At 36.2% G+C, this 128,863-nt stretch overlaps 7 protein-coding genes and 1 long non-coding RNA gene across 11 annotated transcripts in view; 6 read left to right on the top strand and 2 right to left on the bottom strand.

The window, feature by feature from the left end:
• Positions 1–8,331: 8,331 nt before the first annotated feature.
• On the top strand, positions 8,332–11,854 carry LOC128203688 (uncharacterized). The gene is made up of 3 exons (XR_008256009.1): positions 8,332–8,404; positions 10,628–10,688; positions 11,836–11,854. It is a non-coding gene; the product is annotated as an uncharacterized LOC128203688 (long non-coding RNA).
• Positions 11,855–13,551: 1,697 nt separating this feature from the next.
• Positions 13,552–17,856, top strand: LOC128246184 (uncharacterized). The gene is made up of 5 exons (XM_052964374.1): positions 13,552–13,668; positions 15,379–15,436; positions 15,773–15,828; positions 16,825–16,932; positions 17,471–17,856. The coding sequence occupies exons 3-5, from the start codon at positions 15,780–15,782 to the stop codon at positions 17,854–17,856; spliced, it is 543 nt and encodes a 180-aa protein (XP_052820334.1). The 5' UTR covers positions 13,552–13,668; positions 15,379–15,436; positions 15,773–15,779.
• A 10,594-nt stretch (positions 17,857–28,450) lies between these two features.
• LOC128202957 (uncharacterized) lies at positions 28,451–49,847 on the bottom strand. The gene is made up of 5 exons (XM_052904164.1): positions 49,786–49,847; positions 45,778–46,363; positions 41,149–41,307; positions 35,004–35,061; positions 28,451–31,824 (listed from the first exon to the last, which is right to left on the bottom strand). Exons 2-5 carry the CDS (start codon positions 46,333–46,335, stop codon positions 29,513–29,515), a joined length of 3,087 nt encoding a protein of 1,028 aa, XP_052760124.1. The 5' UTR covers positions 46,336–46,363; positions 49,786–49,847; the 3' UTR covers positions 28,451–29,512.
• Positions 49,848–54,145: 4,298 nt separating this feature from the next.
• LOC128203776 (uncharacterized protein K02A2.6-like) lies at positions 54,146–59,194 on the top strand. Of its 2 annotated transcripts, none has more exons than XM_052905316.1 (2): positions 54,146–54,216; positions 54,427–59,194. In XM_052905316.1, exon 2 carries the CDS (start codon positions 54,550–54,552, stop codon positions 58,582–58,584), a length of 4,035 nt encoding a protein of 1,344 aa, XP_052761276.1. In that variant the 5' UTR covers positions 54,146–54,216; positions 54,427–54,549; the 3' UTR covers positions 58,585–59,194. The 2 variants fall into 2 exon arrangements, with proteins under 2 accessions (XP_052761276.1, XP_052761277.1); XM_052905317.1 differs by having other exon boundaries at positions 54,151–54,216; positions 54,661–59,194.
• Positions 59,195–60,631: 1,437 nt separating this feature from the next.
• Positions 60,632–74,506, top strand: LOC128202689 (N-lysine methyltransferase KMT5A-like). Of its 2 annotated transcripts, XM_052903743.1 has the most exons (6): positions 60,632–60,763; positions 63,309–63,485; positions 68,848–69,001; positions 69,422–69,538; positions 70,549–70,612; positions 74,284–74,506. In XM_052903743.1, exons 2-6 carry the CDS (start codon positions 63,383–63,385, stop codon positions 74,359–74,361), a joined length of 516 nt encoding a protein of 171 aa, XP_052759703.1. In that variant the 5' UTR covers positions 60,632–60,763; positions 63,309–63,382; the 3' UTR covers positions 74,362–74,506. The 2 variants fall into 2 exon arrangements, with proteins under 2 accessions (XP_052759703.1, XP_052759702.1); XM_052903742.1 differs by lacking the exons at positions 60,632–60,763; positions 63,309–63,485 and adding an exon at positions 64,021–64,238.
• On the top strand, positions 74,363–76,565 carry LOC128246183 (dentin sialophosphoprotein-like). Its single transcript, XM_052964373.1, has 2 exons — positions 74,363–74,375; positions 74,494–76,565. Exons 1-2 carry the CDS (start codon positions 74,363–74,365, stop codon positions 76,563–76,565), a joined length of 2,085 nt encoding a protein of 694 aa, XP_052820333.1.
• A 1,186-nt stretch (positions 76,566–77,751) lies between these two features.
• Positions 77,752–97,973, top strand: LOC128202688 (uncharacterized). 2 transcript variants are annotated; one of them, XM_052903740.1, is made up of 12 exons: positions 77,752–79,119; positions 79,851–79,925; positions 80,235–80,290; positions 84,847–85,012; positions 85,440–86,670; positions 88,304–88,571; positions 89,382–89,577; positions 89,980–90,072; positions 90,603–90,686; positions 92,009–92,110; positions 93,183–93,284; positions 93,939–97,973. In XM_052903740.1, the coding sequence occupies exons 1-12, from the start codon at positions 77,943–77,945 to the stop codon at positions 94,220–94,222; spliced, it is 3,834 nt and encodes a 1,277-aa protein (XP_052759700.1). In that variant the 5' UTR covers positions 77,752–77,942; the 3' UTR covers positions 94,223–97,973. The 2 variants fall into 2 exon arrangements, with proteins under 2 accessions (XP_052759700.1, XP_052759701.1); XM_052903741.1 differs by lacking the exon at positions 90,603–90,686.
• A 26,558-nt stretch (positions 97,974–124,531) lies between these two features.
• LOC128203711 (potassium voltage-gated channel subfamily B member 1-like) overlaps positions 124,532–128,863 on the bottom strand; it is a 5,175-nt gene continuing 843 nt past the window's right edge. Inside the window, exons 2-4 of the mRNA XM_052905231.1 lie at positions 128,566–128,740; positions 127,537–127,630; positions 124,532–127,158 (exon numbers count right to left, since the gene is read on the bottom strand). Coding sequence (XP_052761191.1) covers positions 126,614–127,158; positions 127,537–127,630; positions 128,566–128,740 — 814 coding nt within the window. The 3' untranslated portion in view covers positions 124,532–126,613. The remainder of the gene's footprint in view (positions 127,159–127,536; positions 127,631–128,565; positions 128,741–128,863) is intronic.

Below are 128,863 nucleotides of genomic sequence, written 5' to 3'. Positions count from 1 at the left end.
AATAAGTCCTAACAAAAAACAACAACAACAATTTCATTTTAAAATTTTCGAACTAGCTTGTTAATATAATGCCAAGGATACGTTCTATCTAAACATATATATGAAACATTTATTCTCATAGATTCTTTTACTATTCAGACCTTTTCTTTATATAAATGTTGGCTGAGCCTAAAATGTTTTTATTTTTTTTATTTTTTGTATTCATAGAGTATAATTTTCTCTAGTAGAATTTCTATTTATGTATTCATTCTATTTGAATTGTTTGATTTTAAAATGTATGTGATAGAATATTAAGATATTATTTTAATATTGACCTTCTTACCGTAGATTTTTACTTATTGTGTAGAATTTAACATATATACATATAGTCCATAGCACCCACGCTACAATCAACGAAGCAGAAACATGTTTTAAAAACTGTAGAATTAATGTAAAACGTTGTGTGCTTGCCGAATAGGTATAACCCGATGGCGAGGGTAAATAAGCTCCCCGGGATTATCAGTTTAATATGTTTATCGACTTTAGTGTTAAAAAATTACCAGAAACTATCTTTATCAGATTTCTTTTATATTTCTTAATCTGGCAATTATTACCTAATGGATCAATAGTTGGAACAATATCATTACCATTTTATGCAAGAAGTAATAAACTGTGAGTTTTATCACACCCATAATAAATGCATTATGATGAAACATTCACAAAGGAAACACTAGAAGACTAATGAATAATATATATTGGTTATTTGGTATCATCTGTATTGCCCTATTAAGTAAAACTTGGAGCTGCTTATATTATTGCCTGCCATTGACCTATGTACAATGTTGCAGGAGCTGATGTTGAGAATCCATCAGCTTGAGACTCATGTGAAGGTGCTTCAGAGAGCCAGCAAAGAAGAGAACCCTGTAGTTCCACCTATGCCCCGCATGGCTATGAAGAGGAAAAAGAAGTTTCGTCCCAGTGACTTCCACAAGTACGTATATCATCTTTAATCATAATGATGTTATATACATAAACACTTCCAGTTTGTTTATAGAAAAGTTCGGGTTATTTAGCCTTATAACCATGTCATGTATGATTTTTAGCTCGACTATTCGAAGAATAAGAGAGCTATACTACTCGCCCAAGCGTCGGTGTCGGCGTCACCCCTTGGTTAAGGTTTTGCGTTCAAGCACACATAGGTTAATATCTCAGCAACTACTTGAGGTATTGCATTGAGACTTTATACAATGGTACTCAACCATCCAACCTACTTAATTAACCAAGTTAGATAACTTTAGTTTGCATTTAATACCAATAATAGGCCTTTATTATTTGACTTAGAAATTCTGGTTAAGGTTTTGCGTGCAAGCACACATAGGTTAATGTCTCAGCAACTACTTGAGGTGTTGCATTGAGACTTGATACAATGGTACTCAACCATCCAACCTACTTAATTAATGAAGTTAGATAACTCTAGTTTGCATTTAATGCAAATAATTGCCCTTTATTATTCGACTTAGAAATTCTGGTTAAGGTTTTGCGTGCAAGCACACATTGGTTAATATCTCAGCAACTACTTGAGGTATTGCATTGAGACTAGATACAATGGTACTCAACCATCCAACCTACTTAATTAACCAAGTAAGATAAGTTTTCTTTGTATTTTATGCAAATAATTGCTCTTAAAAGTTTATTATTCGACTTAGAAATTCTGGTTAAAGATTTGCATGTAACCACATTTAAGTTAATATCTCAGCAACTACTGGATGCATTGCATTGAGACTTTATAAAATGGTACTTAACCATCCAATCTACTTAAATAACATTTAGTAAGATAACTCTAGTTTGCATTAAATTCAAAAAATGGCCTCTTTTTTATTCGACATAGAAATTCTTGGTAAGGTTTTTTGAATTTAACCACTTTTAAGTCAAAAGTTACCTCAGCGAATACATCATGTATTGCATTGAAACTTTACACACAGGCTCCCCACTATTTGACCTTCTTATTTAATCATGTTAGATAACTCTATCTTTCATATTATATAATTTTTGCCCCTTTATTATGTGTCTTAGAAATTCTGGTTAAGGTCTGGCATGTTAGCACACATAGGATATTATCTCAGCAAATACTTGATGCATTGCATTGAGACTTTATACAATGGTATTCAACTGAATAACCAAGTTAGATAACTGTATTTTGCAAATAATGGGCCTTTATTATTACACTTAAAAATTGTGGTTAAAATTTTGCATGTAACCACATTTATGTTAATATCTCAGCACATCATGTATTGCATTGAAATCTAATCTAACAGTGATCCATGCATGTTTCGCCAAAACTTCAATCCTTACACTAAAAAGCGGCGGAATAGTCGAGCGCGCTGTGTGACAGCTCTTGTTATTTGTAAGAAAAGTTATGTTATTTATTGTTACGATTTCTTTCACAGGTACACCATGTAGCCCTGACGATCATGTACCTCGGCCACGACTACACAGGATATGCTGGCACAGAGGAAGTGGAAAACACTAAGTGAACTGTTCCAGGCCCTTATAAAGTGCAAGCTTATTGAGTCCAAGTATGCACATCTTTCAGTTACCCAGGCCATCCTTAAAAAATTGAATGTTTGCTGTAACGTGACCGACTCACGAAATTCCCGTGACTCAACTTTTTTTTTAGGCCCTCCAGGACGAATTTTTTTTTTTCGCATCTCCGAGCGTACGGAAAATAATCTTTCCGCTCATTATATTTTCTTTCCGCTCATTATTTTCCTTCGGCTCATTTATATTACGTCATGCGGTTGACTTTTGTTTTTACCGACAAAATGGCCGACGAAGGCGAGCGTGTAACCTTTGCGGTTACAGTTATCGAGAAAAAGGGGCCTGAAACCATATTCCATGCTCGAAACTCCATTAGAAAATTCAGCACAAACGAGTCCTGGTTTGATGTCTTTTCCGCTTTAACTGAAAATGTCGCAATTGACCCTGAAATAGATGAACATTTTGAGAAAATTGCGTCGGTGCAGGTGTCCTCGAATCTGGAAAATCCTACACAAATACTTATCCAGATACTTACGATAAAATAAGTGACTTTCACAAGACTCTGAAGTATGTCACGATCACAATTAAAACTACACCACAACAGGAAGAACAGTGTTCAGCTTCTGCACCAGCACTTCAAGCCAATGCATTTGATATCTTGATGAGGACTGATCCTATCTTAAAAAAATCCAATGTCTCGCCTGGTTTGTCTAGCCTGACTAATCATGAGCAATCAAAGTGATGTAAGCTTTACTTTAACATGGTATATCATAGGTCAGCCTAAAATCCAGGTTTACAACACATTCATGGGTCATAATTTGTACATGATTTCTACAGCATTTTGGTCCCTCTTGCTGTTCTCAGTTACTGATAGGAGTATGGGAACTTTATAGAACTGGTAAACAACTCAGGATGACTGAGATTGCCCAGGAACATTGTGAGTAGGTTTCTAAAAATGTTACTCAAACAAAGCCAATAAACAAAAATGATGCAATGCATTAGACTTTATTAACAGGAAACTTATTTTGGATGTTCATTATAAATACCAAATTTATTATTATAATGTTCTGTAACTATTTATATTGTAATCCTAAGAGTTTGTTGTACAACTATGTAGACACACTGATGAAGTATCTAAGTCTGTGTCCATGGGATCTGTCCAAATGAGGATGATGGAATGAGACATGTCTGATGATAGTCATCACACTGTACTACATGATAATGGATTAATGGATGAGGTCTGTCCAAAATGAAGTGTCAAGCAATCTGAAATGATAAGAAACTTATTTACTGAGTAATTTAAGGCACACAATGGGAAAAAAAAATCCCTACCTACCTACTCACTGTAAAAATGATGGGTAGCGTTACAGCAAACATACAATTTTTTAAGGATGGCCCCAGACAAAAGTTTGACTTTCTGAAGTTTGATAATGTATCAATATTTTAGTGCTTGTTTTTGAGAGTACTCAATAACAATTGCCTTCAGCTTATATTCAAATGAAATTACCTAATAGTCTAACTAAGAATGTCAAAACAAAATATTAACAGATTAAGGATATAAACTTGCTGTTCAATCCAAGGGAGAAAACCACATATAAATAATCAAAGTGCTGAAAGCACTGATGGACTAGGGCTTCATTTAGGGGAATGTTGATAACCATGTTCTAAGCATTAAACAAATCGGCTCACATCACAAGGGGTCACTGTTTAATGGGCTAGCTTAAACTTTAGACTAAAACTGCTTGCAAGCTGCAAAGGAGCTTTAAACCACAGGGCCATACTTTGGATAATATTTGTAAAAGACATCAATAAATGCAACAGTGGACATTCTTGTATTGTCCTCTGTCTCTGTCCTGATAGCTCCCTATCTCAACAGTTGCAAATGGTTGTAGGTTCATGATTCTCCTGTTCATTGGTCATACAGAAAGATGTTGAATGTAGAATCAAGAAGCTTTTATTTCAGGCACTCCGAATTGAATAGAACTGTAACATTTGGAGTGCCTAGAATTTGTAAGATTCCTAGGCAACATGTATCAGGTGTTGCAGTACATTTACTTTACTACAAATACTTTTACCCATCCTTGTAAATCTAAAAAAGCTTTCATTTCGCAAAAGTAGTTCATATATTAAACTATAATAAGGTTGCTAAATCAGAGTTTGAATAATTCTGATATCTAGATGTGCCTTTAATTGCAGCAATTTAATGTCCAACTCATGATGTTAATTGAGCTGGTTAAGCAATACTGCATTTCCTTGGTGTGGGGATTGCATTATATACTTGAATAAACAAACAGTTATTGCGTTGGAAAGTACAATGTATTGACAATGTTACATGCAATTTTCTTGACCTGACTCCATCCAAGCCTTAAATCTTAGATCAGCTTGGACTTGGGGCTATGTGTTTTATCAATGAGAACTATAAATTATGTTCAATTTAGTGCCACTTATGATATATCATTTCGAATACAAAAACACTAGCATTTTCTTTAAAACCACTAGCATTAATATCCTATGTTATGATAAAACCATTGCCAAGGTGGTAATTTGAAAACACTAGAAATTTGATCTGGTCAGGGTTTGACATAGTCTTTCTAGGCAGCTGGAATTGTTTTGCAGTTACTTTGAAAATCTTCAAAAGCTAAACTGATCAAGACTGGAGCAAATTCCTCATAATACCAAAAGGGATTTTAAAGACTTACGAGATCATTCTCATATCACCAATACCATTAGTTTTTATCTACAAACTTAAGTCAACATAAAAATGTTTTACATTAATATTGCAATGAATAAAACATATTGCAATAACATAGCAATCAAGCCTAAACATGATATTTCAACATTTTCCAGATAAACAATAAATAAGTTTACTTAATAATTTTCTCGATACTTACACAAGCTGGAGAATGGTCTCTTTTTGAATACTTTACATATTTCATGGCTTTCATCATTCAAACTAACATTTCGCTTGTTATTTCAATATTCAATGATTTGGTAAACATTCATAAATGATGGTTAAAATTAAGATTCATACTAATTATGCCTACCAAAAACACCTGACTGACCAATTAGAATCCAATTTTGGCAGGGCTTATTGGTGGTTCAGTGAAATCAACCATGACCTCCCACAATCTGCACTGATCAACAGTAGTAAATGCATTGTTTCCATTGTTCTTATTTTCATAAAGTTAGAAAACAACTGCAGTGAATAAAATTTATTCCTTATCACTGAGAGAAAGTTTAGAATGAACGAAGCCGACGGTTACATTTAGTGGGATATCAAATCCTACAAATGTATTCATTATTTTATGTAACCGTATTTAGTATAAATGTTAAAGTTTTGAAAGTCTAAACAGTTTCAATTTTTGTATATTTTGTGCTTCATTTAATTTCATTGAAATTTGTTTTTCTTAGTGTTCAATCCCAAGCATACTTGTTCACATTTAAGTGCAAGAAAAGTCTCTAAATTATGATCTGAATAAATTCTTATATTAATGTTAGGTCACATAAAAGATAAACAATGTATTGTGCTTTTTAAAAATAACAGTTTTTCATCTGTTTAAAATTATTTCAAATGCTGTGCATTGCAATTTGATTATGAGTTTAAACTATGACAGGAATAATTCAAGGGAATGTTTTTTTTTGTGATTTCAAGCATTTAAATTGTCTGAATCCCATGAATATTTATAACTTACGTAAGGTACCGGGTATTCTCAAATTGGTCACACTTGTTGAACTTTGTACTGTCTTCTTTTTGTCTGTCTCAAATTTAATACAGCATTGGCTTCACTTGTTGTTTATTAATTAAAGGAACAGTACACCAGAATGGCACCAAAAAAGTTGGATTTTTTTCTTTAACGAATCTAAGGACAATTTTTTAATAAACTATTTTACTCTTTGATATCGTTATTGTAAATAAAATACCAAAATGTAAAAAAAATGCAGTGCAGTGTCGAATCCACTATGCTATGAAGACTGGGTGGAATTTCCAGATATATACCTAACTCGCTTAAATCACGTAATAACATCAACGGCAGATTACGCATAAGGAATGAATTATACTCGGTAGACATACAATGTACTTAGTAATCTTTTTTTAATGGAAAAACACGAAATAACTGCTATTAATAAATCATTTGTAAACTATGTGCATCATCAGTTAGTAAGTTTCAATGCATTAATTCTGTACACATCGATACCAAGTTAATGGCAGGTTTCTATAAAAAAGAAAGTTCTTTCTTTTTCATTATTAACTGAGTACAGCCCATTTAAAATGTACCTTATAATGTCTGTGACTTATCAAATATTTAATAGTTATGGTCTGCAACCAAGATTTGTTTGAATCATCAAGGTTTCAAACTGCATTGTGTATGCCATTGGAAAGCTAATCTTGAAAGCTCCCTTAGTATAATTTTAAAAAATAACATAGACCCTGCAAGGTACTCATATTTGGATGATTCATAAAGATTTGCACAGTTATTTATGTATAATTGCATTTATTGATACAGGTTACCTTTTTTAAATCTATGATTTAGATTGCAAAGTATAACTTAATAAATATATATTCTTAACTTCTAATAAGTAATTAGTTAATTTGTCAACTGCGCACCAAAACACTGAATCTGTATGTATACGCAAGCTTATGCATTGATCAGTCAAATAATTGTAACCATGCACCCCCCCCCCACGGTCCAGGGAATAGCGGGGACTTTTACTTTCGGTCCAACCAACCCAAGCTAAAATCCCCGCCCTGCAGGGATGATCTGATGGCAAAGTCCCCACCAAATCCCCCCAGCACCCAAGGGACATTAGGTTAAGCCACATCCGCACTGTATTTTCCACGAAGACCCGATATTGCGGGGCCACCTGAAAGGTAAAAACCCGGCCCATTTCCCCGGTATACCCCCGGATGTGGGGGCCCTGGTTACAATTGACTGGTGCATGCTGATCCATAGTAATCCAATCTCATGCCAAGACGATTTCTGGTCTGACATATCCAGGTAAGTTATTCTTAAGCATAAAAAAGCCTGGACAGCATTTGAGAAAGACTGTTGTGAGGTTAAATCTTCATTACTTCACTATGCCACAACATTGGGTGATTACTGATTTTCATTCTTGGCGAGGAAACAAAGTGAGCTCAAAGCGTCTTCAGAAAAAGAATTTTATGCACCAGTCAAAAAGGTAACCACGGCCGCCCCCCCCCCCCTCCAGGTCTGGGGAATACTTTGACTTTCAGTCCAAACAATCCGCTATAAAATCCCTGCCCTACCCTGCGGGAACGAACTGGTGGTAAAATCCCTGCCAAATAACCTCGCACCCCAAGGATCTTAGGTAAGGGTAATTCCCCGCTATATTTTGCGTGAAGACAAAACCACCGCAATCATCAGGCACTGCGAGGACACCGCTGAAAGGTGAAAACACTGCCCTTTTCCCTAGTATACCCCGAGGGGGTGGTAACAATTGACTGGTGCATAATAAGAGTTAGGAGAACTATTTTTATTGGATGTTTTCATTGTAATCAGTTATGGTACTACTTTGATTATTCAAATTTGCTAACGGCAATCCAATCAAAATACAGCGTATGAATACATTACGTCAGTGAACCCCCAGATTCGGCCTGAAAATGCAGACATCGCGATTACGGCTATGAACTAGGCCACAAGTGCCCTAGTCCAAAAACAACTGATACAAAATTTGTTTTTCTTCAGAAAGAATTTGACCAAATGCAACAATATATTAAGTTATTGACAGAGGTTAACAGAGTTTCAAAAGTGGCAATCAAAATACATTTCTTGTACATTCCAGGTTGTCTTTCTTGATGTACGCGGCAACTTGCTGTCTGGGGTTGGGGTGAAGGTGAGAGAAGGGATGACAGCGCATGAAAGACCTGGTAAGGAACTATATATACTGTACAGTACAGTCTGTTTTCCATATATCAATACATGAAATTTTATGTAATAAAATCAAGAGTTTTTATCCAATGGTAATCAAACTTCATACAATGGTAGATCATAATGAGAGAAAGTGCAGTGTACAATAACCATAATCTATTTTGGCTTATTATTGAGTTATTGCCCCTTATTCCTTTTTTTGTCCGGAGTATAACTTGAAAAGTACTAGATGGAATTCATTGGAACTTCATACAATGGTAAAGCACAGTGAGAGGAAGTGCAGTGTACAATAACCATAACTCTACTCTTGCTTATTACTGAGTTATTGCCCCTTGTTACTTTTTTGTCCGGAGTATAACTTGAAAAGTACTGGATGGAATTCATTGAAACTTCATACAATGGTAAAGCACAGTGAGAGGAAGTGCAGTGCACAAGAACCATAACTCTATTTTAGCTTATTACAGGGTTACTGCCCTTTGTTACTTTTTTCTTGTCCGCAGCATAACTTTTGGATGGGATTTAATATAACCTCATACAGTGATAGATCATAATGAGAGGGAGTGCAGTGTACAGGAACCGCAATTCTATTTCAGCTTATTACATAGTTAGTGCCCTTTGTTACTTTTTCTTGTCCGGAGCATAACTTGAAAACTATTATATGGAATTTAATAAAACTTCATACAGTGATAGATCATAATGAGAGGGAGTGCAGTGTACAAGAACCGCAATTCTATTTCAGCTAATTACAGAGTTACTGCCCTTTGTTTCTTTTTTCTTGTCCTGAGCATAACTTGAAAACTTTTGGATGGAATTTAATAAAACTTTATACAGTGATAGATCATAATGAGAGGAAGTGTAATGTACAGGAACCGCAATTCTTTTTCAGCCAATTACAGAGTTATTGCCCTTTGTTACCTTTTTCTTGTCCGGAGCATAACTTGAAAACTATTGGATGGAATTTAATAAAACTTCATACAGTGATAGATCATAATGAGAGGGAGTGCAGTGTACAGGAATTGCAATTCTATTTCAGCTAATTACAGAGTTACTGCCTTAGGAGAAAGAATTCCACGACCATTAATTCATTAATTTTTGTCAAATCTTTATGAAACTTGCTCAGAATATTTGTCTACTTGTTGTCTTAAACATTTGTGAATATGGGTCACCTCAGATCAAAAACTAGGTCACCAGGTCAAATCTTAGGAAATATTTTCCTGATGTCATAAAAAAAAAATTTTAAATCATGAAACTTTTCATGAAACTTTTACATTTTTTTCTCCAGGATATCTTAGTCACATTTAAGTATAATAGATTTTCAAGAAACTTTTACATTTTTTTCTCCAGGATATCATAGTCACATTTAAGTATAATAGAATTTAAGCATAAATTACAGTTTTTTCCTGCAGGATATTGATTTTTTTTTCAGTTTTCATGACATTTGGTTACTTAACATACATACTCAGTATAAATATGGGTCTTTTTGGTTAAAAATACTAGGTCACTAGCTCAAATCCTCGGTTTGCAAAATTGCATCGTCAAATAAAAATCCGGCTTTAATGCGAGAATACGCCACATTTGATAATAGATTTTGCAATCGATTATCGATAATACTTGATCATCATTTTATCCCTAGCAATAACACTTATGGCTTTAAGTTACAAGTTGGATGAAATCCATGCTCCGTTGGTGGAAACTGTATTGTATTTCTTTATAAACTGTCTGCCAAAACCGTAGAAGTGTGGACTTGTTGCAGACTCTTGAATGTAAGACTCTTGACCTTCAATCTCTGGCTCATCACTGAAAATACTACCTGTATTTTGGTAGGTAAATACGAGGTCATATCATCTGTTTTACTCTGGCGCACTTTAAAAGCAGGGTTGTTCTTACGTTGGTTTCATTCTGCCTGTGCGCTAAGCCCCACTTCCTTACAAGACTGATACCCTTACTTGGGTCAAAGACGATGGGAGCGTAAATAAACATACAATCTGACAATAGAAGTTCTGCTATGTATACCAAGTTTCACGAAAGTATTGTCACATAGCATTGGTGTCTTTGATGATGTGAAAAACTCTAACATTTTCCCTAAATCTGAAATTGTAATATATATTTAGATAACACATTCAAAACTGGCAAGGTCTGAGCAGTTGACATTTTTGTAGTACATTGATGAACGGGGAAAGTGGATTCCTACGGTAAACCGTCAACCAATGGTATCATTTCAGGTTCAGCTGCAGGAGAAGAACGTACAAGTATTTCTTCCCTAAAGGAGACCTTAATATACTGGTAAGTAATAAACCTGGGGCGGTATTCATAACACATCTCAAGTCATTTCTTAATTTGAGTCAATTTTCTAAAACATTCATAGTCAAATTAAAAGAATTCAGTGTTCTTTTACATAAAAGTATGTAACTTGAATTAAAGCAATGAAAATGAAATATGTCAGATTGTATTAAGTTAATATATCATGATAAGTTTGTTACTTCATTGAAGAAAATGAGGAGTAAGGAATTGACTTCAGATGCTTTATTATGATCAGCCCAGGACATTATATATAGTATTTATGCATATACCGTATAGTTTGTTGTGTCCTGACTGTATTTTTGTCATATTTTAAAATGACTTTGCACATGTGTTCGGAAGTTAAGATGATGTGTTGATTGAAAGACCCGCATCCCTACCTCAAAGATAAAGCATGTCCGGTTAGCCATTGGTTAGTACACTCCCTTCTGACCGAGGCAATCTGGGTTGGTTTAACAGCATGTGAGTTTGATTTGTGGTTACCATGGTTACCAACCAAGTGGGTTTTCTCCAGACACTGTTTTACCCTTCAACTAGACCACATACTCGCACAACCTTGTGCCTACAAAAGTGATTAATTTTATGTTGTAATAACTTGTAAGCTCTTGTTTAATGCAAAAATGCTTAAAAGATTTTTTGGGTAGCAAACTCCAAAGGAAACTAAGAAGATGCACTTCCACTCCCAAATAAGATATAGCATACTTAATTCAATTGTTTTAATTTACCAAAAAGGAAGAATATACATGTATACAACACCATGTTTCTTATGAAGGTTAGCTATTTTTATCTGAAAGAAAGGTGCAGAAAATACTGTATTTCTACCTTATGAAATGAAAGTTGATCACTGTAAATCTATAGGACTCACCAGTCATTTAATATTTGTGCGTTTTCATCTTTTAAATACACAATTACAATCTTGTTACCAGTAATATATTTTTCACAAATGCATTATATAGTAAGCAGTTAAAGGTTTATTACTCAAAATTTGTTTGTTCTATATGTTTATGTATTGATTTTAAATATGAGTGTGACTTTAAAAACTGTTCGATTTTCATGAAATATTGATTTGGAGAAAAACATCATCTGAAGACTTAAAATTTCCTGATTTTATGATTTTTTTAATTCAACACAGCTCATGGAAGAAGCTGGCAAAAAAATGATTGGCGAATATGACTTCTGCAACTTCTGCAAATTCAGTGTTAAAGATGGCATTACAGACTACTGGGGGTATGTTCGAAAAATCATGGAGGTTGAAGTCAAGACCTTAGATGAGACCGATGACGGATTCACAATGTGCGAACTCACGATCGTCTGGAGGGCGTTCCTGTGGCATCAGATTCGCAGCATCTTCTCTGTGCTGGTCCTTGTTGGCAAAGGGAAAGAATCGGTTGGAGCATGTATTTGGTTTTTGTCTAGTTATCTCCCTTGCATTGTGTTTAGTTAATAGAAAACATCTTATAATTTGCTATTTGATGCAAGCACACAAAGTAAGGTCAATACAAGTTATTATGTCACCCCCTTTCATGGGGAAACATATTGTTTTTGCCCCGTCTGTCAATCAGTCCGTCAGTCAGTCAGTCTGAACGTCACACTTCGTTTCTGCTCAATAACGATAGAACGCTTAGACCCAGGAATTTGGTATGCTAGTAGTTGGTCATGACTTGTATTGATTTTTGGTTCACTAGGTCAAATGTCAAGGTCACCATGACCTTGATGTGAAGAATTACATAATACTAAAGATCCTTTGGGTCCAGGAACTTCATACTTGGAATGCTAGTTGTTCATGACTAGAAGATGACCCCTATTGATTTTGAGATCAAAAGGACAAAGGTCAAGGTTATCTTCAGGTAAAAAACAATATGTTGGCAATGACCTTAAGTTGAAAATGGTTTCTGCTCAATAACTTTAGAACAATTTTCCCCAGAAACTTAATACTTGATATACTAGTTAGTCATGTGACTCCTATTGATTTTGAGATTAGTAGGTCAAAGGTCAAGGTTGCCGTTACCTTGAGGTGAAGAAACATTTACCGCTTAGTAACAAAAGAACACTTGCACCCAAGAACTTAATACTTGGTATGCAAGTTGGTCATGTAGATGATCCCTAATGATTTGTAATCAGTAGGTCAAAGGTCAAGGTAACGATAACCTTGAGCTGAAAAATGGTTTCCGATCAATAATTGAATAATGCTTGCGCCCAGAAACTTAATACAATGCAAACTTCGTTTACATTTTCCAAGATTAATCAACAACACTTTTTTCTCTTCACTATTCAATACAGGTGAATAAACCAAGCTTCACTGTTAGTTCGTCTCCAGTCCAGAATTACTAATTTCACGTCCATCATTTATTTTTTCTCAGCTACGACCACACAATAGGGGAGACAAAGACTTTTCAAAAGAGCAATCTCTAGTTTTAATAATTGCAATTCAATACTAGTAATTCTCCTCTAATGTTCATAGTTTATACTTTTTTAAAGGAATGGAACAAGGTAGAAATAATTTAAATTACAAATCAATGGATGCAACAAGTTTGCCATATAGCATTTACCTTCGCAAAGTTAAGGTGTATTAAACAGGTTTTGCTTTAAATAATGGAATTCTCACAAAAAGTTTTATACTTGTTGCAATTGGGACACTTATTTTGACTTCAAAATAATTTCGAAAGAGTGATTTCGGATTTTTGATGTAAATTTTGATCAAACAAAGAAAAAACTAAAATCGAAACCAAAAAATAAATTGGAAATATTGGTAATTATTTTTATAAATGATGTTCAGATTAATGGTGATTAAATGTTATCAGATTTATACAATTTAGCAATCCATGTACTAATTTTTCAGGTGGTTGATGAACTTCTGAACATTGAGAAAAATCCGCGAAGCCGCAATATAACATGTCATCTGACGCGCCTTTGTGCTTGTATGACGCTGACTTTGGAGGAGAATTTGAGTGGATTTACGAAGCTGGTAAGTTAATATAACACAGATCTTATTTCACCTTATTAGTCACTTATACCGTTTATAGAATGTTTTGCAGGATACAGGATTCTCATTTTGACATTTTTTGCATGCCCACATTTAAATGAAAAAGGTTAAGGTATAGTCATGGTCTGGGTGTCGTTATTGGCATTCCCAGAGATATCTGTTGACTTGGCAATAACCAAAAATACTGTTCAAGATATCATTCAAAGGAAACTTGGTACACATGTTGCCATAGTCAAAACCCATGTGAGTTACACTTTAACCAGGCCTATAACTCAGGCTTGAGGAGTACAATCGTTTTTTGACATACTTTTATTACAGTTTTGTTCTTGTACAATAACCTCGTAATTCTTAACTGTGATTATGTTATGTGTATGTTTGGTTATTTAGTGTTTTTGCTTTTGGCGATATTTATTACCGATAACAACTAAACACTTTCGGATGTATATATGAACTCAAAGGAGAAAATTGGCGGTAATTAACCAAATGCAAATAACGAGGGGAAGAAACAGCGGGCTGTTTGAATCAATGATTGATTATAACAAAATATAATTAATTGTCACCGATTTCAGACCAAACCAATCAATGTTTGAGTATAATCGATCATCAGAACATCACTATTTATGAGTCAAACATTCTTATTACTATAAGAAAATTAAAAGACTGTGAGTCCCAAAGCAGAGGTGAAAGTCCAATAAAGGATTTTAGTCAAAATGCATAAAATCTTATATCTGTATATAAAAGTCGAGAATGGAGAAAAGTGATTTTTAGCTCTACTGGTCTAAGGCCAGAAGAGCTTTTGCGATGGTAATGTGTACGTAGTATGTGAGTCCGTCCGTACGTGCGTCTGTAAACAATTTCTTGTTAACGCGATACGGTCTTCAGTTTTGATTGTATCTGGATGAAACTTGTACAGTATTTAGATATCAATAAGAGCTCGGTTCCTTTCGAAAACCAGCCATATCCGCCATGCATGCCTTGATTATGGGACTTGAAACTTTCAAAGAAATGCTCCTTTTAGTTAAGGCCTAAAAAAATATTGTTTGGTTAGGGTTACATCCTTTTCAAAAATAGGTAGGGTAGGTAGGCTTTTTAAAAAAAAAAAAAATATTTTTATTTTTTATTAGGCTTTGTATAAGAATATCATTTTCATCATTGGAGAATGGTGTTAAAGTTATCTTCTGTATAAGCATTTAAGGTTAAACTACATATTGAAATGCAATTTAAAAAAAAACGATTTTTTTTTTTTTTTTTTTTTTTTTTAGTTTTTCCTTCTTTTTTTCAAACTGACTATAAAAACGGTAGGGTCGGCGCCTATTCCGTAGGTAGGGTCGGGTAACCCGAACCAAATGTATTTTTTTTTAGGCCTAACCTATTTTTAGCCAGGTCTGCATGAGTGATAGTACAATAGCCCTGTTGTTGGTTCTTGAACAACGTGACTAACGATATTGTTGTTAACTTGTAGACATAAAAAGTTGATGATATCCTCATATGTATTTGAATAAGACAGGTACTGTTAAAACAGCATTTGTTACAAATACTGCAGATCACAAGTGAATTCATTAATCTTCTAGAGAAGTTAAGACTTAAAAGTTAACACTTCTGTAATTAATACTTGCTTACTTTAACAAATTTCTAAACAATCGGCCCAGTATTTTCAAAACAGTTTTAAGACTTTCCCCATTCATGTTTCAGAATGCCATGAAGACAACCTCACCTCCCTCCAGTAGCTTTGGGCTGAGCATTCCATCAAGTAAGCAAGGAGCTTGACTTGCCTTATTAGAATTTGTTTTTCACTGGCGTTTGTGCTGGTTCTAAAGCATGTAAAGTGGTGTTTAAATGATTGACAGCGGTCAATTGATTTATTTTCAACTTTATTTATTTTAGTCTTTATTTTTTACAACAGTGAAGAAAGTAATATTAAATTAAGCTTAGTCACACAGTCACACTCATGTCATGTTGCGCGAGAGTGTGGTCTTATGCTGTGGGGGAAATAGGAGAACTCAGAGAAAATTTACTTATCCATCTTGCTGACAACCCCTGGCTGATCAAACTTTTATTGATAACATCTCTTCTTATTTTTTCACAGAGCAACAATGGTGAAGAGCATGCTGAATGACCTCGAGAAAGCTAAAGTGGAAACAGGTACAGAGGTGTTCTGGTTATATTTATTTTCACACAACTTTTGGGATAGCTGAAAGCTGATGTGAGTTACCGATGTAAATCATCTCGAGTCAGTTGCCTGAGCAGAAACCAGTACTGTGTCCTTTCTAAGATGCCATTAGAATGTTCCCATGGTTTGTAAACCTGAGACCTGTTGGGTAACGGGCAGACACCTAAACCACTAGCCCCTAGGTTTGGAGAGATGTTTTATGCAATCTTTAGCTTGGTTGTTGTTCAATAGAAATTGTAATGCCATTCACTAATGTTGTCCTTACTGTAGGTCTACAATACCCTATATACCAGAAACCATTCAGAATATTTACATTAAACTTGGTTAGTATTTGACAAAGCCTGTTCTAGGGATGCACAACATTATTGATACCTTGTTCTGCAATTTATGGATTATCGAAACAGAAAGTGAAATAATAATGATATGAACAGAGAAACCTAATTAATTACCATACATTACCTATTTTTATTTCAACGATATATTGAGATATGCTTATGAAATATTGTTCTAGATCTCGATGCTTTGCCAATAATACTCGTCCACAGCAAGTGCCAATACACATATATATAGCCCTGGATTAAATCAAGAAAAACGGACAAGTCTTGGCATATTTATGTATTCCTCCTGTTTATGAACCCTATTATAAATATTCAGATATTTGACACTTATCTATGTAGTTAAAGTTGTAGTTTTACTTCTGACAAAAAACAAAATTCAAATAATGAGTTTTAAATTATGAAAGCCTTTTTGATGAGTAAGTTTTCAAACATTCTCAGGTTTATTATAAACAAAAAGTCTCATCAAGATGGCATGATTCACTTTACATGTATTGTAAGTTACAGTTGATGTATCGGACTCTCAAATATTTGTGAGACAATATTCGGGTGATAAATGAACAAGTAAATGTGCTTCTTATTCTTTTATCTACTGTAAATTGGATTTGAACTCATCTTTCTGTCATTTTTCAGACTGTGACATTGCGCGCTGGTGTGATCTGAGTCCCCCTTTACTGATGCAGTCTGAATGGCTCGTAGAAGACAGGAATCCTAAGGTGCTGATGGAGAGACAGGGAGGCTGTAAGTAGTCCGTACAACAGGGTTGATCAAGATTAGGAGTAATCTGAATATATGATCAATTATGACCAAATACAATTAATTGTCACCAATTTCAGGCTCAACCAATCAATTTTTTATTATAATTTTTTTATTATAATTGATCATCGGAACATCGCTGAAAATAATCAGTAGTTTGAGACTACAATAAGTATATAGAGGTCACTTTGGCAGTCTGTCAACCTTCTCTGTCTGTAGGTTAATATCATTTTAAGACTTAAACTTCTTCCTAATCTACAGTTTTTCATGGAACGACTTCACAATTGGTAGAAACCACACCCATGATGAAAAGTAGTTCCTGACAAAGTTTTTTTGACTTTGATTAAGTCAGCTTTATAGTGTAATTGCCCTTGGAATCATCATATATCACCTATTACTTATTGTAAAACTTGAAGAATATTCATTTGCCCAGACTTGCATATGTATTCAGATGACCTACCATTGCAGGAGTCCAAATGACTTATAGGCGCACAATATAGGTTGATGCCAATTTTTATTACAGTGACCCTTGACGAGATGATAGCATCACACGAGTCGAGAAAACAGCGATGGAGAGAAAATGCTGAAATTGAAGCGCAGGACGAAAGCAGTGAAGAGGAGATGACGTCACAGAAACGTCAACGGCTTGAAATTGATAAGCCTAGCCACATAGATGATAAGCCATTTGGAACATTAGATAAACCCAAGTCCGGAGAGAATAAGGATCCTCACATAATTTATGAAGAAAACAATAAAGAAGATGATGACACTGTAAGGGACATTGATGGAAAAACTACTAGTATGAAGGCTGATCAAGATATTTGCGGTTCTAAAACCTCTCTTAAAGATAATGGGGAGGAAAACTTTCCTTTAAGAATTGTCATGAGAAATTCTCAGTCCAATGATTAATTTGAAAAATAAGACGTTAATCAGGATTTTGTTGTAGAATACATTGAAATTTATGTGCAAGGATTAATGCTATTGAGAATTTTAAAACATGGTTATAATGGAATCGTGTTGAAATACAAACTGATTGAGAAAATTTATTTCATTTTTAGATTTACTGTACATCAGGTTACGATACTGACCAATTTGATAGAGAATATCTCACGACAAACACAGAGGTTAATAATGACACATATTACTCGATGATTTATACTGCAATAAGACATGGACTCAAGCTGCTCAAGGTAAAGGAAAGGCAGAGTGTTAGAGAAGAACCTGGATGAAAACTTTTACCAGTTGTATGGTAGAAGGGTGATAATTGGTGATCATTACTTCAATGTCAAGGCAAGTTGTTGGAATTAGAGAGGAGAGCATAGTGGAGAAGGTCAAGGTTAATGGTGTTTATGACACTGAGGTCAATGTATAGAGAAAGGGACATTGAAAAGGTCATGGCCTTAGATGAAAAACAAGGTCAATGTTGTTCATCACTCTAAGGTCAAGGTCTGTTATTCAAGTCAGAGTGGAGAGAAGGCTTCAGAGGCTTCAGAGAAAAAAAACAAGATCAAGGGTTTTCATTACGCTTAAGGTCAAGGCCAGAATTTCATGTTAGAGAGGAGAGAATAGTTGAAAAGGTCAAGGCTGTGGAAAAAAGAAACCAAACAAACAAGGTTTTTATCAGTGGAGTTGTATATAATGGGTGCTATATGTTTGAGGTTCATTACCCTATGTGTGTACGGTCAAGGCCAGTAGTTTGCTTTTAACCATGTGAGTCACTGCAGTTGGACCAAAATCAAATGAATTGAACTGATATTCATCATTAATCTGTCACATAGAATTGAGTAAAGCATGTTTACCTTGTTTTCTTGTACTCTAGATATATGGAGTTATTGAGCGTATGTCAGGCTTTTTTGTGTTTGTGGTAATTTTGACCACTATTTTGGTTAAGTGCTTTCTGTGTTTATTGGTTGCTGTTGATTGCCTTATTCTAGAGAAGCACTTTTTCAGATTTTTTAGTTCTGGTCAATTTTACAAGGCCAATATTTAATTTATTCGAACAGCACTGATAAATTGTTTTATATTTGTGGTCTGCTGTTGCATGAAAACTAAACCCTCCCAAAATGCAACATCATTGAGGGTTGCTTGCAGAAAAAGAAATAAATCCGTTTGGTCTGCTGGAACTTACAACAGCCGTGCTGGAGGTCTTCAATATGTTTTTTTTTATCATGATCATGAACTTTGTATTTTATTTTTTTTTGAAATATGTAAAATGTGTGTTTTACACATTGTCTTCTGTTTTATTGGTTTGTTAACTAAATTTATATTTTATGGTATGTTGCCATGGTAATGGGACCATTGTTTACATTTTATACTTCCATTGTTGTTGAAAAAGCATTAGAATATATGAATATTTATATTTATACTCCTGCAAACAAAGTTTGAAGTCTGCATAGGGTTGGTCTGTTGGGCGGATAGTCAGTTGGCTAAATGCTGTATAGCGATATTCTCCAACAGTTTAAGAGATAATACTCTGATACTATGTACACATTCCCACCTTGATGGGTAATATTGCCTGAAGTATTTTTATTGACCTGTGGCCACCACGACTTACACGTACAGTAACATGCCCTAGAGTAGGATTTTTACACATTAGGCTACTTGAATATTGAGGTTTGTGGAGCGAACAACTCCCACAGTTTCAGAGGTATTTCTCTGGCCCAATTTTCTGGAAACTTCATAAGTCCCTTTAAACAGGATTAAGTTAAGCTGACTATTTGTTGTTTTTCAATAATTTGCGAAATATTTTCTTGTTTTTTATACTTTAGACAGGAATTATCTTTATGATAGCATGGACCCGTAGTAGGTACGTGATGATAATATTAATGTTCAAAACATAAACTCATGTGCCACCCCTATCAAAGATTCAGACCTATACCATGTTTGAGAGTTACATTAACTCCCATATTGGAATAGAAACCGTAGGCGGGGCTAAACAGTTCAGTATCTAATATATGGATAAATAACAATGATATTCACTTATGTAGTATCTTAGTTATTGAATGTTGCCTTGACAACATGGTACCCACTTACCTCGTATTTTGAGTACTTTTGATATTATTTCAATAGTAATACACAGTTGTGGATGCCAGAACTATAACTTAATAGTTTTACATAACATAGGAACCTTTTACACATGTATACAGGCTGAACATTACTTTCTCATTAAACAAAAGTGCGAAGTTCATTTATCTCTGTTTAATTACAGAGTGATGTTGTTATTTAGGTATCGTTATTTAGTGTGTTGTGAGAGTCATGTATGATGTCTGATCTGAGACCTTACTCCGATCCTTTCTATGAAATGGTGTTCTATCTTGGTATATAGAGAATTTTACTATGAAGATATTTTTGAAATAGTCATTTTTCCAAGAGCTATTCTGTATATCTTGTTGAGAGAATTTATCTCTCAAGATATTACTTTCAAAATAGTAAGAGCTACCTGCACTTCAGTTTAAGCTTTATTAAGGAGTCTAATACCGTTGATGCACGTTCTTTTGTCATAAAGTAATTGATAAAGTATGTCAATGGAAGAAAACAAGTAAAATAAATTACATTCTTAAGCTTTCACTGTGTAGAAAAATGGACGAATGCAAATCAAAAAGTTCTGTTTGAATTACTTACCAACGGTTTAGTTTTTAATTTTTAAATGTTTTTTTTTTAGTTCGTAATATGACAGATGACATAGATTGTATTAATATACATGGAATAAATTGTTTCAGTTTCTGTTTTTCACCACATACTTGACAATTTTAGATTTTACCCACTTTTTATCACTGTTTTTCGCTCGTGTATTTATCTATCTTAGTATATTATATACAGTAAAAACGGTGAAGCTGTACATTATATTACATTTTAATTTTTGAGTGTATTATCGTCTTGCTTGGTCAAAGGGTACATCTGAATGTAGATATTTTGTGTTGTGGACGTGTTGCTTATGTTGAATGTTGCCATGGAGGTCTTCGTCATTCCAAATATAGGTTTTCAGATCACGTAGTATTAACATGTTATGTATACATTAATTAAGGTACTCAGCATGACACGGTCTCGCAGTATTCAAGTTCAGGTAAGCCATCCATCAGATAAAAAGAAATGATATAAATTAGGCTCGGTATGTAGGAATTACTCTTTTTTTTTCTCTTTTTAATTTTTGAGAACCAGGTTTTTGTACCTAACTGACCTATATCAGGTTATTTCCCTATTGTAGAAAATTTTAGAAAAACATTATCCAAATTTTAAGATGTTGACTCAGAAAATGCACATTATAAGGAATTTACCATAAAAAATACTTTATCGTCAAAAGGAAGACTTGTTTATAAATTAACATCGAGATAACTTCTTTTTAAATTTATATTGATGAACCATTATATTATTTTTGATGGATTGCATTTTTGAATATCACCATAATAATGCTAAATGATAAAGTATAATAGAAGGAGATATCATAAGAAAACATTAAAATGAGACAACAAAGCAATTATATTAATTAGTTTCTGAAATATTATAATGTTTACACAAATGTTTATATAAAAAGTTTTCGATGAAAACATAAAATTTCTTTAAGCCGGTCAACCTTTGTCCATGACATAAGATTGAACTTTTTGGAAAAGTGTAATTTGCTGAATTTTATCACAGAATTGTTGTTTGAGATTTTTCAGAAATTACCATATTCAATTATTGGTATTTATAGTCTAGTCATATAGTTTACTGTCTGTATTGTTTGATTGTTGGATATGGTGTTATGTACATATTTACATGTTTCAATATTTTAAAAAGATTGTAAAACAGAAAAGCAAAGTTATTTAGTAGAAATGTTACAGTTTCAATAAGATGTTTAAAGTCTGGTGAATTGTGTTTTTTCAGAGTTTTTAAAAAATATCCTAGCTCTGTTAACTGTATTGATAGATATTTTTAGCATTTAAAAACATTCTGGTCCGTTTCCTTGGAAATGTCTTGTGTTTGTCAGTAACTGATTTGATATTGAATAAAACATCAAAATATTTGTAGAGTTGTGGTTAAAACTACATGCGTTTATGGATAAGTGTAGTTCACATGTTATTTATCCAACGATACATATCATACAATGATAGAACATACTGAAAGGAAGTGCAGTGTGCAAGAACCATAGCTCTATTTTAGAGCTCCATTGTATTACAGAGTTATTACCCTTAGTTCCTTTTTTGCGTTTTAACTGTTGCAATTGAGTAATTTTACTAAGATTTATGAACGAACACCAAAAGGCAATTGGCAGGTGCTCGTTTGAACAGATATCTGTCAATTCAAGCCCAAAATAGCTCAATTTCCAATAGCGTTACTAAAACTTTTCGGCTAGTTAGTTTAAATTTCACCATTTGCAGTCCGGTCATGCCAAAATATAAATAATTAACATTGACTTACAATCGAAACATTAAAGGGACTAGGCACCGAATGGTCCCAAAATCGGCAAATACAGTATTTCCTCAAAACATGTCTAGAATTATCGGTATATGTACATGTTTTGCCAGATGGGTTTATGACCTGCTTGGAAATAAATGTTCTGTTCTGTTCTATGTATCTGTTTGTTGCTGCCTCTACTACGTTTACCCGTTTAGAATTGCGCATGATGGTTTCCCAGTTTATAGTGCGTTAATTTAGCATGTGAAAGTCACGTGATTAGTACAGATACATAAACCGACGCTAATAGATTTACTCCGTAATGTTATTAATCTGTACGTACAAATACTTGGTTAACTGTTATGATCTTATGTCATCTTAATAATTTAATATGGACAAAGATTATGGATTAGCTGAATTTTAATATGAATAGATCACCACACCAATCTGGGCTTAATGTCTTTGTACCTACATGCAAATTAGCGGAAAACCCTTTCTCACTGAATTCCAGATAACACCTATTTAAAAATTACTGGGATTTGCGTGGTAGACAAACTCAGTAAATTTCGATTTGGAAAAATACGCAATAATGTATAATGTTAAATAATGCGTCTTTATCGATGTGATACACCAGTTAGTAATATTGCGTTGTACACAACGTTATAAATTTTAGTTTTTGACAATTTTCTTTTTTTCTTGCAATGGTATCATCTGGTGTCTAGTCCCTTTAACACACAACGTTTCTGTGTCGATGTGTTACACAAAAGCCACAAGTATGTAGGTCATGGACAAAGGTCAAGGCCGCGGATAACATACCTATTGCACAATCTATGCAAACCTGTACACATCTCTACCTCGAATCCGTGACACGTTCAAAGCAAATCGTACATGAATCTCTCGTGTGCATAAATCAATGGTTTCCCCACCTCGCACGTCCAGCAGATTTATGAAAAATGCAAAATTTGTTGCAAAGTGCTTAAAAAAACCTGACGCAAGTTAATTTCTTGGGTTGCGATCTCACTGGGTTTTTCAAAATGTTGCATGTCGGAGTTCTACTGTTTAATATTCCCTATATGCACCCCTCTCTCTCTCTCAAACCTACACCTCGGTACGTGCATTTTATCTAACCAGATTAGTTGATAATGAATTAGTTTGTAGTACCGCCTATGTGTTGTTAAAAACAGTGGTTATTTTTAAACACTTCTTCCCTAGTAGAGCGGGCCTACAAATCGTATTTGGTCAAGCTACGCCCCTGGCCACATCTGATCTTAAACCTGCTTACGTATCAATGGTCCACATTGCATTATGCAGCTTTAAAAATTATTTCAATAAAAGATGTCTCAATGTATTTATCAAAAATACAATTGTAGGGTGTTTCGAATACATTACATATAAACGTCAACTACGCCCCGTCAGGACAGCTCTAACTCTTAATTCAAGTATCACAACAAAACTAAGACGTGTTAAAATGCCATTGTATTCAAACAATGCCTTTTAGCCCATTGACACGTCAACTTATAGGATTGAGCGATATTTTCTTCTTCTTCTTCTTCTTCTTCTTCTTCTTCTTCTTCTTCTTCTTCTTCTTCTTCTTCTTCCAATAAAGTGCATCACCAAGTATTAGACAACAGCTACCTCCAGCATGCCAATCATAGGCCTGCAAAGTGTTTGATAAATCTCACACACAACTGATTTTCTGTCGGATATTTCAACTGGTAAATCTCGTGCACCTACTTATGCTACAAGGACGTTATTAATACTACAGAAATGTTTGTTTCCTGTGCTTTCCTGACATTTTTCTCATGCAAATGTATGGTATCGGCCTGAAAAACAAGCAATACACATTCTGTTGTCTAAGTCGGATAGATCACGAGTAGCCGTTTGGTATGGAAGTATCAACTCGCTACCCTCGCTGATAAATTCCATATCAAACGGCTACACGTGAGCTATCCTATACATAGGTATCATTGCACTGTACGACCAGCCATGTACGTTAATTGGTCAGCCCTGCATGTATATTGTTCAGGTGGGAAACGTGACATGAATCTTTCAAAGTGGCGGCCATCGAACAAAAAACACGAGAAATTTAAAAAAATAAATATGATTAAAACTTAATGATTAAAATTATAATAATGATGATTAGAAATAGATGCTGAATATGGTTTTGGTGGTGATGATGCAGTTGTTTTTATTTTAAAAGATATTCCCAGGATCACAGCTATCGTGTTCCATTTCGCTTACTTCTGTGAAAAAAAGTATTTTAAGGAAATATATATATTTGTATTTCTAGTTTTAACGGATGTTGATGGTTAATCATCTAAACAATCCGAATATCGGCATTTTCTGTTGGTTTAAGAAATTTTACAGTGAGAGTGTAAAAGGTGCCAGCATTTTCCCCAAGATTTCTTTAACCAAACCCGGGTAGCAGAAAACGTTTATCTCATTTTCGTGTGTACTAATATAAAATTATATAATATTGCACATTTGTGCAGACATTTTATGATAACGGTAGGTTGCTTCGTCTGTATTGGGATTAATGATAATATCTAGAATGGAAATAGTAAATGTCTTGACAAGTGGATAGTCTGATGAAATATGTAAGTACACGCATAGCTTACATGTTTCAGCGTCTATGATACCGGAAGTGTCCCTCCATGCAACCGGAAGTGACTGAAGTGATGCTGCGTCAGTGAGCAGCTATGGTATAAATTAAACAACACATAGTTGGATTCAATAGCTGGAATATCATTCATGCAACAAAGATGTAAGATACAATTATATTCGAAGTTGATTAATATTATAATTACGATTGAATACGTGATAAAGATGACGATAACGGTGGTACCTTTGCTGCTTCTTATATTGTTGTTATTACATAGGATAATGATGGTGGTATATTAGGTTATCCAAATGTTAGCAGGGACATAATATTAAACATTAATAAAAGCCTTTTTTATTTGGCAGAAAACATCCCCACAGACCCGTCTTCCCAACAGAGCGATTATGGAGTTTGCCAGCAAGGGAGTGATATCTCTTTTATATCACGATGGACGTATCGTGGCGACGCCTCACCGATGACGACACCTCACCGATGACGACACCTCACCGATAACGCAATGGGAGATACCTCACCGATGACGCAATGGGCGACTTCTCACCGATGACGACACTTCACCGATGACGCTATGGGCGACACCTCACCGATGACGCTATGGGTGATACCTCACCGATGACGCAATGGGTGATACTTAACCGATGACGCAATGGGTTATACCTAACCAATGAAGCTTCGGAAGGCACCTAACCGATGACACAATGGGTGATACCTCATCGATGACGCAATGGACGACACCTCACCGATTACGCAATGGGCGACTTCTCACCGAGGAAGACACTTCACCGATGACGCTATGGGTGATACATCGCCGTTGACGCTATGGGTGACACCTCACCGTTGACGCTATGGGCGACACCTCACCGTTGACGCTATGGGTGACACCTCACCGTTAACGCTATGGGTGACACCTCACCGTTGACGCTATGGGCGACACCTCACCGAAGCCGCAATGGGCGACTTCTCACCGAGTGAGACACCTCACCGATGACGCTATGGGTGATACATCACCGTTGACGCTATGGGTGACACCTCACCGTTGACGCTATGGGCGACACCTCACCGAAGACGCAATGCGCGACACTTCATCGATGACGATACCTCACCGATGAGGCTATGGGAGACACCTCGCCGATGACGCTATGGGCCACACATCAACGATGACGCTATGGGTGACACCTCAGCGATGACGCTATGTGTGATACCTCACCGATGACACTGGGTGATACCTCACCGATGACGGCGACACCTCAGCAAAACGCTATGGGGGATACATCACCGATGACTCTATGGGCGACACCTCACCGATGACGTAATCGGCGACACCCCATTGATGACGCTTTGGGCGACACCTCACCGATGACGCTAAGGGCGACACCTCACCGATGATGCTTTTGGCGACACCTCACCGATGACGCTATGGGCGACGCCTCACTGATGACGACACCTCGACAATGACGCTATGGGCGACACCTCACTGATGACGACACCTCGACGATGACGCTATGGGCGACGCCTCACTGATGACGACACCTCCACGATGACGCTATGGGCGACACCTCACCGATGACGTAATCGGCGACACCCCATTGATGACGCTTTGGGCGACACCTCACCGATGACGATACCTCGACGATGACACTATGGGCGACGCCTCACTGATGACGACACCTCGACGATGACGCTATGGGCGACACCTCACCGATGACGTAATCGGCGACACCCCATTGATGACGCTTTGGGCGACGCCTCAGTGATGACGATACCTCGACGATGACGCTATAGGTCACGCCTCACTGATGACGACACCTCGACGATGACGCTATGGGCGACGCCTCACTGATGACGACACCTCGACGATGACGCTAAGGGCGACGCCTCACTGATGACGACACCTCGACGATGACGCTATGGGCGACACCTTACTGATGACGACACCTCGACGATGACGCTATGGACGATGACGCCTCACCGATGACGACACCTCGACGATGACGCTATGGGCGACGCCCCACCGATGACGATACCTCACCGATGACGCAATCTTGTTACCAGTAATTAATATTATCCATATATGCATTATCTAAGAAGTCGTTAAAGGTGTATCACTCAAGAATTATGCTTTTTATACACGTGTACGTATTGATATTAAATACGAGTGTCACTTTAAATTTGTTTTCAATAATAAAAATCGGTGAATTGCTATAAGTATACATTTATAGTGAACATGTTGATGTTTCTTATTTATAAAACGGTCAAATTTAAAGAATAAAATGATATGACTAAATTGTTATATATTAAATGATAATAATTGACATGGGACAGTGTATAAGGTTCTTGAAGAACGTTGGCTGTGTCTGCAATTTGTGTGGTTTGACGCCAGGTCAATCGTAACAACTCGGCCATCTCCGGCAAGCTACGAGATAGACCTCGTAAATAGTAGTAAGGTGATAGATGTGCCCGCCTTCTAAAATGGTCTGGTAGTAGATGTGTCCGACAGTCACCAAAATATATATTCATATAAATGCTATCAGATGCATTTCGGAGCCTGCTAAAATCTACAACCGTAAAGTGTGTATTTGTAGACAAAAACACTTCTACTGACTTTTGCTTAAATTAGAAATACTTTGCCTTGCATGATTATTTTGATATAACGTACTTCATGAGTGTGTTGTATAATTTTTACGTATCTTACTTCAAGATCAAGTCAACATTTATTATCCAGCCTTAAATTTGACTTCTTAGTCATATACTATTAGCTTATCATCTTCATCATCTTCATCATCATCATCATCATCATCATCATCATTATCCCACCACCACCATCACCATCACCACCAACAACAACAACAATACCACCATCATCATCATCGTCGTCGTTGTAGTCGCCGTCGTCACCACCACCAGTATCCTCATCATCAACACAACCACCACCAGCACCACCATCGCGTCGTCATCATCATCATCACTATCACATCATCATCATTATCATCAGCGTCACAACCACCACCACCACCATAATCGCCATCATCACTGACGTTTACATCGTTGTCGTCGTCATTATCATCATCATCATCACCGACATCGTCGCCGTGGTTGTAGTCTTCATTGTCACCACCACCACCACCATTACCATCATCATCATCATCATCATCATCATCATTCTAACACATTTTCATCCTCAGGCCTAAAAAAAATACATTTGGTTCGGGTTACCCGACCCTACCTACGGAAAAGGCGCCGACCCTACCGTTTTTATAGTCAGTTTGAAAAAAAAAATGAAAAACTAAATAAAAAAATTTTTTTTGTTTTAATTGCTTTTCAATATGTAGTTTAAAACCTTAAATGCTTATACAGAAGATAACTTTAACACCATTCTCCAATGATGAAAATAACATTCTTATATAAAGCCTAATTAAAAAAAAAAAAGCCTACCTACCCTACCTATTTTTGAAAAGGATGAAACCCTAACCAAACAATTTTTTTTTAGGCCTCATCATATTAAACACAAATCAAACAATAATTTCAACGTTTAATCATATCTTCTTCAATAATACTCCAATTGTGTGACATGTTAAATAATAGGCCATTGTATATTCTATCATTTAGGTTACTAAATGTGTTCATTGTTTGGGTATTTCTTTTGAAGCATTTGTCGATAGTGCACCACTCAATTGTAACCACGCCCCTCCCCCAGGTCCGGGGAATAGCGGGGACTTGGACTTTCGTTCCTGCCAAGCCCGGGTAAAATCCCCGTCTTGCGGGGACGAATTGCTGGTAAGATCCCCGTTTAATGCCCTCGCACCCCAGAGACCCTAGGTAAAGCCAATTCCTCGCTATATTTGGCGCGAAGACAAAACCACCGCACTCACACGGCACTGCAGGGCCACCTGGAAGGTAAAAACACGGCCAATTTCCCCGCCTTTCCCCGGTATACCCCCGGACCTGAGGGCCGTGGTTACAATTGACTGGTGCATAAATGATACAATAGTTTTGTAGATAGCATTATAATAATGTAAAATTTATGTAATAGATCATAGAAATTAAAAAAGTCAACGTGTTATTGATACATTTCTATAATACAGAATATAAAAAACAGCTGAGCAAGAATGCCATTGTGAATAAAGACATAAGTTAAATATTCCATATCAATTAATAATCTCTTAGCGAAGTAAGTACTTAACATTTATCAAATGATATCACATCAAACTAGGAAATTAGTTGATTTAATGAAGGATTCTTTTAAAAAAATGTCCATCAAGTTGAACCGATTATTGCACGTGTTGATTACGGACTGTTGCGTTATAATTAAAAAAGAAAGTTTTCATCCGCGTTCGATATATTTAACAACACCAGCCACAACGACATTGCTGTGTACAGTTAAATCTATTTTAGGATGCATGTAAATACACAACATAAATCAAATTAACTTTGAATACACATAGAAAGTGGTGATAATAATTAGTTCCCGGAAAAGTAACATATATATCTATAAATAGAATGACACTTCCCCATTGATTGTTTCACTGTTTTTCATCAAATATGAATTCCCATAATCAACGCGAACTTTTAACTTATTGTTCACATTTTGGTGAATTTGAAATGAAACAATTCACTCGTGAGAACCTTGAATGACGGCGAACTGTCCATATGTTCTCGGATGTCTTTCATCTCACTGGCAGGTTTCACCGTGCAGCGGTACATGTTGCATGTAATGGTGTGTGGTATGTTCTTCATCGTCTCTATCAGACTCCGCACCGCCCCCGCTGTCATTGTCACACGCACAAGTGTAATATCGGTGATGGAGGCTGGAGGGAGGAGGTGGAGCTCACCTAGATCTGTATACCGTATGTCAAGGCTTTGTAACTGAGGGAGACTTGGTAGTGTATCCACAAGTAACTGGACATTCTTAACGCTATATAACTCAACAAGTTGTAGTTTACTCCACCTTTGATCGTGTTTAAATAATCTGAATATGTACATTTCAACATTCGATGATACACTACGTAAGCGACATGTTGTAATATGTGTTGGATCAACCTGCACACGTGTTGTATTGTCTCCGTGTATACTCAGATATTCCAGCCTGTGACACTGGGACAGGTCATACTGCCCATCACGCTTATACAGTATCACTGCTTTGAGGGAGTCGGAGGAGGATGTGATCACCTCCTGCAGCTCTTCCCCATTAATTTGATCAATGCATCCACGGATGAATAGTGACTGAATACGTTCCTTGTTTATCATCATCAGCTTTTTTAACACTACGTCATCCTCGTAACTACAATTCCACAAGTGTGCGAGAAAGAGCGGTATGTTACCATAGTCAATCCCAATCCTGAAGTGTGCGAGATAGAACGGTTTGTCACCATAGTTGTTCGCCCTGGCTTCACGGTGTCCGAAGAGAATCAGGCGCTGAAGTAGTGGAGCCTCACTACTGCCGATTGATGGTTGGTATGGTGGTATAGAACTATTGATCCATGAAGACATTTGTACACCGAGCTCGGGCTTCATTCCACATATGAAAATAAATGTCTGAGAAACATCTCCCAAGATATTTTCCTTATTATCTTGTTCGTACTTGTTTGATAGCTGACTGTAGTCGTTTTCATTCAAACATAAATGAAGAGCCGCTAAAAACTCTTGAAGTGTTTTATGAAAGAATGAAAAGTGAGATGATCTCTTGATCAATGAGTTGGATTTCTTCTCCGTGAGTAAGCCTGACTTCAATGCAAATTCAACCTGCTTCCTGCTTAACAAAGCGTCGACTGTTGTGTTGCTGAAAACAACAGATGAATCTCTGCACTCTGAAAACAAAGTTGTGTATGCTAACTTTGCCAGCGCAAGGTAAACCGTGGGATTTTGCACGAAGCATTTGTGTTCCTTTAATACAGATGGCAGTTCTATTTTCGGAATTTTATGCTTCCGTTGCATATTACTACATCTACATGATAGCATGTTTATCACGCCAGCATAAATGTCACACTTTGAATCGGTTAACGATTTGCCCTCGAACCACAGGCACACGAGCTGGGTGATACTGATAGGTGCTGACAATAATCCTTCAAGATCCTTCGCTGACACCATTTTCATGAAAGCCTCTGGTGTTCGTTCATCCTTATTTCCCTCATTAAGAATGTTGATGATATTTTCCACGAGCTGCCTTGTGTCTGCAGCTCCTTCTATTTCAAGATATTTGTCGATCTTTGAATCCTGCACTCTGAACTGTGACATTCGCCAGGGACGCGTTGTCGTGAGGAGTGTGGCCTTGTTGGCCGAATTACGGAAAGGGATGACTTTTTCCTCAGTTTTGCAGGTACAGTTTACGTTTTCCGGATGGGTCCATTCGTCGAGGCCGTCAGCTATGATTAAACATGTTTCACTTTCCAGCACCGTCTGTAATAGCAGGTAACCATCATCGGCATCCTTCTCGTGGTAGATTTTACGTATAAGTTGATCCTTGATCATTTCTGCTAGATCACACGTTTTACCTGAATCTCGTAGGGTGATATGAAACAAAAATGCAAACTCTTTGAAGAATTCTGGGTCGGCAAAGCTTGTTTTAATACCGACGTTTTCCTCCGCTGGTAAATACTGGTGGGTCCAATCCAGGGCACACATTACGGAGAATGTAGATTTGCCATTGCCCGGTTCTCCAACAAGGAAAACATTTCTGAGCAACTGAATTTCTTTTATGAAAACATCTGAAAATTTTGCAATTTTTTGACTGCTTTCTTTGTTGTCAATTTTGCCGATTTTTCGATGATCTTTCTCCACAATTTTCGGTGCCACGTAGAATTTCCTGAGTTTGGCGTTCTTTTCTCCGAGAATGGGAGATATCGGCATGTCGGCCAAAGTGGTTCGGTAATGGTTTGCCAAACGTAGTCGTAATCCTGAAGTAAATGTAAAGATGTATCACTAAAAACATAGAAATAAGAACATATACGTTTGCATTATCACAAAACACTTGGTGAGAAAACAGGAATCAGTTTTGTGACAAGACGCTCGGTACAAAAGATAAAAATAAGCAATATCACAAGACCCTTGATGCAGACGGTTAGTAATATCAACAGACGCTTGTAAAGAAGATTAGAAGCAGAATTATCAAAAAGACGTCTGTTGCAAAAAATAAGTAGCAGCCTTTAACAAGAGGCCCGGGACCAAAGATAAGAAGCAGCATTATCACAAGATGCTTGTTACAGAAGATAAGTAGCAGCCTTTACCAAGACATTTGGTCCAGAAGATAAGTAACAGCATTATTACAAGACGCTTGGTACATAAAGATAAGAGGCAGAATTATTACAAGACGCTTGTTACAGAAGATAAGAAGCAGCATTATCACAAGACGCTTGGTACAGACAATAAAAAGCAGCATTGTCACAAGACGCTCAGTTCAGCAGATAAGAAGTAGCATTATCACAAGACGCTTAGTACAGAAGATAAGTAGCAGCAATATCACAAGACGCTTGTTGCAGAATATACGTAGCAGTATTATCATAAGACGATTAGAAGCAACATTATAAGTATATATCACAAGTTTCCGGTACGGATTAAAGTCCGACCCGGGTGCACATGCGTAAACTGGTAACGAGGCTTGCCGAGTCACCGGCCACGCAACGTGCCCGAGGGTCGGATTTTCCTATTCGGACCGGAAAAACATGATTGATATTTTTTCTTGCACATCTAAAATTATCAAATTGTGGTAAAATTGATATAGAAAACGCACTTATGTACATTTTACGAACCAGCGAGTGCGACATCGTTTACTGACGTCATAAACCGCAATTATTTTAGTTTAGTTTAAACATATTTATTTTACAACGATTGTGAAACAAGTTATTACAACATTATATTAATCACTCTCGTTGGCACGATATTACGCGAGAGTGTGGTCTTGTGTTGTGGGGAAAACCGGAGAACCCGGAGGAAACCCACTTGTCCGGCTTGGTGAGCACAAACCAAACTCACATGCGCCCAAGCCGGGAATCGAACCCGGGTCGATTAGGTGAGAAGCGAGCGCGCTTACCACTGCGCTAACCGGACAACCAATTATTTTAAATAACTATTGATGTCAAATAGTTACTCTGAAAATCGCGTTTTTTATGATTATTTATTTCCAATTTTAATCAAAAGTCTTGCATACTTATATATTTGATTGCGCTTTACTGAAATGGTTAAATATACTTTTCATAAACCAAACAATAAAAGAAATAAAAAGTGACACGTGGATGCGCGTGACTCATCTAACATAGGGGTTTTCCAGCACTGGTGACATAACCGGAAACACACGTCCGGTATACAAAAATATCATATGACGCTTGGCACAGGTGATAAGAAGCAGAAATATCACAAGACGCTTGGTAAGAAGAAAGGCAGCAATAGTGTAATGGTTGTAGAAGTTAAAAGTTGTATGAGTTCTTATAAGTATCTATCATGTGTTTCCGGTACGGATAGAGAAATCCGACCCGAGGGCACGCGCGTAAGCCGGTAACGAGGCTTTCCGAGTTACCGGTCACGCAGCGTGCACGAGGGTCGGATTTTTCGATCCGGACGGGAAAAACATGATTGATGTTTTTTCTTGCATACCTAAAATTATGAATTAGTGGGAAAATTGACGTAGAAAACGTACTTTAGTACATTTCAGCAAAAAGCGCGTGCGACGTTGTGTACTGACTTCATCAAGCGCTGTCATTTTAAATCACTATCGACGTCAAATAGTTTCTTTAAACATCGCGCTTTTACGATTATTTCTTTTCAATTTAAATTAAAGGTATTGTATACTTATATTTATGATTCCGCTTTATTGAAATTGCATACTATACTTTTCATAAACCATACAATAAAAGAAATAAAAAATGGCGCGTTGTTGCGCGTGACTCATCTTACATGGGGGGTGTAAGATGAGTTTTTCCAGCACCGGTCACATGACCGGAAACACTCGTCCGGATAGAACCCCCCCCCCCCGACTCGATGGCACCTGCGTTGCCAGGTAAAGAAGCTTGCCGAATTACCGGCTGCGCAGCGTGCCCGAGAGTCGGATTTTTCGATCTGGAACCGAGGAACCGACACATATGATAGACATTTTTCTAGCATACCTTGAATTACAATATTTTGTGAAAAAATACATGGAAAAGCGCATGTTTGTACATTTTACCAAAAAGGGCGTGCGATGATGTTTACTCACGGCATGACGCGCAATTATTTTTTATTCACGGCATACGTCAAGAAGTTTCTGAGTATCACGTCTTTTAAGGGTTACTTTTTGTTTTGAAGGTATATTTTAGTAATGTTAATATTTATCGCACTCATCTATTGAAATCTCATAATTATAGTTACATAAAGTGTATAATAAAAGAAATAGAAAGTATAACGTCACAGCGCGTGACTCATCTGGCATCACGGTAGGGGTGCCAGATGGAATTTTCCTGCATACCGGACGTGTGTTTCCGGTCATGTGACCAGTGGTGGAAAAAAACCGTCTTACACACCCCATGTAAGAGGAGTCACGCGCAACAACGCGCCACTTCTTATTTCTTTTCTTGTATGGAATATGAAAAGTAAATTATTCCATTTCAATAAAGCGCAATTAAATATATAAGTATTCGCGCTTTTTGGTGAACTGCACAAAACAAAAGTGCGTTTTCTACGTCAATTTTTCCACAAATTGATAATTTAAGACATGCAAAAAAATAAGCATGTGTTTCCGGTCCGGATCGAAAATTCCGACCCTCGGGCACGCTGCGTGTCCGATAACTCGGAAAGCCTCGTTACCGGCTTACGCGCGTGCCCTAGGGTCGGATTTTTCTATCCGTACCGGAAACACATGATACTTATATTCCAGCACGGCTGACGTCACCGGAAATGCCTATCCGGTGTGCTAGAAATGCAGAGTTTCAACACAATCTTATCTTTCTTAACGAAAGTTAGTGGGCAGAAACCATTTTTCTTTCTTAGAAACAGTGACCTACACCCTACTTCTCATAAGCAACCACAAGCTAGCTCTTTACGTAAGCCACCATACACACAGTTATCCATATCCATATACGTCAATTTGATCAAAAGCATCTCTTACCTTCCTTCAATATCTCCCCTTCGTTCTCAGCACTGATCTTGAAATCGTCTGTTTCCAGCTGTCAACAAAAAAGATCAATACATTAAGCATCCCATAATTCAAAGGCTATTTTACAAAAAAATATAAATAATAAACTTATATTATAAAGACAATTTGAACGGAAAACAGTTTTACTACATTAGAAAGTGTAAGTACGTTGTCATAGAGGTGACATGTGTTAATAAAACTATTTTTTATCTCGTGATCACGACTAAATTACTCGTTCCCACGACTTGCATGTTTTTGCCACGACTTACAAGTACGGTACAAGGTCAAATAGGTACCCCCACCTACACTAAAATCAGGTGATCAATTAGGTACAAGGTCAAAAAGGTACCCCCACCTACACTAAAATCAGGTGATCAATTAGGTACATGGTCAAATAGGTACCCCCACCTACACTAAAATCAGGTGATCAATTAGGTACAAGGTCAAATAGGTACCCCCACCTACACTAAAATCAGGTGATCAATTAGGTACATGGTCAAATAGGTACCCCCACCTACACTAAAATCAGGTGATCAATTAGGTACAAGGTCAAATAGGTACCCCCACCTACACTAAAGTCAGGTGATCTAATTAGGTAAATGGTCAAATAGGTACATCCACCTACACTAAAGTCCGGTAATCTAATTAGGTGCAAGTTCAAATAGGGACCCTACCTACACTTAAGTCCGCTGATCTAATTAGGTGCAAGTACAAATAGGGACTACCTACACTAAAGTCCGTTGATCTAATTAGGTGCAAGTTCAAATAGGGACCCCAACTACACTAAAGTCTGTTGATCTAATTAGGTGCAAGTACAAATAGGGGCCCTACCTACACTAAAGTCCGTTGATCTAATAAGGTGCAAGTTCAAATAGGGAAACCACCTACACTAAAGTCCGTTGATCTAATAAGGTGCAAGTTCAAATAGGGACCCCACCTACACTTAAGTCAGGTAATCTTATAAGGTGCAAGTACAAATAGGGGCCCTACCTACACTAAAGTCCGTTGATCTAATAAGGTGCAAGTACAAATAGAGACCACACCTACACTAAAGTCCGGTGATCTAATTAGGTGCAAGTACAAATAGGGACCCCACCTACACTAAAGTCTGTTGATCTAATTAGGTACAAGTACAAATAGAGACCCCACCTACACTAAAGTCAGTTGATCTAATTAGGTGCAAGTACAAATAGGTACCTCCACCTACACTAAAGTCCGTTGATCAAATTAGGTGCAAGGTCAAATAGGGACCCACCACCTACACTAAAGTCCGGTGATCTAATTAGGTGCAAGGTCAAATAGGGACCAACCACATACACTAAAGTCCGCTGATCTAATTAGGTGCAAGTTCAAATAGGGACCCCACCTACACTAAAGTCCGGTGATCTAATTAGGTGCAAGGTCAAATAGGGACCCACCACCTACACTAAAGTCCGTTCATCTAATTAGGTGCAAGTACAAATAGGGACACCACCTACACTAAAGTCCGTTGATCTAATTAGGTGCAAGTACAAATAGGGGCCCGCACCTACACTAAAGTCCGGTGATCTAATTAGGTGCAAGTTCAAATAGGGACCCCACCTATACTAAAGTCCGTTGATCTAATAAGGTGCAAGTTCAAATAGGGACACCACCTACACTAAAGTCCGGTGATCTAATTAGGTGCAAGTACAAATAGGGGCCCTACCTACACTAAAGTCCGGTGATCTAATTAGGTGCAAGTTCAAATAGGGACCCCACCTACACTAAAGTCCGGTGATCTAATTAGGTGCAAGTACAAATAGGGACCCCACCTACAATAAAGTCCGGTGATCTAATTAGGTGCAAGTTCAAATAGGGACCCCACCTACTCTAAAGTCCGGTGATCTAATAAGGTGCAAGTACAAATAGGGGCCCCACCTACACTTAAGTCCGGTGATCTAATTAGGTGCAAGTACAAATAGAGACCCCACCTACACTAAAGTCCGGTGATTAAATTAGGTGCAAGTAAAAATAGGGACCCTACATACACTTAAGTCCGTTGATCTAGTTAGGTGCAAGTACAAATAGGGACCCCCACCTACACTAAAATCAGGTGATCAATTAGGTACATGGTCAAATAGGTACATCCACCTACACTAAAGTCAGGTGATCTAATTAGGTACATGGTCAAATAGGCACCCCCACCTACACTAAAGTCAGGTGATCAATTAGGTACATGGTCAAATAGGTACCCCCACCTACACTAAAGTCAGGTGATCTAATTAGGTAAATGGTCAAATAGGTACATCCACCTACACTAAAGTCAGGTGATCTAATTAGGTACATGGTCAAATAGGCACCCCCACCTACACTAAAGTCAGGTGATCTAATTAGGTACAAGGTCAAATAGGTACCCCCACCTACACTAAAGTCAGGTGATCTAATTAGGTACAAGGTCAAATAGGTACCCCTACCTACACTAAAGTCAGGTGATCAAATTAGGTACATGGTCAAATAGGTACCCCCACCTACAATAAAGTCAGGTGATTTAATTAGGTGCACGGTCAAATAGGGACCTCACCTATACTAAATCCCGGTGATCTAATTAGGTGCAAGCTCAAATAGGTACACCCGATTACACTAAAGTCAGGTGATCTAATTAGGTGCACGGTCAAAAAGGGGCCCACCTACACTAGAGTCCGGTAGTCTAATTAGGTGCAGTTGTCAAATTAGGACCACCACAGACACTAAAGTCCATTGATTTAATTAGGTGCATGGTCAAATAGGGACCCTACAAATACTAAGTCCAGGAATCAATTAGATGCAATGTTAAATAGGGACCCCACCTACACTAAAGTCCGGTGATCTAATTAGATGCAAGGTCAAATAGGGGCCCCCACCTACACTTTAGTCAGGTGATCTAATTAGGTACATGGTCAAATAGGGACCCCACCTACACTAAAGTCCAGTGATCTAATTAAGTGCAAGGTCAAATAGGGACTTCACCTACACTAAAGTCTGGTGATCTTATTAGGTGCAAGGTCAAATAGGGACCCCACCAATACTAAAGTCCAGTAATCAATTTAGATGCAATGTCAAATAGGGACCCCACCTACACTAAAGTCCGGTGATCTAATTAGATGCAAGGTCAAATAGGGCCCCTCCTACACTTAAGTCTGGTGATCTAATCAGGTACAGGTCAAATAGGGACCACCCCTTCACTAAAGTCCGGTGATCTAATTAAGTGCAAGGTCAAATAGGGACCTCACCTACACTAAAGTCTGGTGATCTTATTAAGAGCAGGGTCAAATAGGGACCCCACCAACACCAAAGTCTGGTGATCTAATTAGGTGCAAGGTAAAATAAGGGCCCCCACCTACACTAAAATCGGGTGATCTAATTTGGTTCAAGGTCAAATAGGCACCCCCCACAAAAACTTTAGTCCGGTGATCCTATTAGGTGCAAGGTCAAATATGGCCCCCACCAACACAAAGGTCCGGTTATCTGATTAGACGTAAGGTCAAATAGGGACCCCCCCATAATAATACACTAACTTCCAGTGTTCTTATTAGGTGCAATGTAAAATAGGGACCCCACCTACACTAAAGTCCAGGATTCTTATCAGGTGCCCCACCTACACTAAAGTCCGGTGATGTAATTAGATGCAAGGTCAAATAGGGGCCCCACCTACACTAAAGTCTGGTGATCTAATTAAGTGCATGGTCAAATAGGGACCCGACCTACACTAAAGTCCGATGATCTAATTAGGTACAAGGTTAAAAAGGGGCCCCAAAGAACACTATAGTCCGGTTATCTAATTAGGTGCAATGTCAAATACGGACACCAACCTACACTTTGGTGCAATGGCATTTAGGGGTTTTCACATTTACTTAACTCCGGTAATCTAATTAGGTGCAAGGCCATATAGGGGTTCCCACCAACACTAAAGTCCGGAAATCTGTTAAGGTGCAAGGCCATATAGGGGTTCCCTCCAACACTAAAGTCTGGTGATCTAATTAGGTGCAAGGTCAAATAGGGGCCCCACCTACACTAAAGTCCGGTGATCTAAATAGGTAAAAGGTCAAAAAGGGTCCACATCTACAGTAAAGTCCGGTGATCTTATTATGTGCAAGGTCAAATAGTGCCCCACCTACAGAAAGTCAGGTGATCTAATTAAGTGCAAGGTCAAATAGGGACGCCCACTTACATTAAAGTCTGTTGATCTAATTAAGTGCAAGGTCAAATAGGGACGCCCACTTACATTAAAGTCTGCTGATCTAATTAAGTCCAAGGTCAAATAGGGACACCCACTTACATTAAAGTCTGTTGATCTAATTAAGTCCAAGGTCAAATAGGGACGCCCACTTACATTAAAGTCTGTTGATCTAATTAAGTCCAAGGTCAAATAGAGACACCCACTTACATTAAAGTCTGTTGATCTAATTAAGTGCAAGGTCAAATATGGACGCCCACTTACATTAAAGTCTGTTGATCTAATTGCAAGGTCAAATAAGGACCCTCATCTGCACAAAAGTCCGTAAATCTTATTAGGTGCAAGGTCAAATAGGGACCCCTACCTACACTAAAGTCTAGTGATCTAATTAGGTGGATCAAATAGGGACCCCACCTACACTAAAGTATGTTGATCTAATTAAGTGGAAGGTCAAATAGGGCCCCGACCTACACTAAAGTCTGTTGAACTAATTAAGTGGAAGGTCAAATAGGGCCCCGACCTACACTAAAGTCTGTTGAACTAACTAAGTGGAAGGTCAAATAGGGACCCCACCTTCACTTAAGTATATTGATCTAATTAAGTGGAAGGTCAAATAGGGCCCCGACCTACACTAAAGTCTGTTGAACTTATTAAGTGGAAGGTCAAATAGGGACCCCACCTTCACTTAAGTATATTGATCTAATTAAGTGGAAGGTCAAATAGGGCCCCGACCTACACTAAAGTCTGTTGAACTTATTAAGTGGAAGGTCAAATAGGGACCCCACCCTCACTAAAGTCCGGTGGTTTAATTAAGTACACGGTAAAATAAAGACCCCACCTACACTAAAGTCCGGTGATCTGATAAAGTGGAAGGTCAAGAAGGGACCCCCCTCGCCTACAGTAAAGTCTGTTGATATAATTAAGTGCAAGGTTGAATAGGGGCCCCCACCTACACTTAAGTCTAGTGATCTGATTAGGTGCAAGGTCAAACCATACTATTCCAAATTGTGTTCAATAAACTCATACCTGAACCGCATAAAAGGTATTCCACACGATATAATTCGCAGACAAATATCTTTGCAGGAGTTTATCGAATCTGATACAAAAAAGTACACGTGCAATCATACCTTCAATCAGTTGATTCTCAGGTCAGTATACTAGTTTCCTTATGTCCTCTAGGATATAAGTTCATACCCGTTGAAGCACTTTTTCGCTTTTTTGAGCTTAGGGTATGCTAGTTCAATTGTGTCCCCTAACATGATAAGTCATACTCGGGTGTGCACATGCGCAGAAGTTGGCAGTCAAGTTCAAAAGTCGTCTGCGAGGTTTCACCGTACATAATATTTTTTTTTTTTTTTTCTTCTCAATATATTCATACCTGAACTACACAAAAAATAGTGCACACGTTATAATTCAAAAGTGCCCTTCCATCAAGTTGATATGTATTTCTACACGCGTCAACAAATTTGATACAAAAAGTAATCTTTTACTCATACCATTTCTCGTTCCTGTTCTGTGGCGTGTTGTGCCTTACATTGGTATGCTAGTTCAGCTGTGTTCCCTATCATGTAAAGTCATACCTCTTTAATCTGTTCCACAGAATGTGGTGCCCTAATTCGGTATGCTAGTTCAGTTGTGTTCTCTATCATGTAAAGTCATACCTGTTTAATCTGTTCCACGGAATGTGGTGCTATGTGCCGGTATTCTAGTTCAGTTGTGTCATCTATCATGTAACGTCATACCTGTTTAATCTGTTCCACGGCATGTCGTACCTAGGGTCGGTATGCTAGTTCAATTGTGGCCTCTATCATGGAAAGCCATACCTGTTTAATCTGTTTCGCGGCTTGTTGTGCCTTTGGCCAGTATGCTAGTTCAATTTTGCCATCTCTCTTGTAAAGTCATACCTGTATAATCTGTTTAGTCCGCTAAAATGTAAATTTGTACCTTCTTAAGCTGTTCCGCAGCGTGTAGAGCCTCAGGTCGGTTTGCTAGTTCAGTCTTATCCTCCAGCAGGGTGCGTAGCTTGACCAGAAAGTCCACTAGTTCTGTTTTCTTGACCCTCTGGTCATGGGAATGGCGTATGCGTCGACCAATGTCCCGAACCTTAAATGTAATGTTTGAAATAAGTATTGTCTAACATAGCTTGTAGTTGTGGTGAAGATGGCACAAATTGAAATGCATACTATCATGCAATATGTAGTAACTATATATTCACTTTAAGACTTCTTGGTTGTTTGGATTAGAGTAAAGAATGTACAAAATAATCAGAGCAACTTCAAGTGAATACTGAAACATTCTACACTTATTATGAACATTCTTAAAAGCTGAATTCTCACAGATTGACTGTTTAGGCCACGTTTTTATGTTTTGTCTGGGAATTAGCCAATGTTTGCGTTAATGTCTGGAAACCAGTGATATAAGACTGCTGACAAATGATCTGATCTGGGGGTTTTTCATATTATTTTGTTCGAAAATTGATGTTTAATGGCTAAAAATGTTAGTAACGCTTTTAGAAACAAGAGGCCCAAAAGGGCCTATGCTCTACTGGCATGGCTTTTGTGATCATATCAATCTACAGCATGTATGTATGGGTAAAAGGCAACAGACATATAGTTTATGTTTTGTGTTTGGGTTACCTGAAAACGTAGCACGTTCAACATCTGAGCCCAGAAAGTATTGTAAGCAGATTAGTTGCATGAACTATTTTAACAGTGCTCCAGCCAGGATTTGAAAAGGGCAGGGTGCTAGGTTAAAAAGGTCACTTTCAATGAGCCTTGATCGGGCACTTGCAAGGGCCAATGTTGAATTCTTATTGTGTATTTGTTGTAATTACTTTCAATCCTAATAGTTAGTTATGAATACCTTAGCTGTTTTCTTTAATTTAGTGTCAAAACTATTTATATTTATTATTTTCATACTTATTTCTGAAAATTGACTCTGTCAAACAAAAGGGCACAGCAGGGTGTAGTAAAGGGCAGCAGGGTGCTGGAAAAGGGCAGCCGGGTGCCCCACCCTGCTATTTAGGCCTAGCTGGAGCACTGTTTTAATATGTGCCAAGTAAAAGTCATCTGACAAAAAAAAATGCTTTAAAAACTGTACTTACAGTAAAAATTTCTGTAGTTTTAAAAGTTAAACAAGATCTGTCACAGTATGTGACGAATGCCCCCGAATGTGACATTGACCTACGAACAAGGTCAGTACATGAAAAGTTGATCTTGCCTTTACGTGTCAAATATATATGGCAAGTTATTTTAAATTGCCTCTGAACATAAAAAAAATACCACCCATACTTGACAACCTACACTGTTATGTCCTTATATTCAGAATTCCCTTGTGAATAAACACTTAGTGTATCTTTCACCTTAGAGGTAGGAACACGGGTCTTCGTATGTGGAACACATGTAGCAAGTTATTTTAAAATCTGTCCATACTAGAGAAAGTTACAGCCCGGACACGACAACCTATACCCTAGATGTCCTTGTATGCAGCACTCCATTGTGAATAAACACTAAGTGTGACCTTGACCTTTGAGGTAGGGACACGGGTCTTGCACGTGACACGTCGTCTTGGTATGTGGAATACATGTGGCAAGTTATTTTAAAATCTGTCCATACAAGGGAAAGTTACAGCCCGGACACGACAACTTATACTCTATGTCCTTATATATATGCAGCACTCCATTGTGAATAAACACTATGTGTGACCTTGACCTTTGAGGCAGGGACACGGGTCTTGCAGACGACACGTCGTCTTGGTATGTGGAACACATGTGGCAAGTAATTTTAAAATCTGTCCATACAAGAGAAAGTTACAGCCCGGACACGACAACCTATACTCTATGTCCTTATATGCAGCACTCCATTGTGAATAAACACCAAGTGTGACCTTGACTTTTAAAGTAGGGACACGGGTCTTGCACGCGACACGTCGTCTTGGTATGTGGAACACATGTGGCAAGTTATTTTAAAATCTGCCCATACAAGGGAAAGTTACAGCCCGGACATGACAACTTATACTCTATGTCCTTATATGCAGCACTCCATTGTAAATAAACACTAAGTGTGACCTTGACCTTTGAGGTAGGGACACGGGTCTTGCACATGACACGTCGTCTTCGTATGTGGAACACATGTAGCAAGTTATTTTAAAATCTGTCCATACTAGAGAAAGTTACAGCCCGGACACGACAACCTATACCCTATGTCCTTGTATGCAGCACTCCATTGTGAATAAACACTAAGTGTGACCTTGACCTTTGAGGTAGGGACACGGGTCTTGCACGTGACACGTCGTCTTGGTATGTGGAATACATGTGGCAAGTTATTTTAAAATCTGTCCATACAAGGGAAAGTTACAGCCCGGACACGACAACTTATACTCTATGTCCTTATATATATGCAGCACTCCATTGTTAATAAACACTATGTGTGACCTTGACCTTTGAGGCAGGGACACGGGTCTTGCACACGACACGTCGTCTTGGTATGTGGAACACATGTGGCAAGTAATTTTAAAATCTGTCCATACAAGAGAAAGTTACAGCCCGGACACGACAACCTATACTCTATGTCCTTATATGCAGCACTCCATTGTGAATAAACACCAAGTGTGACCTTGACTTTTATAGTAGGGACACGGGTCTTGCAGACGACACGTCGTCTTGGTATGTGGAACACATGTGGCAAGTTATTTTAAAATCTGCCCATACAAGGGAAAGTTACAGCCCGGACATGACAACCTATACTCTATGTCCTTATATGCAGCACTCCATTGTAAATAAACACTAAGTGTGACCTTGACCTTTGAGGTAGGGACACGGTTCTTGCACGCGACATGTCGTCTTGGTATGTGGAACACATGTGGCAAGTTATTTTAAAATCTGTCCATACAAGAGAAAGTTACAGCCCGGACACGACAACCTATACTCTATGTCCTTATATGCAGCACTCCATTGTGAATAAACACTATGTGTGACCTTGACCTTTGAGGTAGGGACACGGGTTTTGCACGCGACACGTCGTCTTGGTATGTGGAACACATTTGGCAAGTTATTTTAAAATCTGTCCATACAAGGGAAAGTTACAGCCCGGACACGCCAACCTATACTCTATGTCCTTATATGCAGCACTCCATTGTGAATAAACACTAAGTGTGACCTTGACCTTTGAGGTAGGGACACGGGTCTTGCACGCGACACGTCGTCTTGGTATGTGGAACACATGTGGCAAGTTATTTTAAAATCTGTCCATACAAGGGAAAGTTACAGCCCGGACACGACAACCTATACTCTTATGTCCTTATATGCAGCACTCCATTGTGAATAAACACTAAGTGTGACCTTGACCTTTGAGGTAGGGACACGGGTCTTGCACGCGACATGTCGTCTTGGTATGTGGTACACATGTGGCAAGTTATTTTAAAATCTGTCCATACAAGAGAAAGTTACAGCCCGGACACGACAACCTATACTCTATGTCCTTATATGCAGCACTCCATTGTGAATAAACACCAAGTGTGACCTTGACCTTTGAGGTAGGGACACGAGTCTTGCACGCCACACGTCGTCTTGGTATGTGGAACACATGTGGCAAGTTATTTTAAAATCTGTCCATACAAGGGAAAGTTACAGAGCCGGACGGACGGACGGACTGTGCGATTTTAATATGCCCACATTCGGGGGCATAAAAAAGTTGGTCAAAAGGTCAAAGTCAAGGGCAGCCTAGGAAAACATTGATCAATTTGAACAAACATTCACAATCAATTGTGCTGAGATGGATGCACGAACACACAAAAAGATTTTCAAACCTTTCCAGATTTATGTTTACCAAACCTGTGAACCCTGGGTGTGGCCAGTAATGACACCAGGTGCATCACTTAAACATTCACAACCAATTTTGTTAAGATGAATGCGCAAACTACAGAACTTAAAGCTAAAAAATGGCCTTTGGGCTTTCAACAAGAACAAGGCAGAGTAATTCACAAAATCAACTGCAGAAGCAAAAAGCAAATTGTCTCTCAAAATCCTAGACTTGCAAATTGTCTCCCTTAACTCTAGACTTAAATTTACATGTACATGTAAACTTGGCTAAAAATAGAATTCGCTCATGCAGACCTGGCTAAAAATAGAAAGCATTTCTTGAAACCTTTCATGGCCCATAATCTAGGCATTTATGGGCGGATCTGGCTGGTTTTCGAAAGGAACCGAGCTCTAATGGATATCTAGATACTGTACAAGTTTCATCGAGATACAATCAAAACTGAAGACTGTATCGTGTTCACAACCAATTGTTTACAGACGCACGAAAGCACGACCGCACGGATGCACATACTACGTACACATTACCATCGCATAAGCTATTCTGGCCTTTGGCCAGTAGAGCTAAAAACGAGTTTTTTTTGCTGTTTTTTAGTGAATTATCTTATATGACCGAACTAAATGTAGTGATGCCCAAATAAGCTGATTCTGGGACAAAAATAAATAAATAAAAGTCAAAACTGTCAATCTGTGAGAGTGCAGCTTTAAAAAGTCATCGAAATCGCATAATATGATTATAGTATGATTCATATGTTTACCTCTGTTAACAAATTTGGCTGTGTTGCAACGATAAACGACAGCTTGTTCTGGAAATCCTCGCAATTCATCATGACGCTGATCACGCCGTTGAAGTCACTGTCTTTGATGGAGGACACGGTTTTGTAGCCATCAGGAGGAAGGAAACACTTGGCTATCTCCCAGGGAATGGTGCTCCATTTGTCTGCGTTTGTGTTCTTCCAGGATGGTCCCGAAAACCTGTGATGTTGAACTATTTCATCACGGACGCCTTCACAAATCCCATTTGGACAAGGAACATACTGTTTTGAAGGGCCGTTATGAAATTTGCAGTTTTTTTTACTTGTGCATATCTTAGGAGTGGAGCACTTCAACACGTTCTCGGTGAAACATTGTACACATGTTGCCCCGCCTGGAAGACCCTTGGATGTTCTAACGTTGTTATAGATGTCCTGGTGAACGCATGTCAGCACCTCCTCCACAAAAATTTGTAAACCCTCCTTGGTGATGTTGAGGGCGAGGGCGGCCTTGATCCAGTTTTGGACCTCCTCTTCCCTCAACGAATCCCGATAAGAGGCCATTGTTTTGCCATTAGACTGTATTCAATAACTGGTAAAAGAAACAAGTCACTGAGTATAACTTACATTATAAAAGTCCCCTTCAGATTCTTATACAATTTACTAGCATAAATTAGAGCTGCACTCTAACAAATTTACTGTTTTGGCAACTTATTTATTTTCTTGGAATGAGCGAATTTTTGCGTAAATATCCATAAACTAGTGATATAAGACTGCTGACAAAAGATCAGATCGCAGATGTTCATATTTCCGACAAAAATTGATGTTTTATGGCTAAAGAGTTACTAACGGTTTAAGAAAAACACATTTTTTTTAACTAAACTATGAAAATCTGCGATCTGATTTTTGTAAGCAGTCGTATATCACTAGTTTCCATTCATTTTGATATAAATTGGGACGTTCCAAGACAATTTTTTTTTTTTTAAGTTGTCAAAACGTTCAATCTGTGAGAGTGCATCTTTAAGAAAATGTTGAAATAGCCACCACATTTTTCACGACATTTTTGCTGTTATTATAGGACCCTTATAAATTGTAGTAAATTGATTCTTTATGTTGGCATGGCAACCAATAAAATAAAATGATGTGCATGATATTCGGACGGACATCCCCTATGGTGGAATCCGTAGGGGGTTAAAATTATTACATATTATACAGCATAAAATTATTTAAGTAATAACCATTGTAATGGTTCACGGTTATTTTTTTTTACCAAAATAAACAATTTAATGCGATGCAGTCGCATAACTCTTTATTTTGGTAAATACATACTGACATAACCCTTAAAGCTGCACTCTCACAGATTTACCAATTTTACAACATTTTCTTTTGTCTTGGAAACAGCATTTTTTGCAAACCAATGACATAAGATTGCTGACAAAAAATCGGATCGTAGATTTTTATATTTCCGCTCGAACACCAATGTTTTATGGTTAAAACCGTTACTTATGGTTTAAGAAAAATGCATAAAAAAATCATTTTTTTTAACTTAAATATAAAAATCTATGATCCAATTTTTTGTCAGCAGTCTTATATAACTGTTTTTTATGCATTTTCGCAAATATTGGCTTATTCAAAGACAACGAATAAAAAAGTTGACAAAACGTTCAATCTGTGAGAGTGCAGCTTTAAATCAGCTTAGTATTTGACATAATATTTTGTCTACTGGTTCAGCCCCTATAACAGCTGACTGCTAATTTACTTAAGTGGATGTACTGCAGATTTTAAAAATACTGTCATCCCATTGGGCAAAAATATAATTTTGACCTCTAATCGCAGGTTCGATTAGTATATACAAATTTATTTTAGCTCGATTGTGACGAAAGTTAAGCATATAGAATCACTGCCGGGTCCGTTTCCTGGGCAGAAACCAGTACTGTGTCCATTCTGAGAGGCCATGAGAAAGTACTCCTGGTGGGGATTGAACCCCTTGGGTGAGAGGCAGGCATCTTAACCACTAGACCACTCTCACCCTGATGGGGATCAAACCCAAAACCTCTTGGATGAGAGGCGGACACCTATACCACTAGACAACTCTCACCCCTATCGTGATAAATCCAATCTATGGAACCCATAGCATCATCACTCAGGTGAACGAGAATGATTAAATTGATGCTGATCCGTGGTCTAGTGGTACCGCACTTGACTATCAATCTATGGGTAGGAGGTTCGACTCCCATGCAGGCCTACAGCCTATAATATATACATGTTGTAGTATCAGCAGATAAGGTAAATGAAATTATAAAACTATGCTTCATTCACTTATTTTTCAGTATATGTGTAGATGCATTGTTATCTTATAATACAGTATTATTCATTATATTTATAGTTATCCTTCTTACCTGATTTATATGTTTGTTGTATAACATTTACGTAAAGTTTTATTCTATAAGACTGTATGTTTCTTTGTATATGTTCTGATTATCATGTGTCATGTGTCTTCATATCAGAGGAAAAAGAATCTCTCCTTACTTTTCTACATGACATGTTAGAATAATTAATGCGATTGTGTTAAAAATAAGGTACAGTACAGCCTTTTAGCTCACTGTTAATATCTAAATAATGCAGGGCTTTCTCTGGCCATTTTGGGAAAAAGACCCTGGACATTTTGGGAAATTTTGCGTCATGAAAATGCCGAAATTGGGAAATTGTACAGTTAAAAGAAAAAGCTGTGTAGTCTCCTGAGAATGAGGAAATGATTTAATATTAGTTTATTTTCCCTTTAAAGGACCCAAAATGGCTGAAATATCAATCCTTTGGTTGTAAATATCTATTGCAATAAATCATGACAGATAATATTTCATGCTGATCTCTGAATGTGATGAAAATCAATGATTTCCGAGATCTATATCAAAAAAACTTTACATGACATGACTTATTAGGAAGTTGCAAATGAACCAATACAGATAAAAAAGACTTTCTAAAAAAAAAAAATTCTTTTATTGGTATTTTTTTCTGAAGATTGGAAAAAATACCTTACATTTTGCTTTGGGAATGGGTCTGATAGTCGGACCCTTGGGTACTATAGAAAAAGCCATGTAATCATACACCAAATTGATGATTATGTGTTACTATGATTCACAGCCTATATAAATAAGTATGCGCTTGGATACCAGGATGATTTTTCACAAAGCTTATGCACCAGTCAATTGTAACCACGCCCCCCCCCAGGTCCGGGGAATAGCGAGGACTTTGACTTTCGGTCCAGCCACCCCCGGTTAAATCCCCGCTCTGCGAGGACGAACAGATGGCAAATTCTCTGCCAAATGCCCCCGCACCCCAGGGACCCTAGTTAAGGCCCATTCCCCGCTATATTTAAAGCGAAGACAAAACCACCACATTCACCCGGCACTGCAGGGCCACCTGAAAGGTAAAAACACGGCCCATTTCCCCGGTATACCCCCGGACCTGGGGGGCCGTGGTTACAATTGACTGGTGCATTAATAATTAAAAGGCTGGTTTCTTACTATAAAAACAATAAAACATAAATTGAACCAAAATGCAATACTTTTGTCATAGAGAATGACAATGCATATATGTATAACTACATGTATGATAAACAAGTCTAATTTCATCTATTCATCATATTTGTGCAACCGTTATGGATGAATGAGTACAGTAGATGCGATATAATCAGAACGTATTTTGTTAATTCTAAGCCTTTTCCTCTTTAATTACTTATCTATTATTTTCCCCTCTCTAACCAGTATGTATATACATATGTAATTGTTTATTTGGAGGTCTTAATGGGATAATGACTTTCAAGGTTTGAGCAGTATACATACACGTAAAACGAAAGCAGTAAGAACATGAAAATATACGTGAAATGAAACATGATTTTCAAATATTAAACTCAATTAATATGGTTTTGCATTTCCTTAATGTCTCTGATTACACACATAATGTGATGCTGATCTGAAAAGTTGTTGAATTGTGTTAAAAAAAATCAAAACTCACATTTACGGCCGCCATTAAAGCAAATACGTGACGAACATTTAACATAGCGCATGCGCGAAAACATTTGGGCGTCAACCGTAACAACTCGGCTTTCTCCGGCAAGGTTCAAGATAGTGGACCGGCAAGCTTCGGGATAGACCTCGTTAATTGTAGTAAGGATAAGTATTGTATTAAAATCAAAGCGCTTAAAGCGTTGAATGGCCGTCGGCCTGCAATGTTATGTGAGTATAGTCATGTAATTGTAAAAAAATAATTATTAAATTAAATTATAACATAAAAATCTAAAGATAGTATATAAGTAAGTATATGAGTAGCTCAACTTTAAGAGTTTTATGTTGATTCTCAATTAGATCATGTAGTATAAGTCACTTGAAATGTGGAATACGCCAAATAGTTACGTATAGGGTATGGAGTAATTCTAAATATCACATTAAACCTTATCTGGAGCTTTGGTTTTTATAAACAATGCACTGCCACGGATAAATCATTAATGAATTTTAGTAATATCTACACTTCAATTCAAACTTGACTAAGGCTTATTTAATTTACTTCCAGGGTATGCCAGCTTAACCAAATGCATCCCAAATAAATGCATTGAACATATTAATTAGGTTTATGTGTTAGGCCTACTTCTACAACGACAAATACCTCTGGATCGAATCACCCGAATATTATTTAATCCCTGTATGTTTGATGTACATGTATCTTAATAATGCCCTCAACCAATGCCACAAAATGAACAGAGTACTCATCTATATCAGTGGTTTTAAATATGCATATGCATTATGTTACATGCTCAAGACTTTGGTCTGAAATTACTGAGACAAAGTGAGAAATATTCACACACTTTCCGTTTCATTCGGCATTACATGACAATGACACAAATTGTAGTAGATCGATAGCTTTACGCGATTTGATTTGAATGGTAAAAGTGTATACTTATCTGCATTTAGTACTGGTTAAATGTTGTTAGTATGTACTTACCCAAGAGAATGGTCTTATGTCGACACACGTTTTACAAACACAAGGACAAACTAACAATTTCAATGAAAATAAAAAGTAAGAGCGATTTAAGCTATTAAAAACATAGGAAATATTCTTATGGATGAACTTCAATCACCAAAATAAATTGATTGTTGGATAAAATAAAGCATTAAAATTTAATTTAAAACATTATGGTTTGATATCTTACGCATAATTAGCTTTTAATTGTATCATAATACGATCCATATATTCCCGAGTTCTCAGACTTTATTTCCGGGAACCTCTCTGAATGCGATGAACCAGATTCTATTCTTAACTACAAAGTACATGTAGATATTATTAGATATTATCGGTCCTCGGCCTTACATGTATTTATTTGATTCAGTACGCGTTCATTTTGAAACTGTTTGCAGATTCTGCTTTTTATATTGCGTTCTTTAACTCTCTGATATTGAAATAATTCCTTTCTGTACAATTTTAATCCATGCCAAGAAATCCTATCAAATTTTCGATTAAGAAGGAAACCCCTGTATGCCAGCATATACCTGGATTTTAGCAGCATATGCATTATGTTCCATTCAGTGGTTTTGTGCTAAGGGTTAAAGGGCTGACTTGGTTCTCCATGTAATTTTTATCAGTTATCTGCTGTAACAGCTAATTGATTTTATTTAATGGCCATTACGACCAGCATGAAATTCAGGAGTTTGGTCATTTTTCGGAAAAATCTTTCTATAGTGCATGTTTCTTAGGTTTAACGCTTCATCTCATTTTGTTTATTACGACACTTGTCAAAAATAAAACAAAAATTTCAAAAATAGTTTATTATTAAGTATTGACATGATTTTCTTAACTATAAAAAGTATAATTATTAATTAACTAAGCTAAGCATTACATCTTTGATATTGTTCATGAACAATCTCCTTAATAACAATATTTAACTATCTAAACCACACTCTTGAATTATGTTTAAAGATTGAAAACATCAAGTACAAATATACTAACTATATTTCTTAGTTCCCCAACAGCTAAATATTTTCCACACGCCAGCCAAATCCTAATAGCCCCTTATAGAACAATACCGTAATCAAGTCGTTTAATTTAATAACTTGATTAAGGGATTGTTCCATAAGAGGCTATTAGGATTTGGCCAGCGTGAGGATGTATTTTGACCCAAATAGAATCACGAACCCCAGTCAAACTTATCGATTACTGGCTCAAAATGTTATGACTCATGTATATTTAATAAAATGATACCGGGGAGTCGTTTATCTGTGGATGTCGAAAATCTGCTTAAACGGGCTCTACTCCGTATGATAAAATAGCGAAAAAAGAGAAAATTGTCGAAAACTGACATAAACTTGGCATCGATGTGTACTATGCATTGAAACTTACTAACTGAAGTACCACATAATTCACAATTTATTTAAGTTCAGCAGTTATTTCGTATTTTTCCATTAAAAAGATTACTGGGTATGTCTACCAGGTAGAATTCATTCCTTATGCGTGATTGGCTAGTCGGTGTTATTACGTGATATTACCGAGGTACATGTATAGCTTAATTATGAAATTAATAGAGGAAGCCATCGTAGCTCAGTGGATACGACGCTGGACTGCAATTTTGGCGACACAGGTTTGAACTCGGTCTCCGACACATTTTTTTTTTTACATTTTGGTACTTTTTTACAATTATGATATCAAAGCGTAACACATTCCATTAGAAAATTGTCCTGAGATTCGTTACAGAAAAAAACATTTTTTGGTGCGAATCTGGTATACAGTCCCTTTAAGGGTTCATTGTACTTTGCGCTCATTATAAATAGATGAATGAAGGGTCTTCGCATTGATACAAAAAGCTTAGTTCCATCATTCACAGCAACATAGAGTTGATTAACGCGAGATAAGCAGCATCAGTAGAAGTTATATGATAGTTAGTAGAAGGGATATTATTAGCTGTTGTTATTGTAGAAGTGGCAACAACAACAACAACAATTCAGCAGGAGCGGCAGTAGTTTTAGGGGTATCATCATCATCATCATCATCATCATCATCATCATCGGTGGTGGTTGTGGTGGTGGTGGCGGTGGTGTTGACAGTGGCAATAGCAGAAGCAGTAGTGTTATTATCAACAGCAATAGCTGCAGCATTACCACCTGTATTACAAAGATTTAAGAGCACACGTATTAAATGACCAACGTAGTCGGTTTTGTTCGGTGGGGTTAAATACCTATTTACAGTAACGATCGTTGGGAGTCATGTTATTATTTGGGGTGTGTGGGGGGGGGGGTCAATATTTTACAGAAAAGGAGTCACTCAAGGACAGCGACCATTGCCGTGATTTTATGGGGATCAAAATATGTTCTTTCACCGGTCACGGTATGAAGACAATGCCAGATGAACACAAAACTAAGCAATATTCTAGATTGAAACATTGCAAAAACAAATCGCAATCAGTTATACGTAAATGCATTTTAAACGCCTCAGAATGAGTTCATTATGATATGAACAAATTTGAAGTAAATTTAACATTCGGAGATTCAGTTGATGTATTTTTTCAAGTTTTGCATGGGGTATACGTATACTTACGAACACAATATTTTTTACTGTGAAAAAACAACAAAGCTTTAAAAATGAATAATAAGAGTGTGTGTTTTGTTCAAATGCAAACCCAATAAATCTGACATTTTAAAATCAATATCCATACGCTTAGTAAAGCATATAATTCGACCTATGAGACGGCCAGATTCATATATAATGTAATATAGGTTACATTTTCATTCCAAACAGTTGGTTTTTCATTTACAATTTTCATTAACATCTGTCATATGTCTAAAAAAATAATGTAACTCATTAAAAACAACATGATTATTTTTGTTTAAGAAAAAGTAAATAATATGTTTTACTAAATTAAGTACTCTGTAATTACGTCTAACACTTGATATTTATTCCCGTCTTTATGGGCAAAATTAAGTACATTCTTCCAAATCTTGACCCAAACTACAGCAACTCCCTAGATATGATAACATGATTAAACACATGGTCAGATTCTCGGTCAATTAGGGGTTAACGTGTAGCTGAAATTGACTCTCGTGTAGAAATGAAAAGTGGAAAAATTTGCTGGTATTTCTTGGCATGTTGTGCTCGAGTGATCTAAAAAAGTCAAATTACCCTTGTCATGCCTACAGCCTTTTTAGCTCTCAGAGTCAGTGTTGTAATATCTAAATAATCATACATCAAATTGATGATTATATGTGTAACTATGATTCACAGCCTATAAATAGGTATACGCTGGGATACCAAGATGGTTTTTCACAAAGCTTAATAATAGAAAGGCTGGTTTCCTACTACATGACCTCTAAACGCCAGCTCCACCACTTTACGGTGATGCAAAGAAAAAGAGCTGTCGACACTTCCGTAGTGGAGCTGTGCCCTATATTTACATAAACAAACGTGAGTATTGTTGCATTCTTAATCTTAATGTATCTAAGGGACACAATTCTTTATATACTACAGCATATTTCTCTATTGTAGTTATTCATACTGAATACTATGTTTCATATATAGCTATGCCTGTAGTATTGTATTTCACTTGATGCTTGGGTATGAATGAATAAACATGTAACTCCATTTGAGATCTTATGAATCTAACCCATTCCGCAGGTTGTTGTAAGAACTAAACCAACAACGCAACATGGTGTCAGAAGTTGGTGAACTGATTCTTATGGATTAAATTGAAATTAAATGGAATAATTAAATTGTAATTGTGAAGCTCATTCTAACAAAATGGCAAGCTTTAACAATATGCAAGGACAAACACCCAAAATGGACTGGGACAGCAGAGATTTGTCACAGTCATTCAAGTCGTTCAAGTCACATTCCGACTTTATGTTTAAGGGTCCTCTAAAGGAACAATCACAAGAAGTGAAGTGTCATTACCTAATGCTGTGGGTTGGAGAAAAAGGTCGTTCCATTTTTAGCACTTGGAGACCAACAGACGATCAACAAAAAGATCTTACATACTTCTACAACCAGTTCGAGAACTATTGTAAACCAAAATCAAACCGTATATATTCAAGATACATTTTCAAAATGAAAATACAAAAAGATGGCGAATCGTTTGAACAGTTTGTTACGGACTTGAGATTACTCATCAAAGAATGTGACTATCCAGAGGACATTCTTGATGACATGATCCGGGATCACATTGTATTTGGCGTTCGATCTGTGAAACTCCGCGAAAAGTTCATAAGCGAAGGGAACGGTTTAACGTTACAGAAATCTTTGGACATTGCTAGAACGTATGAACTTACAAAATCACACATTCAACAAATGGACAACAATAAAAGTGTAAATGCCGTTACACCAAGGACATATCACCACCCAGAGGCAAAGAGGAATCCAAAACAAAGGTCGAGAGGCAAACTGAAGTATGCTAACGCTGGCACGAAGAAGGCTATGTGTTCAAACTGTGGATCAAAACACGAGACCAAGGACATATGCCCAGCAAGAGGGAAAGACTGTAACTACTGTGGGAAAAGAAATCACTTTGTTAGTGTATGCTACAAAAAGCAAAAGGAACAGAACAAATCACGAGTGCATGAGGTAAATGATTTTTCTTCCTCAGATCTAAGTGACAACTGTGATGGTTATTTTGTTAATACTGTTACTCATGACAAACACAAAAATCAAGCTTTTCTCAATATTTCAGTTGGTAACAACAGCACACAATTCAAATTCAAGATTGATTCTGGTGCACAAGTTAATATCATACCATACCACATGTACAAATCACTTGGTAGCAAAATTCAGTTGAAACACACAAACAGCAAATTGACAGCTTACAATGGCACACCACTCAAAGTACACGGTGTAGTTAGTCTTCAATGCTTGTACAATGGTAAAATTTCAAGAAACGATTTTTACATTGTAGATACACCCTCATGTCCAATTTTAGGTCTTGACACTTGCCTTGCAATGAATCTACTCAAATTTGTATCAGCAGTAGAACCTGACGTTTCTTACACAAAAGACCAAGTTATTTCAAAATACCATGATGTGTTTACTGGTCTGGGAACACTTCCAGGTGAATGTGACATACATATAAAATCGGATGCAATACCTGTAGTACACCCTCCAAGACGTGTACCTATTGCAATTAAGGACAGACTAAAAACAGAATTAGACAGAATGGTTAAAGACAAAGTCATTGTCAAAGTGACAGAACCGTCTGTATGGGTCAACAGTATGGTAACTGTTGAAAAACCCAATGGCTCTTTAAGGGTATGCCTAGACCCTAAAGACCTGAATGAGGCAATAGTGAGACCACACTATCCATCTAGATCAATAGATGATATTTTGCCTGACTTGACAGGTGCAACCGTATTTTCCAAATTTGACGCGAGAACCGGTTATTGGTCTGTTAAACTGAACAAGAAATCATCATTTCTGACAGTTTTCAATACTCCATTTGGCAGATATAGGTATCTGAGACTTCCCTATGGTGTAAATTGTGCTCAAGACGTCTTCGTCCAGAAAATGGAGTCTTGTCTTGAAGGTTTGAATGGCGTCAAGGTCATTGTTGACGATATTGTTTGTTATGGCAAAGACAAACAAGAACATGACAGAAACTTGGACAAACTTATGGAAAGATGTCAACAAAAAGGTCTCAAACTCAATGCTGACAAAACCGAGATTGGTAAGTCAGAAATACCTTTCTTTGGACATTTACTGACGTCAGACGGACTGAAAATTGATCCTTCAAAGGTAAGAGCTGTCCAGGAAATGCCGTCTCCTAAGTCAAAGTCTGAGCTAGAGACTATATTAGGAATGGTGAATTATCTGCAACGATTTGCACCAAATCTTGCAGAAATGACTAGTCTGTTACGACAGTTGTTGAAGAAAGACAGTATTTTCCGGTGGGACCCGGAACATGAAACTGCCTTGAACAAAATAAAAAGGGTAATAACTCAAAACCCAGGTCAGGTACTCTCGTACTTTGATCCAAACATTGAAGTTGTGCTGCAAGTAGACGCATCACAAAATGGACTTGGTTGTGTTTTGCTTCAAAACGACAAACCAGTTTTCTTTGCTTCGAAAGCATTGACGTCTGCAGAAAGAAACTATGCCCAGATTACAAAAGAGCTCTATGCTGTATTGTATGGCATGACCAAGTTTCATCAAATGACATATGGACGACATGTTGTAGTCCAAAGTGATCACAAGCCACTTGTGAGTATAACACGCAAAAGTTTGCATGTTGCTCCGCCAAGATTGCAAAAGATGATTTTGCAATTACAGAAATACGATTATGAAATTGTTCATGTACCTGGAAAGGACATTCCAGTAGCTGACACACTAAGTCGCAACTATTTGCAAGATGAACAGATTGATGTATGTAAAGACATAGATGTTCATGTACATTCTGTCATGGAAAACATTGCTATGAGTGATCAGAAAATGACCCTGATCAAAAGCAAAATTGAGACTGATCAAGAGATGCAGACTCTGAAACACACAATATTAACAGGTTGGCCTGATAAGAGACAGAACTGTCCAAATAGTATTTTACAATATTGGAATTTCAGAGACGAACTAACAGTCATTGACGATTTTTTGTTGAAAGGAAACAATGTCATAATTCCCAAAGATTTGAGACATATGATGCTGGACAAAGTTCATGATTCACACTTAGGCATAGAGAAATGTACTCAGCGTGCAAGAAGTGTAATGTTTTGGCCCAATATGACCAAAGACATAAAGAACAAAGTACTCAATTGTCCCATATGTCTTGAACACAGAAACTCCAATGTCAAGGAACCAATGATTCCTAATCAGATTCCCAGCAGGCCATGGGAAGTTGTGGCTACTGATATTTTTCACTGGAATGACAGTAACTACATTGTTGTAGTTGATCTGTATAGCAGATATTTTGAATGCGGGTTACTCAGAAATATGAGAACTGACACGGTTATTCACAAATTGAAGGGCTATTTTGCTACACATGGAATACCCTCAAAAGTCATTAGTGACAATGCAGGACAATATTGTAGTCAGGAATTTGACAAATTTGTTAGAGAATGGGATTTTGAACATGTTACGTCATCGCCGTTACACTCACAAGGCAACGGTGTTGCTGAAAGATGTATTCAAACAATCAAAAAGATTTTCACAAAATCTCTACAAGATAACAAAGACCCGTATCTTGCAGTTCTCGAATACAGAAATGCACCGCTTTCATGTGGCAAATCACCAGTCCAATTACTAATGAGTAGGGAGACTAGGTCTATTTTGCCAGTAACACGCAAACACCTTGAGCCGAAAGTTCAAAATAGGCAAGAAATCAAAAGCAAAATGTCAAAATCAAAAATCAAATCAAAGACATGGTTTGATAAATCTGCCAAGCCACTCACACAATTGTCACAAGGAGAAACAATTAGAATCAAACAAGGTAAACGCTGGAAACAGGCAATTGTTAGGAAACAAGTGCATGACAGATCATACATTGTTGAAACTAATGATGGTGGTGTCTATAGACGAAACAGAAATCATTTGTTAAAGACAAATGAAAAACCATTTCAAATCATAGATACACATCCATGCAATGGCAACGACATTCGTCTAACTGATCAATCACAAAATGACAGTGACAGAAACATACAAAATCAATCAGAGCGAAACTTTTCTCATGATAACACTCAGTCGCAACAACAACAACCATCAGCACCAACTAATGTTGCTGGCAATACTGATCAAAACTCTAACAAGTACGTCACTAGATCAGGAAGACAGGTCAAAGTACCTCAAAGGTTGGATCTTTGAACTGATTTATGATGTGTTTTGTGTTATGTTGTATATATATTTGTGATACTTCAATATATTTCAAATGTAAAACTTTTCTTCAATATTCTGTGCTGTGAAGGAAATTCATAATCGCCTATATCCTGTAACCGTGTGAAAGTGATATTTGTGGACAATATTTCTACAATGTTAATTGGATATATCAACAGCTATCTGCGGTATGAAAACAATACACTTTCAGATGACATTTCTGGGAGGATTCAAGTGTCCTTATCTGAACTGTTAACATTTAGTTAGAAGATATTCTCATTAATTTCCAGATACACTCTGCTGGAACAATTAATCTGTCAAGAAGATTTTCTGCTCAGCTGAAAATAATGATAACGCTAGGGTGTTGACCAAATTACTTTAGATTAAATGTGTTCTTCATAAATTTACTAATTCTTTTTAAAAGAAGAGAGATGTTGCATTCTTAATCTTAATGTATCTAAGGGACACAATTCTTTATATACTACAGCATATTTCTCTATTGTAGTTATTCATACTGAATACTATGTTTCATATATAGCTATGCCTGTAGTATTGTATTTCACTTGATGCTTGGGTATGAATGAATAAACATGTAACTCCATTTGAGATCTTATGAATCTAACCCATTCCGCAGGTTGTTGTAAGAACTAAACCAACAACGCAACAAGTATGATTTATATTTCATTTGATAATTTCATTTAGCGGACATATTTCGAAAATCGGAGAATGTGGTACCGTGTAAGAACACTTCTACTGTAGGCTGATTACTATTTCGTTGCAATATTGTGCAAACTGTGGTGTCAGGAGCTTTTCTCCCGAATCGAACTGGTGCATATTTTGTGATCTGATTGCATAGCAAGTACATTTCGATGCTAACACACCCCGTAAGAACATTCTCACGCATGCAAACATAACTGTTATGTATAGTACTTATGCCGGAACACAACAAAACTGATAAGCACTTCTTAAAAAAGAAAAATGCACATATTTATAAAAGTGGTGGCGCTGTTGCCCTAGTGGTGGCGCTATCGAGTATGTTTTGCGCTTGAAGTAATATAAAATGTAAACGCTTTTGGAATGAATACAAAAGTTGCTATGTTTATTATTCATTGAACATCATGCTGGTTATTCATACTACTTGCGGAAACAAAACTCTACGCGAACTACCTTAACCTTCCTGAAAACTATTTCGAAAATAAATGGCTAGGTGCTGTTAATTTTACCATATAACTATAAGTATCTATCATGTGGGTCCGGTTATGAGAGAGGTATTCTTGCATACCGGACGTGTGTTCCCGGTCATTTGACCAGTGCTGGAAAAACGCATCTTACACCACCATGTAAGATGAGTTATGCGCCACAAAGCGCTATTTCTTATTTCTTTTATTGTATGGTTTATGAAAAGTACATTATTTCATTTCAATAAAGCGCAATCAATTATAAGTATGCAATCAATTTAAATAGATAATGAATAATCGTAATAACGCGATTTAAATAGTTACTATTTGACATCAATAGTGATTTAAAATTACTGCGCTTTATGACGTCAGTAAACAAAGTTTCACGCGCTTTTTGGTAAAATGTATAAAAGTGCGTTTTTTACCTCAATTCTTCCACAAGTTGATAACTTTAGATATGCAAGAAAAAATTCAATCATGTTTTTCCGGTACGGAAAGAAAAATCGGTCCTTCGGTCACGCTACGTGGCCGGTAACTCGGTAAACCTCTTTACCGGATTACGCGCGTGCACTCGGGTCGGATTTTCTATCCGTACCGGACACACATGATAGATACTTATATCTATATGGTAAAATTAACAGCACCTAGCCGTTTGTTTTCGAAATAGTTTTCAGTAAGGTTAAGGTAAGTTTACTTCCGTGTAATAGAAAAAAAAAACAAGTTATGCATGAAAAAAAGAAAGTAAGTAAATTATTATAAAACTTGGTGTAGATCGATATTACCACTACATGTAGCATCTTATAATTCAGTAACCATATTATTTCGTCGGCTATTTCAAGGTAAGAAAGAACACTGCTTAGGGGGTCGATTTTTTGTAACGAGCGCTACCAGTCACATTGATCATCAGAGTTACTTCCCCTGATAAATCGAGAAATTATTTTTTTCTGTATTTTCTTCCCTACTTTGCTTCTATAGAGGATTAAATTTGCGAGGTATGGCCACGAGTATCTTAAGAACATGTTTGAGTATTTTGATTACCAATGCACGTGTCCATAACTGTGATTTAAATGTAATCGTATTTCTAATTTGTTTCGGACACGGAGCAATTCGGATAACACTTGATGTTAAAATTGTTAAGTAAATCTAAAAGACACTATTTGCTATTGGTGGACTGTAACAGGGAAAACCCACATAACAATTTGTCAGTAATACCTGTGACAACCAGACATCAGTCCAAATAATTGTATGTTGACTGCCTTTTTTTTACGATTTTTGATATGGCAAATCCTTCACATATTTGTTTTGTACCAAAAGCGGCTAGTTATTCCGATCAGGATTCCGGGATAAAGCATATTGCGTCTATAAAATATTATATAAACTAGAAAAATTACGAGATAATGTTATTTAACATTAGTTCCGTAAATAAAAAAAATAATATTCAACAAATAATAATGAGTTTGATGGGTTTTCTTCATTCCATTCTGTCATAAATTATGAAATATACTTAAAAGTCACCTGCAAGGCTGCAGTTAACAGTTTTAAAACAATCGGAACAATTCGGCCATGGCTGAGTTGTAGTCCAAATAATTGTATGTTGACAATATTTTTTTACGATTTTTGATATGGCAAATCCTTCACATACAAATTGTTTTGTACCAAAAGTGGGTAGTAATACCGATCGGGATTCCGGGTTAAAGCATATTGAGTCTATAAAATATCATAAAAACAAGAAATATTACAAGATAATGTTATTTTATATTAGTTCCGTACACCACAACATAAACATCCAATGAGTACTATGAGTTTGATGGGTTTTTCTTCGTTTCATTCTGTCAAAGCATAATGATATATACATGCAAGGCTGTAGTTCACAATTTTACATCAATCGGAACACTTTGGCCATGGTGCATGTATTTACGTGGTCTATCTCGAAGCTTGTCACAGGTGGCCGAGTTATTATGATAGTGTCGATTTGTTCTGCTTGGCAAAATTGTTGTCTGTGTCAGTCAAGATTTGTTTTATTGGAAAGCTTTGCACTTAATATAGATATAAACTTTTATTATCCAGTTCAAACATAAAATACTTCACTAAATACAATTTCAATATATTTTCAAACCCCCTGGATTTTGCACAAACCCGTTAAGACTTAAGGGATTGGAAGAATTCCGTATAACAAGTCTATTATTTTAGACTAAACCAGACCTCTGCTAAGAAAGCCTTTATCAGTTGAGCAAGCCTTGCATGAAATGTCAAAAAGTATCGGTATTGGTAGTAACAGGCATAGGCTAACTGGTTGAATGCCAGAATCTGAACATTTTTAAGACTATTGTCTTAAAGTTGCACTCTTACTCCCAGATAGGATTTACCACAATTAATAATAATGTTTTAATATTTAAAAAAGATGAATAAATGTCGACAACAATGGTTCTAATAAAGGATACCGAGTTTAATTTGAAGGAAATGAGCATAAAACATGGTATTCCTACCTTATGAGACTATAGTAGGCCACAATAAATCTTTTAGCATTCACCAATCATTTAATATTTTTGCGCTTTCTGCTATTAAACACACGGTTATAATCTTGTTATCAGTAATTAATATGTTCCATAAATGCATTATTCAGTTAGCAGTTAAAGGTTTATCAGTCAAAATTGGTGTTTGTTATACATGTGTATGTATTGATTTTGAATAAGAGTGTCACTTTAAAGAGTTTTGTCAGGAAATTACAACCTCCGGAAGTGTCCGATATTGCTTACACAACCTGTTAATACTTGCCCCTCGAAATCACATGTATATGAAATCATGATTAATACCAATATAGTTTAAATTTAACAATTACCTATGGAGTTAAGAGTTTGTTTCTCAAAAGTTTAATGCTGTTTTTCAAACACAGAATTCACAAAAGAAGTGAAGTGAAGTGAGATTTCTTATTATAAAAATGTTGAATGTAGGTCAACATAACGTTGAAGCGTTATTCCTGTATGATTGACCATGTATAAGGTCATGATGACTCATCTTATCCAGTGCTCCAGCCAGGTTTTGAAAAGGGCAAGGTGATACATCAGAAAGGGCACTTTAGATGCACATTGAATGAGCCTTAAATTGCGGCACTTGCATGGGCCAATGTTCAATTTTTATTTAATATGTGCTGTATCTATTTTAAATACTAAATAGTTTGTTATGAATATCTTAGCTGTTTTCTTACTTCAGTGTCAAAATTATGTACATTTATTTGTTTATACCGATTTCTGAAAACTTACTTTGTCAAACAAAAGGGCATAGCAGGGTGTAGTAAAAAGGCAGCAGAGTGCTGCAAAAGGGCAGCGGGGGTCCCTCATCCTGCTATTTAGACCGAGCCGGAGCGCTTATATCCTGTAAAAGTTTACAACTTTTGCAAAGACCATTCTCATTCATCAGAGGTTTGATAAATAAATGATAAATCTTAAGCATAAAGCATTTCTCGATTTATCACTCTGTTGTACGAGATTGGCAAAGACTGACTAAGATGGATTTTTATTTCAAATGTTTTTCTTTCAGGTTGCCTAACTTCCCAGTAGTTTTATTGCAATCAATGCAGTGGTTCTTCCTATCACACTGGCTAAAGAGAATGCATGTTGGAGGACACACAGCGACCCAGTGAGCAGAAGGGTTCGGTGCAGAGAGTTGGAGAATTCATGTTGAGGCAGGCAAAGGTGTTTTTTGAATCGTTCAGAGGTGAACATATTTTTTTTATATATTTAGGTGTACAATTGATAAACTGGTAAAAGGCTCTCCCAACAGCACTTTGTTTCTGAAAACAAAGTCCGGGTAGACATGGCTTGATGTGGGGATTCTACTAGAAGTCACTTGGTGAGAGGTCTGGGTTGTATTGTGGATGTTGTAAAACTTCAAGACTGTACTGCAGTCATCGGCATTAGTCTTTTTGGATGAATATAAGCCCGAATTCATATATATATAGTTTTGTATGACCGTGCATGTGGGTGGATCAATGGTAATTTAACCCACGTAACGGGCAGATGAATGGGAAGTGGGCAGATGGGAATCTGCCCATATATACGGTGGTCTAATTTGAATGCAAATGACTTGTTGCGTAAAATTTTGAGTAAAGCGGGTCTGCCCACTTTCACTCTGCTGGAGTTGTGGGATGAAAATAACGTGTACTAGTTGCTTCCCTTAGTCTTGGTTGCGCGATAGATTCACAACTGGATCACCTCGGCGATTATGGATAGGCGATTTCTATTTCCGAAGTTGTCGGAAATCACCGAGTAGTTACGCTTCACTGCGCATGTCTTTTCCAAGTACTTCCGTATTATTTTCTGGAGCAGCGTGTACTAAGTATTCGTGTACTACGGTAAACTGGCATCATGCGACCTACTGCACGGCTTAAACCAATAGACAAGGCGCTCTATTTTATCAAGTTGGACAAAGACCAAGATGGTTATACAGTGAAAGATTTCGGCTTCAAAGGTAAAGTTATTGTAGGCTGTGTGAGCCGGGCGGGATCTGGTCATCGTAGCCTCGCCATCTCGCATTAGGGCCTGTTTTGAGGCATGTCATCTCGTACCGTAGTCGAAATAAGTCGCTTTGATGTTACTGTCTGTTTTAAGGCAAAAATAAAGGAGATCGTATTCAAAACGGGGCTGAATATTTAGTAATTTACCAGTAGGCGAGTAGTTCTCGGACACTAGTAGTTCTCGGACACTCACGATTTTCGCCTCATTTTGGAAGTTACATATCAAGCACCTGATTTCAATCAATCAGGTGTTTGAAAAGTTTCAGCAGGTACCAAATATTTTCATTAGGTAAGGATTATAAGACGTTAAATTCCAAAAGTTTCCAGTTGTTTACAAAATCACATTTTACCTCCGCTGGGAATCACAATTTTAGTGCGCATGCTCAAAAAGCACAACTTAAAATACGGGCAACAGTTAGGTTAAACTATTAGTTCGGTACTGGTATACTTCCTTTTTTGACGCAGACGACATTCTGCATTTACGAAAATATTCTAGTCTAAAATAATAGACGTGTTATACGGGATTCTTCCAATCCCTAACGTCTAAACGGGAATGTGCAAAAAACAGGGGTGTTTTAAAAATATTGAAATTGTTTTAAATGAAATATTTTATGGTTGAAATTGATCATAAAGAGTTATATTCATATTTCACCATGTAAGTGAAAGGTTATTTTGCACTAAACAAATATTTAATGCATTAAAACAAGTTGTTTACCTTTCCAATAAAATGAAAGTTGACTGACACAGACAACAATTATGCGAAGGGGAACAACTCGATACAATCGTAATAACTCGGCCTCCTCCAACAAAGCTTCGAGATAGACCTCGTTATACAATCGTAACAACTCGGCCATGGCCGAAATGTTCCGAGCGATTTAAAACTGTGCCCTAGAGCCTTGCAGGTGCCCTTCATGTATATATTTTTGTGATATTTTATAGACGCTATATGCTTTAACCCGGAATCCTGATCGGAACAACTACCCACTTTTGATACTTTAGTAACCAATTTGTTCGTGAAGGATTTGCCATATCAAAAATCTAAAAAAGATCTGTCAACATACAATTATTTGGACTAGAAAATATTCATGTTAAGTCAGGAGTTTACATTACACATATGTGCTAAAAATAGAAATCATTTATTTCAGTTTTATGAGCTTCATGGTCTATGTATATAATTATGTACAATTAGATTGGTTTTTAATGAAAAATAATAAGACATATATTACTTACTGGTTTGAAAATTCCACTTTTAAATATTTTAAATAAAAAAATCACTTCAGCACATGTTTCCCGGTTTTGTTGATCATCTAAGGGAGTGTCCGAGAACTTCTTCTGTCAAACTAAAATTTAGCCCCTTTTGAGCACCACATTCGGAGCCTATGAGAATGGACTTAAATTGTTCAATTACACTTGATTTTGCATTATTTCAACAGAAGAAGAGCTGAAGTTTGTTATAAACATTGGAATATCATATATCTTTTAAAATAAGAATACTTGATCCATAAAACCTCTAAAAGTGTCCGAGAACTACTCGCCTACTGGTACACTCTTGTTCATTATGCACCAGTCATTTGTAACCACGGCCCTCCCAGGTCCGGGGAATAGCGGGGACTTTGACTTTCGGTTCAGTAAATCCCTGGCAAAATCTCCGTCCTGCGGGGACGATATGCCAGTAAACCCCCGCCAAATGCCCCCTAACAAGGGAACCCTAGATAATGCCAATTCCCCGCTATAATTGGCGTGAAGACAAAACTGCAGTTACAGGCACTGCTGGGCCACCTGGAAGGTAAAAACACGGCCCATTTCCCTGGCTATCTCCGGACCTGGGGGGCCATGGTTACAATTGACTGGTGCATTACCAAAACTGGCCTGCACATGGTTTTATTTGGTGTACTGTATATTTGTGAATTACGACACCAATAAATGTTTAAAACTCAAAAATGATTATACTGTAGTAATACTACTAGTAGTACTAGTAGTATACTGACAGTATATTCAAAATACACTTACAAGGTTCCCAGGTCCAAAAATGGCAGTTTTCAACATGACTAAGTTGGCTTTTTCTTAAGAACACATTCCGTTAAAGCTGCACTCTCACAGATTGAACGTTTTGACCACGTTTTTATTTTTTGTCTTGGAATGAGCCAATTTTTGCGAAAATCCATGGATACCAGTTATATAAGACTGCTGACAGAAAATCAGATTGCAGATTTTTATATTTAAGTTCAAAAATTGATGTTTTATGCATTTTTCTTAAACCGTTAGTAACATTAATTTTCGAATGGAAATATAAAATATGATCTGAATTTTTGTCAGCAATCTAATACATGTATCATTGGTTTGTAGATATTTTCGTAAAAATTTGCTCTTTTCAAGACAAAAAGTAATATAAGTGTATATAAGACTGCTGACAAAAAATTATATCGAGGATTTTTATATTTAAGTTCAAAAATTGATTAATCCATTAACAGCACTCAATTTTCACTGATTTGTGTCGAGGAAAACTGAACAACTTTGCCCTAAGCTAATAGCGAGGTTTGCTTAATCTGCTGCCAATAAAATAGCTTATTCAGTGATATAAACACAAAAATACATGTATCTTGACAATAAACTGGTCAGAGCTTAAATTATTTTTTACACAATTTTTGTGAAAGAAATGTTTTTGAAATGTATACCTTGGTTTTGGTTACTGATATGATAAATATGTATTTGCTGAATAAAATGTGTATTGTCAAATTAGTTGACTCTTTAATTTGGTAAGTAATAATTTGTGATTAAAAAAGTGGCTGTAATGTTAGATTTGGCAGGTAGCTATGACAACAATTATAGGCAGATTGAAGTATAGCTTCCCATATAGTTTATAGCTTTCACACAATTACTAAACCTATATATTCCAAACAGCCATTATGGGAAGACTGAATCTGCCCACTTAACAGGGCTTGAATTTAGAAAAAAAATGTACTAGCAAATTTTTGTGAGTGCAAAATCTGAAGTTGTCTCACAAAAGTTTTGTTCACCCCTTATTTTGTTAGGTAATATGTATGATCAAAACAACAACAATGATTTCTATGTCATAATAATTCACCTTCTAAATTAGATACATGTATTGAGGAAGTTTGATATGCAGCCGCACAAAATGTCTTGCAGACGTTTCCAGCGTAGTCTGTATTGATGGTTAATTTCATGTGGACTTTTTCTCCCGTTAAGTTAGTTTATATGGACAGATTATTTAATTTAGGCTTTTATGTCTGATTAATTTAATCATCGCCATCCGAAGTTTTCCATTTCAAATATTGATGCGTGAACAAACCGTTTATGGGCATATCATGATAGTGGACTGCACCTCAACATTGGAAATATATGAGCCAAATACTGCCACCTAAAGTCTGAACACAAAAAAATGTCTACTGAGTGCGCTTAATGCAACACGCTTAGGTAAATATCATAATTTTATGTGTATTACGAGAAATAAAGTAGGAAAAGTGAAGGTTGCTATAAATTGAGGGCTTTCAGTCGCAAAATTTTGCTCAAAAAAGTACCTTTAAACCCAATTTCCAATTATCACTTGCATTTTGTGAGTGTACTAGTGCTGAATTCATAACTTTGAGACAAACCATGAATGCCTATTACAGACAACCTCATGGGCAGAAAAATCTGCCCTCTGAAGTAAAATTATCCTTGGTATACACATATATGTATACATTTTCTAGACTCAAACAACATCTTCATTACAGGAAACCATTAGGCCATTACGCATAGTACATTGTATGTTATGATTAATAAATTCATAATTAAATTGATAAGGTACATGTAATTGCATAAGGTTCCTCTCCATCAACCCCCTCTTCTTTAATGACATCTCAGTCATTTTTTGTTTAATTAAAAGCTTGGAAACAGGTACATTAGATTTAAATAGTAATGATTTTCAGATTGATATTTGTATGTATGTCAAGTTCTGACGACTATATCTCCACCTGTGAAGTGTTTCAACAATAACAACACTGTTGTTCCTGAATGTGACTTTTTTTTAAGAAAAAAATACCATTTTTCCCTTTTTAAAAGAGAGTTTGATGATAGCATAGCAGTTAGTTATCACCTTGTGGGCAGAATATATCTGCCCACTAAAGTAGCGTTCTCAAAGGATTTGATAAGAACAGAAAGCTCAATTGTTTCCTGAAATGTAGATTCAGGGTGTGTCTGGAAGAAATATCTACTTCAGTAGTATCTTTTTACTGTATGTTATGGAGTTTATGCATTCTGAGTTAAAAGTCAACTTATAATACAGCTCTTGTTTGTTTGGCCCTTTTCTCATCAGAATTGTGAGTGATTTGTATGAGTATAACCATAGTTATCTCATATTCCATTACAATGCAGAATAGCACAGTTGGTTAAAGCTGTCATTTTTTCATATCGCTCCTTGAAGTTTAATTTTTTTTAAACTTATCATCAAAAAATCACCTTTTTTATTACACTGTTTATGTTTTATTCAATTAACATGCCTTAGAACTGTGCATTTTTATCATACAGTATCTTTAAAGTTATCTAATATATTATCATTTTCAGGACGAGGTATAAAGACCATAGTAGACAGGAAAAATGGAGATTTCCTTCTCCACTACACAGGTGAACTTATAACAGGTGAAGAAGGTGATAGAAGGGAAGCAAAAAACTCAACAGGCTTCCGTTTCTTTTTCATATCCAAAGGCAAGCAGTTATGGTAAGTCTGACAAAATTTTGTATTGTGATTTCAGATTTTGTCATACATTTGGTGTTTATCTGGGCTTAAGTGGTCATACATAATATTAATAGCTATGTGTTCATAATAGAGATTGGTACCACGGAAAAAATACCACGGTACACTGCGTGTTTTGTGCAACACCATGGTTCGAACCTCTGTTTTTGTGCATAATATATGATAAGGCTATTGTTAACTTACTAAATCTACTAGTTTTGTATTCCTTCAATCGGTTTAATGTAATACATTTTGTATCTATAGCATTGCTTCTTCTAAAATTAAACAAGTTATAACTCATAGATTATAGTGCTCCAAATATGCCGCCTATCTGTGTTAAATACATTATGTAGTATGATATCGCAGAAGGTGTCCAGTTTCAGTGAGAAAAATATTTGTTTGTAGCGTAGATGCTTCTGAAGAAAGTGGAAGACTTGGAAGACTGGTAAACCATGGTCATAAAAAAGAACTGAATGCTGTGATGAAGGAAGTTAGTGGGCAGTTGATCCTGTTTGCACAAAGGTATTTCTGATGTATTAAGTTAATGCCGAGTACACCTTGATCTCAGCAAAAAAGTCAAAAGAATATGGATGAACAATTATATAGAAATAAACTTAAACAAAACACGCACGCACTATTTGCAGGCGTATTTTGGGGACCTTTCAGAACATAAGACCTAGAAATTTAATAAGGCTTAATGTACGATAAACAATACATATATTTCAGTCAGTAACACACTATTTTCAACTTGTCAGTGTTTAAAAGAGAAAAGTTAGAGATATTGTCATAGCCTTTTTGCTATAATTGGCACTGTGACAGCTCTCTTGTCGGAATGCAAAATCTTATCAGCCATAACTTTTAATGCCCCCACTTTGTATGACTGTATGTCCCAAAAGTTTGTCTGTCATACTCCTCATTCTTGTGTTGAAGGGTTTGCCTCAAACTTTCACTGACGAACCATCTTCCTTCGTAAATATCTGTTACACCTTTTCTTGGAGCTATTGACCTTTTTTCACCATCAAATTTAATACCTTAAAGGGACTGAACACCAAAAAAAGTTTTTTTTTCTGTAACAAATCTCAGGACAATTATCTAACAGAATGTGTTACGCTTTAATATCATAATTGTAAAAAAAGTAACCAAAACGTAAAAAAAAATGTGTCAGAGACCGGGTTCGAACCCGTGTCGCCAAAATTGCTGTCCAGCATCGTATCCACTGAGCTACGACAACTTACTCTAATTGGGTGACATAATTAAGCTATACACCTACCTCAGTAATATCACGTGATAACACCGACTAGCCAATCACGGATAAGAAATGAATTCTACCTTGTAGACATACAGTAATCTTTTTAAATGGAAAAATACGAATTAACTGCTAAACTTAAATAAATTGTAAACTATGTGGTACTTCAGTTCTTAGTTTCAATGCATTGTACACATCGATGCCAAGTTTATGTCAGTTTTCGACAATTTTCTCTTTTTGTGCTATTTTATCATATGGAGTACAGCCCCTTTAATGTGTTTTTCAGGGACATCTGTGCAGGTGAAGAGCTACTTTACGATTATGGATTAAAGGAATACCCCTGGACACAGGTGAGTGCTAGCTCAGGATTAACTTGTTTGCAAAGACCGGATATTCATGTATTTGAAAGACACCTTGATATTTGAACACAAACTAATGATTCCAATTTTTACAAATTACCATAATTTTGCAATTTAAGTAAAATTTTGTAACTCTGTATCTAACATTTAGCTAATGGTTCAGTTAGTTTACTCATCTGATTCATAGGCATCAATCAACTAGCTATTATAAGGACCCTGCAAATCTAAACTATAAGCAGTAGTAATCAGTATGTTTGTTTGTTCGTCTGCCTGTCTGTACACAAAATTCATGATCTTTCCCAGTACATGAATATGCTGAAATATATATATTATGCCCCCCTTCGAAGAGGAGGGGTATTTTGATTTGCACATGTCAGTCCGTCATAGACCAATGTTTGTCTGAGTGATAACTGAACATTTGCTAGACCTATTTTCAGCAAACTTGACATGAAGGTTGGGCCTGACCAGTAGATGACCCCTATTTATTTTAGGTGTCGTCAGGTCAAAGGTCAAGGTCAGAGTGACCTTTATATGGGAAAAATTGTTAAAGCTAGTCTGAATGATAACTCAACAATTCCTGGACATATGGTCATCAAACTTGCCATGATGTTTGGACCTGACAGAGTCACAGTGACCTTGAACACAAAAATCATGTCTGTGATAGCTCGACAATGCCTGCACCTATGGCCCTCAAACTGGACATATAGATTTGGGGTGACCAGTAGATGACCCCTATTCATATTGAGGTTGAAGGTCATTGTCACAACTCATATTGGTCATTAAAATTACATTATATTTACATATTTCCTGCTGGTTAGAGGATCATGTTTATCTGCAAGATCAGTGATCATTTGAACATGATCAAAAACTGTACCTACTATACCCATACTTTGAATGGTCATAATCTAAAAACTGCCTCAAAGGTATTCAATGTCAATGCCAAATCAGCTGTCATTTTGGTCCATGCATATTCCATTCAATTGTCCAAATATTCTTTACAACATTGCGCTCAGGGGGCATATCGGTTGACAAACATATATCTTGTTTGTAATTGCTACATATATTCTGCATAATAATGAGCAATTGATTGACACTTTACATATCCCTAACAAAAGTAAGTATGCATGCATTTGTTTTATATTTCAGTATCAGCATGAACAGGGTATAAAATTGTGTTTATACTGTTCATTTCATTGTTTGCCAATGAAAAATATTTGTATCCACTTACTTTAAATAAAATCTTACTACGAAAGGTTTAACTTGCTGGAAGCTTGAATGCTTCCTAAAATCATTTAAAGTGAATTGTTATATCATTTCTGTAAACAATAAAAGTTTCACTTAAACACCTTTCTTATAAAAGGATTATTGATATTTAAAGGGTCCCCATGGCCCTCTTGCTCATGCATTTTTTTTTAATGTATGATTGAATCTAGAACATTTTAGAAAGAAATGCTGTAAATTTAAATAAAAAATGTCTGGTATATAGATGTATTCTATGACAGTAGGAACAAATATTTTTCAATCAAAGCAATTTAGCTTGACTGTTAAAATTTAGTTAAGATATATTCCAATCAGCATTTTTGGTTTCAAGATGGCTCGACAACATCTGTTATAGTTTGGTAACTATCAGAGCTCGGCTTTTAAAAAATGCACATTGCTATTGGGGGTGATAAAAGTTAGGTCATAGGGCAGGTTTTACCAAATTGTGTTCAAGTTTTACCTGCAAATAAATGCATCAGATAGTTTCAGAGCTTTTAACAGATGTTCAGGTCATAAAGCAAAGCCAGAAGGTTGTTTTCAATGATTGACTGACTTGTTTGTTCCGGTGTCCCTTTTGTTAGTTTAGTTTGGGACAAACACTGAATTGTTGAGCATTATCTAGTTTTGTTATTAGTTCCAACAATAAGATTACCATTCATACTAGATTAAAGTTTGATTAGGCCTAAAAAAAAAGTACATTTGGTTCGGGTTACCCGACCCTACCTACGGAATAGGCGCCGACCCTACCGTTTTTATAGTCAGTTGGAAAAAAAAAAATGAAAAACTAAAAAAAAATAATAAAAAATTCTCTTTTTTTTGGTGCTTTTCAATATGTAGTTTAAAACCTTAAATGCTTATATAGACGATAACTTTAACACCATTCTCCAATGATGATAATGACGTTCTTATATAAAGTCTAATAAAAAAATAAAAATAAAAAAAGCCTACCTATTTTTGAAGAGGATGTAACCCTAATCAAAAATTATTTTTTTTAGGCCTTAGTGAACTGGCCTCATTACTGAGACCATTTTATTAAGAAAATACTCATTTTTTTTTGGTTTTGAAATCAAGGATTGTCTCAATGTTAAGGTGGTCTAAATGGGGGAACTTAACTGTAATTATTTTCAGATGCCATTGTTTCTATGATTTTTGGAATACAGTTTTGAACTTTTTGTAAGATCTGGAACAGTTTTATCCATCTTAAATCTAACCCATAGTTAGTAGTTGTTCCCCATTGATGCAGTGGTTGGAACTTAGGAGCTCATTCAATAAGCATCTTAGTGAATATTTTCAACTTAGTGAGAATTTTGTAATATTTGACATCGATTATTTTAAATACCCACTACTTTTCATCCGATTTATTCATATAATGCATATATTGTTAAGACCATTTTCTTGCTTATTTTCATACTTTTGGTGTACAAACATTGTTCGTTTTCTTAAAATTCAAATTAGAAAAAAGGCAATTTTTCACTAAGTTGAAAATTGTTACTAAGATGCTTATTGAATACGGCCCCTGTTCGAAAATTAATGTTTTACCGCTTAAACCGTTACTAACGGTTAATGAAAATTGCACAAAACATCAATTTTTGAACTTAAATATAAAAATCTGCGATCTAATTTTTGTCAGCAGTCTTATATAACTGGTTTCCATGGATTTTCGCAAAAATTGGCTCATTCCAAGACAAAAAAAAAGTTGTCAAAACATTCAATCTGTGAAAGTGCAACTTTAACATGAACTTTGACAATTCTGTAATACAAGACTATGCTATACTTAGGGCTGCTGTACCTAAACTTTATTAGAAGTGATCAGAAGTAGGTCCTGTTGAATAATGTATCCTCTCCTTAAAAACTGGAAAGTTGTGTTCTTCACCATTAGAATGTCGACATTGTGTTATGACGTGCACAACATTTGGCTTCTTAGTGCAAAGGTCAAGGTTATTGCCTTTATAATGATTATCAATAAATACAAGGGGTATTTCTCTATGAATTTAGAAATTATGAATGGATTTAAACTAAACTTACACGGATAGTGTTTAAGCCAGAAATGAAAAAGGGGAGGGTGCTTTCTTTAAAGGGAAAAAAATGCGCACAATATTTGCTTTGTATTGTTGAAACACGTCCATGTACCTTATCAAAGTCCATTTTATGGCATGTTCATGCATTCATAGTAAAAATATCCCTATTGAATCCTCATAATTATTCTCCCTTGTTCATTTACACTTTTCTAACCAACTTGGGTTGCTGTCACAGCTGTTTTTTAGCTTGACTATTCGAAGAATAAGGAGGGCTATACTACTTGCCCGGACGTCGGCGTCTTGTTAAAGTTTTAGGGCAAGTCGGGATTTTCACTGTTTTAATGGTCTATTATATAGCTCATCATATTTGTTGTTTGATTTCAGGTCACAGTATCAACAGTGACTCAGATGAGACCAATGTGGAACAATCCTCTCCAGTTACAGCTGTTGAAGACCAACTGACATGTACAGCCAGAGTTGAAAGTCCTTCCTTCCAAGATAACACACCTGATGCGTCTGACACAAACACCGTACATCAGACTTCCAGCACTGAAGGGGACACACTTGAGACCAATGTGGAACAATCCTCTTCAGTTACAGCTGTTGAAGACCAACTGACATGTACAGCCAGAGTTGAAAGTCCTTCCTTCCAAGCTAACTCACCTGATGCGTCTGACACAAACACCGTACATCAGACTTCCAGCACGGATGGTGACACACTTGAGACCAATGTGGAACAATCCTCTTCAGTTACAGCTGTTGAAGACCAACTGACATGTACAGCCAGAGTTGAAAGTCCTTCCTTCCAAGCTAACACACCTGATGCGTCTGACACAAACACCGTACATCAGACTTCCAGCACGGATGGTGACACACTTGAGACCAATGTGGAACAATCCTCTTCAGTTACAGCTGTTGAAGACCAACTGACATGTACAGCCAGAGTTGAAAGTCCTTCCTTCCAAGATAACACACCTGATGCGTCTGACACAAACACCGTACATCAGACTTCCAGCACGGATGGTGACACACTTGAGACCAATGTGGAACAATCCTCTTCAGTTACAGCTGTTGAAGACCAACTGACATGTACAGCCAGAGTTGAAAGTCCTTCCTTCCAAGCTAACACACCTGATGCGTCTGACACAAACACCGTACATCAGACTTCCAGCACGGATGGTGACACACTTGAGACCAATGTGGAACAATCCTCTTCAGTTACAGCTGTTGAAGACCAACTGACATGTACAGCCAGAGTTGAAAGTCCTTCCTTCCAAGCTAACACACCTGATGCGTCTGACACAAACACCGTACATCAGACTTCCAGCACGGATGGTGACACACTTGAGACCAATGTGGAACAATCCTCTCCAGTTACAGCTGTTGAAGACCAACTGACATGTACAGCCAGAGTTGAAAGTCCTTCCTTCCAAGATAACACACCTGATGCGTCTGACACAAACACCGTACATCAGACTTCCAGCACTGAAGGGGACACACTTGAAACCAATGTGGAACAATCCTCTTCAGTTACAGCTGTTGAAGACCAACTGACATGTACAGCCAGAGTTGAAAGTCCTTCCTTCCAAGATAACACACAGGGTACGTCTGACACAAACACCGTACATCAGACTTCCAGCACGGATGGTGACACACTTGAAACCAATGTTGAACAATCCTCTTCAGTTACAGCTGTTGAAGACCAACTGACATGTACAGCCAGAGTTGAAAGTCCTTCCTTCCAAGATAACACACAGGGTACGTCTGACACAAACACCGTACATCAGACTTCCAGCACGGATGGTGACACACTTGAAACCAATGTTGAACAATCCTCTTCAGTTACAGCTGTTGAAGACCAACTGACATGTACAGCCAGAGTTGAAAGTCCTTCCTTCCAAGATAACACACAGGGTACGTCTGACACAAACACCGTACATCAGACTTCCAGCACGGATGGTGACACACTTGAAACCAATGTGGAACAATCCTCTTCAGTTACAGCTGTTGAAGACCAACTGACATGTACAGCCAGAGTTGAAAGTCCTTCCTTCCAAGATAACACACCTGATGCGTCTGACACAAACACCGTACATCAGACTTCCAGCACCGATGGTGACACACTTGAGACCAATGTTGAACAATCCTCTCCAGTTACAGCTGATGAAGACCAACTGACATGTACAGCCAGAGTTGAAAGTCCTTCCTTCCAAGATAACACACAGGGTACGTCTGACACAAACACCGTACATCAGACTTCCAGCACCGATGGTGACACACTTGAGACCAATGTGGAACAATCCTCTCCAGTTACAGCTGTTGAAGACCAACTGACATGTACAGCCAGAGTTAAAAGTCCTTCCTTCCAGGATAACACACCTGATGCGTCTGACACAAACACCGTACATCAGACTTCAAGCACGGATGGTGACACACTTGAAACCAGTGTGGAACAATCCTCTCCAGTTACAGCTGTTGAAGACCAACTGACATGTACAGCCAGAGTTGAAAGTCCTTCCTTCCAAGATAACACACCTGATGCGTCTGACACAAACACCGTACATCAGACTTCCAGCACAAATGGTGACACACTTGAGACCAATGTTGAACAATCCTCTCCAGTTACAGCTGTTGAAGACCAACTGCAGGGTTGCCAGCGGACTTGAAAAGTCAGGGAAATTGGGTATTTTTTCAAGGTCAGGGAATTGTCAGGGAATTTTGAAATTTGGTCAGTGAAAAATGAAAATCCTGAAAAGTCAGGGAAAAGTCAGGGAAAAATTATTTCAAAGGTCGAAAAATATATGCATTGAAGGTCTTTCTTGGCTATGGCAGTCTTTAGGCATTTAATATTTGACTTTATCACTCTCACAGTTAAGCATTAAATTCAAATAACAGTAAACTGTGATATTAAGAAGCATTATATGTTAACTTAGTGATTATAATACTATTCTACAAGGATATTGGTGGGAAGGCTGAATACCAAGAACTTTTCACAGTGGTGAAAGACATGCTTATTCTGTCCCATGGCCAGTCATCTGTTGAGAGGGGGTTCTCTGACAATAAGGAGCTATTGAAAGGGAACATGAATAAGCATACCCTTATTACGTACAGACAGGCTTATGATGGCCTCAAATCCCAGGACAAGCCACTCTCCGAGTGTGTCAGCAAGGAGTTACTTCAGAGCTGTAGGCATGCTTACCATAGGTACAGGACTCATGCACAGGAAACAAAGGTAGAGGATGAAAAGAAGCAGAAAGACAAAGAAAGGGAAGAAACTCAAAGGCAACTGGATGATGCAAAGAAGAAAACGGCAAGTCTGAGGAAGATGGCAGATAAATTGGTTGTTGAAGCTGATGAACTGGCCAAACAAGCTGAAACCAAAAACAATCTGCAGTTACTGGTCAAATCTAATGCCCTGCGGGAAAAGTCCCATGGAAAGAGAAAGGAGATGGAGTGTGAAATTAAGACAGCTGAACATCTAGAGAAGAAACTGAAACAAATGTAATGTTACAGTCATGCCTCTCATTGTATTCTGTATTGGTCTAGCTATTTCTGTGCATGATCACTAGAAGGGCTTTTAATTACTAACAAAATCTAGTCAGTATACATGTATACCAAACTACCATATTGGCATATAACCTGCTTTGCTTTTTGCTTTGACACTAAGAAATTGTACAAGAGGATTTGTCTTGCAAACATGATGGAAACTGGTTAAATTATGCAATGCTATGTTTTTCACACTAACTTTTTTTCACACTTACTTACCATACTCATTCAAAGTCTTTAATTTTATAGTGATTATTTCATGATATGCCAAAATGAGCCCTATGTTCTTGTATTCATGCTAATGTTTCACATGTTTCACTGACCAACAGTCACACTGTGTTTGAATAGAAATAGTTAAGAATAGTAGAACACTATGTTTGAATCATTACTTTGATGTACAATGTAAATGTTTTATATTTTGGAAAATAAATACAAGTTTACATGCAAAAATATAATGGGAGGATTGGACGGCTATAGGGGAGGTCAGGAGGCCGTTTATGTGTTTGACGATTTTGGTCAGTGAAAAACATGAATTGGTCAGTGAAAAGTCAGGGAAAAGTCAGGGAATTTTATTTCACCAAAGTGCTGGCAACCCTGAACTGACATGTACAGCCAGAGTTGAAAGTCCTTCCTTCCAAGATAACACACCTGATGCGTCTGACACAAACACCGTACATCAGACTTCCAGCACGGATGGTGACACACTTGAGACCAATGTGGAACAATCCTCTTCAGTTACAGCTGTTGAAAAGCAAGTAACATTTCCTGATATAGTTGAAAGTCCTTCCTTTCAAGATAACACACCTGATGCGTCTGACACAAACACCGTACATCAGATTTCCAGCACCGATGGTGACACACTTGAGACCAATGTTGAACAATCCTCTCCAGTTACAGCTGTTGAAGACCAACTGACATGTACAGCCAGAGTTGAAAGTCCTTCCTTCCAAGATAACACACCTGATGCGTCTGACACAAACACCGTACATCAGACTTCCAGCACTGAAGGGGACACACTTGAGACCAATGTGGAACAATCCTCTCCAGTTACAGCTGTTGAAGACCAACTGACATGTACAGCCAGAGTTGAAAGTCCTTCCTTCCAAGATAACACACCTGATGCGTCTGACACAAACACCGTACATCAGACTTCCAGCACCGATGGTGACACACTTGAGACCAATGTTGAACAATCCTCTCCAGTTACAGCTGATGAAGACCAACTGACATGTACAGCCAGAGTTGAAAGTCCTTCCTTCCAAGATAACACACCTGATGCGTCTGACACAAACACCGTACATCAGACTTCCAGCACGGATGGTGACACACTTGAGACCAATGTGGAACAATCCTCTCCAGTTACAGCTGTTGAAGACCAACTGACATGTACAGCCAGAGTTGAAAGTCCTTCCTTCCAAGATAACACACCTGATGCGTCTGACACAAACACCGTACATCAGACTTCCAGCACTGAAGGGGACACACTTGAGACCAATGTGGAACAATCCTCACCAGTTACAGCTGTTGAAGACCAAGTGACATTTCCTGATATAGTTGAAAGTCTGTTCTGGGAGGATAACGCAGATCCATGTACTGATGATCGAGTAGACAGTAGTTCTTGTGATGATGGCTTTGAAACTGACGACTTTCCCATGCTGCAGCAGTTGAAAGAAGGTAATAAGATAATTATTTTGGCAGTTTTTTTTTGATTTCTCAGAAGGCAGATAGAGATTGTTAGGGTGTAATTGGAAACCCCAGTGATTTATTGCATGAATTATTTTATACAAATACAATTGAAATTTGTATTCTAATCTGCACGATCAAAAGTATATTAAGTTTATTTGTGTGATATTACTTTGTTTTAATTTTTACTAAGGAATGGTTTCAATCACTTTTCATAAATTTTGTATAAGTCTGGTTTTCACAATATAGTTAGTTTACTATTACCTACGTAGATGTAGATCCAGTTTTATGAGATTTGTGTAATCTGAATGGCACCATTATGTAAGCCAATCACCAAGCTTGTTATCACTTTTGAGTCTGAATGTAAAAAAGGCCCTAGTTTTGTTCACCATGCAATCACAGTTTCACCAATTTTTGTTACTTAAAGTAACGGAAGTCCATCAGAAAATTAAAAAAATAAAAGCCTTAAAGAAAGTGATTAGGTTGTTATTGATAGTTTTGGTATGAAAAACAGTCCTGTTTCTATGACAATATATGTATATACTGTGAACTTTGTAAAACAAATTGCTTCAAAATCAAAGTATCGGAGTGTTTAAGATTTCATGCAACAAAAAGTGGTGGACTCTTATGGCATTGTCGACAAAATCAGGCATTTTATTTCATAATTGAAACAAGTTTTTGTCTCCATTCACTACTTTTATTTATATGATATTGTGTTTTAGACCAAGTCCTTGGTGAGGACCATACTGTGGTTGCTAAATCTGCTGCCAGTGTTTCTGTGCAAAGGAAAAGGAAAGGTACATACATTTGAGAAGTTTAAATAAATATGAATTTTGTTGAAGTCTCCACAATCATTACAGAATGTATAGCTGACAGTAGATTCTTTGGTGGCTCAGAGATGCAATTTATTTAGGGTATATTGACCTCAATATTTATGAATTTTGCTTGTTAACAAAGACCACCCAAAGTCCAGACCAAGACACCTTTTACATTTAGTTATTAGTTTATTTTAATAAAATCATAGTGTGGGGTATGTAAAAGGCAAAGTTATAAAAATAATAATATCTAATATAGTATAAGCAGTCCGTATCTACATGTATTTCCAGCCAGTGATTCGGGTGATGAATTGAGCAGTGTGAAAAAGAAGTATGCAAGGTTGAAGGTAATAACATTGTTTTCCTGCTGAGTTTGTAAATTCTGAAAAATATTTATGATCACTGCTTTTGAAGTCTAGAGATTGTTATACCCCCCAAAACAAAGTTTGGGGGGGGGTATACTGGAATCGGGTTGTCCGTCTGTCCGTCTGTCTGTCTGTCTGTCCGTCTGTCCGTCCGTTTTTTTTTGTCCGGGATTCATCTTTGTCGTTATTGAACAAATCTTTTTCAAACTTTCAAATATTAATGACCATGATGTAAACCTTTGCCTCCGTGGATTTGGTCAGAGTCGCATGATCCTGAGTGGAGTTGTGGCCCCTTAATGAGTTAAATTGGGCAAAATTAGCTTTGTCCAGGATTCTTCTTTGAAGCTATTGAGCAAATCTTTTTCAAACTTTCAAATATTAATGGCCATGATGTAAACCTTTGCCTCCATGAATTTGGTGGGAGTCACATGATCCTGAGTGGAGTTGTGGCCCCTTAATGAGTTAAATTGGGTAAAATTAGTTTTGTTCGTCCTACTCCTTCGTCATTTTTGAATGAATCTTTTTCAAACTTTTAGCCATGGTGAGAACATTTGCCCCTGTGATTGTGGTTGGAATCACATGATCATGTCTCCAATTATGGCCCCTGAATAAGTTAAAATAGGCAAAAATTATACAGCTTTGTCTAGCCTAATCCTTGGTTTCTAATGATACCATAACTAAGGCCAGGGCAAACAACCTAGACAGGGAAGGGTTGGGGGGTATTCGTTAGCCTTTGGCTTACAGTTCTAGTTAGGATTTCTTTTGATTAACAAATACTTTACAAATCTGATTAAAGTGATCAATGTGGTTCTGTGGCGGTATAAAGTCACCTTCTGTGACAGTTCTAGTTATAATCTTGTCATCTGCCCACAACCTGTCTTCCCATGTTCCCATATATATACATTTTTAAATATATATATATATATATATATACCATCTGCCCTGAATGCCATCTGTTCATATACTATTAAGTATTTGTCATCTGCCCACAACCGATCTTCCCATGTTCCTATATATGAGCCATTATCTGACAAAACCAGTATTGACGACAAAGTTTCGATATTTTTTCCTTCCTTATAATTCAGTAGGTTCCAGTTTGATTGGTACCAAATTAATTGTATATTCTGACAATTGTTATTGGATTCTAAGTCAAAAGCAACATGTATTACAAAGTAAAAAAGACTAATTCACATAGTCATCTAGATGTTGTTATTTGATGTAGGAGTACTTATTTTATGCTACTTTATTTTTTTATGGAAATATCAACAAACCATTATATTTAGTATTTGTTACTAAACAGATTGTTCTATACATTTTTTCCCACATAATCAACAACATGTTAAAGTATTCATAGAAATTGGTTTTCAACATGTTACTACTGATGTTATTTTGAATGTCATTGCGCGACTTAACAATTGATGTCATTAAGACTGGTTTTGCCAGAGAACACCCTCGATGTCATCTGTTCATATACTATTATATATTCGTCATCTGCCCACAACCTGTCTTCCCATGTTCCTATATATATATATATATATATATATATATATATATATATATATATATATATATATATATATATATATATGTTTATGTAGACGATGTACATTGTACAAGTCTCAATAAAAAAATGTCTGTCTGTCTGTCTGTATGTATGTATTTGTGTACCATCTGCCCTGAATGCCATCTGTTCATATAGTTGTATATATTTGTCGACTGCCCATAACCTGTCTTCCCATGTTCCTATATATATATAATGTGTACCATCTGCCCTGAATGCCATCTGTGTATATACTATGACATATTTATGCACAAAGTGTTCAAGGTGAGCTATTGTGATCGCCCTGTGTCCGTCGTAGTCCGTCGTCAACAATTTCACTGTTAACACTCTAGAGGTCACAATTTGGGCACAATCTTATGAAACTTGGTCAGAATGTAAACCTCAATAAAATTTTGGACGAGTTTGATATTGGGTCATCTGGGGTTGAAAACTAGGTCACCAGGTCAAATCAAAGAAAAAGCCTGTTAACACTATAGAGATCACATTTATGACTGTATCTTCAGGAAGCTTTGTCAGAATGTTAATATTTAAATTCTAGGTCAAGTTCAAATTTGGGTCATGTGTGGTCAAAAACTAGGTCACATTTATGACTGTATCTTCATGAAAGTTGAACAGAATGTTTATATTAATAATCTTTAAATCAAGTTTTAATCTGGGTCATGTGCACTCCAAAACTAGGTCACCAGGTCAAATCATAGGAAAAGCTTGTTAGCACTATAGAGGTCACATTTATGACTGTATGTTCATGAAACTTAGTCAGATTATATATATTGAATAGCTCTAGGCCAAGTTCGAAACTTGGTCATGTGCGGTCAAAAACTAGGTCATCATGTCAAATTGATGGAAAAGCTTGTTAACAATCTAGAGGTCACAATTATAAATGTTTCTTCTTGAAAGTTGGTCAGAATGTTTATATTAATAATCTCTAAGTCAAGTTTAAATCTGGGTCATGTGCAGTCAAAAAATAGGTCATTAGGTCAAATCATAGGAAAAGCTTGTTAGCACTCTACATGAAACTTAGTCAGAATGTTTATATTGATTAGCTCTAGGCCAAGTTTGAATCAGGTTCATGTGCGGTCAAAAACTAGGTCACCAGGTCAAATTTAAGGAAAAGCTTGTTAACACTCTAGAGGTCACATTTATAACTGTATCTTCATGAAAGATGGTCATTATGTTTTTTTAATAATCTCTAGGTCAAGTTTGAATCCGGGTCATGTGTGGTCAAAATCTAGGTCACTAGGTAAAATCTTAGGAAAAATATTTTCACTTCATAAATTCAACAATTTTTGTCAATTCTTTATGAAACTTGGTCAGAATATTTGTCTGCATAATATCTTGAAAGTTAATATGGGTCATCCCTGGTCAAAATGTAGGTCACAAGGTCAAATCTTAGGAGAAAGATTCCATGGCCATAAAAAAAAATTGTCAAACCTTTATGAAACTTGGTCAAAATATTTTTGTACATGTTGTCTTAAACATTTGTGAATATGGGTCACCTCAGTTTAAAAACTAGGTCACTAGGTCAAATCTTAGGATATATTTTCCCCGATGTCATAAAAAAAGTCTATGCTTACCAAACCTATCAATATCGGTCAACAACTAAATTCCATTGCTCCTTTATAAACAAACATCCCAATCATGAATTTAATATCTACCATATTTTTCTTCTTTTTTTTCCCCTGAAGGTGGGCATATTAAAATCGCACCGTCCGTCCATTCGTGTGTCCGGCTCAATAACTCGTGTCCGGGCTGTAACTTTCCCTTGTATGGACAGATTATAAAATAACTTGCCACATGTGTTAGGCATACCAAGACGACGTGCCGCGTGCAAAACCGGTGTCCCTACATCTTAGGTCAAGGTCACACTTAGTGTTTATTCACAATGGAATGCTGCATATAAGGACATGAGTATAGGTTGTCGTGTCTGGGCTGTAACTTTCCCTGTATGGACAGAATTTAAAATAACTTGCCCCATTGTGTACGACATATCAAGGCGACGTGTTGCGTGCAAGACCCGTGTCCCTACCTCTAAGGTCAAGGTCACACTTAGGTGTTTATTGACAAAGTAGTGCTGCATATAAGTACACAGAGTATTTGTTGTTGTGTCCGGGCTGTAACTTTTTCTTGTATGTACAGATTTTAAAATAACTTGCCACGTGTACGACATACCAAGGTGACGTGTTGCGTGCAAGACCCGTGTCCCTACCTCTAAGGTCAAGGTCACACTTAGGTGTTTATTGACAATGTAGTGCTGCATATAAGGACACAGAGTGTTGGTTGTTGTGTCCGGGCTGTAACTTTTTCTTGTATGGACAGATTTTAAAATAACTTGCCACATGTGTTCGACATACCAAGATGACTTGTCACGTGCAAGACCCATGTCCCTACCTCTAAGTTGAAAGATACACTTAGTTTTTATTCACAATGGAATGCTGAATATAAGGACATAAGAATGTAAGTTGTCAAGTATGGGTGGTATTTTTTTATGTTCAGAGGCAATTTAAAATAACTTGCCATATGTATTTGTTTGATCTTTAACTTTTTTTGTACTGACCTTGTTCATAGGTCAATGTCACAATAGGGGCATTCGTCACATACTGTGACAGCTCTTGTTTTATTTTAATTAACTTTAAAAATATTTGTGAACATAAAATCTTAGATGATAAAGTGTGTCATCTAGGGTCAAAAACTAGTCTCCTGGACAGATGTTATTGGAAAAGCTGATGTATTTATAAAATGTTCATTTTTCCTCACACAAATGGAATAGTTTCTGTTGATCGGGTTATTTGTATGAACGATATCTCCGATAAGTATAAATATGGGTCTTTTTAGTAAAAATACTAGGTCAATGGCCAAGGTCACCAGGAGCATAGTGTTTTACAAACACATCTTGTTTAATTCTATGAGAAAATAATAATGGTTCCTGCAATGTAGTTTTTGGTCCAATAACATTTGAACTGAAGTATTTGTGTTTCAGGAGAAATATGAAAAATTACTCGAAGCAAACAGGGAGCCAGCAGTGACATACACCAGCAAAGATGTACCAGCTGTGCCAGAACAGGTGCAGGTGACATGCAAGGAGTTGCCAGTGGAGCCACACTCAAGCAGTGAAGAGTCGGCCTATATGGAGGCAAAAATTAATGGTAGGTTATTAGTTGTTGTGTCAATGCATTATTGATAAGCAATGTAAAATTGTTCAGTATCATATTTATAAACCACAGAGTTTATGTTTCTTAGACAAAAGAGCTGCAATTGCTACGGATTGTTGGTTGTTTTCAAGCTCTGCTCACTTCTGCATATAAGATGTCTATTGTAAAGGTTGTCACACTGAGATGTGTTTGTAATTGGATAGCCAAAGACAATTCAGGATATACTTAGGTGGTTGATGTCAATCTTGTAGCAACATCACAAATGTGATAAGCAAGTTAATACACCCAGTACTGGTTTTGTACTGTATTAATGATAATTGATAAACAACATGAACTGAAAGAATGCTGAAATTCAAATTAAACTTATTCAGGAAGGAAAGAAAGTTTATAATTTGCATTTTGCCTGTTCATATATTTACAGAGGTGCAGAAGAAGCGGATATATGACAAACTGCTTGCTTGTTATTATTGTGGAAATGTGTACAAACACAGAATAACTGAGCACTTGCAGCTTGTTCACCCAAACGAAATGGATGTTGCTAAGGCAGTGGGTACGTCAGATGAAAAAAAAAGGGACAATATATTCCTCAGATTGAAAAACCTTGGAAATTTTAAATACAATCTTTCAGTATTAGAAAAAAAAGGTAATGATATCATTGTTGCAAGAAGACCGAATAAAGGTCCAATTGTTGCAAAAAATTACCTACCATGTGTTTCATGCTATGGCTTCTATCTTGGTAAAGATCTTTGGAGACATGAAAAGAATTGTCAACTTAAAGTAGGACAAGTTGGTAAGTCGGCATCTGTTCAGGCAGAATCAAGGGTGTTGCTAAGATCGTCAGTTTCTTCTGATCCAGGGACAGGTGATGGTTTGAAGTTGTTAGACAGATTAAATACAAGATCTGATAGCATAAAATGTGAGATTGTGAATGATACACTTGTTATTAAGTTTGGCACAGTTTTGCTTGAAAAGCTTGGTGACAGAAGAAAGAACGATATTTCTCAGCGAATTCGTCAGCTCACTCGCTTAAAGATGCAGATCAATACAACTAAGAATGATAAGACCGAACAATTATTTGATTTGATTTCTGGAAATGGATTTGATACTGTGGTGGAAGGGGTGCGGAACTTGTGTGGGACATATGAAAACGAGGAAAAAGTAGTGAGAATGAAGAAACCTGGACTTGCATTAAGATTGGGACACAACCTGATTAAAGCTGCAGAAATCAAATGTGGTATGGCCTTGAGAATGGATGATGAAGCAAGCTGTAATCAAGCAGAGACATTTTGCAAGCTTTACAGACGAGAGTGGAATGATAAGATATCAAGTGTTGCCTTAAGTACCCTGAAAACAAACAAGTTTAACAAGGGCCAAGTGATACCATTGACAGATGACCTTGTGAAATTGAAAAATCATTTGTCATCAAGAATGTCTGCACTTGCAGAAAAGCTACAAAGTTCACCTGCATATAAAGTTTGGCGTGAATTGGCAGAGGTCACTATGGTCAAAATCCTGTTACTGAACAAGCGCCGAGGTGCTGAAGCATCCAAGTTACTGATTAGTGCATATCAGAGTCGGCCTAACTGGGAAGAGACTACAAACAAAGAGATACTTGGCAGTCTTTCTCCGCTGGAAAAGAAGATGTTCTCTAGGTAATCAGTTGTTTATCTTCACTGTGTTTATGGTTTCAATCCAAGGGCGACCAACACAGACTTTGAGGTAAGTTGACCAAAGGCATGTACTAAAGTCAGTTGCCTTCCACCTCTGATGCATGTGGAAAAGCAATTTATATGGTACCCATGTAGATCCTTGAGAGACTTGACTTCCTTTGAAATGGCGTAAAAAGTGACGGCATTAAACCACATACAAACAAACAAACCATATTTACCATATGACTTAATTTTCACCAAAATATATATTTTTTAGACAAACACCAACATTTGTAAACAAAGGCACTATTTAGTACAACATATGCCATGATCAGTGGAAGAGTTAATATATATATATATATATATATATATATATATATATATATATATATATATATATATATATATATATATATATATATATACTATATGCACATTGTGGGATGTTTTATTTTTTTGTGTTGTGGGCAAACATATGACAGGAAGTGGGAGAAAAAAATGGATGCTTTAACTATAATTGGTGTTTGTTTTTTAATACTTAGCTTTATTACATTATTGGGCATTCTATTTTTTCAATGGAAGTTACTAAAAATAGCACAGTGGTGGAGCTATTTAAATAACTAGAGACTTTTAAAAAGGACTTAAAATGGATTACCTTTTGGTTATAGTTTGTATTTGTGTGGTTATACTTTGCCTTGCACTTTTAACGATGGCCCTTTTGGGTGTATTTTTATAAAAGACACATTCATTTAAACAGATTTGTGGTGTTATTGCCATGTAGATACAAGTGATATTTCTAGAAACTTTCAAGATGTATAAAGATGTTAGAAAGGAAGGACCTCTTAGTGCAGTGTGTTTGCTGTAATTGTGTAGAAGACCTCTCATCAGGTTGGTTGGTTGATTTGGTTTGTATTACTGAAATGTTAGTACTTCACTCGGGATAAATTAATGCACTTGGTTGACAGGCCTTGCTTTACAAGATATGATTGTTTGAAGTAACATTTTTTTAATCATCGGTTGGACTGTCCGGTGTATGAAACAATCATGTTTCATGTATAATTAATTGACTATCATTCAATGAAATTCATAGGGGCAAAAGGATTTGAGGCTGGAGTCTGGTTTTCCAAATTTTCACAAGGTGGGGAGAGGAATTTTTCTGACGCGAACAAATGTTGATCTAAAAGTCATGAATTCTGAACATGTGAAAATAATTTGCCAAGGCCTGCAAAAAAAATACATTTGGTTCGGGTAACCTGACAATACCTACATAAAAGGCGCCGACCCTACCGTTTTAATTGTCAATTTGAAAAAAAAAAATAAAAAATAATAAAAAATACATATATTTTATAATTGCTTTTCAATATGTAGTTTAAAACCTTAAATGCTTATACAGAAGATAACACCATTCTCCAATGATGAAAATTACATTCTTATATAAAGCCTTATAAAAAAAAAAAAAGCCTACCTACGCTACCTATTTTTTAAAAGGATGTTACCCTAACCAAACAATTAAATTTTTTAGGCCCAATCATAAGAGCATATGATCAAATGCATTAAAACAAACAAAAAGAAAAAAATCTATTTGGCTATCATTGGTGGTTCTTAATAGCATGGTCTTTTGATTTCTGTATTTCAGGATGGATATGGTCCATACCCAAGGAAAGCAAGACAAAAAGGTGGCGACTCTTCTGAACCGAGACATGGTAGACGCCATTAATCTACTCATAGCCACCAGAGCAGCTTGTGGCATTCTAGATACAAACAAGTATGTGTTTGCCAACCAATTAGATGGACACCTAAGTACCTGGACAAGTCTGCGTGACCAGGCAGTACAGGCCCAGTGCAGTAAACCAGAGTTGATAAACTGCAACTCTTTGAGGAAGAACATCGCAACAGTATGTCAGGTGTGTTCCTTGTATATCTTTACTCAGTCCCTTAATGTGTCACATATCAATCTTGAAACATCTTCTCCTCTGGAACAGCATGGCTCAGAGCTCTGATAATTTCATGTAGACCCATGTAATCAGAGTTATACACAAATGGTCCAACCCCAGGAATCATGTTTCCTATGGAAATATATAGGAAAACCTTTTAAATCTGCTTTAAAACTGTGGGGCACAGAGATTTGATAGTTGATATGGAGACTCAGCTAATGGACATTTACCATGATTGCTCAGAATTTGCTACGCTCCTGGGGATCAAAAATGGCCACACCACAGTGACTTATGTCTATTGAAATGTATAGGAAAATCTTACTGAAACTGCACAGCCCATAGCTCTGATAATTAGTATGTAGACTAACGCCACTGGGGTTAAAAATGGCCCTATACAGAGGGTCATTTTTTTCTAGTGGAAATGTACAAAGAAAACAATATGACAGTCTTCTTAAAACTATGAAACTGTACAGTCCAAAGCTCTGATATTTTGCATGTAGGATTATGTAATATACCTGTACAAAGATTGTTTAAACATTGCCCGTTTGGGTTAAAAACCGCCCTGCCTTTTAGGGTCACAAGTTTCATATTGGCAAATATAGGGAAAAAACTAACAATTATTCTTTTCTGAACTACATGGCCCCAAACTTCAATATTTGATGCTTGTGAAACTATACTTCCTATAGAAATGCATGTAGGAAATTAATTATTAAAATACATAGGGCCGGTAAAGTATTAGGCCCCTTGTTCTTATAAACAGCTCATACTTATTTCTTTCAGCTGATGGATCTCAATGATGGCGAGGTCCAATGGGTGTCCAGCCATTTGGGGCACACAGTCAAAACACATAAAGATTTTTACAGGCTGCAAGAAGCAGCTATAGAAATCGGAAAGGTTTCAAAGCTGCTGATAGCAGCAGAAAGTGGGAAACTTTCAAAATATAAAGGGAAATCTCTTGCAGCCTTACAATTTGATGGTATGAAAATTTAAATAAATTAGACAATATTGTAAATTCAACCCAGTGTGTAAGCTGAACTGCTGTTTAACAACTGCTGTGTTTTGTTTGCTGTCCATAAAATGGCATAACACTGTATTATTGGCAAATTACATGGTTTCGAAAATGATTAAATATAGTCTTTTTATCTTGATTATGAACCATTAAACAATTCACTTATGTCTGTAAATTTTTCACAAAGTTATAGTGAAAGTTATCAAGTTGCTGCTATCATCAGATCAGGTAGAGATGGCCATTGATCATCGGGCGGCAGGAGCATACAGATTTGCCCTTTTGTGGCATATGTTATGATAAAAAGGTAGATGTCTCAGGATGAGCAAATTATTTTACAAAGAGCTAAATTATTGTACTCTTATAATTCAGATGATGATGAATCCGATAATGATGAGGATGATGATGATGAGGAGGCAACAAAAGACGATTCAATAGACGATGCTCTGGCCGGAGACATCAATGGTAATTAAGTGTATATGTTCACAGTTTGTCTTGTCCTGTCACAACGAAGACAGCATCATATTTCTTTAGAAACAGTATGAAAATTGATAAAACTATTCATTTTTCTTAATGTCAGATTTTACATGCAGTACAGTAAATCTAACTCACATCAAAAAGCTTATTTTTACAAAAAAATGTAGGGATACATGAAGAAGTTAATATTCAACATTGTTCTGTCAATTTAATTTCATAAAATTTAAATATGAAGTTTTGATTACAAATTTTCAAGATCTGTTCTGGGGTTTGCACAAAAATGCAGTTTTAACTATACTTCTGGTGATCTTTGTATAAAATAAGTGATAGCATGATCTGCTGTATGCTTTTCTGATTCCAAGTATGTATTTGGTAATGAAAAAATATAATGAGCCAATTTTCTGTACATTTACTGGAATGTGTGACATAAAAGTCATTCTACATGTACATATTTACTATAGAGTGTATTGAGTTGATTCAATCATGTGTAGTATTGGTTAAATGTTCTTTTTTATTAGATATGCCATTAGCTGATGGATCTGACAGAAAGGACGAAGTGGGGGATGATTCACTCAACCAAGAAATAGTTCAAGAAGAAAATGGTACATTTCAATAACCTTTAATACATTCCTATACTTAAAAGTTATTATGCCCCCCTTTGAAGAAGGGATGCATTGCTTTGCAAATGTCGGTTGATCAGTTGGTCTTTTTGTTGATGGACCAAATGTTGTCCACTCAATAACTAGGTTTGACCTACATTCATTAAACTTGCAGTGGTATATATTTTTCAGTTCAATCTTCACCAATCTTAGTGAAAACCTTTGTGGGTATATTATCTGATAATCAGCAAAATCACTTACGTCTTCCCAGGATTATGGCCCTTGATTTATCCAAATTTGGCCAATTTTGCTCTCTTAACTCCCTTATTTTTAGTCCCAATCATCACCAAACGTGTAGAAAATGTTTGTTAGCATAATATCTTAATCAAGTTGGATAACCAGGGAAATCTCTACAGGCACTCCAGGATAAAAGCCCTTAAATTGTACACATTTGTCCAAACTAGCCTTGTCTGGTCACTGGCTCAAATATTTTCAGTCTGATCTTCACCAGACTTAGTTAAAATGATTGTGGGATTATGTCTTGGTCAAGAGAGAACAAGCAAACTGCTGCAGGCACTCCTTAATGATGGTCCTTAAAATTTTCCAAGTTAGTTTGTCTACCCTCCAACTTACATTTCAGTCTGATATTCTCCATATAAAATATTTGTAGGCATATAATCTCAGTCAAGTTTAATAGCTAGGGAAATAGCTATAGGCACTCCTGGATTATAGCCCTTGAACTGTTTAGCCAATTAAGCCTTTTATTCTCTCTAACGCATTTTTAGTTGGAACTTCACTAAACTTGATAAAAATGTTTGTATACAAAATATCTCGGCGTATGAGACAGGCTGGAAATAGTGTTGGGGCATACATTTTACGTACATCTCATGTTGTTGTTCATGTTTCTGTCTTGCGCATATTGAGCACAGCAGAGTTTGACCGAACCTTCTGGTAGCGGAAGACCCTTGATGCCCCTCTGAGTGAGCATGTCTGATACTTTTGCAAGCAACTATGTCCAACCAGTGATGTTAGAAAGTCTGAACAGATCTGTTAGAGCTAGAACTTGGGCTATGTTGTGAAGCACTAATTATTATAAATTTGAGATCTTTTTCATGCATCATTATAACAACACACCATTTGCAGTTGTCACTTGGAACTTTGAAATCAATGTCTGGAGTACACTTTTGTGGCTTTAGTAGCTAACTTTTGCAACCTTTTATTTTTAACCTTTTTAAGAAGGTAAAGCTTTTTTTTGTATATTACATAAACTATAGTGCATGTTTCAAACAATAATATGATCAGAAAGTGTTATATGTATTTTATAGCCATTGACTCATCAAATGACGAACCACCAGAAAAACCTCCTTACCAAAGACCCCAGAGAAAACGGCGTGTGAAGGCTGCTAGGAAGGAAATTTGCTCAAGAGGTAATAATAATTACCTTTCACAAGCTCTGTGCATTCCATCCTTGCATCTTTTGTTTTGGATACACACTTTGTCTGGAGCATAGCACTTAAACATTTGAAGGGATTTTGTTTAAGTTTCAGATAGTGATAGAGGAAACTGAGAGAAAGTGCAATGTATAATGCTCATTAGTTTGCCTTGCTTATCTTTGAATTATAAGCCTTACTGAACTCACTCTATGTAAAAATAACTCTAAATACTGTGAGTGTTACTTTTTGAAACTTCGCACTTTGGCATAAGATTTTGAGAGACCAGTAATTTTACAATGCTTATCTCTTAAATTACTTCATTAAATGTCTTGTCCAGAGCATAAAAGTAAATAGAGAACAACAAAAGGGATTTTCTGTACCCTTTACACATTTGACAGAAAATTGCCAGGAAGTACAGTGTATAAGAACCATTCTGAAGTACAGTGTACAAGAATCATTCTTACCTTCTCATATTTTGTTTTCAAGTCAAATGATTTTTTACTATCATCTCACATGGTTGTACTGCACAAGCCTCCAAGGCATACATTGGAGTGCATGCATTGGTTTTGTAAATAAAATGTATTTAACATTCTTACGGTTTGAATGTCAGAATGCTATAATACTTTCTTTTTTTATTTGTAATTACTTGTTAAAATGTGTAAGTAGGCTGATTGTTCTAATTAAATTGGGGTGGAAAGTTTTTTTTAAAAATATCTAAGGGCTATTACAGTAAAACATATAACCCACGAGGGAGGCAATTATTTAAATGGTATATGGGTGGGTGTCTTTTTGCCAATGTGGACCCCGAAAGGGTAAATTTGCATTTGTAGGGGGTGGTATATTTTAAAAGTGCCTTCCCTCGTGGATTATTTGTTTAAATGGAATAGCCCTGATATATGTATTGCAGTATTGGTATATCCTGTAAAAGTAAGTGAGTATTTTTGTTAAGCTACTGTAAATATAGGAAGATTCCTTCAGTATTCCTACATTTTTTCATTATTTATCTATATGTATGTAAACATTCATAATATTTATTAACAAAAAGTGTTGTATTTCTTTTATCTAGCCAGAGAATCATCAGTTGAAGAATTACCAGTTGCACGGCTTTGTCAAAAACGCCAAAGAATACACCATGTAATGCCTGCCCAGAAGGAATCTTCATCAAGGGGTAACAGTTATTAATTTGTATATGCCCGTCTATGAACAGGATTCATTATGGTGTGATTCATATCCTATTTTCTGCCCTGTATATTCATTACCTTTGAGTAATTATGTCTCCCTCCACATAATAGGTAGGGAGCCATTTTCATGTTGTGCTGGCTGTCTGTCTCTCAGGATGGATGTCAACAAATTGTTTTCAAGCTTCTTCTCCTAAACTGCTGGTCATACTCCAGTGAAACTTGAAATTATTGATGATTACTTTAAAAGCCTCCATATGCTTATTGTCAGCATTTTCCATTTTGATGAATTTTTAGAGGACCTTAATGTGTTGTGAACTTGCCAATAACCTTCTTTAAATCAAGCTTGAGCATATGCATATTTCTCATGATTTTCTTTTTAATGCTAGAGTCTTGACACATGGAAAGAATACATTAAGACAAAGTGTTGTGTACAATACCAATCACTTTACTTGCTTTACTTTGGAATTATATCCCTTTACTTAAAATACTTTGTCTGAAACTACATAGCCAGGGTCTTTGATATTTGAAGTATCACCTAATACATTACATAGACGTATATAAGTAAACCCTTTGAAAAAGAGGTCAAGTTTGTCAGAAAATTCCTTTTTTAGTGTTAATGATATGTTTCTGTTTATATGTAGATAGCCATGCAGACATGGATAGTGATGACTCTCTTCACGATCCCACATACACTCTCGAAAAAGGATCTGAGGAATCAAGTGGAGAAGAATTAAAAATGCGAAAAAGGAGATGGTCAGAGGAAGAAAACATCATTTTCAAACAGTGTTTTAAAAATTGCCTTGATGATAAAATTATGCCAACTAGTGTTCAACTAAAAGTGGCTGCAAAACGGCTGCCAGAAAGAGGAATTGCGCAGATAAGAACTAGAGTTCACAATGTAATAAAAGGAAAACAAGTAATGTAAACACTTCTATGAAAAAGCTTTTGTTATCCCCCTGCCAACTGGTTGGGTAATGGTCTCTGTCCGTCCTTCATGATGCTGACCTAAAAACTTTATGGACTGAAAGATCACAGAAATGAGGAGTTCAGAGAATAGGGTTCTTCACATTAGCTGTCATTGTATTTTTGTCATTGCCTTGCATGTGTTGCCCTTGTTTTTTTGTTGTTGTTTTTAAGTTCATCACATAATTAATTTTTATTTTCAGACTGAACTATTAAACATTTATGTTTTACGGGGTTAGGCAGGGGATAATGGCAATGTTACTTGGATCTTGTTAACGCTCAAAATGTTAGAGAATCCTGTGTTGTAGCCCTTCCAAACATGTTTGACTCTTTTTTTTGAAAGGTTTAAGGGTCATTGTATGTTATGGTCTCAGTCATTTGTCTGTCTGCACCAACAATATCATACTTTTGTGGCTCTGTGCAGGCCTGTACCTCAAAGATCAAGATCAAACCTTATGGTTCTTTGTCCGGGACATATTAAACACCCTGAAGGATCTGAAATAAATTTGGGCATATATTTCCCCAATTTGTGGAGCTCTTGTTAGGATTATTACTTTGCCGAAAAAAAAATGACATTTTTATGCTCCCTGCATATAAATCTGTACAGTTGTAGACTTTTTTGAGGTTGTGTCATGTTTAAGCCTTGGTTCAAAGTCGAGGTCACAGTTTATGATCAAAGGCTACCAATATTGCTGATTTTGAATATATGCTTGTTTCTCTTAAATTTTCTGTTGAATATGTTGTCATTGACTAACAGATTGGACATTGTTTATTTTGTTGCTCATTTTCTAAGGGAGAAAGAGACTTTGGAGGGTTTTTATTGACTATGGTCTATAGACTGGTAGTTCCTGTCCATTAGTTTGTTTTTTCTTGCCCCCTTATGTAGCTTATAGTATTCAAACTGTCCCTCGGTCCATTCTTGTCCGATGAACGTCTTGGTGCATGGACCAACTTTTAATTAATTTTGGACAATTTTCTTTTCCCCTAAAACATTAAACAACTTTTGCTTGTCCAATCATTTAATTTGTCATGCATGGAGGAATGTTAAAGTAACTTGGTGCAATGATCATTATAGCCTAAATGTATACACATATATCTACCAGGTCTCTCAGTTCTAGGTCAACATCATAATTTTACCCTTCTTTTTTGTCTTTGTTATGCATGGACGGATTTTAAAATAACCTCGTCAAAATGTTCATTCTCACACAAAAATGTGTAGCAAATATAAGCCAATGTTTCCAAGTTCAATGTCACGCTTGTTTTAAAAAATGGAAGCTGTTTTGTTACCTAATTTTTAATTAGAAATATTTGGTTGTAAAATATTAAATTTCAGAATAAAAATTGCATAAACATTTGAGGTTTACAAATTTTATTATTCTATCTTGTTACATGACTATTAATTGTTAAATCTGTATATGACCAAATGTTTATACAGAGGGCAGTATTTTAAACATTAAACAACAAGAATGGAATATTTTCAGCTAAAATTATTGAAAAGTATCTCTGCATTGAAATGATGACTTTGATACAGTTTTTTCTTCTAAGTTATTTGAAATACTGCAGATATCACATTAAACTCTATATATTTCCCATCTGCCCTAAATGCTATATTTTCATATATTATTATTATTATATATGTACTTGTCATCTGCCCACAACCTGTCTTCTTAAGTTCCCATATATTAAGCATCTGCTCTTAATGCAATATTTTTTATTTTATTTTAAAGATGGGAAGATTCCTGACTTTTATTAGTGTTTTGAGTATTTGTTTGAAATGTTGTGTGTTAAAAAATATGTTTTGATATTGTTATTTAACAGCAAACCTTTTAGTACATATATATGTAATATATCATATATATTTCTTTGTTTAAAACAAACAAAACCTGGATTTGTTGATGTTTTCTTTAAAAAAAGGAACTGCTCCTAATTAGAATGCTCTTTAAAAAAGTACATAATGGTTTGTTCGTTCAAATGTTTATTATTTTACAACATACAACTTCTATTTAAAGAACACTGGATATATCATATGTTGATATGTGACACATTTTCAAATTTCCCCTTGTATTGGGCTGAATTGTTTTGGTCTTTCTAAGGTTTGTTTTTCATTCCTATTAAAAAGCATATTTTTCTTGGTAGCAAGTCCGGCAGTTTAAAAACCAACAACACCATTTGTTTAAATAGTAGTGTTTTTTCTTCTACACATTTTGCAGGTTTTTTAGCTCGACTATTCGAAGAATAAGGAGAGCTATCCTAGTCACCCGAGCGTCGACGTCGGCATAACCACTTATGTTAAAGATTTTGTATGAGTCAAATATTGACATATGGCTTTGAAACTTCGCACACTTCTTCATCATCATGCCCCCAACCTGTACACAGGAGGAGGTAACTCTATTAAGCATTTTGACAAAATTATGCCCCTTTTTTTACTGAGAACTTACGTTCAAGTTTGCGTACCACCTCAAATATTTTCAAAGTCATTTGACATCTGGCTTTGAAACTTTGCACACTTGGTCACAATCATGCCCCCAACCTGTACACAGGAGGAGGAGGTAACTCTATCAAGCATTTTGACAAAATTATGCCCCTTTTCAACTTAGAATTTATGTTAAAGTTTGTGTACCACCTCAAATATTTTCAAAGTCCATTGACATCTGGCTTTGAAACTTTGCACACTTGTTCACCATCATGCCCCCAACCTGTACACAGGAGGAGATAACTCTATCAAGCATTTTGACAAAATTATGCCCCTTTTTCAACTTACAATTTATGTTAAAGTTTGTGTACCACCTCAAATATTTTCAAAGTCCATTGACATCTGGCTTTGAAACTTTGCACACTTGTTCACCATCATGCCCCCAACCTGTACACAGGAGGAGATAACTCTATCAAGTATTTTGACAAAATCATGCCCCTTCTACTTACAATTTATGTTAAAGTTTGGGTACCACCTCAAATATTTTCAAAGTCCATTGACATCTGGCTTGGAATCTTTGCACGCTTGTTCACCATCATGCCCCCAACCTGTACACAGGAGGAGGAAAATCTATCAAGCATTTTGACAAAATTATGCCCCTTTTTCGACTTAAAATTTACATTAAAGTTTGCGTACCACCTCAAATATTTTCCATTCAAATTATGTAAATATCTCAGCACATCATGTATTGCATTGAAATCTAATCTAACAGTGATCCATGCATGTTTTGCCAAAACTTTTCAATCCATACACCAAAAAGCGGCGGAATAGTTGAGTTGCACTGTCTCTGTGACAGCTCTTGTTATATTTGTGAGAATATAAGCTATCACTAATATCAACAATAATTATATTAATATTGCTCAAGCGCTTCAATTTGCTATAATTCAATTCAAGTTTATGTATTTGTAACAACTTAAATGTGAAAATGAATGTGTTCACATGATTTTGGGCAATTGGTGTTACAACTTATTTTCTAATCAGACTTGCAATTTACACATTGTGTTTAGAAAAGAGAAATACTTTTATTCCTTTGATATTGGTGAACATTTAATAACGATAATTAAAATCAACATAATACTAAGGTCATGTGATTTACAACATATTAGCAATGACCGGTATATAGAAACTCTCAGCTTACTGTATCAACATCAGGCTTGATCCCATTGTAAATTTTATGTAAGAATGTATATTCTGTTTGTTTGGTATCTGCTACTCGGTGAAATAAATTGTTTATTCATAATACACTTGTCTGTTATTATTTTGGTGTCAGTCAAGGCGCTGACACTATATTGTTTTCACTCCTGTCAGCTGGGCGGATTGCAATGAAACTTGGTGCGCTGGTCGTTGAGTCCTAATTGAAGACAGTTTTTAACCAGGGTTTCACATACCTTTCATGGGATTGAGTTTGGGGTCCCTAGGGTCAAGGTCACTGTTACTATGAAATAGAAAAATGGTTGAAACTAAGTAACTTTAGTTAGGGTTGATATATCTTGACCAAACTTGGTCTATAGGAAGATTTTACGGATACCTTTCATGGGATTGCGTTTTGGGTCCCGAGGGTCAAGGTCACTGTTACTAAAAAAAACGGTTGAAACTGGATAACTTTAGTTAGGGTTGATATATTTTGACCAAACTTGGTCTATATGAAGAGTTTATGGATACCTTTCATGAGATTTCGTTTTGGGCTTAGGGTCAAGGTCACTGTTACTAAAAATAAAAAAATAAAACGGTTGAAACTGAAAAACTTTGGTTAGGGTCCACATATCTTGACCAAACTTGGTATTAAGGAAGGGTTTATGGATTCCTTTCATGGGATTGCGTTCGAGGTCCCTATGGTCAAGGTCACTGTTACTAAAAATAGAAAAACGGACACAGGCTGAAGTTTTTCTTTCAATCAACGAAAACTCGTTTCGTTGCATTGCGGCGTTTGTTTTTAATTTATTGATAACTTCAGTTTTGCAAGAGTAAAAAAGATAACAAAGATGATTTTAAAGGCATTAATTCACGATGCGACTAGTTTTCTCCAACAGTTTTGGGACTTAGTTATTTTTTTACTACTTAACCTATAGGAAATGTTTTAATATACAGCCTATAGGATAATCGAAGTACTGGAAGGCGTGAGCTATGAATATTATGTGGGATTCACACACCTGACACCATCTTTGATCGCGTTACGAAAGAGCTCTAGTTATTACCTGTATTCAATGTTTGGTACACTTTTGTACCTGATTGTGTGACCATTGAATCCTACAAATTGTTTTTGCATGTGTTGGGATTGAACTTGTTATTCCAATCTGGTTGGTCGTCAAAAGACTGCCCGATCTTTGAACTATTCGTAAGTGTACTTGATAAGGACTGTTAAACGCAGACAAAAATGTTTCCAAAACAAACCTAAGTGATTTTGTCTACTCTTTCATACTGGTGTTTGATATACCAGAAACAGTGTTTACAATCCATCGTCATCAACACCATTCATTGTTGGCTCATTTTTTCAAGATCATATGGTACAATGTAGACCTAATCGTCGCTTACGGACAGATTCCAAGAGGATATTCTTCAGCAGAGGAGAAGAGGCAGTCCGATCAGCATAGTGGGAAGTATGTCTGACTAACAGTCTGGTGATCGTGTTCTTGGGTCACATCATGGACGGATTGGACTTCGGCGCTTGTTTTCTTCCACTTTTGCAACTTGAAAACATCGACCAGCTACTACCATCGAAAACGGCGGCGCTTATCATCATTTTAAAGAAATAGCAGCAACAATTCGTTCTCTTAATAAAAAAAATGTCAAACACGGAATGTAGAAGACACTACAGTGGAGCTGGTGGAAGAAGAAGAATATGCCATGGACAAAAGGACCTGGACCTAAAGCTCGGATCACTGCAAAAGGCGAACCCAGAAGAGACGTGAATACCTACAGTTCCAACCAGACCGACCTCAACACACCCTAACATTACCAGGTTCGGATGACACGAATACTGCAAGTAAAAAAATAAATTTTCTATTCAAACCACAACCTCCCGAAACTAATCCTACCTACATTTAATGAAGATTTAACCCAGAGGCAAACTTTCTGGGACTCGTATGAGACATGAACACATTGCAATTCATCTATACCCGGTGTTTGGTAGTTTACTTACTTACGCTGGTAACTTCATGGTTCCGCCGCATCAGCTCTACCTTGATTTCCACTGACAAATGCCAACTATGCTGGCGCTATCGAGTTCATGAAACAGAGATATGGCCAATCGCACAAGGCTATCGACATATATATGCAATCTATCATTGATTTACCAGCCCCTGACAATTGTGTCTCAAGCATACGCAATTTCCACGACAAAATGGAGACGCACATACGGGGACTGCAGTTGCTTGGTAAGTGTCAGGACACATACGACGATATGCTAGCGCCTCTAATTTTCAGGAAATTGCCGCCCGGCAACCCAAGAAGTCTCACACGAGAGCAGGGGAATTCGCAATGGGAGTTACAGAAGCTGCGCCACGCCATCTACCGGTAAATTGAAATTACCGAAGCGGGACAGACACACAACGAAAGAAAACCTTTCATCCTGACTGCAGTGTTTCACACAACGAAACGTAATGGAAGTGAATCAGACGGTAACCGGAAAGTCGGAAACAACGAAAGGAAGAAATGCATTTTCAGCGATTTTCCTCACGACAATGAGTGCAAAACCATCACGTCGGTAATCGAACGTAAATTCATTGTGAAATCTAAGGGTCCATGTTTTAACTGTCTGAGCAATCGTCACATTCAGTCAGCTGTCAGTCTCGATAGAGATGTCGCCAGTGCAATGGAAAACACCATACAAGCATCTGTGAGAAGACCGCTACAGCGACATCTACAGGAACGGTTACTTAAAACGACCAGTCCCCATATGTTAGTGCAAACAATTAAACGTCTACCTTGCATTCCTCGTCGAATCAGCCCAAGTCCGACGTTTTGCTGAAAACAGCAGTAATGAAAGTGAGTTAGGAATCGTTTGTGATCGATGCCAACATATAGATGGGTGAAGGTGACCAACGTTCGTTCATTACGTCTGAAATGGCATGCAAGCAACAATTCAAGACTGAAGGAGTTGACGTCATTCATACTTCGACGTTTGGTAATCCTGTCCATCGCCAGAACATCTTCAAACCGCAACGGTTCCCGTCAATGCTTCTTAAGCGAAAGATTACCTATCCGGGTCTTGATTGTTCCAGTTATCGCAAAACCTATTGACAATAGATGAAGACAGGCCGTGAAATAATTGTAGTACCTACAAGGCTTACAATTGGCACAACCTGTAACGATGTATGCTTCATTTGAAATATATGGACAGGCTACACAAATCAACATGATTTCCTTACCTGTTGCCACAAAAACAACAACATTTTACTAAACTGATTGTGTTGAATGGTCATCGTCAGTAGCTCAATGCCGTCTCGCACATACCGTTACGCGTTTACGCCTTAAAAACCGGATTTCAAGCATACGTCATTACGTAAAGAGTGTTCTCCGTTCATGCGTAGTTTGTCGTCGAAATACCGGTAAACCATACAGCGCAGCAGAAGAGCCACCACTTTCACCGTCCATTACAGTCAGAGATGACTCATCTTTCACTGTATCAGGCCCAAACTCAACGTGCTATGATAGGGGAAGTGACATTTAAAAGTGATGCATTGAAATGTTATTTAAACATACTTAGACCTCAAGTGTAGGTTACAAATAATTTGTTATCTTCGGTGGCCCGTAGTATGTCACGAACTGGGCGCCAATACGATCGCTTTGTTTGGCGTCCGTGGCGTCGTTGGCATCACCTCCGTAATTATTATATATAATATGTCAGATTATGAAAAAGATGCAAACACGACAACGCGATCATCCCCGCAATATATATTCAATATATCGTTTTCAATACAAGTTACAAGTTTCTATTGGCAAATCGGCATCTTGCCTTTGGCCATTTACACCACAGGCATCTGGATCATTGTTTGTCACTTAAATGTTGTTGAAAACCATTTGGGGTATATACAATGAGATAAACAACACATCTGAAGATATTTAGTCTCTTTGATATACAAAAAAGAAAGTTTTGAATTTGCTGTACTCTTTCCGACTAAAGAAAAACACGAGAATTGGACATTGAATCATGCTTGTTTGTCTAAAGACAATATAGTTTTACCAACATATCGCACACCATTTTAAAGGTAATTGACTCTTCTTTCCATATCATTTATCTAAAAATGGATTGTTTATATGTTGGTTGAGAAATTTGCATAAAACTGGACTCAACCGTGAACTCGGGTAAGTTTGAGTTACATACCTTGTTTCTTTTTTGTATATCAAAGAGACTAAATATCTTCAGATGTGTTGTTTATCTCATTGTATGTACCCAAAATGGTTTTAAACAACATTTAAGTGACAAACAATGATCCAGATGCCTGTGATTTACACATTGCATAAATATCGATATGGCCAAGACACAAACGTACATGAACAAATATTACAAATATGATATAATATGAAGATGGTTTGCTTTTTAGGGAGAAATACATGCATAGAGATGGTGTGTGTCCAAATAAAATTTGGCGTGATGTCAAATTTCCGTCTTTGTCTTCACGCACAAGAGTATTTTCAATGAGTTTATCAACAAAATAAAACATGATTGCTAAGTGTAGAGTACATAATAAGCTTGCGTGTTTATCAGAACGAAAACACTCTGAAATGGACTTAATTCAAAAAGTAATTATGGAATGTATACTGTTGAAAATATAAGTAACAGTAAGGCTATTATTTGACCTGCGCCGCTAAAGCCCAAGCGGGTTGCTATGGTGACCGGAAAAGCAAGGTTGTAACTAGTTGAACATTAATTATTTTTTTTACAAATGAATACAAATTGTTTAAAGCATTATGTGTGCAAGTATCTATGAAAATATGCATGTGGTGAATATATATGTCCACGAACTTTGTTGAAAGAAAACAATACTGTAGCAGACTGAGTGAACAACGTCTCCATTGTACAGTGTGTATCAGAAATTTACCAAACCGCGTTACAAAGCTTATCTTTTCGTGTCTTTAATTGATACTGTCGCGACCCCACTGCACATTACCCCGTTTCCCGGTACTCTGTGCGTGAATCTACTGGTAGTGATAGATTTCTTTTTTTCTGTTTATTTTGTAACTTAGTAATGCATTTTTAGAAATTTAGATGCACAATATGCCGTTTTCCCCATTGCAACACGCACAAAAAAAACGAGTTCAAGCTCAGTATACATGCTTTGTGCCAGAATTGATTTTGAATAACTGTGTTCGTTGATCATTTTATCTTTATTTTGTTGCTGGTGCCCCAACCCCTTCTCCACGTGGGACATAACATAGGCACATAATCTGAATGAACTTTAAACAGATATTCAAAAGTTAGCCAAGTCGTCGATCGACTCAGAAAAAAAAGTATGAAAAAAACTTTCGTTTGGAAGGTTCTCAGAACGGATTTTGGTTAAGAACCGTTAGACAATCAATCGTGACGGCATTGTAAGTTTTAGTGATTAGTATAATGATCGTGATGCTTACTAACATACAGGCGAATATAATTGCAGTTACTGAAATTTTCGAGAATGCCGTCCTTAGTCTTAAAGTTATTCGACATTTGAACAGGCCGACACGAATAAATGTCTGCCTTTCGCTGTATCTCATCTAAAACACTGCCTGTCTGGCAAGTAATCCATTATCAGATGTTTAAGAAGGTTTGGAGAAGGGTTAGACATTTTAACCAGTGGTGTAGCTACATAAAGGCCTTGTAGGCCCAGGCCTACAACTTTAATGGGAAATGACACATTTGAATAACTCCAAAAATGCAACAAAAAATAATAGCTACTCGATCAAACACTTCAAAAGATTGTTTTATTTTAAGGAAAGCAATTTGGTGTTTATTATTAAACTACCTGCAGGGTGTATTGCTTAATATGACTGTAATCATTGCAAGTATAATTGAGTGTGTGAAATGTGCATATAAAAGTCCCCAAACTCACATAGCATCATCGGGCCTACAAGTATTTTATGCCCTAGCTACGACCCTGCATTAGAACGAACTATATATATTGTATCAGCCCACACTGCAGAGCGAAAGTGGGCAGGATAGTGTATTGGGTCATCTGCCCGTCAAATCAACCCATTACATTTGTTCTTCGCAGAATCAAACTATATTAGTATATATTGTTTACGGTACTTAAAATGCATATATATATGCACAATATATCATCTACAGATATCTGGAAAGCCATCATCCCATATCGTCGGTCCAAGGACAACTGCCCATTTTAACGTCCATATCGGTATATATATACCGATATGGACGTTAAAATATATATATATATATATATATATATATATATATATATATATATATATATATATATATATATATATATATATATATTAATGATTTGAACATAATTGACAGCTTGGGGTGGGTGTGCGTGCGTGTGTATATGCATGTTTGTGTGTTTTGTGTTTTGTGTTTTGTTTCAATTGATGTTGTACTTTTTATGAAGGCGGTATCGTAAATATGTTACGTTGCCTTAGTGTTTTACCTTCATAAAACAAAAAAGCTGTGAGTCAACGTTGGTCTTTGTTCCTGCGGTGTTAGGAAGGCAAGCGCGTTAGTTTTGCGGGCCAAAATATTTAAACCGGACACATCTATGTTAAACAATACGCACAGTTCATAGTTTAATCTCAATATAAGGATACGTATCATTGAGAATATGTTATAATTATATAGATGTCCAAAATACGCATTAATATTTCAAAAAGCGAATTCCTTTTATTGGAAGTCAGATAATATAATTGCATATTGTTTCAAACAAAAGTCATTCTGCAGCAAACTTGAGAAATTACTCAAAAATTAAAAATTGTACACAATTGCTTTATTGATGAAGTAAATGACATTATTTATACATTTTACAAACCTATTTCGTTTAAGAACGTCTACTTCAGCTTGACCGTTCAATGACGGTAGGGTAACCCCAACCTGACAGTGTATTAATACATAAATAAATAAATGTATGTGTGTTTTCTTTGTCGTTTTTGTACGCTATGCGTCTCTGTTATAATTAGGGGCTTATCCTTTTATATTTTAATGTATTTTTTTAAATCAACCTGAACGTGTGTCCTTTCCTTTTCATTTTTTACAGGTCTTAAAATAACTTTTGTCATTTTAACGAATGTAGTAACTGACAACCGGGCTTGTCCATGTAGGTTTCATCTAGGTACCGTCTCCGTGGTCTAGTGGTTAAGCATCCGCCTACGGAGCGGGAGGTCGTGGGTTCGATCCCTGGCCGCGTCATACCAAAGACGTTAAAAGTTGGTACAAGTAGCTCACTTGCCTGGCACTCGGCATTTAAAGGGTAGTGCTTGGAAAGGTCGTGTACTAAGTACTGGTTTAACCCAGGAAAGTTGTACCCCGTGTATCGGTGCTTTACACCGAGCACGGGGTCTCTTCGAAAAAAAGCTATGGCATCGCACCCGGACTTCGTTGTATCCCACTACTGTCTCTCAGCTTGCTGTCCCTTCAGCAAAAACAAAGAACCCCGTTGGAAATAAGTGCTTGCACTTTCACAGGTTATCCTTGGCCGAAAGGTCTAAAGAAATTCACACGTACCCGTGAGGTACACAAAAGGACCAAGTCTGCCAAAGTAGGAAAGAAGAAATGTCCGTGAATTATTATGTTTTCGTTGTGAGGATAGCTGTTTATATATCACTTTATTGTGAAGTATTTGTATTGTGCATATAAGGCATTCATTTCGTTATATATCATATGTTTTGTAAAATGTAAATCGGAAGTTTTGTATATTATCTGTTTACTATTATATTAAATAACGTTTAATATTGTTTTGCTGGTGGAGTCACATTTTATTTTACACCAGAACGTTTACCTCAACTCAACTCAACTCAGTTGATTATATCACACACATAAACATGCTTTAAATATATAGTGAATACAACTTATGCGAAGGCATGAATTTAAGTATCTAAAAAGATTTTACAGAAGAGAAAATTGATATTATTAAAGTGAAACTCTTATTCAAAATTAATACAAACACATGTATAACGAACATCATTTTTGACTGATAAACCTTCAACCACTTACTAAATAATGCATTTATGGAAAATATTAATTACTGAAAACGAGATTGTAACCGTGTATTTATTAGCAGAAAGCGCAAAGATATTAAATGATTGGTGAATGCTAAACGATTAACTGTGATCTACTATCGTCGCATTAGGTAGAAATACCGAGTTTTCTGCACCTTTCTTTCAAATTAAACTCGGTATACATCATAAGAACAATTGTTTTCGACATTCATTCATCTTTTTAGAATATTAGAACAATACTATTAATTGTGGTACATATCATTTGGGAGTAAGAGTGCATTTATAATGGATAAAAGGAAAACAACGACTTATTTTTTTAAGATGTTTGCATAGTTTATCAACTTTGGCAGGTTATTCAGATTTCATTTGAGTTTTCAGATAATACATTTACAATTTTTGAACCACACATAATATATGTTTATGTGCTTGGCTCTAAATATTTGAGCATGTCAATAAAAGTCATAATCTTACAGTTGTTCCATAATATCTGAAGTCATTGAATGGTAACGTATCGGCCATGTTTAATTTGTAAAGCATATATTATATTAACCAGTAGTACCGTGCACTTAGTAGCATGCAGATATATTTTAACGCTATTTCCATAAACGAACATTATCATATGTACGTCAGCTCTGCAGTTTGAAACGTCACAGTTTAACAATAGTGTCTTGCTCATGCACAATCATGTATCTTGGGGTTACGAGTATATTACATTATTTTACTTATATGTGCTTTGTAGCTTTGTATATCCCTTGTATCATATTAGTTAATAACGAATAAATAATCAAAATAACACGCATTACATCATATATATATTTATGTCATGCATAAATAATGTAATGTTATTCTTAATTGATAATGTATTATATGAAATTAATGTTCTATATTATTCAGTTTTTGATTTATTATTAAACGGAGCAGTCGTAAACTTTTCCAGTCATCGAACGGTTTAACTTGCAATTCATATGCATACGATGTTAATAAGAGAGAGACAGAGAGAGAGAGAGAGAGAGAGAGAGAGAGAGAGAGAGCATGAAAATATTAATTGGTCACCTATTTACTCGATTGAAATAATATTTTTGTGTCTGGAAAAAAATATCCACTGGCAAAAGTTTCTCGGTAGCCACACACAAAACAAATACTATAACTTTTAAATATATAGTTACGATGCAATAAATATTTGTTTTTAATGGACCTGCTTTGGCAAACGCTTATTTGTATTTGTGAAATGCCTACTAAGTGCAATACTTTTTTGTTTTCTTTAAGCTCCACTTCTCGCTCATGTACTTTTAATGAAGAAAAGTTGACCGAAGTCGTTATACGAAAAATATTTGAACTACTGGGGTGACTACACGGTTATAAACAAAGCCCCGTGTATCAAAAAGGCCAATGACTTTAGCTGATGATTAAACGCCGCTTCTTTTATAAATTACACAGAAAAGGCTAATTGATCATACGACAAAATACAATCTTCAACAGGAATGGCTTATACTCACAACATCATGACAGCTCACCTCAAAAGAATTATATACTTTAAAATATAATATAATATCTCCGAACGCTGGGTAAATAATGTGATATTTTGATACTGATGAAAACTAATCATAGATTAATTACTTTTCACAGTTAAATCTTGTTCTCGAAAAAGTGACCCTAGCTATTTCAGGAGTTTTTCATTGTACAGATGGGAGGGTTAAAATAAGTTCACAGAAAAACACTGATATAAACTCTTTCATTTACTTCGTGCCAAATAAAAGGTTTTATCCCATTAACTTTTATTCGCATTTTATCATGTTCGTCAGACTTTAAAGGTTTTTAATGATGTAAAACAGCCTTTCCAGGTAGAAGAGCTCCCAAACTTGCTTTGCTCTGCATCCTCGGGCCAGGGTCATTTAAGGCACATATGTCTTCCTTTTTTTGCACTTAAATACACAAACAATATGATTAAATTTTGGATTGTGTAGAATTAGACCCATATTTCGCGTAGAAGTATACCTGAAACCCGAATACATCGCAACTACTAGTAATACAACCCACAGGAATTTGACTCAGTGTTTGGTCTTAAATGATGTATTAAAATCATTATATGACCAAATACTGACAAAAGCAACAATTTCGGACAAAGACCTGGTCACTAATACTATCATTAAAGAAAGGACCGGCACTACCGACCTGCCAAAAATCAGGTAATCAATTTTGATCTCTGCTTTCTTTTAATACGCTCCATCCATAGCCTTTGCAATGATATACGACACTTGACACTTCTTTCGCAAATCAAAAAGAAATCGAGCAAATAATTAATCCTGTCAGTGCGATTTTCAAAGGTCGGAAATGTTTATAGAACCCAACGTAAAACAGTGTGATCAGAGTCAAGATCATGCACAGGTGGCATAAAGCAACAATTCATCGACTGTTTCAAACTTATATCAACAAAGTTTGACTAATGCATCAATAAAAACCAACCTTTCTTGTGTTTACCATCCATACTCGAAACAACTTTCCGCTAATTATTCTCAGTCAATAATGGCCATTTTTCTTTGCGAGCGCCTGGCTGATGGCCATGAAGTTGACCTTGTTTTCGATTGGATTCTCGCTGGGCCCAGCAGCGCAGCCGTAGAGCGATGCTGAGAGTCAAGGTCATCATATGACTATTCCGTCACAAAAATGGACCCCTATTGAAACAAAAAAAAAATCGGGACGATGAAAACAAACAATAGGAGCTGCTCAGTTGAAATGATTTAAAAAGGATTCTTGTCGGATCTCTTTGTTGTGATTTTGGTTGGTGAAGTTACCTTTTAAAATGGCCTTTCATCGATCTTTGTCATGTTCAGACTACTGAAATAGCATTATATAACCAGTATGTGCATGTGATTCATTAAAGAATTAGACGTACACTTGTTTAGTTATGATCAAATTACAAACGTCACTTTCCCTAAAATAACACTCGGCGTCGATGTTTTCTTTGACGTTGTAACTTTGCTTTAAACGTATGAGAAAGAGATTTAATATAATACTTTGAGGATTCGTCTTCCTAAAAAAGCGATTTAAACGAATACGTGTGTCAATACAATATATGCACTTATATATATATATATATATTTTTTTTTTTTTTAATGCGGTTTTATTTGTAAACGAATTTTCAGAAATTAACTTGAAACATCGCTCACGGTCGCGTGGAATTTAGAAATGAAACTGCACGTGCATACACGACATGACAGATAATTTATTAAAGGGGGTAATAAAAACCTGTTAACATTGATAGTTGAGAGATTTGATCAGGTCTTTACATCAAAACCCAAAAATATTCGCAGTCAGGCATTTATGAATATTGTGGCATATATTCAATTGCAATATGTACAATTCAATTAAGACAGTGTAAAAATGACATTTTGGTAAACAACATAAATGTATTGGTTTAAATTCATCCGGCATACTGCGTGGCAAGGACTGATGTCCGTTTCACAGTGATTTGGTGGGAATAAGCTCCTGCTATGGTGTAATTTGACCTGTACAAAATTAAGTGACATTTAACCTAAATTTTTTTTTATTTTTTTTCCTCAGATTCATCAAAGGGGTCACTCCTACCAACTATCTAGCATAAAATAACTATGAATTACTGCACTTTAACAAAGTCAGAAAATCTCGAAATGCTTAAATAGAGGAAAGTGAAACAACTTCAATTTTATCGAAATGTGATGAGTACGAAAAACATGCCAAGAAAAGCACCCAAACGAAAAGTTGCAACAAAAACATGCAGCCAACATGCAGATAAACCTTCAATCTTTCAATTGCAACCAGTACTCTCACCTGATCATGCATCTAGTTGAAGAAATTTGATCAAGTTTCTGAAAGTATCCAAAAAAATCTCAACACAAGGTTCCGATCCATAACTTTAAAAAACCGGTCTATTTTTTTGTAATATTGTATTTAATAATACAATCAACCTTATTCCTATTTCATTCATTACCTTTCAATTATACACGAACACAAAAGGCTTTTTCGTACTCATCACATGTTGGGTAGAGGAGAAAAAACCTTGATTAAAGTTTGTATTTCATTTTAGACCAATTATGTTTAGACTAATTAATGTTTGTCTTTTACTATGGAACTAATGGAACTTTTGATGTTACGATCCAATGCTTACAAGTAAGGAAAGGAGCTTGCATTTTGCGATAAATGGGGTCGCGGGTGTAAAAATGGGTCGGTGTAACACATTACGCTAGTGTCATTGTATCATCCTCAGACTAAACTTCATTAGTATGAACTAATAAAAAACGTATCGTTTTAGAAATGTTCATATTTTAAATAATTAACAAACAGAAGCATTTGCATAATCAGAGACATACGTAAAATGCAAATGGATCGAATATTCGACAGTTTTACCCGTTTCATCAACATATTTTTTTTGCTTGACTTTTAGTAACTTTTATAATTCCTGACAGTGCCGACTCGGTCGTAAATTTAATGAGCTACAAATGAACAAAACAAAACAAAACATTTGGTTTTACCATTTTAACCGTTTATAAAGCATATCACAGTTAACATTCAGTTGCTCTCCCTTGATAATACTTGCACATGCATTCCTGTGTAGACAATGGCACATGGCATTTCCAGTGTGTGTATACCATGTGAAAGATTATGTCATATATATGCTTCGTCGGAAGGCAACATTTTGCTTAAAATGAAAGATAACTGTTCTTTTACAAAACCATGTTAAATAAAACAAAGTGCAGTCGATGCCCCGTAAAAGAGCCCCGCATTTGTTTAAATACCGAAATTTGATAAGGTGATTCGTTTCATCAAACACTTCGACAAACCTGTTCCCAAAATAATGCTTTGACAGTGCTCCGTCAGACGGCTGTAGTGTGAAAAGGTTTGTCGAAGTGTTTTAAGAAACTAAACTCTCAGTCAAACTCTGGTAAAAGACCGAAGGCAGGGCTCCATAAGCGGCGTAGACTGCTCTATGTTTCATTTAAAATGGTGAAGAAATAGTGAAGTTGTCTTTGTTTAAAGGGTTTTTTTTTAAATCAAAATATTGCCTTCCGAAGTAGCATCTATGACACAATTTATCACGTGGTATACACACACTAATTTCACAAAGCCGACAATTATTGCAAAAATAATACAATCTGCATGCAATAAACTTTACACATTTCATATCACAACACAAGTAAGATTTTTATAGATTTGAAAATATGTAGAAAAGTTATTGGTTTGCGCGTACCTTCCGGAAAACCGTCGACATTTTCGCGATGTTCGTGCACTGTGCGGTTGATGACATCACAACTTTAACCACTCGAAGGGTCGTATAGCGATGATTAAATGCACGACTTCATTTTCGCAACCTAGTTGTCAGACATTTTATTAATGATTAAAGTTTTTATCACTATTTGAAGCTCAAGTTTTGCTGAATAAAAACAAACAATAAGATCATTTCCGAACAGTTTGTATCAGTTTCAAAAACATTTCCGGTTAGTGTTATAGATTCCAAAATATTTTTCGGATATTTTCTTCAGTGTAATGATCGATTTGCACGCGAAAATTCATTGGTTTTTAGTGTTTCAAGACGCCCCCCCCCCCCCAACCCCACAACTATATAGAGGATGGAAATTTTACATGCGTACTGTACATTAAACATCATTGGAAAATACGTTATGTTTCTAAGAAGAAAACAGCTTTGGACGGAACCACTATGTATTCGATAACTTGATTTATCCGCTTCCGCTTACAAGTATAAACAAATGTGTAAGCAAAACGTTAGATGAAGCAGATCCAGCGTGTTCAAGTTTTGTTTTAATCACATGCAGTTCATCTTCGAAACCTACAACGATGGAGAGCATATGGAGAGGAATTGCAGATAATTCCCATAACATCAATAGCATACATAGATACACTCCAAATCATTAAGTTGAATTTAAAGACGCACAATATAGGTTGAAGCAAAGAAGATGAACATGAGAAAAATGTAAATGATTGAAGTACAAATACAAATATATTATCAAGAGTTTGGCGCTTTTTTATCGGAGAATTTGTGGCTACGTAGCTGTAAATTCAGGAAATCCATTTATTAAGTTCTGGACCTTAATCATTTAGGTTTTGTTGTTGTTATAATCATTAAAGTCAAATGAGTATGCATTGAAACGAAAAGAAACTCCATCAGCCTATATTGTGCTTATTCTAAGCATTGTTCGGATAATATCTAAAGTTAATTTCACATGTAATATGGTCGACATACAATAGAATGAATTGATATTTAACTTTAATTATTTAAATAAGTTATATGTAATGTGTCTTGATTGTAGTGTAACGTTGTGAGTCTCTCGTAATGCACCAGTCATTTGTAACCACGACCCCCCCCCCCCCCCCCCACCAGGTCCCGGGAATAGCGGGGACTTTGACTTTCGGTCCAGCCAAGCCCGGACAAAATCTCCGCCCTGCGGGGACGATCTGCTGGTAAAACCCCCGCCAAATGCCCCCGCAACCAAGGGACCCTAGATAAGGCCAATTTCCCGCTATATTTTGCGTGAAGACAAAACCACCGCAGTCACCCGGCACTGCGGGGCCACCTGAAGGTAAAAACACGGCCCATTTCCCCGGCTATCCCGGTATACCCCCGGACCTTGGGGGGGGATGCGTGGTTACAATTGACTGGTGCATAAATGAAAGGGAAGCATACTTTCAATGTGCTCAAAAAGTGATTTTAAATATAAAAAATAACAAAAAGAAAATAACAATAAAAAAAGGTCAAAATTGTTCTGGTTCACGTAATATTCGGGAAATGTGGTTGTTCAATTTCTGGTCAAGCCCGAATCCATTTTGTGGAATGGATTAGTCCCATACGCGTCTTTTATTTCATGTATATGGATGAAAGCGTCAACTACAAGTAAATAATAAATAACTCATCATTGCTCTGCAGACAACTATGGACTATTGTATTTAATACTTATAAGATTTACTTCCCCTTACATGCATCCGGAATACATATTCTTATAAAATAAAATTCAGTGATTAAAATGCTACAAGTAAACTATTGCAAATAATAAGCGCTGTAGCAGTGGCGATTTGAGAATTATTGTGCAATGAACTGCTTTTAAACACATGCTTTGAATGATAAGAAATACTGATGAAAAACTGATGAGAAAAACATCAATAATCACACCAGAGAAAACAATTAAACTGTTAATCAACAGCAGAAAAAATAATGAAGTAAAGCAACCGTAGATATGGACAGATGTCTTTCTGAGATTATTTCCCGAATCACGAACATTAACGAACAGCGAAGTTAAGGACCTATAGAGCCGCCACATCACTTTGTGAAACGGGTGGAAAATAAAACCAATGTTAAGATGATGGTCGAAGAATCTTCGACCAAATCAGTGGAGGCTCACACCGGCGCGAATCTGGAGAATATTACATCATGCCCATCCTATTGGCGATACCAGTCTCAGAGGTCCTGTCCGTTCCATGTGATACATAAATATAAGTAAAACATTTTTCGACAAGAGGTAGGGCTCATGAGATGGCGTGCCATTCACTTGTGATTCAGTGTATTAGCATGTTTTGTTTTCAAAAGTGTTGGGCAGGTATGTAGTGAGATTTATCAGACATGGGTAGCCATCGTATCATCTATATAGATACCCACATGTACATAAAATTTGTGTTTACAATCTCTGGTCTATATAGACTCTATGACACACACCCTTTATACTCCAAATATAAAAATGCTAACAGAGCAGCACCGTTTTATTGTCTATATCCTTTTGGTTTATCTTTCTTTGTTACTATTCTTCTTCTTCTTCTTCTTCTTCTTCTTCTTCTTCTTCTTCTTCTTCTTCTTCTTCTTCTTCTTCTTCTTCTTCTTCTTCGTCTTCTTTCGTAATATGTAAACTAAACAACAGAACGTGATAAAAACTTGCAGGAACCATAATAAGTATCTCTGCTTCATTAAAATACTTTCAGGACACAAAGGAAATAATGTTTAAAAATATCGGCAAATAAATCGATATTTTTCTGACATTTCACTCATTCTGCCTTTCTTTGGCCATGTTAAACTATTAATATTGTTACAAATAATTTGCCGAATATTGTTCATAATTTAAACAAAACAATGTCAGTAATACTAAATATAACCGACCCCTGTAGGTTTTATTTTAATGATCGTAACTTCACAATGCCACATATAGGCAACATATATTTGATTTGGTGCCAACATATAAGTTTCATTAATATGCTCCAACTAAAACATAATGGATCGAGCTTATCAATAAAATTGAATGTATATTCATTTTGAACGATTTTGATTTAAGTAATATTAACTTATGTTAACACTGTCATTGGCACGCAGTTACGCCAGAGTGAGGTCTTCTTTTATGGAGGGAACCGAAGTACACAGAGAGAATAACAAAACTTGTCCGGCTTGATTAGCACAGACTAAGCTCATGTTCGTACGGGCTGGGATTCGAACGTGGGGCTCATTCATGAAAAAGCGAGAGCGCTAGTCACGGCATTAAAATGGACCGCCAAAGACCTTTGCATTGTTCGACTTTTTTGTTGCTATGATGTTAGAGGATTGCTCGCATAGACATGTTTCGAGTCACAAAATTCAGTAAACATAAGCAGTCAGATGAAACGAAAAACAGTTATGATTCATTTGTACCGGAAACAGTTTCAAATTTAAAATTAAATATGCTCATTTTACTGCCTTAAATGATGCGGTGCAAATGATTTTGTGTCCGAATAAGAAATAAGCAATTTTGAAATGTCAGGTAGGTATTTAATGCAAAATCGTAAATATGACATAGCTGATACATAACATACAAAAACAGGAAACATACAATCACATTATAACAGTATATACACATAGATTAGCAAAATTTATATTTCTATTGTGGACAAAATATGCTCTGAAATTGAAATAAAAGATTGTTGGTGAATGTTTATAACATGTTTCTAAAACATAAACAAGCAAAAAACAATATTGGAGAAATATTTGTTCACTAGCCTGAGTAGAAGGGCATGGTCCTAAACCTGGCCAGGCCTGGCATGCTGGCTCATCATTTTGTGTCGGGCATGGCCAGGCCATGCTAGGCCAGGTTTTATACAAATTGAAAGTTCAGTCCCTGAATATTATGTAACACTGCACCACAATTGTAGACCTTTATTTAAAATTTAAACTGCATGTTTAGTGTTGTATATTTTTTTACAGATAAAACATAGTTTGATTGAATGTATGGGAATATTGTGAACAATAATTGGATAATATTTTATTTAAGTGCACATATCTGGGTTAAAATTCGATTATTCAGACTCAAGTTTAACTTACATAAATATATTTTTATTTATCATCATTGTTATGCTTTGTCTTTATTTAAGATGTAGAAATTCCATCTTACTGTCCATATAACTAAACATAAAGTTATTCGAAACTACATAATTTTTGTATAAGTAAATTATTCAATAATGTATTAAATTAAAACCGTTATATCTAAGTATACTTTAGAATATTTATTTATGTTATACACGCAGTTTAAATTCTAAATAAAGGTCTATTGTTGTGGCCATACCAAGTTTAGGAACATGCCCTTTCGTAGTTATAAAAGTCACGGTGGAGAACCCACGTCACGTATTGGTAAAGTGCACGACAAAAATGCAAACAAAAGGTTTCGATTCAGGTAGTGAACATTTTTAATACTGGAAGAATGTTTCTCCTATAAATACCATAAACCCCGTTGTAAAGAGCACTTTCCACGGTTATAAAGAACTTTCCCTAAAATCCTAAACATTTTCTGAAAATCTTGATTATATATTGACTTACATTAAGAGCGAAGGGCCGAAACTGCACTATATTAGGAGTGAAAAGTAAATTCGAATTACCTTCCCGTTTCAATAAACACAACTATAGTTATATATATATATATATATATAACCAATCAGCATGACTTAGAATTATCGAATAAGAAATTCGTAAAATCGAGTCTGAAATTAAATGAAATAATACTCACTGCTTCAGTGCTTGATAGAGAGAATGCATGTTTTAAAAATTAGTATATAACGAAAGAGGTAAAATAAGTATTTTATCATTCACTTCGTTAAACTGTTCTTTTAAGGAACTATTGTCATGCGTTTAAGCTTAAAAGGTCAAGCCTTGTTGAAGTAAGATGCGATCTTAATGACCCGTATAACCACCATTTATAAGCGCGATAGGAAAAGATCAGACACACTTAATTTAAAAGAATGTCATCAGATAACACCAGAGGAAAGGTTTCTCAAGTTTACCAATCGGCCAATGCATGTTTGTCTTCTTATTAATAGGTTAAAGGTATTAATACTCAGTCTGCCTGGGAATATGTATTTTAAATGGTTCCATATGATTACCTCATACCTTCTGCAAGAAAATGGTTTAAACTTGGTATATTCTTTGGTTTGGTTAAAGACAGCAAAAAGGTTTATTGGTTGGTCAATGTTTATCCAGTTAGAACTGTTGACCAATCCAACTGCTGTTTTGGACAAACTCTCCAAAAGATAATCATAAAATAACTTATCCAGTTTTTGGGCAGTAGGCCGCAGGAGTATATGCTTTAGTACCACAAATCGGGTATCGTCAGATCTACCTTTTGACATGACATATTAAAAGAATTGATGCGCAGGGGTAAAAATGGAACATATGGTGTTATTTGGTTTAAATTAATGCAAATTAAAATACCACTATCTTTAAATACGTTCATAAGATTGTGACGTAAATGTGAAATTCAAAGCAAGCCAAACACTCTAGTATACTAAACATTTTTGAGGAGTCGAGTGCAATTGGTTAGTAAAGATAAATACACAGAAAATATAAATATCTTGACTAAAAGAACCTGGTGTTATTTGGTTTAAATTAATGCAAATTAAAATACCACTATCTTTAAATACGTTCATAAGATTGTGACGTAAATGTGAAATTCAAAGCAAGCCAAACACTCTAGTATACTAAACATTTTTGAGGAGTCGAGTGCAATTGGTTAGTAAAGATAAATACACAGAAAATATAAATATCTTGACTAAAAGAACCTGCCTTCCTTATCTACATAAAAAGTCAAAATGTCCTCAGCCCATATCGGGTTTCATTTATGTAACTTTACACCAGAAATAACTCACGTGATGAAAGCAATGTTTGTATATTCTACTTCATATAAGTGTATCAGAAAATTCTATGAAACTAGTAAATTGTATTTAAAAATAATGCATTTACATTCCCTTTTCTTAGGTTATGACAGGCACTTATCAATTACAGTTAGGGGCCATGCAAAATAGTTTTCGGATTCGATTTGTATTGCCTGTGAACAGAATTGTAATTCTGGCTTGTTGCGCCTAATGCCCTTTAACGCTTTTAAGCACAATTGGCTGGTTATCATTTATTATGGATTTGTCATTAGTAAGCATTTCATGAAACACGTTACTTTTATTTTGTTCATGTTCTTGTTCAGCAGACTGTATACTTCCAATGTAATCGTCCAGACAGGCGTATTGATACAGTGTTAGAAAGTTGTTAACAAATGTAGGCACAGTAACGGCCAAAAGTAGCACTCCAGATATTGACATTAAAGAGGCGAGCATCTTACCAAGACATGTTTCAGGAGAAATGTCTCCATAGCCAACTGTGGTGAGAGTAATAACAGCCCAGTACCAAGCATTGGGAATCGAACCAATTGTTTCGGGGTCCTCCATGAAGTATATTAAGTGACCTGTAACACTGACAGCAACCGTTAGCAATAGTCCAAGTAACATCATGTCTTTGATATTCTGTCGGATTGAAAATAGCAAAACTCGCGAGGCTCGTAGATTGGTGACAAGGCGGATCATCCGTAATGTTCGGAAGATTTGGAAGTAATTCAAGAACTTTACCAAACCATAAGTGTGCCGGTGTTGCATGTCGATGTGGATAACTAAAAGGTAAACATAGAATCCTGCCAGTGCGAGAAAATCGATGATATTTGGTAAAGATCGGATGAATTTTCGCAAACTCGGACAACAAATCAGTCGAAGAATAAACTCCACAGTGAAAAATACCACTGTGATCAGTTCTAAAATCTCGAATACATGCAGTCTTGTCTTGATAACTGGTAGTTTCACATTTATGGACTTATTTACGTTTTCTTTAGAATCCCAATAAGTCTGTGTCCATTCATGGTCTCCTTGATTCAGGGGATTGCTTTTACCTTGATCGAATAAAGAGCTCCCATCGCAATCTGGATCGCCCAGTTTTTCCCGCGCTTTCTCCACATCTGTGTGTTCGATTTTTTCCAAGTATTTCAAATACTCACATTTTGTCAGAGCTCTCTGGAACTCAGGCATAGTACTGAGGGCTTGTGTGAATACGCTCAGGAGGATCATGAGAAATATCAGGGCCATATACACCTGAAAATATATATGTGTGTTGTTTTATTTCATAATAGTTATTAAAAAGAGAAATGGTCATACTTTTTAAAAACACTTTGTAAGAGATATAATATGAATTTCGTTTTCACCGAAACTGTGCCTTGATAGCAATATTGGCATTCGGAACTCCGCCGCAATGTTTTTGTTTTAATTTTATGATATTTATATTTTGTCCTTTTTTAGGGTTTTGTTGGTCACCCAAAGTTGAATGACAATAAGACCTTGATATGCTAATAGTTATTACACTTTCAGAAGACATTCACACAATAAAATACCGTCCATATACATGTTTAGCTATAGAGAGTAAACTATGTGTTCTTATTTCAAAAGCTATATAATTATACAAATACAGCGAGTTTTTTTTATCTATTTTACCATTATATGACATGAAAAGCTCAATAGTTTTCAACATGCTTGGATTTCTACAATAATATCTGGGCCGACGTCTTTGTCTCATTTCGAAATACAAATTACATTCATAAAGGAAGTGGAACATATCTCCTAAAATGTTACATAATGGATAAGTCCTATCAGCAATATCTCATCCTCGGCACCCAAGCGTATTCATAACCTATATGATATCAAATAGGTTGTGAATACGTTTACGCTGGGGTGCCGAGGATGCATTATCTCTATTATTCCATCGCCCAGTTTCGATATAAAGCGTTTTCGATTGGAAATAAAAGTATTTCTTTAAAGTAAGGCCATAGAGGAATCGCTGAGTTTACCCTGAAGAATTTGAACAATGTTAGATGTTAGTCTTTGTATAAAAAGTAGCAAAGAATTCAAAAATCTCAACACTTTGAGATAACCTATCATTAAAAAATCCATATGAACTTAGAACAAATTTTATTTGTTAAGCCCAGTTATGTTTTAAATATCACCTAGCATAAGCTTGTTTATAGATAAGCTTTATGTATTTGTGGCAAATATATTTACACCAGTACTTAAGCATGTTTAATCTACTTAACATCATTATTGTTTGCCCTACATTGTCAGCCAATCAGGGGCGCTAGATTTTTAAAATGTTTCTTGTTTGTGAAAATCGTTACTTATTTCTGAAGACGACTCTTTAGGATTAGGTAATTTGCTATAATTGCGCATGCGCATATAGCCACACCTACTTTTTGAATATGCAAAGACAGCATTTCAGTGTCAATGCTGATTAAATGACGTCACAATATCTTACATTGATTGAAAGGTCTTTTGACAGGCGCTCGGCTTAATCTTAAAGCTGATGCAATTTGGATCGGGCTAACAATATGTCGGTTAGAATTTATTAAGTAATTGCTTCGTTAATAAGAAACCGTGGTCGCTTCGCTGCGCTCCGCTTCCTTAGTTTACTTATTTACGAAGAAATTATTTAATCAACACTTATCTATACTAAGATTTAAACATACTTGTGTCAATGGTAAAACATAATTTCACGATCAATTAAGAGCTCTACTTTAGACAGACAGGTATTGAAAAATGTGATATAAAATGCACTATCGTTTCAAAATTGAACTATTTTAGATGGCAATTTAATACGCACAACAAAGAATGTGCGATCTTTGGCGTTTTTCAACTGTGAAGTTATTTAAATATATAATTTAAATAGTTATTTCGTAGCTTTTATTTAAAAAATGAAACAATTATAAATGTTTTTTCTATCTCTACAAGAATCATATGTTGTTGTTTTTTTTATCATTTAAATCAATATATTTAAATATGATTACTAAGTAAAATATAAAAAATAATATTTAAATCAGCCGTTTTTGCGCTTTGCAAGAGGTAACGGTCATATGTTAATAAAAGAAGGTAAATTTAATCAAAAACAGTCGCCAGTATTTGTTTTAAAACGAGTCTCTTTAAACGTGAGGCTGCTTAGTTCCCAAGGGTCCAGATGGACTCTCCGCCGCTATAAGATTACTGTTCTTATTTATCAGTATCTATATTCCTATAGTATAAGTAACATTCTGAAGGTTATTACGCAATCACGCACGTCATCTTGCTTATGGTTTTCTATGTTTAGTACTGAGGACATTTATATATTCCACGTTACACACGGTGGGCCCGAAATATGCGATAAAATAGTTGTGTATGACCTTCATTTATAAAATATACGTAAGGGCTTTGTAAACCAGGTTAAACGGGTATGCCTATAACGAACATGCCGAGTCGGTAGAAATCACACAGATGCATTTGGAATAATATGACCAGTCATTGTCACTTTTCTATTAAAAAGAAAGAAATGCAAATATTAGGATGTCCTATCCGTGTTGTTCATGCGATATTGAATGTAAAACTTTTGTTTCAATACTACGATCAATTTCATTCGGAACTCCTCGGGCATTTTTATCGAAAACAACCTCAGATGTATGCCATGGTAGACAAGTTAACACAATAAAAGCACAGTTTATAATGTATGATATCACGTACCTTAGATGCTATTGAAGGCACCTTGTAATCAATGATGCTCCAGACACGACCTCTCAGCGTTGTCCAGTGTGATGCCTTCTCTTGAAGAAGTGGTTTCACCTGAGACGTTTCCCTTTTCCCAGAATGCATCTTAAATTTTTCATGCGTCTCCAGTTCCTCAAAATGACCATGGTATCTGTAGGGGCAAAATCGAACCTTACTGTCAAGGTTAGGAGAACAGGGCTGCTATTCATGAAACATCATTAAGCATTTTCTGACTCAAGTCCATTTCCTAAATTTTCGAAAAAAAAATAACATGATGTTGTTTTTCATAATTGTTTGAACTTATCTTATGTTTCATGGAAACAAAGTTATGTTTACATCATTAAGTTATTATATCATATGACCAGTGAGACACTTGGCTTAGGAAAATGGTTTCAGTTAGGATATGACTCAAGTTGTTTCATGAAACCTGCCTAAATACCCAAATATTTTCAATTAACTTTCAAATTATATCTTTAGTAACACAGTGTATAACATAACGTTTTGTTTTCGGACTTACAAAAATTATCATGTTTTATTAATCAACTATTACGTATTTGGCGAGATACAGAGACAATTGCGGTACCAATACCAGACAATTGAAGACAATATATGTCAGAACTCGCTCAATATCGACCAAACTCGGCCAATATCAACAAAACTCGTCTAATATGAGTTTCCTCTGTTTTGATTGGCTAAAAAACTCGCCTAATATAGGATTTGAGAAATGGGTCATTTTCATTGGCTGTCGAAACTCGCCTAATATGATAAATATGCCGGAAATTATTTTTAAAGGTAGCCATTTTGTTTTTCGTTTTCCGACTGTTTTGAAAATTTTGTGCTTCGTATAAACTATTTGGAATACTTGAACCTATTCAGGCTATTGAATGATTGAACCACCTTGTACGGTTTGATATTACAGTTGTATTTAACCCGTTTGTGGATTTTACGACTATTACGATGTTGTACACCGACAAAATGGACGACTAAGGTGAAACATTTTGACGTTTTGGCAAATGATTTACGAATTTAAAACGAAAAGACATGCTTCCTTACAATGTACAGTGCTTTATTCTTAAGTATGTGCAATGTCACTCTAAGGATGCATGTCAATCAGGAAAGTCAAGCCTAGAAAAGCAGACACCATGAATGAATAAGGAATAAATACGGCTTCACTGTGAACTAAAGGTAAGTTATAAGAATGTTTTTAACCAAAATGGTAATAGTAAATTAATAAAATACTTATTAATTAGGTGATTTCATATTGGCCCAGTTATTTGTCCTCGGTCAGCTGTATTTGCCTTCGCCCTTTCGGGCTCGGGCAAATACAGCTAACCTCGGACAAATAACTAGGCCAATATGCAATCACCTAATTAATAACATTATAATATTAAACCTATATTTCAATAATATACCAGTGTTTTTTTTAATGTATAGTGGCTGTGTTTAATGCATTACAATGTTTAACACATTTGACTTTAATAATCAAGACAACAAAGCATATGGTTTATGAACATATAAAAACATATTAACGAATTAAAGATATTGTTGCGCTTTTTTAACTTTGAAATTTGTGGACATGTAGCTATTAGTTCATAAAGGCTAATATATTTGTGTATCAGAAAGCTTAAACCTTTTATATCTTTGTTCGTTTTTTCCATAAGTAAAGATCAAAGCAAAGTATGTTTCTCTTTTTACGCCACTTTCGATAATTTGATAATTCGTCGACAAATCGGTCATATCCAACAGGAAAATAACTATATAAAAATAATGTGACAAAATGTTAGTAATAGCGGAACAGTACCTGTAAGCATAGCATTTCGGCATATATGACGCACTGACGTTCCAAAATTCCAACTCGCGCCGAAAAGCGGATGGACACACTGCAGTCGGAATATGTAGTTCTCCAGTTTGGTAGAATGCAAGAATTGCTGCGAAACAATCAGCCGGTCTATCTATGGTCAGTTCAATGTCTATGTCGGATTCGCATATTTTTGCATACAAGATCATCAGGTTATGATCAGGGTAGTTTTCTATGTGTCCGCTGAATTCAAATCTCACACCCGAAACGTTTGCCGTGACTCGTTCCATGTTTCATGTTAAACACTTCTTTCATTCCACTAAGACAAAGTTAATTCTATGATAAAAAGCAAACAGGTCCTCAGAGATGTATCCTGGTCTTGTTGATAAGCATCTGGTATATAATTGATGAATATTGGCGACGTTCACTTTGAGATCAATATTGATTTTATACACAACAAATGTTTATTTGTTATGCCTCCCATTATGAAAACTGATACCTGATATTAGTTTAACAGAGCATAGCTTAATCATGACTTGTTCAATCATAAGTTAACAGTGTTGTATCGTGATGATTTAATGGAAGGTAAATGCCATGTTTGGAATTGAATGAAACCCAATAACAATGCTACATTGTTATACGTTTTTATCCATAGTTAGGCCACACCATAGTGTTATTATATTTAGCCTCAACCCTTAGTACAAAACCTATCTAGATATCCTGCAAATACATAACGAACCCCCAATATAAAAAACGAACACTTAAGGAGTAACCGCGTAAGTATAGTATAGACACCAGAGCCTCCTTATACCATTCTCAATTGCCAGACAGATTTCTACTGCAACACTAAATTAAACTAGTATTTAAGTGTGTTGATCATTGAAACCATACGGAATGCATCATTTCCTGATATCAAATGTAAAGAATACTATAAAAAAGAATGAGGCATTTTGTTTTCAGTTTTGTTCTATATTCTGAATTATAGAAAAAGAAAATTTATTTATCGGGAAGCCCAAAACCAATCCGTCCACGGGCACTTCATGGAAATGATTTGGAATAGCCTTATTTTGTTTTGGACATTATATCATTATTTGGTTATAGACTGGCTGTTGTAGATATTCAGCTAAATACGGATGTATTTATGTCTTCCCCTCTCGGTTTTGTATATTATAAATATTCTTATATTCATCAATAGTTTTGGTAAAGCCTAAAACTTCGGTGTACAGTGTTATTGCCTCGGGTTGACAAGAAGCAGTGTTCCCCTCGAGGGAAGCAATATTTATAATAATGCTGATGTAATTTCACTACAAGTATGAGATCATTTAAAACGTTATGGTTCATGTGAGGTCTAATTTCAATTTCAGCATAGAGTATAAATAAGTAGAATTATGTCCGTAGGAATCGGATGCCTCGGGAACAAATGCTACGCAAATTTGGAATAAGGATTCAAGGGCAGATCGAGAATTTTACTTTTGGAGGGGAGAGAGACGTTACATGGGAGCGACCATATGAGTGTGCCATACACTCCACTCCGATAAAACGCTGCGTTGCAAATAATAGTCCGAATTAGAAAAAAACACCATACAAGCAATATTGAAATGTAACGTAGGTTTTTAATGAAAAACAGTCAATGAGACATGATTTATGCAATAAATACAAATTACAGCAAACATACAATCACAATAACAATATAACAGTATATACACACAGATTAGCAAAATTAATATTTTAATTTTGGATAATATATGCTCTGATATAGCAGTAAAACATACGTATTCATTATGTCTTTTTGTTTTGTTGTTGTTTTATTTTGTTGAGGTAGGGGTGGGGGGGGGGTGACTCAAAAATACACCCATTCTCCTTTCGAGTGTTAGGCGTGTAAGTAAAAATGAACATATGTTGATATGTACAAGGATTAATGAGTTTTAAGCAAACTATTCTAAAGCTAATCAGTTTGCTGAGTCAGCAGGCCAGGCCTGTAGGTAAAAATGAAAATATGTTAAATATGTCGTATAAAATATTTCTAAGCAAACGATTCAGATGCTAACCTCTCTCAAATGAGCTTGTGCACTCAATATGTATGCAATCTAGCCTGGCCTGGCTTGGCCTGCATTTTGTGTCGGGCCGGACCGGGCCGGGCAAGGCCAGGCTAGATTGCATACATATTGAGAGTACAAGGTATGAATACTGGAACACAGTGATAGACCATTATTTTTAAAATAAAACTGCATGTTAAATGTAATGATTTTTTCTGAGTTTTAATAAGTAAAAAAGAAGTTACATTTAATGCATAGGAATATTGTAAACAAAAAATTGGATAAACTTTAATTAAAGTGCACAGATCTCGGTTTACAAATCGATTCATCAGACACAAGTTATACTTAAATATATATTTTTATTTGTGCCGATTTTTATGTTTTGTGTTTTGTGTTTATTTAAGATGTAGAAATTCAATCTAAACGTTCATTTGGTTGAACATTAAGTTGTCCAAAACTACATTGTAGAAGTAAATGAATTAATTATGCATTGAATACATGTTTATCGATATAAATCTCAGAATAGTTTTTATATTAAAGATACGGTTTAATTTCTAAATAAAGGTCTATCATTGTAGCCAGACCATGTTTGAGATCTTGCCGTTTCGTAGTATCATTAATAGAAATAGTAACAGTAGCAATAGCAGTATTACTATTATTATTATTATTATTAGTAGTAGTAGTAGTAGTAGTAGTAGTAGTAGTAGTGGTAGTGGTAGTGGTAGTGGTAGTGGTAGTGGTATCATTAGTAGTATTATTGACCTTCATTGAGAGGGAATGGGCCGACACTGAAAAATCTGAGGGGAGAAAGATACATTCGAATTACCTTCCCGTTTCTATAAACACTAGAGTAGTTAGTTTGATCGATATAACCAATAAGCATGACTTAGATTTATCGACCAAGAAATTTGCAAAATCGTGTTTGAAATTAAATTAAATAAATCGCAATGTCTGGTTAAAGCTTAGAATGACAAGCCTTGTTGAAGTTAGATGCAATATTAATGGCTCCTGTAACCATATTCACCATTTTTAAGCGCGTTGGGAAAAGATCAGACAAAATTAAAGAATGTCATCAGTTAAAACCAGAGGATAGGTGCCTCAAGTATACCTATCGGCTGTTGCATGTTTTATGTATTCTTGTATTAATAGGTTAAAGGTCTAATTACTCAGTCTGCCCTGAGATATGTATTTTAAATGGTTCCACATGATCATATTGAACCTTTTGCAGCCAATTGTTTAAAGCTGGTTATTTTTTGGTTTGATTTAAATAAGCAAAAAAGTTTATTGATTGGTCAATGTTAATCCAGTAAACACTGTTGATCTATATATACAACTGCATGTTTTGGGCTATCGAAAAGATAACCACTGGATAAGTTATCCAGTTTTTAGGCAGAAGGCCGTAAGCTCTATCACCCAAGATCGAAATTGGATATCTTCATATCTACCTTTTGACATGACATGTTAAAAGAGTAAATGCGCCGGAGTAAAAAATGGAACTTATGGTGTTAAGCGGTTAAATAAGTGCGTATTAAAAGACTACTCAATTAAAATAAGTTCATAAGATTGTTACGTTAAAGTGAAATTCAAAGCGAGCCAAACAGTCTTTATTGAATCTTTGTGAAAAGGCGAGAGGAATAGGATACAATAGATAAATACGAAGAAAAAATTAAATGTGTTGACTGAAAGACCCTGCCAAACATATCTTCAACAAATAGTCAAATCGTCGCTAGCCGATATCGGGTGTTAATCTTACTAACTTCTCGCCAGCAAAAAACTTGCCGAAATCAATGTTCATATATCCTAATTCATATATGTATACCAGTTGTTATGAAACTAGAAAATTGTATTAAAAATTCATTAAATTACATTACCTGCTCTATTATTATAGGTTATGACAGGCACTTATCGGTTACAGATTTGGGCCATACAAAATATTTTTCGGAGTCAATTGTTATTGCCTGTAAACAGAATTGTCAAAAAGTAAAGTCTGGCGTGTGGCGCCTACAGCACTTCAACACTTTCAAGTACAATTGGCTACTGGTTATCATTTATTGTGGATTTGTCCTTAGTCAGCGTTTTACGGACCACCTGACTGTTGATTTGTTCAGGACCTTGTTCAGCAGACAGCTTACTTCCAATATAGTCATCCAGACAGGCGTATTGATACAGTGTAAGAAAGTTGTTAACAAATGTAGGCACAGTAACGGCCAACAGTAGCACTCCAGATATTGCCATTAAGGAGGCGAGAATCTTACCAAGACATGTTACAGGAGATATGTCTCCATACCCGACTGTAGTAAGAGTAATAACAGCCCAGTACCAAGCATTAGGAACTGAACCAATTGTTTCGGGGTCCTCCATGAAGTATATTAAGTGACCTGTAACACTGACAGCAACCGTTAGCAATAGTCCAAGTAACATCATGTCTTTGATATTCTGTCGAATTGAAAATACCAGAACTCGCGAGGCTCGTAGATTGCTGACAAGGCGGATCATCCGTAATGTTCGGAAGATTTGGAAGTAATTCAAGAACTTTACCAAACCATAAGTGTGCCGGTGTTGCATGTCGATGTGGATAACTAAAAGGTAAACATAGAATCCTGCCAGTGCGAGAAAATCGATGATATTTGGTAAAGATCTGATGAATTTTCGCAAACTCGGACAACAAATCAGTCGAAGAATAAACTCCACAGTGAAAAATACCACTGTGATGATTTCTAAAATCTCGAATACATGCAGTCTTGTCTTAATAACTGGTAGTTTTACATTTGTGGTCTTATTTACGTTTTCTTTAGAATCCCAATAAGTCTGTGTCCATTCATGGTCTTCATCACTCAGAGGATTGATATCACCTTCATCGAAGAAAGAGCTCCCATCGCAATCTGGATCGCCCAGTTTTCTCCGGGCTTTCCCCACGTGTGTGTGCTCGATTTCTTCTAAATATTTCAAATACTCACATTTTGTCAGAGCTCTCTGGAACTCAGGCATGGTACTGAGGGCTTGTGTGAATACGCACAGGAGGACCATTAGAAATATCAGGGCCATATACAACTGAAAATATATTCATGTTTTGTTTTATTTCATAATAATAATCATTAAAAAGAAATGCTCATACTGTTTAAATACACCGAACCTGTGCCCTGACAGCAATATAAGACATCGGAACTCCTCCGCCGATTTCAACCGAAAACCCTATACGATGATGTGTTTGTTTTAATTTGAATCTATGAGTTTTACATTTTGGTCCTTTTAGTGGGTTTTGTTGGTCACCCAAAGTTGACTGTAAAGTAGACTTTGACATGCTAATAGTTTTTACGCTTTCAGACGACATTCACACAATATAATACAAACTATACACATGTTTAGCTACAGAGTAAATTGTGTTCTTATTTCAAAAGCTCTATATACAAAAACAGCGAGCTTTATATCTAGATTAACATTATTTGATATGAAAATCTCAATGATTTCGAACATGCTTGGATTTCTACAATGACATTTGGGCAGGTATCTCAGTCTAATTTCGAAATACAAATTACATTCAGAAAGAAGTGAAACATATCTCTTAAAATGTTACATGATGGATTAGTCCTATCAACAAAAGCTCATCCTCGGCAACCAAGCATATTAATATCCTATATGGTATCAGATAGATTATGAATACACTGGCGTGCCGGGGCTGTATTATCTCTATTATTTCATCTCCATGTTTCGATATTAAGCCTATGGGATTGGAAATAAAAGTATTTCTATAAAGTAAGGCCGTTGAGGAATCGTTGAGTTTACCATTAATATTTTAGACAAAGTAATGTGTTAATCTATGCTTAAAAAGTAGCAAAGAATTCAAAAATCTCAACACTTTGAGATAACCCGAATGGATCAATTTGGGAAAGGTTTACATCAGAAATGGATAAACAAATGAACAGTATCCATGATATAGACAAGTTTACACAATTGAAGCACAGTTTATAATGTATGATATCACATACCTTAGCTGCTATTGAAGGCACCTTGTAATCAATGATGCTCCAAACACGACCTCTCAGCGTTGTCCAGCGTGATTTCTTCTCTGAAAGAAGTGGTTCCACCTGAGAAGTTTCCCTTTTCCCAGAATGCATCTTAAATTTTTCATGCGTCTCCAGTTCCTCAAAATGACCATGGTATCTGTAGGAACAAAACCAAACGTTAATGTCAAGGTAAGGAGAACATGGCTGGTATCCATAAAACATCTTTCATAACATGAGTCAATTTCCTTAATTTTCGAAAACAAATAACATGGACAAAAGT

This window comes from Mya arenaria, chromosome 9, assembly GCF_026914265.1.
Source record: "Mya arenaria isolate MELC-2E11 chromosome 9, ASM2691426v1".
NCBI lineage: Eukaryota > Metazoa > Mollusca > Bivalvia > Myida > Myidae > Mya > Mya arenaria.
The sequence above is the reverse complement of the archived record's forward strand: the minus strand, read 5'-3'. Positions and strand labels throughout refer to the sequence as shown.

Bases quoted from the DNA above. Each gene is read 5' to 3' on its own strand.
- LOC128246184 (XM_052964374.1), top strand. From the start codon at position 15,780: ATGGTGAAGAGCATGCTGAATGACCTCGAGAAAGCTAAAGTGGAAACA. The intron at 15,829-16,824 runs GTACAGAGGTGT...GTCATTTTTCAG, and splicing joins GAAAGCTAAAGTGGAAACAG to ACTGTGACATTGCGCGCTGG. The intron at 16,933-17,470 runs GTAAGTAGTCCG...TTTTTATTACAG, and splicing joins GATGGAGAGACAGGGAGGCT to TGACCCTTGACGAGATGATA.
- LOC128202957 (XM_052904164.1), bottom strand. From the start codon at position 46,335: ATGGCCTCTTATCGGGATTCGTTGAGGGAAGAGGAGGTCCAAAACTGG. The intron at 35,062-41,148 runs GTACAAATTTAC...TTTTGTTGACAG, and splicing joins CTGCGGAACAGCTTAAGAAG to CTGGAAACAGACGATTTCAA. The intron at 31,825-35,003 runs GTAAGAGATGCT...CATTTACTTCAG, and splicing joins AGGGGAGATATTGAAGGAAG to GATTACGACTACGTTTGGCA.
- LOC128202688 (XM_052903740.1), top strand. From the start codon at position 77,943: ATGTGTTTGACGATTTTGGTCAGTGAAAAACATGAATTGGTCAGTGAA. The intron at 80,291-84,846 runs GTAATAACATTG...TTTGTGTTTCAG, and splicing joins AGAAGTATGCAAGGTTGAAG to GAGAAATATGAAAAATTACT. The intron at 92,111-93,182 runs GTAATAATAATT...TCTTTTATCTAG, and splicing joins GAAGGAAATTTGCTCAAGAG to CCAGAGAATCATCAGTTGAA.
- LOC128202689 (XM_052903743.1), top strand. From the start codon at position 63,383: ATGTTGGAGGACACACAGCGACCCAGTGAGCAGAAGGGTTCGGTGCAG. The intron at 69,002-69,421 runs GTAAGTCTGACA...ATTTGTTTGTAG, and splicing joins TCCAAAGGCAAGCAGTTATG to CGTAGATGCTTCTGAAGAAA. The intron at 70,613-74,283 runs GTGAGTGCTAGC...GTTTGATTTCAG, and splicing joins AGGAATACCCCTGGACACAG to GTCACAGTATCAACAGTGAC.
- LOC128203776 (XM_052905316.1), top strand. From the start codon at position 54,550: ATGGCAAGCTTTAACAATATGCAAGGACAAACACCCAAAATGGACTGG.